A 141,750-nucleotide genomic window follows, 5' to 3' on the forward strand; every position below is an offset into this window, starting at 1 on the left:
CCTCCCTGAATCAACTTTTCTTCACAGGGTGTTCAACATGCAGGGAACTCCCTCATCCCGGATCTCTCTAAGTAGGCTCTCGGTCCTTAGTCTCTTCTTAAATGCTGCAGTTTAAAGGAAGAGCTCTGCTTTAGTTACAGTAGGAATGCATGCCGGCTATGACCTCATCATATGGTGTCTTCGAGTACGAGTTCTTAGAAGGAATGCGAAGCAGATGGTTTTTCCAGGTGCAGCTCAGATGAGGGCAATGAGGAAGACTTCTATGGCATGTAGGACGTGAGAGAACAGAGTTCCTGGAATCTGTTGGCGTGCTGACGAAATCTAGCTGTCCCAAGGAAGAGTGCAGTGTGTTTCCCTATGCTCGGCACACACGGAGTGGGAATGGCTTCCGGGCCTGGATGTTTCTGAGCAGAATAGTGGAGCCTGCCGCTACTCAGTGTCCTTGCAGGGAATAAGGTGCCCACGCGAGTGTTCTAAGTGTCCGGCAACGTGTGCTCACGTTAAAGAAATGCAGAACTTCGGGCTTCCCTGGTGACGCTGTGTTTGAGCCTGCCTGCCGAAGCCGGGTACACAGGTTCGTGGCACGGTCCGGCAAGATCACACATGACGCAGAGCGGTGGGGCCCCTGAGCCATGGCCACTGGGCCTGCGCTTCTGGAGCCTGTGATCTGCAACGGGAGAGGCCCCAACTGTTAGAGGCCCGCATATTGCAAAAAAAGGGGGGAAAATAATTGGGCAGGGAAGATTTCTGCGATCTGGCCTCCGTCTCCAGGGAACATGCATATCCTTGTGTTTTCTCACAAGTCAAAGGTGGCTCTAGCTACACGCTTCTCCCCTCCCTGAATCAACTTTTCTTCACAGGGTGTGCAACACGGAGGGAACTCCTTCATCCTGGAACGCTCCAGGTAGCCTCTCAGTCCTCAGTCTCTTCTTAAATGCTGCAGTTTAACAAGAAGAGCTCTGCTTGAATTACAGTAGGAATGCATGCCGGCTATGTCCTCATGGTATGGTGTCTTCGAGTATGAGTTCTTAGAGGGAATGCGAAGCAGCTTGTTTTTCCAGGTGCAGCTCAGATGAGGGCAATGAGGAAGACTTCTATGGCATATAGGACGTGAGAGAACAGACTTCCTGGAGCTGTTGGCATGCTGAGGAAATCAAGCTGTCCCAAGGAAGAGTGCAGTGTGTTGCCCTACACTCGGCATACACACAGTGACTGGGAATGGCTTCCGGGCCTGGATGTTTCTGAGCAGAACAGTAGAGCCTGCCGCTACTCAGTGTCCTTGCGGTGTATAGGGTGCCCACGCGAGTGTTCTCTGTGTCCGGAAATGTGTGCTAACGTTAAAATAATGCAGAATTTCGGGCTTCCCTGTTGGCGCAGTGGTGGAGGGTCTGCCTGCCGATGCAGGAGACACGAGTTCGTGCCCCGGACCGGGAAGTTCCAACATGCCCCGGAGTGAATAGGCCCGAGAGCCCAGGCCGCTGAGCCTGCGCGTCTGTAGTCTCTGCTCCGGATCGGGAGAGGCCACGACAGTGAGAGCCCCGTGTACAAAGAAAACAATTTAAAAAAGCCTTCCTGCACTGCGACGAAGTCCATTTTGAAACTGCTGCATGCCTCCGCTTCAGCAGGGCATTTCAGGGACTTACCTCGAGGAAACGGCTGAGTTTTGGTCTTCACGTAGGTATAGAGAATGGCAGCATCAGCTCCCAACACGGCCTTGGAAGCACCATGTTTTAGTAGAGAAAACCCCATTTCTTCCCAGAGCCAAGCCTACAGTTTCCACAGAGCCGTGAACAGTATGCCTCTCCGGGAAATTCAAGGCCCCGTGAATAGAACTTTCAAAATGGGAAACACGCCTTGTGCCATCAGCCCCGTATTTGCAGGCAGACACGCAGTACGCTTACCTGTAAATTTAAGATGCCCAAAGACACAGAAGTTTCACAATGGGCCCTGACGTGAATCGACTTCTTTCGGAGAGACTTCTGCGTGTAGCAAACTGCCTCCAACAAGACAGGCTCTAGTTAGGCCTATAAGCATTTCCTCTGGCAAAACACTGCAGTGTTACACGGAGAAGTCTCCTATAGTTGCAGGTGGAAAACAAGCAGCCTTTCTCCCTCGAGGAACACAATGGGTCCTTCCCTGAATGAACTTCTATTCGCAGGGTGTCCTGCGTTTAGCGAACTGCGTCAACCAAGGCAGGCTCAAGTTAGGCCTATAATCATGTGCCGCTCCTAAACAGGCTACGGTAGCACCCTGTATATTTAGCGAAAATTCCTTTGTTCCCCGAGTGCTGCCTACACGTACTACAGGCCCGTTAGAAACCTGTACTTTAGGAAGGTTCCAGGCAGCATGAATGGACCTTTCAAAATGGGCAAGCGGGGTTTCCCTGGTGGCGCAGTGGTTGAGAGTCTGCCTGCCGAAGCGGGGTACACAGGTTCGTGGCCCGGTCCGGGAAGATCGCACAGGACGCAGAGCGGCTGGGCCCGTGAGCCATGGCCGCTGGGCCTGCACTTCTGGAGCCTGTGATCCGCAACGGGAGAGGCCACAACAGTTAGAGGCCCGCATACTCAAAAAAAAGCGGGAAAATAAAAGGGCAAGGAAGATTTCTGCGACCTGGCCTCCGTCTCCAGTGAACATGCAGCCTACATCCTTGTGTTTTCTCACAAGTCAAAGGAGGCTCTAGCTACACACTAGTACCCTCCCTGAATCAACTTTTCTTCACAGGGTGTTCAACATGCAGGGAACTCCCTCATCCCGGAACTCTCTAAGTAGGCTCTCGGTCCTTAGTCTCTTCTTAAATGCTGCAGTTTAAAGGAAGAGCTCTGCTTTAGTTACAGTAGGAATGCATGCCGGCTATGACCTCATCATATGGTGTCTTCGAGCACGAGTCCTTAGAAGGAATGCGAAGCAGATGGTTTTTCCAGGTGCAGCTCAGATGAGGGCAATGAGGAAGACTTCTATGGCATGTAGGACGTGAGAGAACAGAGTTCCTGGAGCTGTTGGCGTGCTGACGAAATCTAGCTGTCCCAAGGAAGAGTGCAGTGTGTTTCCCTACACTCGGCATACACGGAGTGGGAATGGCTTCCGGGCCTGGATGTTTCTGAGCAGAATAGTGGAGCCTGCCGCTACTCAGTGTCCTTGCAGGGGATAAGGTGCCCACGCGAGTGTTCTAAGTGTCCGGCAACGTGTGCTCACGTTAAAGAAATGCAGAACTTCGGGCTCCCCTGGTGACGCTGTGTTTGAGCCTGCCTGCCGAAGCCGGGTACACAGGTTCGTGGCCCGGTCCGGCAAGATCACACATGACGCAGAGCGGTGGGGCCCCTGAGCCATGGCCGCTGGGCCTGCGCTTCTGGAGCCTGTGATCTGCAACGGGAGAGGCCCCAACTGTTAGAGGCCCGCATATTGCAAAAAAAGGGGGGAAAATAATTGGGCAGGGAAGATTTCTGCGATCTGGCCTCCGTCTCCAGGGAACATGCATATCCTTGTGTTTTCTCACAAGTCAAAGGTGGCTCTAGCTACACGCTTCTCCCCTCCCTGAATCAACTTTTCTTCACAGGGTGTGCAACACGGAGGGAACTCCTTCATCCTGGAACGCTCCAGGTAGCCTCTCAGTCCTCAGTCTCTTCTTAAATGCTGCAGTTTAACAAGAAGAGCTCTGCTTGAATTACAGTAGGAATGCATGCCGGCTATGTCCTCATGGTATGGTGTCTTCGAGTATGAGTTCTTAGAGGGAATGCGAAGCAGCTTGTTTTTCCAGGTTCAGCTCAGATGAGGGCAATGAGGAAGACTTCTATGGCATATAGGACGTGAGAGAACAGACTTCCTGGAGCTGTTGGCATGCTGAGGAAATCAAGCTGTCCCAAGGAAGAGTGCAGTGTGTTGCCCTACACTCGGCATACACAGAGTGACTGGGAATGGCTTCCGGGCCTGGATGTTTCTGAGCAGAACAGTAGAGCCTGCCGCTACTCAGTGTCCTTGCGGTGTATAGGGTGCCCACGCGAGTGTTCTCTGTGTCCGGAAATGTGTGCTAACGTTAAAATAATGCAGAATTTCGGGCTTCCCTGTTGGCGCAGTGGTGGAGGGTCTGCCTGCCGATGCAGGAGACACGAGTTCGTGCCCCGGACCGGGAAGTTCCAACATGCCCCGGAGTGAATAGGCCCGAGAGCCCAGGCCGCTGAGCCTGCGCGTCTGTAGTCTCTGCTCCGGATCGGGAGAGGCCACGACAGTGAGAGCCCCGTGTACAAAGAAAACAATTTTAAAAAGCCTTCCTGCACTGCGACGAAGTCCATTTTGAAACTGCTGCATGCCTCCGCTTCAGCAGGGCATTTCAGGGACTTACCTCGAGGAAACGGCTGAGTTTTGGTCTTCACGTAGGTATAGAGAATGGCAGCATCAGCTCCCAACCCGGCCTTGGAAGCACCATGTTTTAGTAGAGAAAACCCCATTTCTTCCCAGAGCCAAGCCTACAGTTTCCACAGAGCCGTGAACAGTATGCCTCTCCGGGAAATTCAAGGCCCCGTGAATAGAACTTTCAAAATGGGAAACACGCCTTGTGCCATCAGCCCCGTATTTGCAGGCAGACACGCAGTACGCTTACCTGTAAATTTAAGATGCCCAAAGACACAGAAGGTTCACAATGGGCCCTGACGTGAATCGACTTCTTTCGGAGAGACTTCTGCGTGTAGCAAACTGCCTCCAACAAGACAGGCTCTAGTTAGGCCTATAAGCATTTCCTCTCGCAAAACACTGCAGTGTTACACGGAGAAGTCTCCTATAGTTGCAGGTGGAACACAAGCAGCCTTTCTCCCTCAAGGAACACAATGGGTCCTTCCCTGAATGAACTTCTATTCGCAGGGTGTCCTGCGTTTAGCGAACTGCGTCAACCAAGGCAGGCTCAAGTTAGGCCTATAATCATGTGCCGCTCCTAAACAGGCTACGGTAGCACCCTGTATATTTAGCGAAAATTCCTTTGTTCCCCGAGTGCTGCCTACACGTACTACAGGCCCGTTAGAAACCTGTACTTTAGGAAGGTTCCAGGCAGCATGAATGGACCTTTCAAAATGGGCAAGCGGGGTTTCCCTGGTGGCGCAGTGGTTGAGAGTCTGCCTGCCGAAGCGGGGTACACAGGTTCGTGGCCCGGTCCGGGAAGATCGCACAGGACGCAGAGCGGCTGGGCCCGTGAGCCATGGCCGCTGGGCCTGCACTTCTGGAGCCTGTGATCCGCAACGGGAGAGGCCACAACAGTTAGAGGCCCGCATACTCAAAAAAAAGCGGGAAAATAAAAGGGCAAGGAAGATTTCTGCGACCTGGCCTCCGTCTCCAGTGAACATGCAGCCTACATCCTTGTGTTTTCTCACAAGTCAAAGGAGGCTCTAGCTACACACTAGTACCCTCCCTGAATCAACTTTTCTTCACAGGGTGTTCAACATGCAGGGAACTCCCTCATCCCGGAACTCTCTAAGTAGGCTCTCGGTCCTTAGTCTCTTCTTAAATGCTGCAATTTAAAGGAAGAGCTCTGCTTTAGTTACAGTAGGAATGCATGCCGGCTATGACCTCATCATATGGTGTCTTCGAGCACGAGTTCTTAGAAGGAATGCGAAGCAGATGGTTTTTCCAGGTGCAGCTCAGATGAGGGCAATGAGGAAGACTTCTATGGCATGCAGGACGTGAGAGAACAGAGTTCCTGGAGCTGTTGGCGTGCTGACGAAATCTAGCTGTTCCAAGGAAGAGTGCAGTGTGTTTCCCTACGCTCGGCACACACTGAGTGGGAATGGCTTCCGGGCCTGGATGTTTCTGAGCAGAATAGTGGAGCCTGCCGCTACTCAGTGTCCTTGCAGGGGATAAGGTGCCCACGCGAGTGTTCTAAGTGTCCGGCAACGTGTGCTCACGTTAAAGAAATGCAGAACTTCGGGCTCCCCTGGTGACGCTGTGTTTGAGCCTGCCTGCCGAAGCCGGGCACACAGGTTCGTGGCCCGGTCCGGGAAGATCACACATGATGCAGAGCGGTGGGGCCCCTGAGCCATGGCCGCTGGGCCTGCGCTTCTGGAGCCTGTGATCTGCAACGGGAGAGGCCCCAACTGTTAGAGGCCCGCATATTGCAAAAAAAGGGGGGAAAATAATTGGGCAGGGAAGATTTCTGCGATCTGGCCTCCGTCTCCAGGGAACATGCATATCCTTGTGTTTTCTCACAAGTCAAAGGTGGCTCTAGCTACACGCTTCTCCCCTCCCTGAATCAACTTTTCTTCACAGGGTGTGCAACACGGAGGGAACTCCTTCATCCTGGAACGCTCCAGGTAGCCTCTCAGTCCTCAGTCTCTTCTTAAATGCTGCAGTTTAACAAGAAGAGCTCTGCTTGAATTACAGTAGGAATGCATGCCGGCTATGTCCTCATGGTATGGTGTCTTCGAGTATGAGTTCTTAGAGGGAATGCGAAGCAGCTTGTTTTTCCAGGTGCAGCTCAGATGAGGGCAATGAGGAAGACTTCTATGGCATATAGGACGTGAGAGAACAGACTTCCTGGAGCTGTTGGCATGCTGAGGAAATCAAGCTGTCCCAAGGAAGAGTGCAGTGTGTTGCCCTACACTCGGCATACACAGAGTGACTGGGAATGGCTTCCGGGCCTGGATGTTTCTGAGCAGAACAGTAGAGCCTGCCGCTACTCAGTGTCCTTGCGGTGTATAGGGTGCCCACGCGAGTGTTCTCTGTGTCCGGAAATGTGTGCTAACGTTAAAATAATGCAGACTTTCGGGCTTCCCTGTTGGCGCAGTGGTGGAGGGTCTGTCTGCCGATGCAGGAGACACGAGTTCGTGCCCCGGACCGGGAAGTTCCAACATGCCCCGGAGTGAATAGGCCCGAGAGCCCAGGCCGCTGAGCCTGCGCGTCTGTAGTCTCTGCTCCGGATCGGGAGAGGCCACGACAGTGAGAGCCCCTTGTACAAAGAAAACAATTTAAAAAAGCCTTCCTGCACTGCGACGAAGTCCATTTTGAAACTGCTGCATGCCTCCGCTTCAGCAGGGCATTTCAGGGACTTACCTCGAGGAAACGGCTGAGTTTTGGTCTTCACGTAGGTATAGAGAATGGCAGCATCAGCTCCCAACCCGGCCTTGGAAGCACCATGTTTTAGTAGAGAAAACCCCATTTCTTCCCAGAGCCAAGCCTACAGTTTCCACAGAGCCGTGAACAGTATGCCTCTCCGGGAAATTCAAGGCCCCGTGAATAGAACTTTCAAAATGGGAAACACGCCTTGTGCCATCAGCCCCGTATTTGCAGGCAGACACGCAGTACGCTTACCTGTAAATTTAAGATGTCCAAAGACACAGAAGGTTCACAATGGGCCCTGACGTGAATCGACTTCTTTCGGAGAGACTTCTGCGTGTAGCAAACTGCCTCCAACAAGACAGGCTCTAGTTAGGCCTATAAGCATTTCCTCTGGCAAAACACTGCAGTGTTACACGGAGAAGTCTCCTATAGTTGCAGGTGGAACACAAGCAGCCTTTCTCCCTCAAGGAACACAATGGGTCCTTCCCTGAATGAACTTCTATTCGCAGGGTGTCCTGCGTTTAGCGAACTGCGTCAACCAAGGCAGGCTCAAGTTAGGCCTATAATCATGTGCCGCTCCTAAACAGGCTACGGTAGCACCCTGTATATTTAGCGAAAATTCCTTTGTTCCCCGAGTGCTGCCTACACGTACTACAGGCCCGTTAGAAACCTGTACTTTAGGAAGGTTCCAGGCAGCATGAATGGACCTTTCAAAATGGGCAAGCGGGGTTTCCCTGGTGGCGCAGTGGTTGAGAGTCTGCCTGCCGAAGCGGGGTACACAGGTTCGTGGCCCGGTCCGGGAAGATCGCACAGGACGCAGAGCGGCTGGGCCCGTGAGCCATGGCCGCTGGGCCTGCACTTCTGGAGCCTGTGATCCGCAACGGGAGAGGCCACAACAGTTAGAGGCCCGCATACTCAAAAAAAAGCGGGAAAATAAAAGGGCAAGGAAGATTTCTGCGACCTGGCCTCCGTCTCCAGTGAACATGCAGCCTACATCCTTGTGTTTTCTCACAAGTCAAAGGAGGCTCTAGCTACACACTAGTACCCTCCCTGAATCAACTTTTCTTCACAGGGTGTTCAACATGCAGGGAACTCCCTCATCCCGGAACTCTCTAAGTAGGCTCTCAGTCCTTAGTCTCTTCTTAAATGCTGCAATTTAAAGGAAGAACTCTGCTTTAGTTACAGTAGGAATGCATGCCGGCTATGACCTCATCATATGGTGTCTTCGAGCACGAGTTCTTAGAAGGAATGCGAAGCAGATGGTTTTTCCAGGTGCAGCTCAGATGAGGGCAATGAGGAAGACTTCTATGGCATGCAGGACGTGAGAGAACAGAGTTCCTGGAGCTGTTGGCGTGCTGACGAAATCTAGCTGTTCCAAGGAAGAGTGCAGTGTGTTTCCCTACGCTCGGCACACACTGAGTGGGAATGGCTTCCGGGCCTGGATGTTTCTGAGCAGAATAGTGGAGCCTGCCGCTACTCAGTGTCCTTGCAGGGAATAAGGTGCCCACGCGAGTGTTCTAAGTGTCCGGCAACGTGTGCTCACGTTAAAGAAATGCAGAACTTCGGGCTTCCCTGGTGACGCTGTGTTTGAGCCTGCCTGCCGAAGCCGGGTACACAGGTTCGTGGCACGGTCCGGCAAGATCACACATGACGCAGAGCGGTGGGGCCCCTGAGCCATGGCCACTGGGCCTGCGCTTCTGGAGCCTGTGATCTGCAACGGGAGAGGCCCCAACTGTTAGAGGCCCGCATATTGCAAAAAAAGGGGGGAAAATAATTGGGCAGGGAAGATTTCTGCGATCTGGCCTCCGTCTCCAGGGAACATGCATATCCTTGTGTTTTCTCACAAGTCAAAGGTGGCTCTAGCTACACGCTTCTCCCCTCCCTGAATCAACTTTTCTTCACAGGGTGTGCAACACGGAGGGAACTCCTTCATCCTGGAACGCTCCAGGTAGCCTCTCAGTCCTCAGTCTCTTCTTAAATGCTGCAGTTTAACAAGAAGAGCTCTGCTTGAATTACAGTAGGAATGCATGCCGGCTATGTCCTCATGGTATGGTGTCTTCGAGTATGAGTTCTTAGAGGGAATGCGAAGCAGCTTGTTTTTCCAGGTGCAGCTCAGATGAGGGCAATGAGGAAGACTTCTATGGCATATAGGACGTGAGAGAACAGACTTCCTGGAGCTGTTGGCATGCTGAGGAAATCAAGCTGTCCCAAGGAAGAGTGCAGTGTGTTGCCCTACACTCGGCATACACAGAGTGACTGGGAATGGCTTCCGGGCCTGGATGTTTCTGAGCAGAACAGTAGAGCCTGACGCTACTCAGTGTCCTTGCGGTGTATAGGGTGCCCACGCGAGTGTTCTCTGTGTCCGGAAATGTGTGCTAACGTTAAAATAATGCAGAATTTCGGGCTTCCCTGTTGGCGCAGTGGTGGAGGGTCTGCCTGCCGATGCAGGAGACACGAGTTCGTGCCCCGGACCGGGAAGTTCCAACATGCCCCGGAGTGAATAGGCCCGAGAGCCCAGGCCGCTGAGCCTGCGCGTCTGTAGTCTCTGCTCCGGATCGGGAGAGGCCACGACAGTGAGAGCCCCGTGTACAAAGAAAAAAATTTAAAAAAGCCTTCCTGCACTGCGACGAAGTCCATTTTGAAACTGCTGCATGCCTCCGCTTCAGCAGGGCATTTCAGGGACTTACCTCGAGGAAACGGCTGAGTTTTGGTCTTCACGTAGGTATAGAGAATGGCAGCATCAGCTCCCAACACGGCCTTGGAAGCACCATGTTTTAGTAGAGAAAACCCCATTTCTTCCCAGAGCCAAGCCTACAGTTTCCACAGAGCCGTGAACAGTATGCCTCTCCGGGAAATTCAAGGCCCCGTGAATAGAACTTTCAAAATGGGAAACACGCCTTGTGCCATCAGCCCCGTATTTGCAGGCAGACACGCAGTACGCTTACCTGTAAATTTAAGATGCCCAAAGACACAGAAGGTTCACAATGGGCCCTGACGTGAATCGACTTCTTTCGGAGAGACTTCTGCGTGTAGCAAACTGCCTCCAACAAGACAGGCTCTAGTTAGGCCTATAAGCATTTCCTCTCGCAAAACACTGCAGTGTTACACGGAGAAGTCTCCTATAGTTGCAGGTGGAACACAAGCAGCCTTTCTCCCTCGAGGAACACAATGGGTCCTTCCCTGAATGAACTTCTATTCGCAGGGTGTCCTGCGTTTAGCGAACTGCATCAACCAAGGCAGGCTCAAGTTAGGCCTAAAATCATGTGCCGCTCCTAAACAGGCTACGGTAGCACCCTGTATATTTAGCGAAAATTCCTTTGTTCCCCGAGTGCTGCCTACACGTACTACAGGCCCGTTAGAAACCTGTACTTTAGGAAGGTTCCAGGCAGCATGAATGGACCTTTCAAAATGGGCAAGCGGGGTTTCCCTGGTGGCGCAGTGGTTGAGAGTCTGCCTGCCGAAGCGGGGTACACAGGTTCGTGGCCCGGTCCGGGAAGATCGCACAGAACGCAGAGCGGCTGGGCCCGTGAGCCATGGCCGCTGGGCCTGCACTTCTGGAGCCTGTGATCCGCAACGGGAGAGGCCACAACAGTTAGAGGCCCGCATACTCCAAAAAAAGCGGGAAAATAAAAGGGCAAGGAAGATTTCTGCGACCTGGCCTCCGTCTCCAGTGAACATGCAGCCTACATCCTTGTGTTTTCTCACAAGTCAAAGGAGGCTCTAGCTACACACTAGTACCCTCCCTGAATCAACTTTTCTTCACAGGGTGTTCAACATGCAGGGAACTCTCTAAGTAGGCTCTCGGTCCTTAGTCTCTTCTTAAATGCTGCAGTTTAAAGGAAGAGCTCTGCTTTAGTTACAGTAGGAATGCATGCCGGCTATGACCTCATCATATGGTGTCTTCGAGCACGAGTTCTTAGAAGGAATGCGAAGCAGATGGTTTTTCCAGGTGCAGCTCAGATGAGGGCAATGAGGAAGACTTCTATGGCATGTAGGACGTGAGAGAACAGAGTTCCTGGAGCTGTTGGCGTGCTGACGAAATCTAGCTGTCCCAAGGAAGAGTGCAGTGTGTTTCCCTACACTCGGCATACACGGAGTGGGAATGGCTTCCGGGCCTGGATGTTTCTGAGCAGAATAGTGGAGCCTGCCGCTACTCAGTGTCCTTGCAGGGGATAAGGTGCCCACGCGAGTGTTCTAAGTGTCCGGCAACGTGTGCTCACGTTAAAGAAATGCAGAACTCCGGGCTTCCCTGGTGACGCTGTGTTTGAGCCTGCCTGCCGAAGCCGGGTACACAGGTTCGTGGCCCGGTCCGGGAAGATCACACATGACGCAGAGCGGTGGGGCCCCTGAGCCATGGCCGCTGGGCCTGCGCTTCTGGAGCCTGTGATCTGCAACGGGAGAGGCCCCAACTGTTAGAGGTCCGCATATAGCAAAAAAAGGGGGGAAAATAATTGGGCAGGGAAGATTTCTGCGATCTGGCCTCCGTCTCCAGGGAACATGCATATCCTTGTGTTTTCTCACAAGTCAAAGGTGGCTCTAGCTACACGCTTCTCCCCTCCCTGAATCAACTTTTCTTCACAGGGTGTGCAACACGGAGGGAACTCCTTCATCCTGGAACGCTCCAGGTAGCCTCTCAGTCCTCAGTCTCTTCTTAAATGCTGCAGTTTAACAAGAAGAGCTCTGCTTGAATTACAGTAGGAATGCATGCCGGCTATGTCCTCATGGTATGGTGTCTTCGAGTATGAGTTCTTAGAGGGAATGCGAAGCAGCTTGTTTTTCCAGGTGCAGCTCAGATGAGGGCAATGAGGAAGACTTCTATGGCATATAGGACGTGAGAGAACAGACTTCCTGGAGCTGTTGGCATGCTGAGGAAATCAAGCTGTCCCAAGGAAGAGTGCAGTGTGTTGTCCTACACTCGGCATACACAGAGTGACTGGGAATGGCTTCCGGGCCTGGATGTTTCTGAGCAGAACAGTAGAGCCTGCCGCTACTCAGTGTCCTTGCGGTGTATAGGGTGCCCACGCGAGTGTTCTCTGTGTCCGGAAATGTGTGCTAACGTTAAAATAATGCAGAATTTCGGGCTTCCCTGTTGGCGCAGTGGTGGAGGGTCTGCCTGCCGATGCAGGAGACACGAGTTCGTGCCCCGGACCGGGAAGTTCCAACATGCCCCGGAGTGAATAGGCCCGAGAGCCCAGGCCGCTGAGCCTGCGCGTCTGTAGTCTCTGCTCCGGATCGGGAGAGGCCACGACAGTGAGAGCCCCGTGTACAAAGAAAAAAATTTAAAAAAGCCTTCCTGCACTGCGACGAAGTCCATTTTGAAACTGCTGCATGCCTCCGCTTCAGCAGGGCATTTCAGGGACTTACCTCGAGGAAACGGCTGAGTTTTGGTCTTCACGTAGGTATAGAGAATGGCAGCATCAGCTCCCAACCCGGCCTTGGAAGCACCATGTTTTAGTAGAGAAAACCCCATTTCTTCCCAGAGCCAAGCCTACAGTTTCCACAGAGCCGTGAACAGTATGCCTCTCCGGGAAATTCAAGGCCCCGTGAATAGAACTTTCAAAATGGGAAACACGCCTTGTGCCATCAGCCCCGTATTTGCAGGCAGACACGCAGTACGCTTACCTGTAAATTTAAGATGCCCAAAGACACAGAAGTTTCACAATGGGCCCTGACGTGAATCGACTTCTTTCGGAGAGACTTCTGCGTGTAGCAAACTGCCTCCAACAAGACAGGCTCTACTTAGGCTTATAAGAATTTCCTCTCGCAAAACACTGCAGTGTTACACGGAGAAGTCTCCTGTAGTTACAGGTGGAACACAAGCAGCCTTTCTCCCTCGAGGAACACAATGGGTCCTTCCCTGAATGAACTTCTATTCGCAGGGTGTCCTGCGTTTAGCGAACTGCGTCAACCAAGGCAGGCTCAAGTTAGGCCTATAATCATGTGCCGCTCCTAAACAGGCTACGGTAGCACCCTGTATATTTAGCGAAAATTCCTTTGTTCCCCGTGTGCTGCCTACACGTACTACAGGCCCGTTAGAAACCTGTACTTTAGGAAGGTTCCAGGCAGCATGAATGGACCTTTCAAAATGGGCAAGCGGGGTTTCCCTGGTGGCGCAGTGGTTGAGAGTCTGCCTGCCGAAGCGGGGTACACAGGTTCGTGGCCCGGTCCGGGAAGATCGCACAGGACGCAGAGCGGCTGGGCCCGTGAGCCATGGCCGCTGGGCCTGCACTTCTGGAGCCTGTGATCCGCAACGGGAGAGGCCACAACAGTTAGAGGCCCGCATACTCCAAAAAAAGCGGGAAAATAAAAGGGCAAGGAAGATTTCTGCGACCTGGCCTCCGTCTCCAGTGAACATGCAGCCTACATCCTTGTGTTTTCTCACAAGTCAAAGGAGGCTCTAGCTACACACTAGTACCCTCCCTGAATCAACTTTTCTTCACAGGGTGTTCAACATGCAGGGAACTCTCTAAGTAGGCTCTCGGTCCTTAGTCTCTTCTTAAATGCTGCAGTTTAAAGGAAGAGCTCTGCTTTAGTTACAGTAGGAATGCATGCCGGCTATGACCTCATCATATGGTGTCTTCGAGCACGAGTTCTTAGAAGGAATGCGAAGCAGATGGTTTTTCCAGGTGCAGCTCAGATGAGGGCAATGAGGAAGACTTCTATGGCATGTAGGACGTGAGAGAACAGAGTTCCTGGAGCTGTTGGCGTGCTGACGAAATCTAGCTGTCCCAAGGAAGAGTGCAGTGTGTTTCCCTACACTCGGCATACACGGAGTGGGAATGGCTTCCGGGCCTGGATGTTTCTGAGCAGAATAGTGGAGCCTGCCGCTACTCAGTGTCCTTGCAGGGGATAAGGTGCCCACGCGAGTGTTCTAAGTGTCCGGCAACGTGTGCTCACGTTAAAGAAATGCAGAACTCCGGGCTTCCCTGGTGACGCTGTGTTTGAGCCTGCCTGCCGAAGCCGGGTACACAGGTTCGTGGCCCGGTCCGGGAAGATCACACATGACGCAGAGCGGTGGGGCCCCTGAGCCATGGCCGCTGGGCCTGCGCTTCTGGAGCCTGTGATCTGCAACGGGAGAGGCCCCAACTGTTAGAGGTCCGCATATAGCAAAAAAAGGGGGGAAAATAATTGGGCAGGGAAGATTTCTGCGATCTGGCCTCCGTCTCCAGGGAACATGCATATCCTTGTGTTTTCTCACAAGTCAAAGGTGGCTCTAGCTACACGCTTCTCCCCTCCCTGAATCAACTTTTCTTCACAGGGTGTGCAACACGGAGGGAACTCCTTCATCCTGGAACGCTCCAGGTAGCCTCTCAGTCCTCAGTCTCTTCTTAAATGCTGCAGTTTAACAAGAAGAGCTCTGCTTGAATTACAGTAGGAATGCATGCCGGCTATGTCCTCATGGTATGGTGTCTTCGAGTATGAGTTCTTAGAGGGAATGCGAAGCAGCTTGTTTTTCCAGGTGCAGCTCAGATGAGGGCAATGAGGAAGACTTCTATGGCATACAGGACGTGAGAGAACAGACTTCCTGGAGCTGTTGGCATGCTGAGGAAATCAAGCTGTCCCAAGGAAGAGTGCAGTGTGTTGTCCTACACTCGGCATACACAGAGTGACTGGGAATGGCTTCCGGGCCTGGATGTTTCTGAGCAGAACAGTAGAGCCTGCCGCTACTCAGTGTCCTTGCGGTGTATAGGGTGCCCACGCGAGTGTTCTCTGTGTCCGGAAATGTGTGCTAACGTTAAAATAATGCAGAATTTCGGGCTTCCCTGTTGGCGCAGTGGTGGAGGGTCTGCCTGCCGATGCAGGAGACACGAGTTCGTGCCCCGGACCGGGAAGTTCCAACATGCCCCGGAGTGAATAGGCCCGAGAGCCCAGGCCGCTGAGCCTGCGCGTCTGTAGTCTCTGCTCCGGATCGGGAGAGGCCACGACAGTGAGAGCCCCGTGTACAAAGAAAAAAATTTAAAAAAGCCTTCCTGCACTGCGACGAAGTCCATTTTGAAACTGCTGCATGCCTCCGCTTCAGCAGGGCATTTCAGGGACTTACCTCGAGGAAACGGCTGAGTTTTGGTCTTCACGTAGGTATAGAGAATGGCAGCATCAGCTCCCAACCCGGCCTTGGAAGCACCATGTTTTAGTAGAGAAAACCCCATTTCTTCCCAGAGCCAAGCCTACAGTTTCCACAGAGCCGTGAACAGTATGCCTCTCCGGGAAATTCAAGGCCCCGTGAATAGAACTTTCAAAATGGGAAACACGCCTTGTGCCATCAGCCCCGTATTTGCAGGCAGACACGCAGTACGCTTACCTGTAAATTTAAGATGCCCAAAGACACAGAAGTTTCACAATGGGCCCTGACGTGAATCGACTTCTTTCGGAGAGACTTCTGCGTGTAGCAAACTGCCTCCAACAAGACAGGCTCTACTTAGGCTTATAAGCATTTCCTCTCGCAAAACACTGCAGTGTTACACGGAGAAGTCTCCTATAGTTGCAGGTGGAACACAAGCAGCCTTTCTCCCTCGAGGAACACAATGGGTCCTTCCCTGAATGAACTTCTATTCGCAGGGTGTCCTGCGTTTAGCGAACTGCGTCAACCAAGGCAGGCTCAAGTTAGGCCTATAATCATGTGCCGCTCCTAAACAGGCTACGGTAGCACCCTGTATATTTAGCGAAAATTCCTTTGTTCCCCGAGTGCTGCCTACACGTACTACAGGCCCGTTAGAAACCTGTACTTTAGGAAGGTTCCAGGCAGCATGAATGGACCTTTCAAAATGGGCAAGCGGGGTTTCCCTGGTGGCGCAGTGGTTGAGAGTCTGCCTGCCGAAGCGGGGTACACAGGTTCGTGGCCCGGTCCGGGAAGATCGCACAGGACGCAGAGCGGCTGGGCCCGTGAGCCATGGCCGCTGGGCCTGCACTTCTGGAGCCTGTGATCCGCAACGGGAGAGGCCACAACAGTTAGAGGCCCGCATACTCCAAAAAAAGCGGGAAAATAAAAGGGCAAGGAAGATTTCTGCGACCTGGCCTCCGTCTCCAGTGAACATGCAGCCTACATCCTTGTGTTTTCTCACAAGTCAAAGGAGGCTCTAGCTACACACTAGTACCCTCCCTGAATCAACTTTTCTTCACAGGGTGTTCAACATGCAGGGAACTCTCTAAGTAGGCTCTCGGTCCTTAGTCTCTTCTTAAATGCTGCAGTTTAAAGGAAGAGCTCTGCTTTAGTTACAGTAGGAATGCATGCCGGCTATGACCTCATCATATGGTGTCTTCGAGCACGAGTTCTTAGAAGGAATGCGAAGCAGATGGTTTTTCCAGGTGCAGCTCAGATGAGGGCAATGAGGAAGACTTCTATGGCATGTAGGACGTGAGAGAACAGAGTTCCTGGAGCTGTTGGCGTGCTGACGAAATCTAGCTGTCCCAAGGAAGAGTGCAGTGTGTTTCCCTACACTCGGCATACACGGAGTGGGAATGGCTTCCGGGCCTGGATGTTTCTGAGCAGAATAGTGGAGCCTGCCGCTACTCAGTGTCCTTGCAGAGGATAAGGTGCCCACGCGAGTGTTCTAAGTGTCCGGCAACGTGTGCTCACGTTAAAGAAATGCAGAACTTCGGGCTCCCCTGGTGACGCTGTGTTTGAGCCTGCCTGCCGAAGCCGGGTACACAGGTTCGTGGCCCGGTCCGGGAAGATCACACATGACGCAGAACGGTGGGGCCCCTGAGCCATGGCCGCTGGGCCTGCGCTTCTGGAGCCTGTGATCTGCAACGGGAGAGGCCCCAACTGTTAGAGGCCCGCATATTGCAAAAAAAGGGGGGAAAATAATTGGGCAGGGAAGATTTCTGCGATCTGGCCTCCGTCTCCAGGGAACATGCATATCCTTGTGTTTTCTCACAAGTCAAAGGTGGCTCTAGCTACACGCTTCTCCCCTCCCTGAATCAACTTTTCTTCACAGGGTGTGCAACACGGAGGGAACTCCTTCATCCTGGAGCGCTCCAGGTAGCCTCTCAGTCCTCAGTCTCTTCTTAAATGCTGCAGTTTAACAAGAAGAGCTCTGCTTGAATTACAGTAGGAATGCATGCCGGCTATGTCCTCATGGTATGGTGTCTTCGAGTATGAGTTCTTAGAGGGAATGCGAAGCAGCTTGTTTTTCCAGGTGCAGCTCAGATGAGGGCAATGAGGAAGACTTCTATGGCATATAGGACGTGAGAGAACAGACTTCCTGGAGCTGTTGGCATGCTGAGGAAATCAAGCTGTCCCAAGGAAGAGTGCAGTGTGTTGCCCTACACTCGGCATACACAGAGTGACTGGGAATGGCTTCCGGGCCTGGATGTTTCTGAGCAGAACAGTAGAGCCTGCCGCTACTCAGTGTCCTTGCGGTGTATAGGGTGCCCACGCGAGTGTTCTCTGTGTCCGGAAATGTGTGCTAACGTTAAAATAATGCAGAATTTCGGGCTTCCCTGTTGGCGCAGTGGTGGAGGGTCTGCCTGCCGATGCAGGAGACACGAGTTCGTGCCCCGGACCGGGAAGTTCCAACATGCCCCGGAGTGAATAGGCCCGAGAGCCCAGGCCGCTGAGCCTGCGCGTCTGTAGTCTCTGCTCCGGATCGGGAGAGGCCACGACAGTGAGAGCCCCGTGTACAAACAAAACAATTTAAAAAAGCCTTCCTGCACTGCGACGAAGTCCATTTTGAAACTGCTGCATGCCTCCGCTTCAGCAGGGCATTTCAGGGACTTACCTCGAGGAAACGGCTGAGTTTTGGTCTTCACGTAGGTATAGAGAATGGCAGCATCAGCTCCCAACCCGGCCTTGGAAGCACCATGTTTTAGTAGAGAAAACCCCATTTCTTCCCAGAGCCAAGCCTACAGTTTCCACAGAGCCGTGAACAGTATGCCTCTCCGGGAAATTCAAGGCCCCGTGAATAGAACTTTCAAAATGGGAAACACGCCTTGTGCCATCATCCCCGTATTTGCAGGCAGACACGCAGTACGCTTACCTGTAAATTTAAGATGCCCAAAGACACAGAAGGTTCACAATGGGCCCTGACGTGAATCGACTTCTTTCGGAGAGACTTCTGCGTGTAGCAAACTGCCTCCAACAAGACAGGCTCTAGTTAGGCCTATAAGCATTTCCTCTCGCAAAACACTGCAGTGTTACACGGAGAAGTCTCCTGTAGTTGCAGGTGGAACACAAGCAGCCTTTATCCCTCGAGGAACACAATGGGTCCTTCCCTGAATGAACTTCTATTCGCAGGGTGTCCTGCGTTTAGCGAACTGCGTCAACCAAGGCAGGCTCAAGTTAGGCCTCTAATCATGTGCCGCTCCTAAACAGGCTACGGTAGCACCCTGTATATTTAGCGAAAATTCCTTTGTTCCCCGAGTGCTGCCTACACGTACTACAGGCCCGTTAGAAACCTGTACTTTAGGAAGGTTCCAGGCAGCATGAATGGACCTTTCAAAATGGGCAAGCGGGGTTTCCCTGGTGGCGCAGTGGTTGAGAGTCTGCCTGCCGAAGCGGGGTACACAGGTTCGTGGCCCGGTCCGGGAAGATCGCACAGGACGCAGAGCGGCTGGGCCCGTGAGCCATGGCCGCTGGGCCTGCACTTCTGGAGCCTGTGATCCGCAACGGGAGAGGCCACAACAGTTAGAGGCCCGCATACTCAAAAAAAAGCGGGAAAATAAAAGGGCAAGGAAGATTTCTGCGACCTGGCCTCCGTCTCCAGTGAACATGCAGCCTACATCCTTGTGTTTTCTCACAAGTCAAAGGAGGCTCTAGCTACACACTAGTACCCTCCCTGAATCAACTTTTCTTCACAGGGTGTTCAACATGCAGGGAACTCCCTCATCCCGGAACTCTCTAAGTAGGCTCTCGGTCCTTAGTCTCTTCTTAAATGCTGCAGTTTAAAGGAAGAGCTCTGCTTTAGTTACAGTAGGAATGCATGCCGGCTATGACCTCATCATATGGTGTCTTCGAGCACGAGTTCTTAGAAGGAATGCGAAGCAGATGGTTTTTCCAGGTGCAGCTCAGATGAGGGCAATGAGGAAGACTTCTATGGCATGTAGGACGTGAGAGAACAGAGTTCCTGGAGCTGTTGGCGTGCTGACGAAATCTAGCTGTCCCAAGGAAGAGTGCAGTGTGTTTCCCAACACTCGGCATACACGGAGTGGGAATGGCTTCCGGGCCTGGATGTTTCTGAGCAGACTAGTGGAGCCTGCCGCTACTCAGTGTCCTTGCAGGGGATAAGGTGCCCACGCGAGTGTTCTAAGTGTCCGGCAACGTGTGCTCACGTTAAAGAAATGCAGAACTTCGGGCTCCCCTGGTGACGCTGTGTTTGAGCCTGCCTGCCGAAGCCGGGTACACAGGTTCGTTGCCCGGTCCGGGAAGATCACACATGACGCAGAGCGGTGGGGCCCCTGAGCCATGGCCGCTGGGCCTGCGCTTCTGGAGCCTGTGATCTGCAACGGGAGAGGCCGCAACTGTTAGAGGCCCGCATATTGCAAAAAAGGGGGGAAAATAATTGGGCAGGGAAGATTTCTGCGATCTGGCCTCCGTCTCCAGGGAACATGCATATCCTTGTGTTTTCTCACAAGTCAAAGGTGGCTCTAGCTACACGCTTCTCCCCTCCCTGAATCAACTTTTCTTCACAGGGTGTGCAACACGGAGGGAACTCCTTCATCCTGGAGCGCTCCAGGTAGCCTCTCAGTCCTCAGTCTCTTCTTAAATGCTGCAGTTTAACAAGAAGAGCTCTGCTTGAATTACAGTAGGAATGCATGCCGGCTATGTCCTCATGGTATGGTGTCTTCGAGTATGAGTTCTTAGAGGGAATGCGAAGCAGCTTGTTTTTCCAGGTGCAGCTCAGATGAGGGCAATGAGGAAGACTTCTATGGCATATAGGACGTGAGAGAACAGACTTCCTGGAGCTGTTGGCATGCTGAGGAAATCAAGCTGTCCCAAGGAAGAGTGCAGTGTGTTGCCCTACACTCGGCATACACAGAGTGACTGGGAATGGCTTCCGGGCCTGGATGTTTCTGAGCAGAACAGTAGAGCCTGCCGCTACTCAGTGTCCTTGCGGTGTATAGGGTGCCCACGCGAGTGTTCTCTGTGTCCGGAAATGTGTGCTAACGTTAAAATAATGCAGAATTTCGGGCTTCCCTGTTGGCGCAGTGGTGGAGGGTCTGCCTGCCGATGCAGGAGACACGAGTTCGTGCCCCGGACCGGGAAGTTCCAACATGCCCCGGAGTGAATAGGCCCGAGAGCCCAGGCCGCTGAGCCTGCGCGTCTGTAGTCTCTGCTCCGGATCGGGAGAGGCCACGACAGTGAGAGCCCCGTGTACAAAGAAAACAATTTAAAAAAGCCTTCCTGCACTGCGACGAAGTCCATTTTGAAACTGCTGCATGCCTCCGCTTCAGCAGGGCATTTCAGGGACTTACCTCGAGGAAACGGCTGAGTTTTGGTCTTCACGTAGGTATAGAGAATGGCAGCATCAGCTCCCAACCCGGCCTTGGAAGCACCAAGTTTTAGTAGAGAAAACCCCATTTCTTCCCAGAGCCAAGCCTACAGTTTCCACAGAGCCGTGAACAGTATGCCTCTCCGGGAAATTCAAGGCCCCGTGAATAGAACTTTCAAAATGGGAAACACGCCTTGTGCCATCAGCCCCGTATTTGCAGGCAGACACGCAGTACGCTTACCTGTAAATTTAAGATGCCCAAAGACACAGAAGGTTCACAATGGGCCCTGACGTGAATCGACTTCTTTCGGAGAGACTTCTGCGTGTAGCAAACTGCCTCCAACAAGACAGGCTCTAGTTAGGCCTATAAGCATTTCCTCTCGCAAAACACTGCAGTGTTACACGGAGAAGTCTCCTATAGTTGCAGGTGGAACACAAGCAGCCTTTCTCCCTCGAGGAACACAATGGGTCCTTCCCTGAATGAACTTCTATTCGCAGGGTGTCCTGCGTTTAGCGAACTGCGTCAACCAAGGCAGGCTCAAGTTAAGCCTATAATCATGTGCCGCTCCCAAACAGGCTACGGTAGCACCCTGTATATTTAGCGAAAATTCCTTTGTTCCCCGAGTGCTGCCTACACGTACTACAGGCCCGTTAGAAACCTGTACTTTAGGAAGGTTCCAGGCAGCATGAATGGACTTTTCAAAATGGGCAAGCGGGGTTTCCCTGGTGGCGCAGTGGTTGAGAGTCTGCCTGCCGAAGCGGGGTACACAGGTTCGTGGCCCGGTCCGGGAAGATCGCACAGGACGCAGAGCGGCTGGGCCCGTGAGCCATGGCCGCTGGGCCTGCACTTCTGGAGCCTGTGATCCGCAACGGGAGAGGCCACAACAGTTAGAGGCCCGCATACTCAAAAAAAAGCGGGAAAATAAAAGGGCAAGGAAGATTTCTGCGACCTGGCCTCCGTCTCCAGTGAACATGCAGCCTACATCCTTGTGTTTTCTCACAAGTCAAAGGAGGCTCTAGCTACACACTAGTACCCTCCCTGAATCAACTTTTCTTCACAGGGTGTTCAACATGCAGGGAACTCCCTCATCCCGGAACTCTCTAAGTAGGCTCTCTGTCCTTAGTCTCTTCTTAAATGCTGCAGTTTAAAGGAAGAACTCTGCTTTAGTTACAGTAGGAATGCATGCCGGCTATGACCTCATCATATGGTGTCTTCGAGCACGAGTTCTTAGAAGGAATGCGAAGCAGATGGTTTTTCCAGGTGCAGCTCAGATGAGGGCAATGAGGAAGACTTCTATGGCATGTAGGACTTGAGAGAACAGAGTTCCTGGAGCTGTTGGCGTGCTGACGAAATCTAGCTGTCCCAAGGAAGAGTGCAGTGTGTTTCCCTACACTCAGCATACACGGAGTGGGAATGGCTTCCGGGCCTGGATGTTTCTGAGCAGAATAGTGGAGCCTGCCGCTACTCAGTGTCCTTGCAGGGGATAAGGTGCCCACGCGAGTGTTCTAAGTGTCTGGCAACGTGTGCTCACGTTAAAGAAATGCAGAACTTCGGGCTCCCCTGGTGACGCTGTGTTTGAGCCTGCCTGCCGAAGCCGGGTACACAGGTTCGTGGCCCGGTCCGGCAAGATCACACATGACGCAGAGCGGTGGGGCCCCTGTGCCATGGCCGCTGGGACTGCGCTTCTGGAGCCTGTGATCTGCAACGGGAGAGGCCCCAACTGTTAGAGGCCCGCATATTGCAAAAAAAGGGGGGAAAATAATTGGACAGGGAAGATTTCTGCGATCTGGCCTCCGTCTCCAGGAAACATGCATATCCTTGTGTTTTCTCACAAGTCAAAGGTGGCTCTAGCTACACGATTCTCCCCTCCCTGAATCAACTTTTCTTCACAGGGTGTGCAACACGGAGGGAACTCCTTCATCCTGGAACGCTCCAGGTAGCCTCTCAGTCCTCAGTCTCTTCTTAAATGCTGCAGTTTAACAAGAAGAGCTCTGCTTGAATTACAGTAGGAATGCATGCCGGCTATGTCCTCATGGTATGGTGTCTTCGAGTATGAGTTATTAGAGGGAATGCGAAGCAGCTTGTTTTTCCAGGTGCAGCTCAGATGAGGGCAATGAGGAAGACTTCTATGGCATATAGGACGTGAGAGAACAGACTTCCTGGAGCTGTTGGCATGCTGAGGAAATCAAGCTGTCCCAAGGAAGAGTGCAGTGTGTTGCCCTACACTCGGCATACACAGAGTGACTGGGAATGGCTTCCGGGCCTGGATGTTTCTGAGCAGAACAGTAGAGCCTGCCGCTACTCAGTGTCCTTGCGGTGTATAGGGTGCCCACGCGAGTGTTCTCTGTGTCCGGAAATGTGTGCTAACGTTAAAATAATGCAGACTTTCGGGCTTCCCTGTTGGCGCAGTGGTGGAGGGTCTGCCTGCCGATGCAGGAGACACGAGTTCGTGCCCCGGACCGGGAAGTTCCAACATGCCCCGGAGTGAATAGGCCCGAGAGCCCAGGCCGCTGAGCCTGCGCGTCTGTAGTCTCTGCTCCGGATCGGGAGAGGCCACGACAGTGAGAGCCCCGTGTACAAAGAAAAAAATTTAGAAAAGCCTTCCTGCACTGCGACGAAGTCCATTTTGAAACTGCTGCATGCCTCCGCTTCAGCAGGGCATTTCAGGGACTTACCTCGAGGAAACGGCTGAGTTTTGGTCTTCACGTAAGTATAGAGAATGGCAGCATCAGCTCCCAACCCGGCCTTGGAAGCACCATGTTTTAGTAGAGAAAACCCCATTTCTTCCCAGAGCCAAGCCTACAGTTTCCACAGAGCCGTGAACAGTATGCCTCTCCGGGAAATTCAAGGCCCCGTGAATAGAACTTTCAAAATGGGAAACACGCCTTGTGCCATCAGCCCCGTATTTGCAGGCAGACACGCAGTACGCTTACCTGTAAATTTAAGATGCCCAAAGACACAGAAGGTTCACAATGGGCCCTGACGTGAATCGACTTCTTTCGGAGAGACTTCTGCGTGTAGCAAACTGCCTCCAACAAGACAGGCTCTAGTTAGGCCTATAAGCATTTCCTCTCGCAAAACACTGCAGTGTTACACGGAGAAGTCTCCTGTAGTTGCAGGTGGAACACAAGCAGCCTTTCTCCCTCGAGGAACACAATGGGTCCTTCCCTGAATGAACTTCTATTCGCAGGGTGTCCTGCGTTTAGCGAACTGCGTCAACCAAGGCAGGCTCAAGTTAGGCCTATAATCATGTGCCGCTCCTAAACAGGCTACGGTAGCACCCTGTATATTTAGCGAAAATTCCTTTGTTCCCCGAGTGCTGCCTACACGTACTACAGGCCCGTTAGAAACCTGTACTTTAGGAAGGTTCCAGGCAGCATGAATGGACCTTTCAAACTGGGCAAGCGGGGTTTCCCTGGTGGCGCAGTGGTTGAGAGTCTGCCTGCCGAAGCGGGGTACACAGGTTCGTGGCCCGGTCCGGGAAGATCGCACAGGACGCAGAGCGGCTGGGCCCGTGAGCCATGGCCGCTGGGCCTGCACTTCTGGAGCCTGTGATCCGCAACGGGAGAGGCCACAACAGTTAGAGGCCCGCATACTCAAAAAAAAGCGGGAAAATAAAAGGGCAAGGAAGATTTCTGCGACCTGGCCTCCGTCTCCAGTGAACATGCAGCCTACATCCTTGTGTTTTCTCACAAGTCAAAGGAGGCTCTAGCTACACACTAGTACCCTCCCTGAATCAACTTTTCTTCACAGGGTGTCCAACATGCAGGGAACTCCCTCATCCCGGAACTCTCTAAGTAGGCTCTCGGTCCTTAGTCTCTTCTTAAATGCTGCAGTTTAAAGGAAGAGCTCTGCTTTAGTTACAGTAGGAATGCATGCCGGCTCTGACCTCATCATATGGTGTCTTCGAGCACGAGTTCTTAGAAGGAATGCGAAGCAGATGGTTTTTCCAGGTGCAGCTCAGATGAGGGCAATGAGGAAGACTTCTATGGCATGTAGGACGTGAGAGAACAGAGTTCCTGGAGCTGTTGGCGTGCTGACGAAATCTAGCTGTCCCAAGGAAGAGTGCAGTGTGTTTCCCTACACTCGGCATACACGGAGTTGGAATGGCTTCCGGGCCTGGATGTTTCTGAGCAGAATAGTGGAGCCTGCCGCTACTCAGTGTCCTTGCAGTGGATAAGGTGCCCACGCGAGTGTTCTAAGTGTCCGGCAACGTGTGCTCACGTTAAAGAAATGTAGAACTTCGGGCTCCCCTGGTGACGCTGTGTTTGAGCCTGCCTGCCGAAGCCGGGTACACAGGTTCGTGGCCCGGTCCGGGAAGATCACACATGACGCAGAACGGTGGGGCCCCTGAGCCATGGCCGCTGGGCCTGCGCTTCTGGAGCCTGTGATCTGCAACGGGAGAGGCCCCAACTGTTAGAGGCCCGCATATTGCAAAAAAAGGGGGGAAAATAATTGGACAGGGAAGATTTCTGCGATCTGGCCTCCGTCTCCAGGGAACATGCATATCCTTGTGTTTTCTCACAAGTCAAAGGTGGCTCTAGCTACACGATTCTCCCCTCCCTGAATCAACTTTTCTTCACAGGGTGTGCAACACGGAGGGAACTCCTTCATCCTGGAATGCTCCAGGTAGCCTCTCAGTCCTCAGTCTCTTCTTAAATGCTGCAGTTTCACAAGAAGAGCTCTGCTTGAATTACAGTAGGAATGCATGCCGACTATGTCCTCATGGTATGGTGTCTTCGAGTATGAGTTCTTAGAGGGAATGCGAAGCAGCTTGTTTTTCCAGGTGCAGCTCAGATGAGGGCAATGAGGAAGTCTTCTATGGCATATAGGACGTGAGAGAACAGACTTCCTGGAGCTGTTGGCATGCTGAGGAAATCAAGCTGTCCCAAGGAAGAGTGCAGTGTGTTGCCCTACACTCGGCATACACAGAGTTAATGGGAATGGCTTCCGGGCCTGGATGTTTCTGAGCAGAACAGTAGAGCCTGCTGCTACTCAGTGTCCTTGCGGTGTATAGGGTGCCCACGCGAGTGTTCTCTGTGTCCGGAAATGTGTGCTAACGTTAAAATAATGCAGAATTTCGGGCTTCCCTGTTGGCGCAGTGGTGGAGGGTCTGCCTGCCGATGCAGGAGACACGAGTTCGTGCCCCGGACCGGGAAGTTCCAACATGCCCCGGAGTGAATAGGCCCGAAACCCCAGGCCGCTGAGCCTGCGCGTCTGTAGTCTCTGCTCCGGATCGGGAGAGGCCACGACAGTGAGAGCCCCGTGTACAAAGAAAAAAATTTAAAAAAGCCTTCCTGCACTGCGACGAAGTCCATTTTGAAACTGCTGCATGCCTCCGCTTCAGCAGGGCATTTCAGGGACTTACCTCGAGGAAACGGCTGAGTTTTGGTCTTCACGTAGGTATAGAGAATGGCAGCATCAGCTCCCAACCCGGCCTTGGAAGCACCATGTTTTAGTAGAGAAAACCCCATTTCTTCCCAGAGCCAAGCCTACAGTTTCCACAGAGCCGTGAACAGTATGCCTCTCCGGGAAATTCAAGGCCCCGTGAATAGAACTTTCAAAATGGGAAACACGCCTTGTGCCATCAGCCCCGTATTTGCAGGCAGACACGCAGTACGCTTACCTGTAAATTTAAGATGCCCAAAGACACAGAAGGTTCACAATGGGCCCTGACGTGAATCGACTTCTTTCGGAGAGACTTCTGCGTGTAGCAAACTGCCTCCAACAAGACAGGCTCTAGTTAGGCCTATAAGCATTTCCTCTCGCAAAACACTGCAGTGTTACACGGAGAAGTCTCCTATAGTTGCAGGTGGAACACAAGCAGCCTTTCTCCCTCGAGGAACACAATGGGTCCTTCCCTGAATGAACTTCTATTCGCAGGGTGTCCTGCGTTTAGCGAACTGCGTCAACCAAGGCAGGCTCAAGTTAGGCCTATAATCATGTGCCGCTCCTAAACAGGCTACGGTAGCACCCTGTATATTTAGCGAAAATTCCTTTGTTCCCCGAGTGCTGCCTACACGTACTACAGGCCCGTTAGAAACCTGTACTTTAGGAAGGTTCCAGGCAGCATGAATGGACCTTTCAAAATGGGCAAGTGGGGTTTCCCTGGTGGCGCAGTGGTTGAGAGTCTGCCTGCCGAAGCGGGGTACACAGGTTCGTGGCCCGGTCCGGGAAGATCGCACAGGACGCAGAGCGGCTGGGCCCGTGAGCCATGGCCGCTGGGCCTGCACTTCTGGAGCCTGTGATCCGCAACGGGAGAGGCCACAACAGTTAGAGGCCCGCATACTCAAAAAAAAGCGGGAAAATAAAAGGGCAAGGAAGATTTCTGCGACCTGGCCTCCGTCTCCAGTGAACATGCAGCCTACATCCTTGTGTTTTCTCACAAGTCAAAGGAGGCTCTAGCTACACACTAGTACCCTCCCTGAATCAACTTTTCTTCACAGGGTGTCCAACATGCAGGGAACTCCCTCATCCCGGAACTCTCTAAGTAGGCTCTCGGTCCTTAGTCTCTTCTTAAATGCTGCAGTTTAAAGGAAGAGCTCTGCTTTAGTTACAGTAGGAATGCATGCCGGCTATGACCTCATCATATGGTGTCTTCGAGCACGAGTTCTTAGAAGGAATGCGAAGCAGATGGTTTTTCCAGGTGCAGCTCAGATGAGGGCAATGAGGAAGACTTCTATGGCATGTAGGACGTGAGAGAACAGAGTTCCTGGAGCTGTTGGCGTGCTGACGAAATCTAGCTGTCCCAAGGAAGAGTGCAGTGTGTTTCCCTACACTCGGCATACACGGAGTGGGAATGGCTTCCGGGCCTGGATGTTTCTGAGCAGAATAGTGGAGCCTGCCGCTACTCAGTGTCCTTGCAGGGGATAAGGTGCCCACGCGAGTGTTCTAAGTGTCCGGCAACGTGTGCTCACGTTAAAGAAATGCAGAACTTCGGGCTCCCCTGATGACGCTGTGTTTGAGCCTGCCTGCCGAAGCCGGGTACACAGGTTCGTGGCCCGGTCCGGGAAGATCACACATGACGCAGAGCGGTGGGGCCCCTGAGCCATGGCCGCTGGGCCTGCGCTTCTGGAGCCTGTGATCTGCAACGGGAGAGGCCCCAACTGTTAGAGGCCCGCATATTGCAAAAATAGGGGGGAAAATAATTGGGCAGGGAAGATTTCTGCGATCTGGCCTCCGTCTCCAGGGAACATGCATATCCTTGTGTTTTCTCACAAGTCAAAGGTGGCTCTAGCTACACGCTCCTCCCCTCCCTGAATCAACTTTTCTTCACAGGGTGTGCAACACGGAGGGAACTCCTTCATCCTGGAACGCTCCAGGTAGCCTCTCAGTCCTCAGTCTCTTCTTAAATGCTGCAGTTTAACAAGAAGAGCTCTGCTTGAATTACAGTAGGAATGCATGCCGGCTATGTCCTCATGGTATGGTGTCTTCGAGTATGAGTTCTTAGAGGGAATGCGAAGCAGCTTGTTTTTCCAGGTGCAGCTCAGATGAGGGCAATGAGGAAGACTTCTATGGCATATAGGACGTGAGAGAACAGACTTCCTGGAGCTGTTGGCATGCTGAGGAAATCAAGCTGTCCCAAGGAAGAGTGCAGTGTGTTGCCCTACACTCGGCATACACAGAGTGACTGGGAATGGCTTCCGGGCCTGGATGTTTCTGAGCAGAACAGTAGAGCCTGCCGCTACTCAGTGTCCTTGCGGTGTATAGGGTGCCCACGCGAGTGTTCTCTGTGTCCGGAAATGTGTGCTAACGTTAAAATAATGCAGAATTTCGGGCTTCCCTGTTGGCGCAGTGGTGGAGGGTCTGCCTGCCGATGCAGGAGACACGAGTTCGTGCCCCGGACCGGGAAGTTCCAACATGCCCCGGAGTGAATAGGCCCGAGAGCCCAGGCCGCTGAGCCTGCGCGTCTGTAGTCTCTGCTCCGGATCGGGAGAGGCCACGACAGTGAGAGCCCCGTGTACAAAGAAAACAATTTAAAAAAGCCTTCCTGCACTGCGACGAAGTCCATTTTGAAACTGCTGCATGCCTCCGCTTCAGCAGGGCATTTCAGGGACTTACCTCGAGGAAACGGCTGAGTTTTGGTCTTCACGTAGGTATAGAGAATGGCAGCATCAGCTCCCAACCCGGCCTTGGAAGCACCATGTTTTAGTAGAGAAAACCCCATTTCTTCCCAGAGCCAAGCCTACAGTTTCCACAGAGCCGTGAACAGTATGCCTCTCCGGGAAATTCAAGGCCCCGTGAATAGAACTTTCAAAATGGGAAACACGCCTTGTGCCATCAGCCCCGTATTTGCAGGCAGACACGCAGTACGCTTACCTGTAAATTTAAGATGCCCAAAGACACAGAAGGTTCACAATGGGCCCTGACGTGAATCGACTTCTTTCGGAGAGACTTCTGCGTGTAGCAAACTGCCTCCAACAAGACAGGCTCTAGTTAGGCCTATAAGCATTTCCTCTCGCAAAACACTGCAGTGTTACACGGAGAAGTCTCCTATAGTTGCAGGTGGAACACAAGCAGCCTTTCTCCCTCAAGGAACACAATGGGTCCTTCCCTGAATGAACTTCTATTCGCAGGGTGTCCTGCGTTTAGCGAACTGCGTCAACCAAGGCAGGCTCAAGTTAGGCCTATAATCATGTGCCGCTCCTAAACAGGCTACGGTAGCACCCTGTATATTTAGCGAAAATTCCTTTGTTCCCCGAGTGCTGCCTACACGTACTACAGGCCCGTTAGAAACCTGTACTTTAGGAAGGTTCCAGGCAGCATGAATGGACCTTTCAAAATGGGCAAGCGGGGTTTCCCTGGTGGCGCAGTGGTTGAGAGTCTGCCTGCCGAAGCGGGGTACACAGGTTCGTGGCCCGGTCCGGGAAGATCGCACAGGACGCAGAGCGGCTGGGCCCGTGAGCCATGGCCGCTGGGCCTGCACTTCTGGAGCCTGTGATCCGCAACGGGAGAGGCCACAACAGTTAGAGGCCCGCATACTCAAAAAAAAGGGGGAAAATAAAAGGGCAAGGAAGATTTCTGCGACCTGGCCTCCGTCTCCAGTGAACATGCAGCCTACATCCTTGTGTTTTCTCACAAGTCAAAGGAGGCTCTAGCTTCACACTAGTACCCTCCCTGAATCAACTTTTCTTCACAGGGTGTCCAACATGCAGGGAACTCCCTCATCCCGGAACTCTCTAAGTAGGCTCTCGGTCCTTAGTCTCTTCTTAAATGCTGCAGTTTAAAGGAAGAGCTCTGCTTTAGTTACAGTAGGAATGCATGCCGGCTATGACCTCATCATATGGTGTCTTCGAGCACGAGTTCTTAGAAGGAATGCGAAGCAGATGGTTTTTCCAGGTGCAGCTCAGATGAGGGCAATGAGGAAGACTTCTATGGCATGTAGGACGTGAGAGAACAGAGTTCCTGGAGCTGTTGGCGTGCTGACGAAATCTAGCTGTCCCAAGGAAGAGTGCAGTGTGTTTCCCTACACTCGGCATACACGGAGTGGGAATGGCTTCCGGGCCTGGATGTTTCTGAGCAGAATAGTGGAGCCTGCCGCTACTCAGTGTCCTTGCAGGGGATAAGGTGCCCACGCGAGTGTTCTAAGTGTCCGGCAACGTGTGCTCACGTTAAAGAAATGCAGAACTTCGGGCTCCCCTGATGGCGCTGTGTTTGAGCCTGCCTGCCGAAGCCGGGTACACAGGTTCGTGGCCCGGTCCGGGAAGATCACACATGACGCAGAGCGGTGGGGCCCCTGAGCCATGGCCGCTGGGCCTGCGCTTCTGGAGCCTGTGATCTGCAACGGGAGAGGCCCCAACTGTTAGAGGCCCGCATATTGCAAAAATAGGGGGGAAAATAATTGGGCAGGGAAGATTTCTGCGATCTGGCCTCCGTCTCCAGGGAACATGCATATCCTTGTGTTTTCTCACAAGTCAAAGGTGGCTCTAGCTACACGCTTCTCCCCTCCCTGAATCAACTTTTCTTCACAGGGTGTGCAACACGGAGGGAACTCCTTCATCCTGGAACGCTCCAGGTAGCCTCTCAGTCCTCAGTCTCTTCTTAAATGCTGCAGTTTAACAAGAAGAGCTCTGCTTGAATTACAGTAGGAATGCATGCCGGCTATGTCCTCATGGTATGGTGTCTTCGAGTATGAGTTCTTAGAGGGAATGCGAAGCAGCTTGTTTTTCCAGGTGCAGCTCAGATGAGGGCAATGAGGAAGACTTCTATGGCATATAGGACGTGAGAGAACAGACTTCCTGGAGCTGTTGGCATGCTGAGGAAATCAAGCTGTCCCAAGGAAGAGTGCAGTGTGTTGCCCTACACTCGGCATACACAGAGTGACTGGGAATGGCTTCCGGGCCTGGATGTTTCTGAGCAGAACAGTAGAGCCTGCCGCTACTCAGTGTCCTTGCGGTGTATAGGGTGCCCACGCGAGTGTTCTCTGTGTCCGGAAATGTGTGCTAACGTTAAAATAATGCAGAATTTCGGGCTTCCCTGTTGGCGCAGTGGTGGAGGGTCTGCCTGCCGATGCAGGAGACACGAGTTCGTGCCCTGGACCGGGAAGTTCCAACATGCCCCGGAGTGAATAGGCCCGAGAGCCCAGGCCGCTGAGCCTGCGCGTCTGTAGTCTCTGCTCCGGATCGGGAGAGGCCACGACAGTGAGAGCCCCGTGTACAAAGAAAACAATTTAAAAAAGCCTTCCTGCACTGCGACGAAGTCCATTTTGAAACTGCTGCATGCCTCCGCTTCAGCAGGGCATTTCAGGGACTTACCTCGAGGAAACGGCTGAGTTTTGGTCTTCACGTAGGTATAGAGAATGGCAGCATCAGCTCCCAACCCGGCCTTGGAAGCACCATGTTTTAGTAGAGAAAACCCCATTTCTTCCCAGAGCCAAGCCTACAGTTTCCACAGAGCCGTGAACAGTATGCCTCTCCGGGAAATTCAAGGCCCCGTGAATAGAACTTTCAAAATGGGAAACACGCCTTGTGCCATCAGCCCCGTATTTGCAGGCAGACACGCAGTACGCTTACCTGTAAATTTAAGATGCCCAAAGACACAGAAGGTTCACAATGGGCCCTGACGTGAATCGACTTCTTTCGGAGAGACTTCTGCGTGTAGCAAACTGCCTCCAACAAGACAGGCTCTAGTTAGGCCTATAAGCATTTCCTCTCGCAAAACACTGCAGTGTTACACGGAGAAGTCTCCTATAGTTGCAGGTGGAACACAAGCAGCCTTTCTCCCTCAAGGAACACAATGGGTCCTTCCCTGAATGAACTTCTATTCGCAGGGTGTCCTGCGTTTAGCGAACTGCGTCAACCAAGGCAGGCTCAAGTTAGGCCTATAATCATGTGCCGCTCCTAAACAGGCTACGGTAGCACCCTGTATATTTAGCGAAAATTCCTTTGTTCCCCGAGTGCTGCCTACACGTACTACAGGCCCGTTAGAAACCTGTACTTTAGGAAGGTTCCAGGCAGCATGAATGGACCTTTGAAAATGGGCAAGCGGGGTTTCCCTGGTGGCGCAGTGGTTGAGAGTCTGCCTGCCGAAGCGGGGTACACAGGTTCGTGGCCCGGTCCGGGAAGATCGCACAGGACGCAGAGCGGCTGGGCCCGTGAGCCATGGCCGCTGGGCCTGCATTTCTGGAGCCTGTGATCCGCAACGGGAGAGGCCACAACAGTTAGAGGACCGCATACTCAAAAAAAAGGGGGAAAATAAAAGGGCAAGGAAGATTTCTGCGACCTGGCCTCCGTCTCCAGTGAACATGCAGCCTACATCCTTGTGTTTTCTCACAAGTCAAAGGAGGCTCTAGCTTCACACTAGTACCCTCCCTGAATCAACTTTTCTTCACAGGGTGTTCAACATGCAGGGAACTCCCTCATCCCGGAATTCACTAAGTAGGCTCTCGGTCCTTAGTCTCTTCTTAAATGCTGCAGTTTAAAGGAAGAACTCTGCTTTAGTTACAGTAGGAATGCATGCCGGCTATGACCTCATCATATAGTGTCTTCGAGCATGAGTTCTTAGAAGGAATGCGAAGCAGCTTGTTTTTCCAGGTGCAGCTCAGATGAGGGCAATGAGGAAGACTTCTATGGCATGTAGGACGTGAGAGAACAGACTTCCTGGAGCTGTTGGCATGCTGAGGAAATCAAGCTGTCCCAAGGAAGAGTGCAGTGTGTTGCCCTACACTCGGCATACACAGAGTGACTGGGAATGGCTTCCGGGCCTGGATGTTTCTGAGCAGAACAGTAGAGCCTGCCGCTACTCAGTGTCCTTGCGGTGTATAGGGTGCCCACGCGAGTGTTCTCTGTGTCCGGAAATGTGTGCTAACGTTAAAATAATGCAGAATTTCGGGCTTCCCTGTTGGCGCAGTGGTGGAGGGTCTGCCTGCCGATGCAGGAGACACGAGTTCGTGCCCTGGACCGGGAAGTTCCAACATGCCCCGGAGTGAATAGGCCCGAGAGCCCAGGCCGCTGAGCCTGCGCGTCTGTAGTCTCTGCTCCGGATCGGGAGAGGCCACGACAGTGAGAGCCCCGTGTACAAAGAAAACAATTTAAAAAAGCCTTCGTGCACTGCGACGAAGTCCATTTTGAAACTGCTGCATGCCTCCGCTTCAGCAGGGCATTTCAGGGACTTACCTCGAGGAAACGGCTGAGTTTTGGTCTTCACGTAGGTATAGAGAATGGCAGCATCAGCTCCCAACCCGGCCTTGGAAGCACCATGTTTTAGTAGAGAAAACCCCATTTCTTCCCAGAGCCAAGCCTACAGTTTCCACAGAGCCGTGAACAGTATGCCTCTCCGGGAAATTCAAGGCCCCGTGAATAGAACTTTCAAAATGGGAAACACGCCTTGTGCCATCAGCCCCGTATTTGCAGGCAGACACGCAGTACGCTTACCTGTAAATTTAAGATGCCCAAAGACACAGAAGGTTCACAATGGGCCCTGACGTGAATCGACTTCTTTCGGAGAGACTTCTGCGTGTAGCAAACTGCCTCCAACAAGACAGGCTCTAGTTAGGCCTATAAGCATTTCCTCTCGCAAAACACTGCAGTGTTACACGGAGAAGTCTCCTATAGTTGCAGGTGGAACACAAGCAGCCTTTCTCCCTCGAGGAACACAATGGGTCCTTCCCTGAATGAACTTCTATTCGCAGGGTGTCCTGCGTTTAGCGAACTGCGTCAACCAAGGCAGGCTCAAGTTAGGCCTATAATCATGTGCCGCTCCTAAACAGGCTACGGTAGCACCCTGTATATTTAGCGAAAATTCCTTTGTTCCCCGAGTGCTGCCTACACGTACTACAGGCCCGTTAGAAACCTGTACTTTAGGAAGGTTCCAGGCAGCATGAATGGACCTTTCAAAATGGGCAAGTGGGGTTTCCCTGGTGGCGCAGTGGTTGAGAGTCTGCCTGCCGAAGCGGGGTACACAGGTTCGTGGCCCGGTCCGGGAAGATCGCACAGGACGCAGAGCGGCTGGGCCCGTGAGCCATGGCCGCTGGGCCTGCACTTCTGGAGCCTGTGATCCGCAACGGGAGAGGCCACAACAGTTAGAGGCCCGCATACTCAAAAAAAAGCGGGAAAATAAAAGGGCAAGGAAGATTTCTGCGACCTGGCCTCCGTCTCCAGTGAACATGCAGCCTACATCCTTGTGTTTTCTCACAAGTCAAAGGAGGCTCTAGCTACACACTAGTACCCTCCCTGAATCAACTTTTCTTCACAGGGTGTTCAACATGCAGGGAACTCCCTCATCCCAGAACTCTCTAAGTAGGCTCTCGGTCCTTAGTCTCTTCTTAAATGCTGCAGTTTAAAGGAAGAACTCTGCTTTAGTTACAGTAGGAATGCATGCCGGCTATGACCTCATCATATGGTGTCTTCGAGCACGAGTTCTTAGAAGGAATGCAAAGCAGATGGTTTTTACAGGTGCAGCTCAGATGAGGGCAATGAGGAAGACTTCTATGACATGTAGGACATGAGAGAACAGAGTTCCTGGAGCTGTTGGCGTGCTGACGAAATCTAGCTGTCCCAAGGAAGAGTGCAGTGTGTTTCCCTACACTCGGCATACACGGAGTGGGAATGGCTTCCGGGCCTGGATGTTTCTGAGCAGAATATTGGAGCCTGCCGCTACTCAGTGTCCTTGAAGGGGATAAGGTGCCCACGCGAGTGTTCTAAGTGTCCGGCAACGTGTGCTCACGTTAAAGAAATGCAGAACTTCGGGCTTCCCTGGTGACGCTGTGTTTGAGCCTGCCTGCCGAAGCCGGGTACACAGGTTCGTGGCCCGGTCCGGCAAGATCACACATGACGCAGAGCGGTGGGGCCCCTGAGCCATGGCCGCTGGGCCTGCGCTTCTGGAGCCTGTGATCTGCAACGGGAGAGGCCCCAACTGTTAGAGGCCCGCATATTGCAAAAAAAGGGGGGAAAATAATTAGGCAGGGAAGATTTCTGCGATCTGGCCTCCGTCTCCAGGGAACATGCATATCCTTGTGTTTTCTCACAAGTCAAAGGTGGCTCTAGCTACACGCTCCTCCCCTCCCTGAATCAACTTTTCTTCACAGGGTGTGCAACACGGAGGGAACTCCTTCATCCTGGAACGCTCCAGGTAGCCTCTCAGTCCTCAGTCTCTTCTTAAATGCTGCAGTTTAACAAGAAGAGCTCTGCTTGAATTACAGTAGGAATGCATGCCGGCTATGTCCTCATGGTATGGTGTCTTCGAGTATGAGTTCTTAGAGGGAATGCGAAGCAGCTTGTTTTTCCAGGTGCAGCTCAGATGAGGGCAATGAGGAAGACTTCTATGGCATATAGGACGTGAGAGAACAGACTTCCTGGAGCTGTTGGCATGCTGAGGAAATCAAGCTGTCCCAAGGAAGAGTGCAGTGTGTTGCCCTACACTCGGCATACACAGAGTGACTGGGAATGGCTTCCGGGCCTGGATGTTTCTGAGCAGAACAGTAGAGCCTGCCGCTACTCAGTGTCCTTGCGGTGTATAGGGTGCCCACGCGAGTGTTCTCTGTGTCCGGAAATGTGTGCTAACGTTAAAATAATGCAGAATTTCGGGCTTCCCTGTTGGCGCAGTGGTGGAGGGTCTGCCTGCCGATGCAGGAGACACGAGTTCGTGCCCCGGACCGGGAAGTTCCAACATGCCCCGGAGTGAATAGGCCCGAGAGCCCAGGCCGCTGAGCCTGCGCGTCTGTAGTCTCTGCTCCGGATCGGGAGAGGCCACGACAGTGAGAGCCCCGTGTACAAAGAAAACAATTTAAAAAAGCCTTCCTGCACTGCGACGAAGTCCATTTTGAAACTGCTGCATGCCTCCGCTTCAGCAGGGCATTTCAGGGACTTACCTCGAGGAAACGGCTGAGTTTTGGTCTTCACGTAGGTATAGAGAATGGCAGCATCAGCTCCCAACCCGGCCTTGGAAGCACCATGTTTTAGTAGAGAAAACCCCATTTCTTCCCAGAGCCAAGCCTACAGTTTCCACAGAGCCGTGAACAGTATGCCTCTCCGGGAAATTCAAGGCCCCGTGAATAGAACTTTCAAAATGGGAAACACGCCTTGTGCCATCAGCCCCGTATTTGCAGGCAGACACCCAGTACGCTTACCTGTAAATTTAAGATCCCCAAAGACACAGAAGGTTCACAATGGGCCCTGACGTGAATCGACTTCTCGCGGAGAGACTTCTGCGTGTAGCAAACTGCCTCCAACAAGACAGGCTCTAGTTAGGCCTATAAGCATTTCCTCTCGCAAAACACTGCAGTGTTACACGGAGAAGTCTCCTATAGTTGCAGGTGGAACACAAGCAGCCGTTCTCCCTCAAGGAACACAATGGGTCCTTCCCTGAATGAACTTCTATTCGCAGGGTGTCCTGCGTTTAGCGAACTGCGTCAACCAAGGCAGGCTCAAGTTAGGCCTATAATCATGTGCCGCTCCTAAACAGGCTACGGTAGCACCCTGTATATTTAGCGAAAATTCCTTTGTTCCCCGAGTGCTGCCTACACGTACTACAGGCCCGTTAGAAACCTGTACTTTAGGAAGGTTCCAGGCAGCATGAATGGACCTTTCAAAATGGGCAAGCGGGGTTTCCCTGGTGGCGCAGTGGTTGAGAGTCTGCCTGCCGAAGCGGGGTACACAGGTTCGTGGCCCGGTCCGGGAAGATCGCACAGGACGCAGAGCGGCTGGGCCCGTGAGCCATGGCCGCTGGGCCTGCACTTCTGGAGCCTGTGATCCGCAACGGGAGAGGCCACAACAGTTAGAGGCCCGCATACTCAAAAAAAAGCGGGAAAATAAAAGGGCAAGGAAGATTTCTGCGACCTGGCCTCCGTCTCCAGTGAACATGCAGCCTACATCCTTGTGTTTTCTCACAAGTCAAAGGAGGCTCTAGCTACACACTAGTACCCTCCCTGAATCAACTTTTCTTCACAGGGTGTCCAACATGCAGGGAACTCCCTCATCCCGGAACTCTCTAAGTAGGCTCTCGGTCCTTAGTCTCTTCTTAAATGCTGCAGTTTAAAGGAAGAGCTCTGCTTTAGTTACAGTAGGAATGCATGCCGGCTATGACCTCATCATATGGTGTCTTCGAGCACGAGTTCTTAGAAGGAATGCGAAGCAGATGGTTTTTCCAGGTGCAGCTCAGATGAGGGCAATGAGGAAGACTTCTATGGCATGTAGGACGTGAGAGAACAGAGTTCCTGGAGCTGTTGGCGTGCTGACGAAATCTAGCTGTCCCAAGGAAGAGTGCAGTGTGTTTCCCTACACTCGGCATACACGGAGTGGGAATGGCTTCCGGGCCTGGATGTTTCTGAGCAGAATAGTGGAGCCTGCCGCTACTCAGTGTCCTTGCAGGGGATAAGGTGCCCACGCGAGTGTTCTAAGTGTCCGGCAACGTGTGCTCACGTTAAAGAAATGCAGAACTTCGGGCTCCCCTGATGACGCTGTGTTTGAGCCTGCCTGCCGAAGCCGGGTACACAGGTTCGTGGCCCGGTCCGGGAAGATCACACATGACGCAGAGCGGTGGGGCCCCTGAGCCATGGCCGCTGGGCCTGCGCTTCTGGAGCCTGTGATCTGCAACGGGAGAGGCCCCAACTGTTAGAGGCCCGCATATTGCAAAAATAGGGGGGAAAATAATTGGGCAGGGAAGATTTCTGCGATCTGGCCTCCGTCTCCAGGGAACATGCATATCCTTGTGTTTTCTCACAAGTCAAAGGTGGCTCTAGCTACACGCTTCTCCCCTCCCTGAATCAACTTTTCTTCACAGGGTGTGCAACACGGAGGGAACTCCTTCATCCTGGAACGCTCCAGGTAGCCTCTCAGTCCTCAGTCTCTTCTTAAATGCTGCAGTTTAACAAGAAGAGCTCTGCTTGAATTACAGTAGGAATGCATGCCGGCTATGTCCTCATGGTATGGTGTCTTCGAGTATGAGTTCTTAGAGGGAATGCGAAGCAGCTTGTTTTTCCAGGTGCAGCTCAGATGAGGGCAATGAGGAAGACTTCTATGGCATATAGGACGTGAGAGAACAGACTTCCTGGAGCTGTTGGCATGCTGAGGAAATCAAGCTGTCCCAAGGAAGAGTGCAGTGTGTTGCCCTACACTCGGCATACACAGAGTGACTGGGAATGGCTTCCGGGCCTGGATGTTTCTGAGCAGAACAGTAGAGCCTGCCGCTACTCAGTGTCCTTGCGGTGTATAGGGTGCCCACGCGAGTGTTCTCTGTGTCCGGAAATGTGTGCTAACGTTAAAATAATGCAGAATTTCGGGCTTCCCTGTTGGCGCAGTGGTGGAGGGTCTGCCTGCCGATGCAGGAGACACGAGTTCGTGCCCCGGACCGGGAAGTTCCAACATGCCCCGGAGTGAATAGGCCCGAGAGCCCAGGCCGCTGAGCCTGCGCGTCTGTAGTCTCTGCTCCGGATCGGGAGAGGCCACGACAGTGAGAGCCCCGTGTACAAAGAAAACAATTTAAAAAAGCCTTCCTGCACTGCGACGAAGTCCATTTTGAAACTGCTGCATGCCTCCGCTTCAGCAGGGCATTTCAGGGACTTACCTCGAGGAAACGGCTGAGTTTTGGTCTTCACGTAGGTATAGAGAATGGCAGCATCAGCTCCCAACCCGGCCTTGGAAGCACCATGTTTTAGTAGAGAAAACCCCATTTCTTCCCAGAGCCAAGCCTACAGTTTCCACAGAGCCGTGAACAGTATGCCTCTCCGGGAAATTCAAGGCCCCGTGAATAGAACTTTCAAAATGGGAAACACGCCTTGTGCCATCAGCCCCGTATTTGCAGGCAGACACGCAGTACGCTTACCTGTAAATTTAAGATGCCCAAAGACACAGAAGGTTCACAATGGGCCCTGACGTGAATCGACTTCTTTCGGAGAGACTTCTGCGTGTAGCAAACTGCCTCCAACAAGACAGGCTCTAGTTAGGCCTATAAGCATTTCCTCTCGCAAAACACTGCAGTGTTACACGGAGAAGTCTCCTATAGTTGCAGGTGGAACACAAGCAGCCTTTCTCCCTCGAGGAACACAATGGGTCCTTCCCTGAATGAACTTCTATTCGCAGGGTGTCCTGCGTTTAGCGAACTGCGTCAACCAAGGCAGGCTCAAGTTAGGCCTATAATCATGTGCCGCTCCTAAACAGGCTACGGTAGCACCCTGTATATTTAGCGAAAATTCCTTTGTTCCCCGAGTGCTGCCTACACGTACTACAGGCCCGTTAGAAACCTGTACTTTAGGAAGGTTCCAGGCAGCATGAATGGACCTTTCAAAATGGGCAAGCGGGGTTTCCCTGGTGGCGCAGTGGTTGAGAGTCTGCCTGCCGAAGCGGGGTACACAGGTTCGTGGCCCGGTCCGGGAAGATCGCACAGGACGCAGAGCGGCTGGGCCCGTGAGCCATGGCCGCTGGGCCTGCACTTCTGGAGCCTGTGATCCGCAACGGGAGAGGCCACAACAGTTAGAGGCCCGCATACTCAAAAAAAAGCGGGAAAATAAAAGGGCAAGGAAGATTTCTGCGACCTGGCCTCCGTCTCCAGTGAACATGCAGCCTACATCCTTGTGTTTTCTCACAAGTCAAAGGAGGCTCTAGCTACACACTAGTACCCTCCCTGAATCAACTTTTCTTCACAGGGTGTTCAACATGCAGGGAACTCCCTCATCCCGGAACTCTCTAAGTAGGCTCTCGGTCCTTAGTCTCTTCTTAAATGCTGCAGTTTAAAGGAAGAGCTCTGCTTTAGTTACAGTAGGAATGCATGCCGGCTATGACCTCATCATATGGTGTCTTCGAGCACGAGTTCTTAGAAGGAATGCGAAGCAGATGGTTTTTCCAGGTGCAGCTCAGATGAGGGCAATGAGGAAGACTTCTATGGCATGTAGGACGTGAGAGAACAGAGTTCCTGGAGCTGTTGGCGTGCTGACGAAATCTAGCTGTCCCAAGGAAGAGTGCAGTGTGTTTCCCTACACTCGGCATACACGGAGTGGGAATGGCTTCCGGGCCTGGATGTTTCTGAGCAGAATAGTGGAGCCTGCCGCTACTCAGTGTCCTTGCAGGGGATAAGGTGCCCACGCGAGTGTTCTAAGTGTCCGGCAACGTGTGCTCACGTTAAAGAAATGCAGAACTTCGGGCTCCCCTGGAGACGCTGTGTTTGAGTCTGCCTGCCGAAGCCGGGTACACAGGTTCGTGGCCCGATCCGGCAAGATCACACATGACGCAGAGTGGTGGGGCCCCTGAGCCATGGCCGCTGGGACTGCGCTTCTGGAGCCTGTGATCTGCAACGGGAGAGGCCCCAACTGTTAGAGGCCCGCATATTGCAAAAAAAGGGGGGAAAATAATTGGGCAGGGAAGATTTCTGCGATCTGGCCTCCGTCTCCAGGGAACATGCATATCCTTGTGTTTTCTCACAAGTCAAAGGTGGCTCTAGCTACACGCTTCTCCCCTCCCTGAATCAACTTTTCTTCACAGGGTGTGCAACACGGAGGGAACTCCTTCATCCTGGAACGCTCCAGGTAGCCTCTCAGTCCTCAGTCTCTTCTTAAATGCTGCAGTTTAACAAGAAGAGCTCTGCTTGAATTACAGTAGGAATGCATGCCGGCTATGTCCTCATGGTATGGTGTCTTCGAGTATGAGTTCTTAGAGGGAATGCAAAGCAGCTTGTTTTTCCAGGTGCAGCTCAGATGAGGGCAATGAGGAAGACTTCTATGGCATATAGGACGTGAGAGAACAGACTTCCTGGAGCTGTTGGCATGCTGAGGAAATCAAGCTGTCCCAAGGAAGAGTGCAGTGTGTTGCCCTACACTCGGCATACACAGAGTGACTGGGAATGGCTTCCGGGCCTGGATGTTTCTGAGCAGAACAGTAGAGCCTGCCGCTACTCAGTGTCCTTGCGGTGTATAGGGTGCCCACGCGAGTGTTCTCTGTGTCCGGAAATGTGTGCTAACGTTAAAATAATGCAGAATTTCGGGCTTCCTTGTTGGCGCAGTGGTGGAGGGTCTGCCTGCCGATGCAGGAGACACGAGTTCGTGCCCCGGACCGGGAAGTTCCAACATGCCCCGGAGTGAATAGGCCCGAGAGCCCAGGCCGCTGAGCCTGCGCGTCTGTAGTCTCTGCTCCGGATCGGGAGAGGCCACGACAGTGAGAGCCCCGTGTACAAAGAAAAAAATTTTAAAAAGCCTTCCTGCACTGCGACGAAGTCCATTTTGAAACTGCTGCATGCCTCCGCTTCAGCAGGGCATTTCAGGCACTTACCTCGAGGAAACGGCTGAGTTTTGGTCTTCACGTAGGTATAGAGAATGGCAGCATCAGCTCCCAACCCGGCCTTGGAAGCACCATGTTTTAGTAGAGAAAACCCCATTTCTTCCCAGAGCCAAGCCTACAGTTTCCACAGAGCCGTGAACAGTATGCCTCTCCGGGAAATTCAAGGCCCCGTGAATAGAACTTTCAAAATGGGAAACACGCCTTGTGCCATCAGCCCCGTATTTGCAGGCAGACACACAGTACGCTTACCTGTAAATTTAGGATGCCCAAAGACACAGAAGGTTCACAATGGGCCCTGACGTGAATCGACTTCTTTCGGAGAGACTTCTGCGTGTAGCAAACTGCCTCCAACAAGACAGGCTCTAGTTAGGCCTATAAGCATTTCCTCTCGCAAAACACTGCAGTGTTACACGGAGAAGTCTCCTATAGTTGCAGGTGGAACACAAGCAGCCTTTCTCCCTCGAGGAACACAATGGGTCCTTCCCTGAATGAACTTCTATTCGCAGGGTGTCCTGCGTTTAGCGAACTGCGTCAACCAAGGCAGGCTCAAGTTAGGCCTATAATCATGTGCCGCTCCTAAACAGGCTACGGTAGCACCCTGTATATTTAGCGAAAATTCCTTTGTTCCCCGAGTGCTGCCTACACGTACTACAGGCCCGTTAGAAACCTGTACTTTAGGAAGGTTCCAGGCAGCATGAATGGACCTTTCAAAATGGGCAAGCGGGGTTTCCCTGGTGGCGCAGTGGTTGAGAGTCTGCCTGCCGAAGCGGGGTACACAGGTTCGTGGCCCGGTCCGGGAAGATCGCACAGGACGCAGAGCGGCTGGGCCCGTGAGCCATGGCCGCTGGGCCTGCACTTCTGGAGCCTGTGATCCGCAACGGGAGAGGCCACAACAGTTAGAGGCCCGCATACTCAAAAAAAAGCGGGAAAATAAAAGGGCAAGGAAGATTTCTGCGACCTGGCCTCCGTCTCCAGTGAACATGCAGCCTACATCCTTGTGTTTTCTCACAAGTCAAAGGAGGCTCTAGCTACACACTAGTACCCTCCCTGAATCAACTTTTCTTCACAGGGTGTTCAACATGCAGGGAACTCCCTCATCCCGGAACTCTCTAAGTAGGCTCTCGGTCCTTAGTCTCTTCTTAAATGCTGCAGTTTAAAGGAAGAGCTCTGCTTTAGTTACAGTAGGAATGCATGCCGGCTATGACCTCATCATATGGTGTCTTTGAGCACGAGTTCTTAGAAGGAATGCGAAGCAGATGGTTTTTCCAGGTGCAGCTCAGATGAGGGCAATGAGGAAGACTTCTATGGCATGTAGGACGTGAGAGAACAGAGTTCCTGGAGCTGTTGGCGTGCTGACGAAATCTAGCTGTCCCAAGGAAGAGTGCAGTGTGTTTCCCTACGCTCGGCATACACGGAGTGGGAATGGCTTCCGGGCCTGGATGTTTCTGAGCAGAATAGTGGAGCCTGCCGCTACTCAGTGTCCTTGCAGGGGATAAGGTGCCCACGCGAGTGTTCTAAGTGTCCGGCAACGTGTGCTCACGTTAAAGAAATGCAGAACTTCGGGCTCCCCTGGTGACGCTGTGTTTGAGCCTGCCTGCCGAAGCCGGGTACACAGGTTCGTGGCCCGGTCCGGCAAGATCACACATGACGCAGAGCGGTGGGGCCCCTGAGCCATGGCCGCTGGGCCTGCGCTTCTGGAGCCTGTGATCTGCAACGGGAGAGGCCCCAACTGTTAGAGGCCCGCATATTGCAAAAAAAGGGGGGAAAATAATTGGGCAGGGAAGATTTCTGCGATCTGGCCTCCGTCTCCAGGGAACATGCATATCCTTGTGTTTTCTCACAAGTCAAAGGTGGCTCTAGCTACACGCTTCTCCCCTCCCTGAATCAACTTTTCTTCACAGGGTGTGCAACACGGAGGGAACTCCTTCATCCTGGAACGCTCCAGGTAGCCTCTCAGTCCTCAGTCTCTTCTTAAATGCTGCAGTTTAACAAGAAGAGCTCTGCTTGAATTACAGTAGGAATGCATGCCGGCTATGTCCTCATGGTATGGTGTCTTCGAGTATGAGTTCTTAGAGGGAATGCGAAGCAGCTTGTTTTTCCAGGTGCAGCTCAGATGAGGGCAATGAGGAAGACTTCTATGGCATATAGGACGTGAGAGAACAGACTTCCTGGAGCTGTTGGCATGCTGAGGAAATCAAGCTGTCCCAAGGAAGAGTGCAGTGTGTTGCCCTACACTCGGCATACACAGAGTGACTGGGAATGGCTTCCGGGCCTGGATGTTTCTGAGCAGAACAGTAGAGCCTGCCGCTACTCAGTGTCCTTGCGGTGTATAGGGTGCCCACGCGAGTGTTCTCTGTGTCCGGAAATGTGTGCTAACGTTAAAATAATGCAGAATTTCGGGCTTCCCTGTTGGCGCAGTGGTGGAGGGTCTGCCTGCCGATGCAGGAGACACGAGTTCGTGCCCCGGACCGGGAAGTTCCAACATGCCCCGGAGTGAATAGGCCCGAGAGCCCAGGCCGCTGAGCCTGCGCGTCTGTAGTCTCTGCTCCGGATCGGGAGAGGCCACGACAGTGAGAGCCCCGTGTACAAAGAAAACAATTTAAAAAAGCCTTCCTGCACTGCGACGAAGTCCATTTTGAAACTGCTGCATGCCTCCGCTTCAGCAGGGCATTTCAGGGACTTACCTCGAGGAAACGGCTGAGTTTTGGTCTTCACGTAGGTATAGAGAATGGCAGCATCAGCTCCCAACCCGGCCTTGGAAGCACCATGTTTTAGTAGAGAAAACCCCATTTCTTCCCAGAGCCAAGCCTACAGTTTCCACAGAGCCGTGAACAGTATGCCTCTCCGGGAAATTCAAGGCCCCGTGAATAGAACTTTCAAAATGGGAAACACGCCTTGTGCCATCAGCCCCGTATTTGCAGGCAGACACGCAGTACGCTTACCTGTAAATTTAAGATGCCCAAAGACACAGAAGGTTCACAATGGGCCCTGACGTGAATCGACTTCTTTCGGAGAGACTTCTGCGTGTAGCAAACTGCCTCCAACAAGACAGGCTCTAGTTAGGCCTATAAGCATTTCCTCTCGCAAAACACTGCAGTGTTACACGGAGAAGTCTCCTGTAGTTGCAGGTGGAACACAAGCAGCCTTTCTCCCTCGAGGAACACAATGGGTCCTTCCCTGAATGAACTTCTATTCGCAGGGTGTCCTGCATTTAGCGAACTGCGTCAACCAAGGCAGGCTCAAGTTAGGCCTATAATCATGTGCCGCTCCTAAACAGGCTACGGTAGCACCCTGTATATTTAGCGAAAATTCCTTTGTTCCCCGAGTGCTGCCTACACGTACTACAGGCCCGTTAGAAACCTGTACTTTAGGAAGGTTCCAGGCAGCATGAATGGACCTTTCAAAATGGGCAAGCGGGGTTTCCCTGGTGGCGCAGTGGTTGAGAGTCTGCCTGCCGAAGCGGGGTACACAGGTTCGTGGCCCGGTCCGGGAAGATCGCACAGGACGCAGAGCGGCTGGGCCCGTGAGCCATGGCCGCTGGGCCTGCACTTCTGGAGCCTGTGATCCGCAACGGGAGAGGCCACAACAGTTAGAGGCCCGCATACTCAAAAAAAAGCGGGAAAATAAAAGGGCAAGGAAGATTTCTGCGACCTGGCCTCCGTCTCCAGTGAACATGCAGCCTACATCCTTGTGTTTTCTCACAAGTCGAAGGAGGCTCTAGCTACACACTAGTACCCTCCCTGAATCAACTTTTCTTCACAGGGTGTTCAACATGCAGGGAACTCCCTCATCCCGGAACTCTCTAAGTAGGCTCTCGGTCCTTAGTCTCTTCTTAAATGCTGCAGTTTAAAGGAAGAGCTCTGCTTTAGTTACAGTAGGAATGCATGCCGGCTATGACCTCATCATATGGTGTCTTCGAGCACGAGTTCTTAGAAGGAATGCGAAGCAGATGGTTTTTCCAGGTGCAGCTCAGATGAGGGCAATGAGGAAGACTTCTATGGCATGCAGGACGTGAGAGAACAGAGTTCCTGGAGCTGTTGGCGTGCTGACGAAATCTAGCTGTCCCAAGGAAGAGTGCAGTGTGTTTCCCTACACTCGGCATACACGGAGTGGGAATGGCTTCCGGGCCTGGATGTTTCTGAGCAGAATAGTGGAGCCTGCCGCTACTCAGTGTCCTTGCAGGGGATAAGGTGCCCACGCGAGTGTTCTAAGTGTCCGGCAACGTGTGCTCACGTTAAAGAAATGCAGAACTTCGGGCTCCCCTGGTGACGCTGTGTTTGAGCCTGCCTGCCGAAGCCGGGTACACAGGTTCGTGGCCCGGTCCGGCAAGATCACACATGACGCAGAGCGGTGGGGCCCCTGAGCCACGGCCGCTGGGCCTGCGCTTCTGGAGCCTGTGATCTGCAACGGGAGAGGCCCCAACTGTTAGAGGCCCGCATATTGCAAAAAAAGGGGGGAAAATAATTGGGCAGGGAAGATTTCTGCGATCTGGCCTCCGTCTCCAGGGAACATGCATATCCTTGTGTTTTCTCACAAGTCAAAGGTGGCTCTAGCTACACGCTTCTCCCCTCCCTGAATCAACTTTTCTTCACAGGGTGTGCAACACGGAGGGAACTCCTTCATCCTGGAACGCTCCAGGTAGCCTCTCAGTCCTCAGTCTCTTCTTAAATGCTGCAGTTTAACAAGAAGAGCTCTGCTTGAATTACAGTAGGAATGCATGCCGGCTATGTCCTCATGGTATGGTGTCTTCGAGTATGAGTTCTTAGAGGGAATGCGAAGCAGCTTGTTTTTCCAGGTGCAGCTCAGATGAGGGCAATGAGGAAGACTTCTATGGCATATAGGACGTGAGAGAACAGACTTCCTGGAGCTGTTGGCATGCTGAGGAAATCAAGCTGTCCCAAGGAAGAGTGCAGTGTGTTGCCCTACACTCGGCATACACAGAGTGACTGGGAATGGCTTCCGGGCCTGGATGTTTCTGAGCAGAACAGTAGAGCCTGCCGCTACTCAGTGTCCTTGCGGTGTATAGGGTGCCCACGCGAGTGTTCTCTGTGTCCGGAAATGTGTGCTAACGTTAAAATAATGCAGAATTTCGGGCTTCCCTGTTGGCGCAGTGGTGGAGGGTCTGCCTGCCGATGCAGGAGACACGAGTTCGTGCCCCGGACCGGGAAGTTCCAACATGCCCCGGAGTGAATAGGCCCGAGAGCCCAGGCCGCTGAGCCTGCGCGTCTGTAGTCTCTGCTCCGGATCGGGAGAGGCCACGACAGTGAGAGCCCCGTGTACAAAGAAAACAATTTAAAAAAGCCTTCCTGCACTGCGACGAAGTCCATTTTGAAACTGCTGCATGCCTCCGCTTCAGCAGGGCATTTCAGGGACTTACCTCGAGGAAACGGCTGAGTTTTGGTCTTCACGTAGGTATAGAGAATGGCAGCATCAGCTCCCAACCCGGCCTTGGAAGCGCCATGTTTTAGTAGAGAAAACCCCATTTCTTCCCAGAGCCAAGCCTACAGTTTCCACAGAGCCGTGAACAGTATGCCTCTCCGGGAAATTCAAGGCCCCGTGAATAGAACTTTCAAAATGGGAAACACGCCTTGTGCCATCAGCCCCGTATTTGCAGGCAGACACGCAGTACGCTTACCTGTAAATTTAAGATGCCCAAAGACACAGAAGGTTCACAATGGGCCCTGACGTGAATCGACTTCTTTCGGAGAAACTTCTGCGTGTAGCCAACTGCCTCCAACAAGACAGGCTCTAGGTAGGCCTATAAGCATTTCCTCTCGCAAAACACTGCAGTGTTACACGGAGAAGTCTCCTATAGTTGCAGGTGGAACACAAGCAGCCTTTCTCCCTCAAGGAACACAATGGGTCCTTCCCTGAATGAACTTCTATTCGCAGGGTGTCCTGCGTTTAGCGAACTGCGTCAACCAAGGCAGGCTCAAGTTAGGCCTATAATCATGTGCCGCTCCTAAACGGGCTACGGTAGCACCCTGTATATTTAGCGAAAATTCCTTTGTTCCCCGAGTGCTGCCTACACGTACTACAGGCCCGTTAGAAACCTGTACTTTAGGAAGGTTCCAGGCAGCATGAATGGACCTTTCAAAATGGGCAAGCGGGGTTTCCCTGGTGGCGCAGTGGTTGAGAGTCTGCCTGCCGAAGCGGGGTACACAGGTTCGTGGCCCGGTCCGGGAAGATCGCACAGGACGCAGAGCGGCTGGGCCCGTGAGCCATGGCCGCTGGGCCTGCACTTCTGGAGCCTGTGATCCGCAACAGGAGAGGCCACAACAGTTAGAGGCCCGCATACTCAAAAAAAAGCGGGGAAATAAAAGGGCAAGGAAGATTTCTGCGACCTGGCCTCCGTCTCCAGTGAACATGCAGCCTACATCCTTCTGTTTTCTCACAGGTCAAAGGAGGCTCTAGCTACACACTAGTACCCTCCCTGAATCAACTTTTCTTCACAGGGTGTTCAACATGCAGGGAACTCCCTCATCCCGGAACTCTCTAAGTAGGCTCTCGGTCCTTAGTCTCTTCTTAAATGCTGCAGTTTAAAGGAAGAACTCTGCTTTAGTTACAGTAGGAATGCATGCCGGCTATGACCTCATCATATGGTGTCTTCGAGCACGAGTTCTTAGAAGGAATGCGAAGCAGATGGTTTTTCCAGGTGCAGCTCAGATGAGGGCAATGAGGAAGACTTCTATGGCATGTAGGACGTGAGAGAACAGAGTTCCTGGAGCTGTTGGCGTGCTGACGAAATCTAGCTGTCCCAAGGAAGAGTGCAGTGTGTTTCCCTACGCTCGGCATACACGGAGTGGGAATGGCTTCCGAGCCTGGATGTTTCTGAGCAGAATAGTGGAGCCTGCCGCTACTCAGTGTCCTTGCAGGGGATAAGGTGCCCACGCGAGTGTTCTAAGTGTCCGGCAACGTGTGCTCACGTTAAAGAAATGCAGAACTTCGGGCTTCCCTGGTGACGCTGTGTTTGAGTCCGCCTGCCGAAGCCGGGCAAACAGGTTCGTGGCCCGGTCCGGGAAGATCACACATGACGCAGAGCGGTGGGGCCCCTGAGCCATGGCCGCTGGGCCTGCGCTCCTGGATCCTGTGATCTGCAACGGGAGAGGCCCCAACTGTTAGAGGCCCGCATATTGCAAAAAAAGGGGGGAAGATAATTGGGCAGGGAAGATTTCTGCGATCTGGCCTCCGTCTCCAGGGAACATGCATATCCTTGTGTTTTCTCACAAGTCAAAGGTGGCTCTAGCTACACGCTTCTCCCCTCCCTGAATCAACTTTTCTTCACAGGGTGTGCAACACGGAGGGAACTCCTTCATCCTGGAACGCTCCAGGTAGCCTCTCAGTCCTCAGTCTCTTCTTAAATGCTGCAGTTTAACAAGAAGAGCTCTGCTTGAATTACAGTAGGAATGCATGCCGGCTATGTCCTCATGGTATGGTGTCTTCGAGTATGAGTTCTTAGAGGGAATGCGAAGCAGCTTGTTTTTCCAGGTGCAGCTCAGATGAGGGCAATGAGGAAGACTTCTATGGCATATAGGACGTGAGAGAACAGACTTCCTGGAGCTGTTGGCATGCTGAGGAAATCAAGCTGTCCCAAGGAAGAGTGCAGTGTGTTGCCCTACACTCGGCATACACAGAGTGACTGGGAATGGCTTCCGGGCCTGGATGTTTCTGAGCAGAACAGTAGAGCCTGCCGCTACTCAGTGTCCTTGCGGTGTATAGGGTGCCCACGCGAGTGTTCTCTGTGTCCGGAAATGTGTGCTAACGTTAAAATAATGCAGACTTTCGGGCTTCCCTGTTGGCGCAGTGGTGGAGGGTCTGCCTGCCGATGCAGGAGACACGAGTTCGTGCCCCGGACCGGGAAGTTCCAACATGCCCCGGAGTGAATAGGCCCGAGAGCCCAGGCCGCTGAGCCTGCGCGTCTGTAGTCTCTGCTCCGGATCGGGAGAGGCCACGACAGTGAGAGCCCCGTGTACAAAGAAAAAAATTTTAAAAAGCCTTCCTGCACTGCGACGAAGTCCATTTTGAAACTGCTGCATGCCTCCGCTTCAGCAGGGCATTTCAGGGACTTACCTCGAGGAAACGGCTGAGTTTTGGTCTTCACGTAGGTATAGAGAATGGCAGCATCAGCTCCCAACCCGGCCTTGGAAGCACCATGTTTTAGTAGAGAAAACCCCATTTCTTCCCAGAGCCAAGCCTACAGTTTCCACAGAGCCGTGAACAGTATGCCTCTCCGGGAAATTCAAGGCCCCGTGAATAGAACTTTCAAAATGGGAAACACGCCTTGTGCCATCAGCCCCGTATTTGCAGGCAGACACGCAGTACGCTTACCTGTAAATTTAAGATGCCCAAAGACACAGAAGGTTCACAATGGGCCCTGACGTGAATCGACTTCTTTCGGAGAGACTTCTGCGTGTAGCAAACTGCCTCCAACAAGACAGGCTCTAGTTAGGCCTATAAGCATTTCCTCTCGCAAAACACTGCAGTGTTACACGGAGAAGTCTCCTGTAGTTGCAGGTGGAACACAAGCAGCCTTTCTCCCTCGAGGAACACAATGGGTCCTTCCCTGAATGAACTTCTATTCGCAGGGTGTCCTGCGTTTAGCGAACTGCGTCAACCAAGGCAGGCTCAAGTTAGGCCTATAATCATGTGCCGCTCCTAAACAGGCTACGGTAGCACCCTGTATATTTAGCGAAAATTCCTTTGTTCCCCGAGTGCTGCCTACACGTACTACAGGCCCGTTAGAAACCTGTACTTTAGGAAGGTTCCAGGCAGCATGAATGGACCTTTCAAAATGGGCAAGCGGGGTTTCCCTGGTGGCGCAGTGGTTGAGAGTCTGCCTGCCGAAGCGGGGTACACAGGTTCGTGGCCCGGTCCGGGAAGATCGCACAGGACGCAGAGCGGCTGGGCCCGTGAGCCATGGCCGCTGGGCCTGCACTTCTGGAGCCTGTGATCCGCAACGGGAGAGGCCACAAGAGTTAGAGGCCCGCATACTCAAAAAAAAGCGGGAAAATAAAAGGGCAAGGAAGATTTCTGCGACCTGGCCTCCGTCTCCAGTGAACATGCAGCCTACATCCTTGTGTTTTCTCACAAGTCAAAGGAGGCTCTAGCTACACACTAGTACCCTCCCTGAATCAACTTTTCTTCACAGGGTGTTCAACATGCAGGGAACTCCCTCATCCCGGAACTCTCTAAGTAGGCTCTCGGTCCTTAGTCTCTTCTTAAATGCTGCAGTTTAAAGGAAGAACTCTGCTTTAGTTATAGTAGGAATGCATGCCGGCTATGACCTCATCATATGGTGTCTTCGAGCACGAGTTCTTAGAAGGAATGCGAAGCAGATGGTTTTTCCAGGTGCAGCTCAGATGAGGGCAATGAGGAAGACTTCTATGGCATGTAGGACGTGAGAGAACAGAGTTCCTGGAGCTGTTGGCGTGCTGACGAAATCTAGCTGTCCCAAGGAAGAGTGCAGTGTGTTTCCCTACGCTCGGCATACACGGAGTGGGAATGGCTTCCGGGCCTGGATGTTTCTGAGCAGAATAGTGGAGCCTGCCGCTACTCAGTGTCCTTGCAGGGGATAAGGTGCCCACGCGAGTGTTCTAAGTGTCCGGCAACGTGTGCTCACGTTAAAGAAATGCAGAACTTCGGGCTTCCCTGGTGACGCTGTGTTTGAGTCTGCCTGCCGAAGCCGGGCAAACAGGTTCGTGGCCCGGTCCGGGAAGATCACACATGACGCAGAGCGGTGGGGCCCCTGAGCCATGGCCGCTGGGCCTGCGCTCCTGGATCCTGTGATCTGCAACGGGAGAGGCCCCAACTGTTAGAGGCCCGCATATTGCAAAAAAAGGGGGGAAGATAATTGGGCAGGGAAGATTTCTGCGATCTGGCCTCCGTCTCCAGGGAACATGCATATCCTTGTGTTTTCTCACAAGTCAAAGGTGGCTCTAGCTACACGCTTCTCCCCTCCCTGAATCAACTTTTCTTCACAGGGTGTGCAACACGGAGGGAACTCCTTCATCCTGGAACGCTCCAGGTAGCCTCTCAGTCCTCAGTCTCTTCTTAAATGCTGCAGTTTAACAAGAAGAGCTCTGCTTGAATTACAGTAGGAATGCATGCCGGCTATGTCCTCATGGTATGGTGTCTTCGAGTATGAGTTCTTAGAGGGAATGCGAAGCAGCTTGTTTTTCCAGGTGCAGCTCAGATGAGGGCAATGAGGAAGACTTCTATGGCATATAGGACGTGAGAGAACAGACTTCCTGGAGCTGTTGGCATGCTGAGGAAATCAAGCTGTCCCAAGGAAGAGTGCAGTGTGTTGCCCTACACTCGGCATACACAGAGTGACTGGGAATGGCTTCCGGGCCTGGATGTTTCTGAGCAGAACAGTAGAGCCTGCCGCTACTCAGTGTCCTTGCGGTGTATAGGGTGCCCACGCGAGTGTTCTCTGTGTCCGGAAATGTGTGCTAACGTTAAAATAATGCAGACTTTCGGGCTTCCCTGTTGGCGCAGTGGTGGAGGGTCTGCCTGCCGATGCAGGAGACACGAGTTCGTGCCCCGGACCGGGAAGTTCCAACATGCCCCGGAGTGAATAGGCCCGAGAGCCCAGGCCGCTGAGCCTGCGCGTCTGTAGTCTCTGCTCCGGATCGGGAGAGGCCACGACAGTGAGAGCCCCGTGTACAAAGAAAAAAATTTTAAAAAGCCTTCCTGCACTGCGACGAAGTCCATTTTGAAACTGCTGCATGCCTCCGCTTCAGCAGGGCATTTCAGGGACTTACCTCGAGGAAACGGCTGAGTTTTGGTCTTCACGTAGGTATAGAGAATGGCAGCATCAGCTCCCAACCCGGCCTTGGAAGCACCATGTTTTAGTAGAGAAAACCCCATTTCTTCCCAGAGCCAAGCCTACAGTTTCCACAGAGCCGTGAACAGTATGCCTCTCCGGGAAATTCAAGGCCCCGTGAATAGAACTTTCAAAATGGGAAACACGCCTTGTGCCATCAGCCCCGTATTTGCAGGCAGACACGCAGTACGCTTACCTGTAAATTTAAGATGCCCAAAGACACAGAAGGTTCACAATGGGCCCTGACGTGAATCGACTTCTTTCGGAGAGACTTCTGCGTGTAGCAAACTGCCTCCAACAAGACAGGCTCTAGTTAGGCCTATAAGCATTTCCTCTCGCAAAACACTGCAGTGTTACACGGAGAAGTCTCCTGTAGTTGCAGGTGGAACACAAGCAGCCTTTCTCCCTCGAGGAACACAATGGGTCCTTCCCTGAATGAACTTCTATTCGCAGGGTGTCCTGCGTTTAGCGAACTGCGTCAACCAAGGCAGGCTCAAGTTAGGCCTATAATCATGTGCCGCTCCTAAACAGGCTACGGTAGCACCCTGTATATTTAGCGAAAATTCCTTTGTTCCCCGAGTGCTGCCTACACGTACTACAGGCCCGTTAGAAACCTGTACTTTAGGAAGGTTCCAGGCAGCATGAATGGACCTTTCAAAATGGGCAAGCGGGGTTTCCCTGGTGGCGCAGTGGTTGAGAGTCTGCCTGCCGAAGCGGGGTACACAGGTTCGTGGCCCGGTCCGGGAAGATCGCACAGGACGCAGAGCGGCTGGGCCCGTGAGCCATGGCCGCTGGGCCTGCACTTCTGGAGCCTGTGATCCGCAACGGGAGAGGCCACAACAGTTAGAGGCCCGCATACTCAAAAAAAAGCGGGAAAATAAAAGGGCAAGGAAGATTTCTGCGACCTGGCCTCCGTCTCCAGTGAACATGCAGCCTACATCCTTGTGTTTTCTCACAAGTCAAAGGAGGCTCTAGCTACACACTAGTACCCTCCCTGAATCAACTTTTCTTCACAGGGTGTTCAACATGCAGGGAACTCCCTCATCCCGGAACTCTAAGTAGGCTCTCGGTCCTTAGTCTCTTCTTAAATGCTGCAGTTTAAAGGAAGAGCTCTGCTTTAGTTACAGTAGGAATGCATGCCGGCTATGACCTCATCATATGGTGTCTTCGAGCACGAGTTCTTAGAAGGAATGCGAAGCAGATGGTTTTTCCAGGTGCAGCTCAGATGAGGGCAATGAGGAAGACTTCTATGGCATGTAGGACGTGAGAGAACAGAGTTCCTGGAGCTGTTGGCGTGCTGACGAAATCTAGCTGTCCCAAGGAAGAGTGCAGTGTGTTTCCCTACACTCGGCATACACGGAGTGGGAATGGCTTCCGGGCCTGGATGTTTCTGAGCAGAATAGTGGAGCCTGCCGCTACTCAGTGTCCTTGCAGGGGATAAGGTGCCCACGCGAGTGTTCTAAGTGTCCGGCAACGTGTGCTCACGTTAAAGAAATGCAGAACTTCGGGCTCCCCTGGTGACGCTGTGTTTGAGTCTGCCTGCCGAAGCCGGGTACACAGGTTCGTGGCCCGGTCCGGCAAGATCACACATGACGCAGAGCGGTGGGGCCCCTGAGCCATGGCCGCTGGGCCTGCGCTTCTGGAGCCTGTGATCTGCAACGGGAGAGGCCCCAACTGTTAGAGGCCCGCATATTGCAAAAAAAGGGGGGAAAATAATTGGGCAGGGAAGATTTCTGCGATCTGGCCTCCATCTCCAGGGAACATGCATATCCTTGTGTTTTCTCACAAGTCAAAGGTGGCTCTAGCTACACGCTTCTCCCCTCCCTGAATCAACTTTTCTTCACAGGGTGTGCAACACGGAGGGAACTCCTTCATCCTGGAACGCTCCAGGTAGCCTCTCAGTCCTCAGTCTCTTCTTAAATGCTGCAGTTTAACAAGAAGAGCTCTGCTTGAATTACAGTAGGAATGCATGCCGGCTATGTCCTCATGGTATGGTGTCTTCGAGTATGAGTTCTTAGAGGGAATGCGAAGCAGCTTGTTTTTCCAGGTGCAGCTCAGATGAGGGCAATGAGGAAGACTTCTATGGCATATAGGACGTGAGAGAACAGACTTCCTGGAGCTGTTGGCATGCTGAGGAAATCAAGCTCTCCCAAGGAAGAGTGCAGTGTGTTGCCCTACACTCGGCATACACAGAGTGACTGGGAATGGCTTCCGGGCCTGGATGTTTCTGAGCAGAACAGTAGAGCCTGCCGCTACTCAGTGTCCTTGCGGTGTATAGGGTGCCCACGCGAGTGTTCTCTGTGTCCGGAAATGTGTGCTAACGTTAAAATAATGCAGAATTTCGGGCTTCCCTGTTGGCGCAGTGGTGGAGGGTCTGCCTGCCGATGCAGGAGACACGAGTTCGTGCCCCGGACCGGGAAGTTCCAACATGCCCCGGAGTGAATAGGCCCGAGAGCCCAGGCCGCTGAGCCTGCGCGTCTGTAGTCTCTGCTCCGGATCGGGAGAGGCCACGACAGTGAGAGCCCCGTGTACAAAGAAAACAATTTAAAAAAGCCTTCCTGCACTGCGACGAAGTCCATTTTGAAACTGCTGCATGCCTCCGCTTCAGCAGGGCATTTCAGGGACTTACCTCGAGGAAACGGCTGAGTTTTGGTCTTCACGTAGGTATAGAGAATGGCAGCATCAGCTCCCAACCCGGCCTTGGAAGCACCATGTTTTAGTAGAGAAAACCCCATTTCTTCCCAGAGCCAAGCCTACAGTTTCCACAGAGCCGTGAACAGTATGCCTCTCCGGGAAATTCAAGGCCCCGTGAATAGAACTTTCAAAATGGGAAACACGCCTTGTGCCATCAGCCCCGTATTTGCAGGCAGACACGCAGTACGCTTACCTGTAAATTTAAGATGCCCAAAGACACAGAAGGTTCACAATGGGCCCTGACGTGAATCGACTTCTTTCGGAGAGACTTCTGCGTGTAGCAAACTGCCTCCAACAAGACAGGCTCTAGTTAGGCCTATAAGCATTTCCTCTCGCAAAACACTGCAGTGTTACACGGAGAAGTCTCCTATAGTTGCAGGTGGAACACAAGCAGCCTTTCTCCCTCGAGGAACACAATGGGTCCTTCCCTGAATGAACTTCTATTCGCAGGGTGTCCTGCGTTTAGCGAACTGCGTCAACCAAGGCAGGCTCAAGTTAGGCCTATAATCATGTGCCGCTCCTAAACAGGCTACGGTAGCACCCTGTATATTTAGCGAAAATTCCTTTGTTCCCCGAGTGCTGCCTACACGTACTACAGGCCCGTTAGAAACCTGTACTTTAGGAAGGTTCCAGGCAGCATGAATGGACCTTTCAAAATGGGCAAGCGGGGTTTCCCTGGTGGCGCAGTGGTTGAGAGTCTGCCTGCCGAAGCGGGGTACACAGGTTCGTGGCCCGGTCCGGGAAGATCGCACAGGACGCAGAGCGGCTGGGCCCGTGAGCCATGGCCGCTGGGCCTGCACTTCTGGAGCCTGTGATCCGCAACGGGAGAGGCCACAACAGTTAGAGGCCCGCATACTCAAAAAAAAGCGGGAAAATAAAAGGGCAAGGAAGATTTCTGCGACCTGGCCTCCGTCTCCAGTGAACATGCAGCCTACATCCTTGTGTTTTCTCACAAGTCAAAGGAGGCTCTAGCTACACACTAGTACCCTCCCTGAATCAACTTTTCTTCACAGGGTGTTCAACATGCAGGGAACTCCCTCATCCCGGAACTCTAAGTAGGCTCTCGGTCCTTAGTCTCTTCTTAAATGCTGCAGTTTAAAGGAAGAGCTCTGCTTTAGTTACAGTAGGAATGCATGCCGGCTATGACCTCATCATATGGTGTCTTCGAGCACGAGTTCTTAGAAGGAATGCGAAGCAGATGGTTTTTCCAGGTGCAGCTCAGATGAGGGCAATGAGGAAGACTTCTATGGCATGTAGGACGTGAGAGAACAGAGTTCCTGGAGCTGTTGGCGTGCTGACGAAATCTAGCTGTCCCAAGGAAGAGTGCAGTGTGTTTCCCTACACTCGGCATACACGGAGTGGGAATGGCTTCCGGGCCTGGATGTTTCTGAGCAGAATAGTGGAGCCTGCCGCTACTCAGTGTCCTTGCAGGGGATAAGGTGCCCACGCGAGTGTTCTAAGTGTCCGGCAACGTGTGCTCACGTTAAAGAAATGCAGAACTTCGGGCTCCCCTGGTGACGCTGTGTTTGAGCCTGCCTGCCGAAGCCGGGTACACAGGTTCGTGGCCCGGTCCGGCAAGATCACACATGACGCAGAGCGGTGGGGCCCCTGAGCCATGGCCGCTGGGCCTGCGCTTCTGGAGCCTGTGATCTGCAACGGGAGAGGCCCCAACTGTTAGAGGCCCGCATATTGCAAAAAAAGGGGGGAAAATAATTGGGCAGGGAAGATTTCTGCGATCTGGCCTCCGTCTCCAGGGAACATGCATATCCTTGTGTTTTCTCACAAGTCAAAGGTGGCTCTAGCTACACGCTTCTCCCCTCCCTGAATCAACTTTTCTTCACAGGGTGTGCAACACGGAGGGAACTCCTTCATCCTGGAACGCTCCAGGTAGCCTCTCAGTCCTCAGTCTCTTCTTAAATGCTGCAGTTTAACAAGAAGAGCTCTGCTTGAATTACAGTAGGAATGCATGCCGGCTATGTCCTCATGGTATGGTGTCTTCGAGTATGAGTTCTTAGAGGGAATGCGAAGCAGCTTGTTTTTCCAGGTGCAGCTCAGATGAGGGCAATGAGGAAGACTTCTATGGCATATAGGACGTGAGAGAACAGACTTCCTGGAGCTGTTGGCATGCTGAGGAAATCAAGCTGTCCCAAGGAAGAGTGCAGTGTGTTGCCCTACACTCGGCATACACAGAGTGACTGGGAATGGCTTCCGGGCCTGGATGTTTCTGAGCAGAACAGTAGAGCCTGCCGCTACTCAGTGTCCTTGCGGTGTATAGGGTGCCCACGCGAGTGTTCTCTGTGTCCGGAAATGTGTGCTAACGTTAAAATAATGCAGAATTTCGGGCTTCCCTGTTGGCGCAGTGGTGGAGGGTCTGCCTGCCGATGCAGGAGTCACGAGTTCGTGCCCCGGACCGGGAAGTTCCAACATGCCCCGGAGTGAATAGGCCCGAGAGCCCAGGCCGCTGAGCCTGCGCGTCTGTAGTCTCTGCTCCGGATCGGGAGAGGCCATGACAGTGAGAGCCCCGTGTACAAAGAAAACAATTTAAAAAAGCCTTCCTGCACTGCGACGAAGTCCATTTTGAAACTGCTGCATGCCTCTGCTTCAGCAGGGCATTTCAGGGACTTACCTCGAGGAAACGGCTGAGTTTTGGTCTTCACGTAGGTATAGAGAATGGCAGCATCAGCTCCCAACCCGGCCTTGGAAGCACCATGTTTTAGTAGAGAAAACCCCATTTCTTCCCAGAGCCAAGCCTACAGTTTCCACAGAGCCGTGAACAGTATGCCTCTCCGGGAAATTCAAGGCCCCGTGAATAGAACTTTCAAAATGGGAAACACGCCTTGTGCCATCAGCCCCGTATTTGCAGGCAGACACGCAGTACGCTTACCTGTAAATTTAAGATGCCCAAAGACACAGAAGGTTCACAATGGGCCCTGACGTGAATCGACTTCTTTCGGAGAGACTTCTGCGTGTAGCAAACTGCCTCCAACAAGACAGGCTCTAGTTAGGCCTATAAGCATTTCCTCTCGCAAAACACTGCAGTGTTACACGGAGAAGTCTCCTGTAGTTGCAGGTGGAACACAAGCAGCCTTTCTCCCTCGAGGAACACAATGGGTCCTTCCCTGAATGAACTTCTATTCGCAGGGTGTCCTGCATTTAGCGAACTGCGTCAACCAAGGCAGGCTCAAGTTAGGCCTATAATCATGTGCCGCTCCTAAACAGGCTACGGTAGCACCCTGTATATTTAGCGAAAATTCCTTTGTTCCCCGAGTGCTGCCTACACGTACTACAGGCCCGTTAGAAACCTGTACTTTAGCAAGGTTCCAGGCAGCATGAATGGACCTTTCAAAATGGGCAAGCGGGGTTTCCCTGGTGGCGCAGTGGTTGAGAGTCTGCCTGCCGAATCGGGGTACACAGGTTCGTGGCCCGGTCCGGGAAGATCGCACAGGACGCAGAGCGGCTGGGCCCGTGAGCCATGGCCGCTGGGCCTGCACTTCTGGAGCCTGTGATCCGCAACGGGAGAGGCCACAACAGTTAGAGGCCCGCATACTCAAAAAAAAGCGGGAAAATAAAAGGGCAAGGAAGATTTCTGCGACCTGGCCTCCATCTCCAGTGAACATGCAGCCTACATCCTTGTGTTTTCTCACAAGTCAAAGGAGGCTCTAGCTACACACTAGTACCCTCCCTGAATCAACTTTTCTTCACAGGGTGTTCAACATGCAGGGAACTCCCTCATCCCGGAACTCTCTAAGTAGGCTCTCGGTCCTTAGTCTCTTCTTAAATGCTGCAGTTTAAAGGAAGAGCTCTGCTTTAGTTACAGTAGGAATGCATGCCGGCTATGACCTCATCATATGGTGTCTTCGAGCACGAGTTCTTAGAAGGAATGCGAAGCAGATGGTTTTTCCAGGTGCAGCTCAGAAGAGGGCAATGAGGAAGACTTCTATGGCATGTAGGACGTGAGAGAACAGAGTTCCTGGAGCTGTTGGCGTGCTGACGAAATCTAGCTGTCCCAAGGAAGAGTGCAGTGTGTTTCCCTACACTCGGCATACACGGAGTGGGAATGGCTTCCGGGCCTGGATGTTTCTGAGCAGAATAGTGGAGCCTGCCGCTACTCAGTGTCCTTGCAGGGGATAAGGTGCCCACGCGAGTGTTCTAAGTGTCCGGCAACGTGTGCTCACGTTAAAGAAATGCAGAACTTTGGGCTCCCCTGGTGACGCTGTGTTTGAGCCTGCCTGCCGAAGCCGGGTACACAGGTTCGTGGCCCGGTCCGGCAAGATCACACATGACGCAGAGCGGTGGGGCCCCTGAGCCATGGCCGCTGGGCCTGCGCTTCTGGAGCCTGTGATCTGCAACGGGAGAGGCCCCAACTGTTAGAGGCCCGCATATTGCAAAAAAAGGGGGGAAAATAATTGGGCAGGGAAGATTTCTGCGATCTGGCCTCCGTCTCCAGGGAACATGCATATCCTTGTGTTTTCTCACAAGTCAAAGGTGGCTCTAGCTACACGATTCTCCCCTCCCTGAATCAACTTTTCTTCACAGGGTGTGCAACACGGAGGGAACTCCTTCATCCTGGAACGCTCCAGGTAGCCTCTCAGTCCTCAGTCTCTTCTTAAATGCTGCAGTTTAACAAGAAGAGCTCTGCTTGAATTACAGTAGGAATGCATGCCGGCTATGTCCTCATGGTATGGTGTCTTCGAGTATGAGTTCTTAGAGGGAATGCGAAGCAGCTTGTTTTTCCAGGTGCAGCTCAGATGAGGGCAATGAGGAAGACTTCTATGGCATATAGGACGTGAGAGAACAGACTTCCTGGAGCTGTTGGCATGCTGAGGAAATCAAGCTGTCCCAAGGAAGAGTGCAGTGTGTTGCCCTACACTCGGCATACACAGAGTGACTGGGAATGGCTTCCGGGCCTGGATGTTTCTGAGCAGAACAGTAGAGCCTGCCGCTACTCAGTGTCCTTGCGGTGTATAGGGTGCCCACGCGAGTGTTCTCTGTGTCCGGAAATGTGTGCTAACGTTAAAATAATGCAGAATTTCGGGCTTCCCTGTTGGCGCAGTGGTGGAGGGTCTGCCTGCCGATGCAGGAGACACGAGTTCGTGCCCCGGACCGGGAAGTTCCAACATGCCCCGGAGTGAATAGGCCCGAGAGCCCAGGCCGCTGAGCCTGCGCGTCTGTAGTCTCTGCTCCGGATCGGGAGAGGCCACGACAGTGAGAGCCCCGTGTACAAAGAAAACAATTTAAAAAAGCCTTCCTGCACTGCGACGAAGTCCATTTTGAAACTGCTGCATGCCTCCGCTTCAGCAGGGCATTTCAGGGACTTACCTCGAGGAAACGGCTGAGTTTTGGTCTTCACGTAGGTATAGAGAATGGCAGCATCAGCTCCCAACCCGGCCTTGGAAGCACCATGTTTTAGTAGAGAAAACCCCATTTCTTCCCAGAGCCAAGCCTACAGTTTCCACAGAGCCGTGAACAGTATGCCTCTCCGGGAAATTCAAGGCCCCGTGAATAGAACTTTCAAAATGGGAAACACGCCTTGTGCCATCAGCCCCGTATTTGCAGGCAGACACGCAGTACGCTTACCTGTAAATTTAAGATGCCCAAAGACACAGAAGGTTCACAATGGGCCCTGACGTGAATCGACTTCTTTCGGAGAGACTTCTGCGTGTAGCAAACTGCCTCCAACAAGACAGGCTCTAGTTAGGCCTATAAGCATTTCCTCTCGCAAAACACTGCAGTGTTACACGGAGAAGTCTCCTGTAGTTGCAGGTGGAACACAAGCAGCCTTTCTCCCTCGAGGAACACAATGGGTCCTTCCCTGAATGAACTTCTATTCGCAGGGTGTCCTGCGTTTAGCGAACTGCGTCAACCAAGGCAGGCTCAAGTTAGGCCTATAATCATGTGCCGCTCCTAAACAGGCTACGGTAGCACCCTGTATATTTAGCGAAAATTCCTTTGTTCCCCGAGTGCTGCCTACACGTACTACAGGCCCGTTAGAAACCTGTACTTTAGGAAGGTTCCAGGCAGCATGAATGGACCTTTCAAAATGGGCAAGCGGGGTTTCCCTGGTGGCGCAGTGGTTGAGAGTCTGCCTGCCGAAGCGGGGTACACAGGTTCGTGGCCCGGTCCGGGAAGATCGCACAGGACGCAGAGCGGCTGGGCCCGTGAGCCATGGCCGCTGGGCCTGCACTTCTGGAGCCTGTGATCCGCAACGGGAGAGGCCACAACAGTTAGAGGCCCGCATACTCAAAAAAAAGCGGGAAAATAAAAGGGCAAGGAAGATTTCTGCGACCTGGCCTCCGTCTCCAGTGAACATGCAGCCTACATCCTTGTGTTTTCTCACAAGTCAAAGGAGGCTCTAGCTACACACTAGTACCCTCCCTGAATCAACTTTTCTTCACAGGGTGTTCAACATGCAGGGAACTCCCTCATCCCGGAACTCTCTAAGTAGGCTCTCGGTCCTTAGTCTCTTCTTAAATGCTGCAGTTTAAAGGAAGAGCTCTGCTTTAGTTACAGTAGGAATGCATGCCGGCTATGACCTCATCATATGGTGTCTTCGAGCACGAGTTCTTAGAAGGAATGCGAAGCAGATGGTTTTTCCAGGTGCAGCTCAGATGAGGGCAATGAGGAAGACTTCTATGGCATGTAGGACGTGAGAGAACAGAGTTCCTGGAGCTGTTGGCGTGCTGACGAAATCTAGCTGTCCCAAGGAAGAGTGCAGTGTGTTTCCCTACACTCGGCATACACGGAGTGGGAATGGCTTCCGGGCCTGGATGTTTCTGAGCAGAATAGTGGAGCCTGCCGCTACTCAGTGTCCTTGCAGGGGATAAGGTGCCCACGCGAGTGTTCTAAGTGTCCGGCAACGTGTGCTCACGTTAAAGAAATGCAGAACTTCGGGCTCCCCTGGTGACGCTGTGTTTGAGCCTGCCTGCCGAAGCCGGGTACACAGGTTCGTGGCCCGGTCCGGCAAGATCACACATGACGCAGAGCGCTGGGGCCCCTGAGCCATGGCCGCTGGGCCTGCGCTTCTGGAGCCTGTGATCTGCAACGGGAGAGGCCCCAACTGTTAGAGGCCCGCATATTGCAAAAAAAGGGGGGAAAATAATTGGGCAGGGAAGATTTCTGCGATCTGGCCTCCGTCTCCAGGGAACATGCATATCCTTGTGTTTTCTCACAAGTCAAAGGTGGCTCTAGCTACACGCTTCTCCCCTCCCTGAATCAACTTTTCTTCACAGGGTGTGCAACACGGAGGGAACTCCTTCATCCTGGAACACTCCAGGTAGCCTCTCAGTCCTCAGTCTCTTCTTAAATGCTGCAGTTTAACAAGAAGAGCTCTGCTTGAATTACAGTAGGAATGCATGCCGGCTATGTCCTCATGGTATGGTGTCTTCGAGTATGAGTTCTTAGAGGGAATGCGAAGCAGCTTGTTTTTCCAGGTGCAGCTCAGATGAGGGCAATGAGGAAGACTTCTATGGCATATAGGACGTGAGAGAACAGACTTCCTGGAGCTGTTGGCATGCTGAGGAAATCAAGCTGTCCCAAGGAAGAGTGCAGTGTGTTGCCCTACACTCGGCATACACAGAGTGACTGGGAATGGCTTCCGGGCCTGGATGTTTCTGAGCAGAACAGTAGAGCCTGCCGCTACTCAGTGTCCTTGCGGTGTATAGGGTGCCCACGCGAGTGTTCTCTGTGTCCGGAAATGTGTGCTAACGTTAAAATAATGCAGAATTTCGGGCTTCCCTGTTGGCGCAGTGGTGGAGGGTCTGCCTGCCGATGCAGGAGTCACGAGTTCGTGCCCCGGACCGGGAAGTTCCAACATGCCCCGGAGTGAATAGGCCCGAGAGCCCAGGCCGCTGAGCCTGCGCGTCTGTAGTCTCTGCTCCGGATCGGGAGAGGCCACGACAGTGAGAGCCCCGTGTACAAAGAAAACAATTTAAAAAAGCCTTCCTGCACTGCGACGAAGTCCATTTTGAAACTGCTGCATGCCTCTGCTTCAGCAGGGCATTTCAGGGACTTACCTCGAGGAAACGGCTGAGTTTTGGTCTTCACGTAGGTATAGAGAATGGCAGCATCAGCTCCCAACCCGGCCTTGGAAGCACCATGTTTTAGTAGAGAAAACCCCATTTCTTCCCAGAGCCAAGCCTACAGTTTCCACAGAGCCGTGAACAGTATGCCTCTCCGGGAAATTCAAGGCCCCGTGAATAGAACCTTCAAAATGGGAAACACGCCTTGTGCCATCAGCCCCGTATTTGCAGGCAGACACGCAGTACGCTTACCTGTAAATTTAAGATGCCCAAAGACACAGAAGGTTCACAATGGGCCCTGACGTGAATCGACTTCTTTCGGAGAGACTTCTGCGTGTAGCAAACTGCCTCCAACAAGACAGGCTCTAGTTAGGCCTATAAGCATTTCCTCTCGCAAAACACTGCAGTGTTACACGGAGAAGTCTCCTGTAGTTGCAGGTGGAACACAAGCAGCCTTTCTCCCTCGAGGAACACAATGGGTCCTTCCCTGAATGAACTTCTATTCGCAGGGTGTCCTGCATTTAGCGAACTGCGTCAACCAAGGCAGGCTCAAGTTAGGCCTATAATCATGTGCCGCTCCTAAACAGGCTACGGTAGCACCCTGTATATTTAGCGAAAATTCCTTTGTTCCCCGAGTGCTGCCTACACGTACTACAGGCCCGTTAGAAACCTGTACTTTAGGAAGGTTCCAGGCAGCATGAATGGACCTTTCAAACTGGGCAAGCGGGGTTTCCCTGGTGGCGCAGTGGTTGAGAGTCTGCCTGCCGAAGCGGGGTACACAGGTTCGTGGCCCGGTCCGGGAAGATCGCACAGGACGCAGAGCGGCTGGGCCCGTGAGCCATGGCCGCTGGGCCTGCACTTCTGGAGCCTGTGATCCGCAACGGGAGAGGCCACAACAGTTAGAGGCCCGCATACTCAAAAAAAAGCGGGAAAATAAAAGGGCAAGGAAGATTTCTGCGACCTGGCCTCCGTCTCCAGTGAACATGCAGCCTACATCCTTGTGTTTTCTCACAAGTCAAAGGAGGCTCTAGCTACACACTAGTACCCTCCCTGAATCAACTTTTCTTCACAGGGTGTTCAACATGCAGGGAACTCCCTCATCCCGGAACTCTCTAAGTAGGCTCTCGGTCCTTAGTCTCTTCTTAAATGCTGCAGTTTAAAGGAAGAGCTCTGCTTTAGTTACAGTAGGAATGCATGCCGGCTATGACCTCATCATATGGTGTCTTCGAGCACGAGTTCTTAGAAGGAATGCGAAGCAGATGGTTTTTCCAGGTGCAGCTCAGAAGAGGGCAATGAGGAAGACTTCTATGGCATGTAGGACGTGAGAGAACAGAGTTCCTGGAGCTGTTGGCGTGCTGACGAAATCTAGCTGTCCCAAGGAAGAGTGCAGTGTGTTTCCCTACACTCGGCATACACGGAGTGGGAATGGCTTCCGGGCCTGGATGTTTCTGAGCAGAATAGTGGAGCCTGCCGCTACTCAGTGTCCTTGCAGGGGATAAGGTGCCCACGCGAGTGTTCTAAGTGTCCGGCAACGTGTGCTCACGTTAAAGAAATGCAGAACTTCGGGCTCCCCTGGTGACGCTGTGTTTGAGCCTGCCTGCCGAAGCCGGGTACACAGGTTCGTGGCCCGGTCCGGCAAGATCACACATGACGCAGAGCGGTGGGGCCCCTGAGCCATGGCCGCTGGGCCTGCGCTTCTGGAGCCTGTGATCTGCAACGGGAGAGGCCCCAACTGTTAGAGGCCCGCATATTGCAAAAAAAGGGGGGAAAATAATTGGGCAGAGAAGATTTCTGCGATCTGGCCTCCGTCTCCAGGGAACATGCATATCCTTGTGTTTTCTCACAAGTCAAAGGTGGCTCTAGCTACACGCTTCTCCCCTCCCTGAATCAACTTTTCTTCACAGGGTGTGCAACACGGAGGGAACTCCTTCATCCTGGAACGCTCCAGGTAGCCTCTCAGTCCTCAGTCTCTTCTTAAATGCTGCAGTTTAACAAGAAGAGCTCTGCTTGAATTACAGTAGGAATGCATGCCGGCTATGTCCTCATGGTATGGTGTCTTCGAGTATGAGTTCTTAGAGGGAATGCGAAGCAGCTTGTTTTTCCAGGTGCAGCTCAGATGAGGGCAATGAGGAAGACTTCTATGGCATATAGGACGTGAGAGAACAGACTTCCTGGAGCTGTTGGCATGCTGAGGAAATCAAGCTGTCCCAAGGAAGAGTGCAGTGTGTTGCCCTACACTCGGCATACACAGAGTGACTGGGAATGGCTTCCGGGCCTGGATGTTTCTGAGCAGAACAGTAGAGCCTGCCGCTACTCAGTGTCCTTGCGGTGTATAGGGTGCCCACGCGAGTGTTCTCTGTGTCCGGAAATGTGTGCTAACGTTAAAATAATGCAGAATTTCGGGCTTCCCTGTTGGCGCAGTGGTGGAGGGTCTGCCTGCCGATGCAGGAGACACGAGTTCGTGCCCCGGACCGGGAAGTTCCAACATGCCCCGGAGTGAATAGGCCCGAGAGCCCAGGCCGCTGAGCCTGCGCGTCTGTAGCCTCTGCTCCGGATCGGGAGAGGCCACGACAGTGAGAGCCCCGTGTACAAAGAAAAAAATTTTAAAAAGCCTTCCTGCACTGCGACGAAGTCCATTTTGAAACTGCTGCATGCCTCCGCTTCAGCAGGGCATTTCAGGGACTTACCTCGAGGAAACGGCTGAGTTTTGGTCTTCACGTAGGTATAGAGAATGGCAGCATCAGCTCCCAACCCGGCCTTGGAAGCACCATGTTTTAGTAGAGAAAACCCCATTTCTTCCCAGAGCCAAGCCTACAGTTTCCACAGAGCCGTGAACAGTATGCCTCTCCGGGAAATTCAAGGCCCCGTGAATAGAACTTTCAAAATGGGAAACACGCCTTGTGCCATCAGCCCCGTATTTGCAGGCAGACACGCAGTACGCTTACCTGTAAATTTAAGATGCCCAAAGACACAGAAGGTTCACAATGGGCCCTGACGTGAATCGACTTCTTTCGGAGAGACTTCTGCGTGTAGCAAACTGCCTCCAACAAGACAGGCTCTAGTTAGGCCTATAAGCATTTCCTCTCGCAAAACACTGCAGTGTTACACGGAGAAGTCTCCTGTAGTTGCAGGTGGAACACAAGCAGCCTTTCTCCCTCGAGGAACACAATGGGTCCTTCCCTGAATGAACTTCTATTCGCAGGGTGTCCTGCGTTTAGCGAACTGCGTCAACCAAGGCAGGCTCAAGTTAGGCCTATAATCATGTGCCGCTCCTAAACAGGCTACGGTAGCACCCTGTATATTTAGCGAAAATTCCTTTGTTCCCCGAGTGCTGCCTACACGTACTACAGGCCCGTTAGAAACCTGTACTTTAGGAAGGTTCCAGGCAGCATGAATGGACCTTTCAAAATGGGCAAGCGGGGTTTCCCTGGTGGCGCAGTGGTTGAGAGTCTGCCTGCCGAAGCGGGGTACACAGGTTCGTGGCCCGGTCCGGGAAGATCGCACAGGACGCAGAGCGGCTGGGCCCGTGAGCCATGGCCGCTGGGCCTGCACTTCTGGAGCCTGTGATCCGCAACGGGAGAGGCCACAACAGTTAGAGGCCCGCATACTCAAAAAAAAGCGGGAAAATAAAAGGGCAAGGAAGATTTCTGCGACCTGGCCTCCGTCTCCAGTGAACATGCAGCCTACATCCTTGTGTTTTCTCACAAGTCAAAGGACGCTCTAGCTACACACTAGTACCCTCCCTGAATCAACTTTTCTTCACAGGGTGTTCAACATGCAGGGAACTCCCTCATCCCGGAACTCTCTAAGTAGGCTCTCGGTCCTTAGTCTCTTCTTAAATGCTGCAGTTTAAAGGAAGAGCTCTGCTTTAGTTACAGTAGGAATGCATGCCGGCTATGACCTCATCATATGGTGTCTTCGAGCACGAGTTCTTAGAAGGAATGCGAAGCAGATGGTTTTTCCAGGTGCAGCTCAGATGAGGGCAATGAGGAAGACTTCTATGGCATGTGGGACGTGAGAGAACAGAGTTCCTGGAGCTGTTGGCGTGCTGACGAAATCTAGCTGTCCCAAGGAAGCGTGCAGTGTGTTTCCCTACACTCGGCATACACGGAGTGGGAATGGCTTCCGGGCCTGGATGTTTCTGAGCAGAATAGTGGAGCCTGCCGCTACTCAGTGTCCTTGCAGGGGATAAGGTGCCCACGCGAGTGTTCTAAGTGTCCGGCAACGTGTGCTCACGTTAAAGAAATGCAGAACTTCGGGCTCCCCTGGTGACGCTGTGTTTGAGCCTGCCTGCCGAAGCCGGGTACACAGGTTCGTGGCCCGGTCCGGCAAGATCACACATGACGCAGAGCGGTGGGGCCCCTGAGCCATGGCCGCTGGGCCTGCGCTTCTGGAGCCTGTGATCTGCAACGGGAGAGGCCCCAACTGTTAGAGGCCCGCATATTGCAAAAAAGGGGGGGAAAATAATTGGGCAGGGAAGATTTCTGCGATCTGGCCTCCGTCTCCAGGGAACATGCATATCCTTGTGTTTTCTCACAAGTCAAAGGTGGCTCTAGCTACACGCTTCTCCCCTCCCTGAATCAACTTTTCTTCACAGGGTGTGCAACACGGAGGGAACTCCTTCATCCTGGAACGCTCCAGGTAGCCTCTCAGTCCTCAGTCTCTTCTTAAATGCTGCAGTTTAACAAGAAGAGCTCTGCTTGAATTACAGTAGGAATGCATGCCGGCTATGTCCTCATGGTATGGTGTCTTCGAGTATGAGTTCTTAGAGGGAATGCGAAGCAGCTTGTTTTTCCAGGTGCAGCTCAGATGAGGGCAATGAGGAAGACTTCTATGGCATATAGGACGTGAGAGAACAGACTTCCTGGAGCTGTTGGCATGCTGAGGAAATCAAGCTGTCCCAAGGAAGAGTGCAGTGTGTTGCCCTACACTCGGCATACACAGAGTGACTGGGAATGGCTTCCGGGCCTGGATGTTTCTGAGCAGAACAGTAGAGCCTGCCGCTACTCAGTGTCCTTGCGGTGTATAGGGTGCCCACGCGAGTGTTCTCTGTGTCCGGAAATGTGTGCTAACGTTAAAATAATGCAGACTTTCGGGCTTCCCTGTTGGCGCAGTGGTGGAGGGTCTGCCTGCCGATGCAGGAGACACGAGTTCGTGCCCCGGACCGGGAAGTTCCAACATGCCCCGGAGTGAATAGGCCCGAGAGCCCAGGCCACTGAGCCTGCGCGTCTGTAGTCTCTGCTCCGGATCGGGAGAGGCCACGACAGTGAGAGCCCCGTGTACAAAGAAAACAATTTAAAAAAGCCTTCCTGCACTGCGACGAAGTCCATTTTGAAACTGCTGCATGCCTCCGCTTCAGCAGGGCATTTCAGGGACTTACCTCGAGGAAACGGCTGAGTTTTGGTCTTCACGTAGGTATAGAGAATGGCAGCATCAGCTCCCAACCCGGCCTTGGAAGCACCATGTTTTAGTAGAGAAAACCCCATTTCTTCCCAGAGCCAAGCCTACAGTTTCCACAGAGCCGTGAACAGTATGCCTCTCCGGGAAATTCAAGGCCCCGTGAATAGAACTTTCAAAATGGGAAACACGCCTTGTGCCATCAGCCCCGTATTTGCAGGCAGACACGCAGTACGCTTACCTGTAAATTTAAGATGCCCAAAGACACAGAAGGTTCACAATGGGCCCTGACGTGAATCGACTTCTTTCGGAGAGACTTCTGCGTGTAGCAAACTGCCTCCAACAAGACAGGCTCTAGTTAGGCCTATAAGCATTTCCTCTCGCAAAACACTGCAGTGTTACACGGAGAAGTCTCCTGTAGTTGCAGGTGGAACACAAGCAGCCTTTCTCCCTCGAGGAACACAATGGGTCCTTCCCTGAATGAACTTCTATTCGCAGGGTGTCCTGCGTTTAGCGAACTGCGTCAACCAAGGCAGGCTCAAGTTAGGCCTATAATCATGTGCCGCTCCTAAACAGGCTACGGTAGCACCCTGTATATTTAGCGAAAATTCCTTTGTTCCCCGAGTGCTGCCTACACGTACTACAGGCCCGTTAGAAACCTGTACTTTAGGAAGGTTCCAGGCAGCATGAATGGACCTTTCAAAATGGGCAAGCGGGGTTTCCCTGGTGGCGCAGTGGTTGAGAGTCTGCCTGCCGAAGCGGGGTACACAGGTTCGTGGCCCGGTCCGGGAAGATCGCACAGGACGCAGAGCGGCTGGGCCCGTGAGCCATGGCCGCTGGGCCTGCACTTCTGGAGCCTGTGATCCGCAACGGGAGAGGCCACAACAGTTAGAGGCCCGCATACTCAAAAAAAAGCGGGAAAATAAAAGGGCAAGGAAGATTTCTGTGACCTGGCCTCCGTCTCCAGTGAACATGCAGCCTACATCCTTGTGTTTTCTCACAAGTCAAAGGAGGCTCTAGCTACACACTAGTACCCTCCCTGAATCAACTTTTCTTCACAGGGTGTTCAACATGCAGGGAACTCCCTCATCCCGGAACTCTCTAAGTAGGCTCTCGGTCCTTAGTCTCTTCTTAAATGCTGCAGTTTAAAGGAAGAGCTCTGCTTTAGTTACAGTAGGAATGCATGCCGGCTATGACCTCATCATATGGTGTCTTCGAGCACGAGTTCTTAGAAGGAATGCGAAGCAGATGGTTTTTCCAGGTGCAGCTCAGATGAGGGCAATGAGGAAGACTTCTATGGCATGTGGGACGTGAGAGAACAGAGTTCCTGGAGCTGTTGGCGTGCTGACGAAATCTAGCTGTCCCAAGGAAGAGTGCAGTGTGTTTCTCTACACTCGGCATACACGGAGTGGGAATGGCTTCCGGGCCTGGATGTTTCTGAGCAGAATAGTGGAGCCTGCCGCTACTCAGTGTCCTTGCAGGGGATAAGGTGCCCACGCGAGTGTTCTAAGTGTCCGGCAACGTGTGCTCACGTTAAAGAAATGCAGAACTTCGGGCTCCCCTGGTGACGCTGTGTTTGAGTCTGCCTGCCGAAGCCGGGTACACAGGTTCGTGGCCCGGTCCGGCAAGATCACACATGACGCAGAGCGGTGGGGCCCCTGAGCCATGGCCGCTGGGCCTGCGCTTCTGGAGCCTGTGATCTGCAACGGGAGAGGCCCCAACTGTTAGAGGCCCGCATATTGCAAAAAAAGGGGGGAAAATAATTGGGCAGGGAAGATTTCTGCGATCTGGCCTCCGTCTCCAGGGAACATGCATATCCTTGTGTTTTCTCACAAGTCAAAGGTGGCTCTAGCTACACGCTTCTCCCCTCCCTGAATCAACTTTTCTTCACAGGGTGTGCAACACGGAGGGAACTCCTTCATCCTGGAACGCTCCAGGTAGCCTCTCAGTCCTCAGTCTCTTCTTAAATGCTGCAGTTTAACAAGAAGAGCTCTGCTTGAATTACAGTAGGAATGCATGCCGGCTATGTCCTCATGGTATGGTGTCTTCGAGTATGAGTTCTTAGAGGGAATGCGAAGCAGCTTGTTTTTCCAGGTGCAGCTCAGATGAGGGCAATGAGGAAGACTTCTATGGCATATAGGACGTGAGAGAACAGACTTCCTGGAGCTGTTGGCATGCTGAGGAAATCAAGCTGTCCCAAGGAAGAGTGCAGTGTGTTGCCCTACACTCGGCATACACAGAGTGACTGGGAATGGCTTCCGGGCCTGGATGTTTCTGAGCAGAACAGTAGAGCCTGCCGCTACTCAGTGTCCTTGCGGTGTATAGGGTGCCCACGCGAGTGTTCTCTGTGTCCGGAAATGTGTGCTAACGTTAAAATAATGCAGAATTTCGGGCTTCCCTGTTGGCGCAGTGGTGGAGGGTCTGCCTGCCGATGCAGGAGACACGAGTTCGTGCCCCGGACCGGGAAGTTCCAACATGCCCCGGAGTGAATAGGCCCGAGAGCCCAGGCCGCTGAGCCTGCGCGTCTGTAGTCTCTGCTCCGGATCGGGAGAGGCCACGACAGTGAGAGCCCCGTGTACAAAGAAAACAATTTTAAAAAGCCTTCCTGCACTGCGACGAAGTCCATTTTGAAACTGCTGCATGCCTCCGCTTCAGCAGGGCATTTCAGGGACTTACCTCGAGGAAACGGCTGAGTTTTGGTCTTCACGTAGGTATAGAGAATGGCAGCATCAGCTCCCAACCCGGCCTTGGAAGCACCATGTTTTAGTAGAGAAAACCCCATTTCTTCCCAGAGCCAAGCCTACAGTTTCCACAGAGCCGTGAACAGTATGCCTCTCCGGGAAATTCAAGGCCCCGTGAATAGAACTTTCAAAATGGGAAACACGCCTTGTGCCATCAGCCCCGTATTTGCAGGCAGACACGCAGTACGCTTACCTGTAAATTTAAGATGCCCAAAGACACAGAAGGTTCACAATGGGCCCTGACGTGAATCGACTTCTTTCGGAGAGACTTCTGCGTGTAGCAAACTGCCTCCAACAAGACAGGCTCTAGTTAGGCCTATAAGCATTTCCTCTCGCAAAACACTGCAGTGTTACACGGAGAAGTCTCCTATAGTTGCAGGTGGAACACAAGCAGCCTTTCTCCCTCGAGGAACACAATGGGTCCTTCCCTGAATGAACTTCTATTCGCAGGGTGTCCTGCGTTTAGCGAACTGCGTCAACCAAGGCAGGCTCAAGTTAGGCCTATAATCATGTGCCGCTCCTAAACAGGCTACGGTAGCACCCTGTATATTTAGCGAAAATTCCTTTGTTCCCCGAGTGCTGCCTACACGTACTACAGGCCCGTTAGAAACCTGTACTTCAGGAAGGTTCCAGGCAGCATGAATGGACCTTTCAAAATGGGCAAGCGGGGTTTCCCTGGTGGCGCAGTGGTTGAGAGTCTGCCTGCCGAAGCGGGGTACACAGGTTCGTGGCCCGGTCCGGGAAGATCGCACAGGACGCAGAGCGGCTGGGCCCGTGAGCCATGGCCGCTGGGCCTGCACTTCTGGAGCCTGTGATCCGCAACGGGAGAGGCCACAACAGTTAGAGGCCCGCATACTCAAAAAAAAGCGGGAAAATAAAAGGGCAAGGAAGATTTCTGCGACCTGGCCTCCGTCTCCAGTGAACATGCAGCCTACATCCTTGTGTTTTCTCACAAGTCAAAGGACGCTCTAGCTACACACTAGTACCCTCCCTGAATCAACTTTTCTTCACAGGGTGTTCAACATGCAGGGAACTCCCTCATCCCGGAACTCTCTAAGTAGGCTCTCGGTCCTTAGTCTCTTCTTAAATGCTGCAGTTTAAAGGAAGAGCTCTGCTTTAGTTACAGTAGGAATGCATGCCGGCTATGACCTCATCATATGGTGTCTTCGAGCACGAGTTCTTAGAAGGAATGCGAAGCAGATGGTTTTTCCAGGTGCAGCTCAGATGAGGGCAATGAGGAAGACTTCTATGGCATGTGGGACGTGAGAGAACAGGGTTCCTGGAGCTGTTGTCGTGCTGACGAAATCTAGCTGTCCCAAGGAAGAGTGCAGTGTGTTTCCCTACACTCGGCATACACGGAGTGGGAATGGCTTCCGGGCCTGGATGTTTCTGAGCAGAATAGTGGAGCCTGCCGCTACTCAGTGTCCTTGCAGGGGATAAGGTGCCCACGCGAGTGTTCTAAGTGTCCGGCAACGTGTGCTCACGTTAAAGAAATGCAGAACTTCGGGCTCCCCTGGTGACGCTGTGTTTGAGTCTGCCTGCCGAAGCCAGGTACACAGGTTCGTGGCCCGGTCCGGCAAGATCACACATGACGCAGAGCGGTGGGGCCCCTGAGCCATGGCCGCTGGGCCTGCGCTTCTGGAGCCTGTGATCTGCAACGGGAGAGGCCCCAACTGTTAGAGGCCCGCATATTGCAAAAAAAGGGGGGAAAATAATTGGGCAGGGAAGATTTCTGCGATCTGGCCTCCGTCTCCAGGGAACATGCATATCCTTGTGTTTTCTCACAAGTCAAAGGTGGCTCTAGCTACACGCTTCTCCCCTCCCTGAATCAACTTTTCTTCACAGGGTGTGCAACACGGAGGGAACTCCTTCATCCTGGAATGCTCCAGGTAGCCTCTCAGTCCTCAGTCTCTTCTTAAATGCTGCAGTTTAACAAGAAGAGCTCTGCTTGAATTACAGTAGGAATGCATGCCGGCTATGTCCTCATGGTATGGTGTCTTCGAGTATGAGTTCTTAGAGGGAATGCGAAGCAGCTTGTTTTTCCAGGTGCAGCTCAGATGAGGGCAATGAGGAAGACTTCTATGGCATATAGGACGTGAGAGAACAGACTTCCTGGAGCTGTTGGCATGCTGAGGAAATCAAGCTGTCCCAAGGAAGAGTGCAGTGTGTTGCCCTACACTCGGCATACACAGAGTGACTGGGAATGGCTTCCGGGCCTGGATGTTTCTGAGCAGAACAGTAGAGCCTGCCGCTACTCAGTGTCCTTGCGGTGTATAGGGTGCCCACGCGAGTGTTCTCTGTGTCCGGAAATGTGTGCTAACGTTAAAATAATGCAGAATTTCGGGCTTCCCTGTTGGCGCAGTGGTGGAGGGTCTGCCTTCCGATGCAGGAGACACGAGTTCGTGCCCCGGACCGGGAAGTTCCAACATGCCCCGGAGTGAATAGGCCCGAGAGCCCAGGCCGCTGAGCCTGCGCGTCTGTAGCCTCTGCTCCGGATCGGGAGAGGCCACGACAGTGAGAGCCCCGTGTACAAAGAAAACAATTTTAAAAAGCCTTCCTGCACTGCGACGAAATCCATTTTGAAACTGCTGCATGCCTCCGCTTCAGCAGGGCATTTCAGGGACTTACCTCGAGGAAACGGCTGAGTTTTGGTCTTCACGTAGGTATAGAGAATGGCAGCATCAGCTCCCAACCCGGCCTTGGAAGCACCATGTTTTAGTAGAGAAAACCCCATTTCTTCCCAGAGCCAAGCCTACAGTTTCCACAGAGCCGTGAACAGTATGCCTCTCCGGGAAATTCAAGGCCCCGTGAATAGAACTTTCAAAATGGGAAACACGCCTTGTGCCATCAGCCCCGTATTTGCAGGCAGACACGCAGTACGCTTACCTGTAAATTTAAGATGCCCAAAGACACAGAAGGTTCACAATGGGCCCTGACGTGAATCGACTTCTTTCGGAGAGACTTCTGCGTGTAGCAAACTGCCTCCAACAAGACAGGCTCTAGTTAGGCCTATAAGCATTTCCTCTCGCAAAACACTGCAGTGTTACACGGAGAAGTCTCCTGTAGTTGCAGGTGGAACACAAGCAGCCTTTCTCCCTCGAGGAACACAATGGGTCCTTCCCTGAATGAACTTCTATTCGCAGGGTGTCCTGCGTTTAGCGAACTGCGAAAACCAAGGCAGGCTCAAGTTAGGCCTATAATCATGTGCCGCTCCTAAACAGGCTACGGTAGCACCCTGTATATTTAGCGAAAATTCCTTTGTTCCCTGAGTGCTGCCTACACGTACTACAGGCCCGTTAGAAACCTGTACTTTAGGAAGGTTCCAGGCAGCATGAATGGACCTTTCAAAATGGGCAAGCGGGGTTTCCCTGGTGGCGCAGTGGTTGAGAGTCTGCCTGCCGAAGCGGGGAACACAGGTTCGTGGCCCGGTCCGGGAAGATCGCACAGGACGCAGAGCGGCTGGGCCCGTGAGCCATGGCCGCTGGGCCTGCACTTCTGGAGCCTGTGATCCGCAACGGGAGAGGCCACAACAGTTAGAGGCCTGCATACTCAAAAAAAAGCGGGAAAATAAAAGGGCAAGGAAGATTTCTGCGACCTGGCCTCCGTCTCCAGTGAACATGCAGCCTACATCCTTGTGTTTTCTCACAAGTCAAAGGAGGCTCTAGCTACACACTAGTACCCTCCCTGAATCAACTTTTCTTCACAGGGTGTTCAACATGCAGGGAACTCCCTCATCCCGGAACTCTCTAAGTAGGCTCTCGGTCCTTAGTCTCTTCTTAAATGCTGCAGTTTAAAGGAAGAGCTCTGCTTTAGTTACAGTAGGAATGCATGCCGGCTATGACCTCATCATATGGTGTCTTCGAGCACGAGTTCTTAGAAGGAATGCGAAGCAGATGGTTTTTCCAGGTGCAGCTCAGATGAGGGCAATGAGGAAGACTTCTATGGCATGTGGGACGTGAGAGAACAGAGTTCCTGGAGCTGTTGGCGTGCTGACGAAATCTAGCTGTCCCAAGGAAGAGTGCAGTGTGTTTCCCTACACTCGGCATACACGGAGTGGGAATGGCTTACGGGCCTGGATGTTTCTGAGCAGAATAGTGGAGCCTGCTGCTACTCAGTGTCCTTGCAGGGGATAAGGTGCCCACGCGAGTGTTCTAAGTGTCCGGCAACGTGTGCTCACGTTAAAGAAATGCAGAACTTCGGGCTCCCCTGGTGACGCTGTGTTTGAGTCTGCCTGCCGAAGCCGGGTACACAGATTCGTGGCCCGGTCCGGCAAGATCACACATGACGCAGAGCGCTGGGGCCCCTGAGCCATGGCCGCTGGGCCTGCGCTTCTGGAGCCTGTGATCTGCAACGGGAGAGGCCCCAACTGTTAGAGGCCCGCATATTGTAAAAAAAGGGGGGAAAATAATTGGGCAGGGAAGATTTCTGCGATCTGGCCTCCGTCTCCAGGGAACATGCATATCCTTGTGTTTTCTCACAAGTCAAAGGTGGCTCTAGCTACACGCTTCTCCCCTCCCTGAATCAACTTTTCTTCACAGGGTGTGCAACACGGAGGGAACTCCTTCATCCTGGAACGCTCCAGGTAGCCTCTCAGTCCTCAGTCTCTTCTTAAATGCTGCAGTTTAACAAGAAGAGCTCTGCTTGAATTACAGTAGGAATGCATGCCGGCTATGTCCTCATGGTATGGTGTCTTCGAGTATGAGTTCTTAGAGGGAATGCGAAGCAGCTTGTTTTTCCAGGTGCAGCTCAGATGAGGGCAATGAGGAAGACTTCTATGGCATATAGGACGTGAGAGAACAGACTTCCTGGAGCTGTTGGCATGCTGAGGAAATCAAGCTCTCCCAAGGAAGAGTGCAGTGTGTTGCCCTACACTCGGCATACACAGAGTGACTGGGAATGGCTTCCGGGCCTGGATGTTTCTGAGCAGAACAGTAGAGCCTGCCGCTACTCAGTGTCCTTGCGGTGTATAGGGTGCCCACGCGAGTGTTCTCTGTGTCCGGAAATGTGTGCTAACGTTAAAATAATGCAGAATTTCGGGCTTCCCTGTTGGCGCAGTGGTGGAGGGTCTGCCTGCCGATGCAGGAGACACGAGTTCGTGCCCCGGACCGGGAAGTTCCAACATGCCCCGGAGTGAATAGGCCCGAGAGCCCAGGCCGCTGAGCCTGCGCGTCTGTAGCCTCTGCTCCGGATCGGGAGAGGCCACGACAGTGAGAGCCCCGTGTACAAAGAAAAAAATTTTAAAAAGCCTTCCTGCACTGCGACGAAGTCCATTTTGAAACTGCTGCATGCCTCCGCTTCAGCAGGGCATGTCAGGGACTTACCTCGAGGAAACGGCTGAGTTTTGGTCTTCACGTAGGTATAGAGAATGGCAGCATCAGCTCCCAACCCGGCCTTGGAAGCACCATGTTTTAGTAGAGAAAACCCCATTTCTTCCCAGAGCCAAGCCTACAGTTTCCACAGAGCCGTGAACAGTATGCCTCTCCGGGAAATTCAAGGCCCCGTGAATAGAACTTTCAAAATGGGAAACACGCCTTGTGCCATCAGCCCCGTATTTGCAGGCAGACACGCAGTACGCTTACCTGTAAATTTAAGATGCCCAAAGACACAGAAGGTTCACAATGGGCCCTGACGTGAATCGACTTCTTTCGGAGAGACTTCTGCGTGTAGCAAACTGCCTCCAACAAGACAGGCTCTAGTTAGGCCTATAAGCATTTCCTCTCGCAAAACACTGCAGTGTTACACGGAGAAGTCTCCTGTAGTTGCAGGTGGAACACAAGCAGCCTTTCTCCCTCGAGGAACACAATGGGTCCTTCCCTGAATGAACTTCTATTCGCAGGGTGTCCTGCGTTTAGCAAACTGCGTCAACCAAGGCAGGCTCAAGTTAGGCCTATAATCATGTGCCGCTCCTAAACAGGCTACGGTAGCACCCTGTATATTTAGCGAAAATTCCTTTGTTCCCCGAGTGCTGCCTACACGTACTACAGGCCCGTTAGAAACCTGTACTTTAGGAAGGTTCCAGGCAGCATGAATGGACCTTTCAAAATGGGCAAGCGGGGTTTCCCTGGTGGCGCAGTGGTTGAGAGTCTGCCTGCCGAAGTGGGGAACACAGGTTCGTGGCCCGGTCCGGGAAGATCGCACAGGACGCAGAGCGGCTGGGCCCGTGAGCCATGGCCGCTGGGCCTGCACTTCTGGAGCCTGTGATCCGCAACGGGAGAGGCCACAACAGTTAGAGGCCCGCATACTCAAAAAAAAGCGGGAAAATAAAAGGGCAAGGAAGATTTCTGCGACCTGGCCTCCGTCTCCAGTGAACATGCAGCCTACATCCTTGTGTTTTCTCACAAGTCAAAGGAGGCTCTAGCTACACACTAGTACCCTCCCTGAATCAACTTTTCTTCACAGGGTGTTCAACATGCAGGGAACTCCCTCATCCCGGAACTCTCTAAGTAGGCTCTCGGTCCTTAGTCTCTTCTTAAATGCTGCAGTTTAAAGGAAGAGCTCTGCTTTAGTTACAGTAGGAATGCATGCCGGCTATGACCTCATCATATGGTGTCTTCGAGCACGAGTTCTTAGAAGGAATGCGAAGCAGATGGTTTTTCCAGGTGCAGCTCAGATGAGGGCAATGAGGAAGACTTCTATGGCATGTGGGACGTGAGAGAACAGAGTTCCTGGAGCTGTTGGCGTGCTGACGAAATCTAGCTGTCCCAAGGAAGAGTGCAGTGTGTTTCCCTACACTCGGCATACACGGAGTGGGAATGGCTTCCGGGCCTGGATGTTTCTGAGCAGAATAGTGGAGCCTGCCGCTACTCAGTGTCCTTGCAGGGGATAAGGTGCCCACGCGAGTGTTCTAAGTGTCCGGCAACGTGTGCTCACGTTAAAGAAATGCAGAACTTCGGGCTCCCCTGGTGACGCTGTGTTTGAGTCTGCCTGCCGAAGCCGGGTACACAGGTTCGTGGCCCGGTCCGGCAAGATCACACATGACGCAGAGCGCTGGGGCCCCTGAGCCATGGCCGCTGGGCCTGCGCTTCTGGAGCCTGTGATCTGCAACGGGAGAGGCCCCAACTGTTAGAGGCCCGCATATTGCAAAAAAAGGGGGGAAAATAATTGGGCAGGGAAGATTTCTGCGATCTGGCCTCCGTCTCCAGGGAACATGCATATCCTTGTGTTTTCTCACAAGTCAAAGGTGGCTCTAGCTACACGCTTCTCCCCTCCCTGAATCAACTTTTCTTCACAGGGTGTGCAACACGGAGGGAACTCCTTCATCCTGGAACGCTCCAGGTAGCCTCTCAGTCCTCAGTCTCTTCTTAAATGCTGCAGTTTAACAAGAAGAGCTCTGCTTGAATTACAGTAGGAATGCATGCCGGCTATGTCCTCATGGTATGGTGTCTTCGAGTATGAGTTCTTAGAGGGAATGCGAAGCAGCTTGTTTTTCCAGGTGCAGCTCAGATGAGGGCAATGAGGAAGACTTCTATGGCATATAGGACGTGAGAGAACAGACTTCCTGGAGCTGTTGGCATGCTGAGGAAATCAAGCTGTCCCAAGGAAGAGTGCAGTGTGTTGCCCTACACTCGGCATACACAGAGTGACTGGGAATGGCTTCCGGGCCTGGATGTTTCTGAGCAGAACAGTAGAGCCTGCTGCTACTCAGTGTCCTTGCGGTGTATAGGGTGCCCACGCGAGTGTTCTCTGTGTCCGGAAATGTGTGCTAACGTTAAAATAATGCAGAATTTCGGGCTTCCCTGTTGGCGCAGTGGTGGAGGGTCTGCCTGCCGATGCAGGAGACACGAGTTCGTGCCCCGGACCGGGAAGTTCCAACATGCCCCGGAGTGAATAGGCCCGAGAGCCCAGGCCGCTGAGCCTGCGCGTCTGTAGTCTCTGCTCCGGATCGGGAGAGGCCACGACAGTGAGAGCCCCGTGTACAAAGAAAACAATTTAAAAAAGCCTTCCTGCACTGCGACGAAGTCCATTTTGAAACTGCTGCATGCCTCCGCTTCAGCAGGGCATTTCAGGGACTTACCTCGAGGAAACGGCTGAGTTTTGGTCTTCACGTAGGTATAGAGAATGGCAGCATCAGCTCCCAACCCGGCCTTGGAAGCACCATGTTTTAGTAGAGAAAACCCCATTTCTTCCCAGAGCCAAGCCTACAGTTTCCACAGAGCCGTGAACAGTATGCCTCTCCGGGAAATTCAAGGCCCCGTGAATAGAACTTTCAAAATGGGAAACACGCCTTGTGCCATCAGCCCCGTATTTGCAGGCAGACACGCAGTACGCTTACCTGTAAATTTAAGATGCCCAAAGACACAGAAGGTTCACAATGGGCCCTGACGTGAATCGACTTCTTTCGGAGAGACTTCTGCGTGTAGCAAACTGCCTCCAACAAGACAGGCTCTAGTTAGGCCTATAAGCATTTCCTCTCGCAAAACACTGCAGTGTTACACGGAGAAGTCTCCTGTAGTTGCAGGTGGAACACAAGCAGCCTTTCTCCCTCGAGGAACACAATGGGTCCTTCCCTGAATGAACTTCTATTCGCAGGGTGTCCTGCGTTTAGCGAACTGCGTCAACCAAGGCAGGCTCAAGTTAGGCCTATAATCATGTGCCGCTCCTAAACAGGCTACGGTAGCACCCTGTATATTTAGCGAAAATTCCTTTGTTCCCTGAGTGCTGCCTACACGTACTACAGGCCCGTTAGAAACCTGTACTTTAGGAAGGTTCCAGGCAGCATGAATGGACCTTTCAAAATGGGCAAGCGGGGTTTCCCTGGTGGCGCAGTGGTTGAGAGTCTGCCTGCCGAAGCGGGGTACACAGGTTCGTGGCCCGGTCAGGGAAGATCGCACAGGACGCAGAGCGGCTGGGCCCGTGAGCCATGGCCGCTGGGCCTGCACTTCTAGAGCCTGTGATCCGCAACGGGAGAGGCCACAACAGTTAGAGGCCCGCATACTCAAAAAAAAGCGGGAAAATAAAAGGGCAAGGAAGATTTCTGCGACCTGGCCTCCGTCTCCAGTGAACATGCAGCCTACATCCTTGTGTTTTCTCACAAGTCAAAGGAGGCTCTAGCTACACACTAGTACCCTCCCTGAATCAACTTTTCTTCACAGGGTGTTCAACATGCAGGGAACTCCCTCATCCGGGAACTCTCTAAGTAGGCTCTCGGTCCTTAGTCTCTTCTTAAATGCTGCAGTTTAAAGGAAGAGCTCTGCTTTAGTTACAGTAGGAATGCATGCCGGCTATGACCTCATCATATGGTGTCTTCGAGCACGAGTTCTTAGAAGGAATGCGAAGCAGATGGTTTTTCCAGGTGCAGCTCAGATGAGGGCAATGAGGAAGACTTCTATGGCATGTGGGACGTGAGAGAACAGAGTTCCTGGAGCTGTTGGCGTGCTGACGAAATCTAGCTGTCCCAAGGAAGAGTGCAGTGTGTTTCCCTACACTCGGCATACACGGAGTGGGAATGGCTTCCGGGCCTGGATGTTTCTGAGCAGAATAGTGGAGCCTGCCGCTACTCAGTGTCCTTGCAGGGGATAAGGTGCCCACGCGAGTGTTCTAAGTGTCCGGCAACGTGTGCTCATGTTAAAGTAATGCAGAACTTCGGGCTCCCCTGGTGACGCTGTGTTTGAGCCTGCCTGCCGAAGCCGGGTACACAGGTTCGTGGCCCGGTCCGGCAAGATCACACATGACGCAGAGCGGTGGGGCCCCTGAGCCACGGCCGCTGGGCCTGCGCTTCTGGAGCCTGTGATCTGCAACGGGAGAGGCCCCAACTGTTAGAGGCCCGCATATTGCAAAAAAAGGGGGGAAAATAATTGGGCAGGGAAGATTTCTGCGATCTGGCCTCTGTCTCCAGGGAACATGCATATCCTTGTGTTTTCTCACAAGTCAAAGGTGGCTCTAGCTACACGCTTCTCCCCTCCCTGAATCAACTTTTCTTCACAGGGTGTGCAACACGGAGGGAACTCCTTCATCCTGGAACGCTCCAGGTAGCCTCTCAGTCCTCAGTCTCTTCTTAAATGCTGCAGTTTAACAAGAAGAGCTCTGCTTGAATTACAGTAGGAATGCATGCCGGCTATGTCCTCATGGTATGGTGTCTTCGAGTATGAGTTCTTAGAGGGAATGCGAAGCAGCTTGTTTTTCCAGGTGCAGCTCAGATGAGGGCAATGAGGAAGACTTCTATGGCATATAGGACGTGAGAGAACAGACTTCCTGGAGCTGTTGGCATGCTGAGGAAATCAAGCTGTCCCAAGGAAGAGTGCAGTGTGTTGCCCTACACTCGGCATACACAGAGTGACTGGGAATGGCTTCCGGGCCTGGATGTTTCTGAGCAGAACAGTAGAGCCTGCCGCTACTCAGTGTCCTTGCGGTGTATAGGGTGCCCACGCGAGTGTTCTCTGTGTCCGGAAATGTGTGCTAACGTTAAAATAATGCAGAATTTCGGGCTTCCCTGTTGGCGCAGTGGTGGAGGGTCTGCCTGCCGATGCAGGAGACACGAGTTCGTGCCCCGGACCGGGAAGTTCCAACATGCCCCGGAGTGAATAGGCCCGAGAGCCCAGGCCGCTGAGCCTGCGCGTCTGTAGCCTCTGCTCCGGATCGGGAGAGGCCACGACAGTGAGAGCCCCGTGTACAAAGAAAAAAATTTTAAAAAGCCTTCCTGCACTGCGACGAAGTCCATTTTGAAACTGCTGCATGCCTCCGCTTCAGCAGGGCATTTCAGGGACTTACCTCGAGGAAACGGCTGAGTTTTGGTCTTCACGTAGGTATAGAGAATGGCAGCATCAGCTCCCAACCCGGCCTTGGAAGCACCATGTTTTAGTAGAGAAAACCCCATTTCTTCCCAGAGCCAAGCCTACAGTTTCCACAGAGCCGTGAACAGTATGCCTCTCCGGGAAATTCAAGGCCCCGTGAATAGAACTTTCAAAATGGGAAACACGCCTTGTGCCATCAGCCCCGTATTTGCAGGCAGACACGCAGTACGCTTACCTGTAAATTTAAGATGCCCAAAGACACAGAAGGTTCACAATGGGCCCTGACGTGAATCGACTTCTTTCGGAGAGACTTCTGCGTGTAGCAAACTGCCTCCAACAAGACAGGCTCTAGTTAGGCCTATAAGCATTTCCTCTCGCAAAACACTGCAGTGTTACACGGAGAAGTCTCCTGTAGTTGCAGGTGGAACACAAGCAGCCTTTCTCCCTCGAGGAACACAATGGGTCCTTCCCTGAATGAACTTCTATTCGCAGGGTGTCCTGCGTTTAGCGAACTGCGTCAACCAAGGCAGGCTCAAGTTAGGCCTATAATCATGTGCCGCTCCTAAACAGGCTACGGTAGCACCCTGTATATTTAGCGAAAATTCCTTTGTTCCCCGAGTGCTGCCTACACGTACTACAGGCCCGTTAGAAACCTGTACTTTAGGAAGGTTCCAGGCAGCATGAATGGACCTTTCAAAATGGGCAAGCGGGGTTTCCCTGGTGGCGCAGTGGTTGAGAGTCTGCCTGCCGAAGCGGGGTACACAGGTTCGTGGCCCGGTCCGGGAAGATCGCACAGGATGCAGAGCGGCTGGGCCCGTGAGCCATGGCCGCTGGGCCTGCACTTCTGGAGCCTGTGATCCGCAACGGGAGAGGCCACAACAGTTAGAGGCCCGCATACTCAAAAAAAAGCGGGAAAATAAAAGGGCAAGGAAGATTTCTGCGACCTGGCCTCCGTCTCCAGTGAACATGCAGCCTACATCCTTGTGTTTTCTCACAAGTCAAAGGAGGCTCTAGCTACACACTAGTACCCTCCCTGAATCAACTTTTCTTCACAGGGTGTTCAACATGCAGGGAACTCCCTCATCCCGGAACTCTCTAAGTAGGCTCTCGGTCCTTAGTCTCTTCTTAAATGCTGCAGGTTAAAGGAAGAGCTCTGTTTTAGTTACAGTAGGAATGCATGCCGGCTATGACCTCATCATATGGTGTCTTCGAGCACGAGTTCTTAGAAGGAATGCGAAGCAGATGGTTTTTCCAGGTGCAGCTCAGATGAGGGCAATGAGGAAGACTTCTATGGCATGTGGGACGTGAGAGAACAGAGTTCCTGGAGCTGTTGGCGTGCTGACGAAATCTAGCTGTCCCAAGGAAGAGTGCAGTGTGTTTCCCTACACTCGGCATACACGGAGTGGGAATGGCTTCCGGGCCTGGATGTTTCTGAGCAGAATAGTGGAGCCTGCCGCTACTCAGTGTCCTTGCAGGGGATAAGGTGCCCACGCGAGTGTTCTAAGTGTCCGGCAACGTGTGCTCACGTTAAAGAAATGCAGAACTTCGGGCTCCCCTGGTGACGCTGTGTTTGAGCCTGCCTGCCGAAGCCGGGTACACAGGTTCGTGGCCCGGTCCGGCAAGATCACGCATGACGCAGAGCGGTGGGGCCCCTGAGCCATGGCCGCTGGGCCTGCGCTTCTGGAGCCTGTGATCTGCAACGGGAGAGGCCCCAACTGTTAGAGGCCCGCATATTGCAAAAAAAGGGGGGAAAATAATTGGGCAGGGAAGATTTCTGCGATCTGGCCTCCGTCTCCAGGGAACATGCATATCCTTGTGTTTTCTCACAAGTCAAAGGTGGCTCTAGCTACACGCTTCTCCCCTCCCTGAATCAACTTTTCTTCACAGGGTGTGCAACACGGAGGGAACTCCTTCATCCTGGAACGCTCCAGGTAGCCTCTCAGTCCTCAGTCTCTTCTTAAATGCTGCAGTTTAACAAGAAGAGCTCTGCTTGAATTACAGTAGGAATGCATGCCGGCTATGTCCTCATGGTATGGTGTCTTCGAGTATGAGTTCTTAGAGGGAATGCGAAGCAGCTTGTTTTTCCAGGTGCAGCTCAGATGAGGGCAATGAGGAAGACTTCTATGGCATATAGGACATGAGAGAACAGACTTCCTGGAGCTGTTGGCATGCTGAGGAAATCAAGCTGTCCCAAGGAAGAGTGCAGTGTGTTGCCCTACACTCGGCATACACAGAGTGACTGGGAATGGCTTCCGGGCCTGGATGTTTCTGAGCAGAACAGTAGAGCCTGCCGCTACTCAGTGTCCTTGCGGTGTATAGGGTGCCCACGCGAGTGTTCTCTGTGTCCGGAAATGTGTGCTAACGTTAAAATAATGCAGAATTTCGGGCTTCCCTGTTGGCGCAGTGGTGGAGGGTCTGCCTGCCGATGCAGGAGACACGAGTTCGTGCCCCGGACCGGGAAGTTCCAACATGCCCCGGAGTGAATAGGCCCGAGAGCCCAGGCCGCTGAGCCTGCGCGTCTGTAGTCTCTGCTCCGGATCGGGAGAGGCCACGACAGTGAGAGCCCCGTGTACAAAGAAAAAAATTTAAAAAAGCCTTCCTGCACTGCGACGAAGTCCATTTTGAAACTGCTGCATGCCTCCGCTTCAGCAGGGCATTTCAGGGACTTACCTCGAGGAAACGGCTGAGTTTTGGTCTTCACGTAGGTATAGAGAATGGCAGCATCAGCTCCCAACCCGGCCTTGGAAGCACCATGTTTTAGTAGAGAAAACCCCATTTCTTCCCAGAGCCAAGCCTACAGTTTCCACAGAGCCGTGAACAGTATGCCTCTCCGGGAAATTCAAGGCCCCGTGAATAGAACTTTCAAAATGGGAAACACGCCTTGTGCCATCAGCCCCGTATTTGCAGGCAGACACGCAGTACGCTTACCTGTAAATTTAAGATGCCCAAAGACACAGAAGGTTCACAATGGGCCCTGACGTGAATCGACTTCTTTCGGAGAGACTTCTGCGTGTAGCAAACTGCCTCCAACAAGACAGGCTCTAGTTAGGCCTATAAGCATTTCCTCTCGCAAAACACTGCAGTGTTACACGGAGAAGTCTCCTGTAGTTGCAGGTGGAACACAAGCAGCCTTTCTCCCTCGAGGAACACAATGGGTCCTTCCCTGAATGAACTTCTATTCGCAGGGTGTCCTGCGTTTAGCGAACTGCGTCAACCAAGGCAGGCTCAAGTTAGGCCTATAATCATGTGCCGCTCCTAAACAGGCTACGGTAGCACCCTGTATATTTAGCGAAAATTCCTTTGTTCCCCGAGTGCTGCCTACACGTACTACAGGCCCGTTAGAAACCTGTACTTTAGGAAGGTTCCAGGCAGCATGAATGGACCTTTCAAAATGGGCAAGCGGGGTTTCCCTGGTGGCGCAGTGGTTGAGAGTCTGCCTGCCGAAGCGGGGTACACAGGTTCGTGGCCCGGTCCGGGAAGATCGCACAGGACGCAGAGCGGCTGGGCCCGTGAGCCATGGCCGCTGGGCCTGCACTTCTGGAGCCTGTGATCCGCAACGGGAGAGGCCACAACAGTTAGAGGCCCGCATACTCAAAAAAAAGCGGGAAAATAAAAGGGCAAGGAAGATTTCTGCGACCTGGCCTCCGTCTCCAGTGAACATGCAGCCTACATCCTTGTGTTTTCTCACAAGTCAAAGGAGGCTCTAGCTACACACTAGTACCCTCCCTGAATCAACTTTTCTTCACAGGGTGTTCAACATGCAGGGAACTCCCTCATCCCGGAACTCTCTAAGTAGGCTCTCGGTCCTTAGTCTCTTCTTAAATGCTGCAGTTTAAAGGAAGAGCTCTGCTTTAGTTACAGTAGGAATGCATGCCGGCTATGACCTCATCATATGGTGTCTTCGAGCACGAGTTCCTAGAAGGAATGCGAAGCAGATGGTTTTTCCAGGTGCAGCTCAGATGAGGGCAATGAGGAAGACTTCTATGGCATGTGGGACGTGAGAGAACAGAGTTCCTGGAGCTGTTGGCGTGCTGATGAAATCTAGCTGTCCCAAGGAAGAGTGCAGTGTGTTTCCCTACACTCGGCATACACGGAGTGGGAATGGCTTCCGGGCCTGGATGTTTCTGAGCAGAATAGTGGAGCCTGCCGCTACTCAGTGTCCTTGCAGGGGATAACGTGCCCACGCGAGTGTTCTAAGTGTCCGGCAACGTGTGCTCACGTTAAAGAAATGCAGAACTTCGGGCTCCCCTGGTGACGCTGTGTTTGAGCCTGCCTGCCGAAGCCGGGTACACAGGTTCGTGGCCCGGTCCGGCAAGATCACACATGACGCAGAGCGGTGGGGCCCCTGAGCCATGGCCGCTGGGCCTGCACTTCTGGAGCCTGTGATCTGCAACGGGAGAGGCCCCAACTGTTAGAGGCCCGCATATTGCAAAAAAAGGGGGGAAAATAATTGGGCAGGGAAGATTTCTGCGATCTGGCCTCCGTCTCCAGGGAACATGCATATCCTTGTGTTTTCTCACAAGTCAAAGGTGGCTCTAGCTACACGCTTCTCCCCTCCCTGAATCAACTTTTCTTCACAGGGTGTGCAACACGGAGGGAACTCCTTCATCCTGGAACGCTCCAGGTAGCCTCTCAGTCCTCAGTCTCTTCTTAAATGCTGCAGTTTAACAAGAAGAGCTCTGCTTGAATTACAGTAGGAATGCATGCCGGCTATGTCCTCATGGTATGGTGTCTTCGAGTATGAGTTCTTAGAGGGAATGCGAAGCAGCTTGTTTTTCCAGGTGCAGCTCAGATGAGGGCAATGAGGAAGACTTCTATGGCATATAGGACGTGAGAGAACAGACTTCCTGGAGCTGTTGGCATGCTGAGGAAATCAAGCTGTCCCAAGGAAGAGTGCAGTGTGTTGCCCTACACTCGGCATACACAGAGTGACTGGGAATGGCTTCCGGGCCTGGATGTTTCTGAGCAGAACAGTAGAGCCTGCCGCTACTCAGTGTCCTTGCGGTGTATAGGGTGCCCACGCGAGTGTTCTCTGTGTCCGGAAATGTGTGCTAACGTTAAAATAATGCAGAATTTCGGGCTTCCCTGTTGGCGCAGTGGTGGAGGGTCTGCCTGCCGATGCAGGAGACACGAGTTCGTGCCCCGGACCGGGAAGTTCCAACATGCCCCGGAGTGAATAGGCCCGAGAGCCCAGGCCGCTGAGCCTGCGCGTCTGTAGTCTCTGCTCCGGATCGGGAGAGGCCACGACAGTGAGAGCCCCGTGTACAAAGAAAACAATTTAAAAAAGCCTTCCTGCACTGCGACGAAGTCCATTTTGAAACTGCTGCATGCCTCCGCTTCAGCAGGGCATTTCAGGGACTTACCTCGAGGAAACGGCTGAGTTTTGGTCTTCACGTAGGTATAGAGAATGGCAGCATCAGCTCCCAACCCGGCCTTGGAAGCACCATGTTTTAGTAGAGAAAACCCCATTTCTTCCCAGAGCCAAGCCTACAGTTTCCACAGAGCCGTGAACAGTATGCCTCTCCGGGAAATTCAAGGCCCCGTGAATAGAACTTTCAAAATGGGAAACACGCCTTGTGCCATCAGCCCCGTATTTGCAGGCAGACACGCAGTACGCTTACCTGTAAATTTAAGATGCCCAAAGACACAGAAGGTTCACAATGGGCCCTGACGTGAATCGACTTCTTTCGGAGAGACTTCTGCGTGTAGCAAACTGCCTCCAACAAGACAGGCTCTAGTTAGGCCTATAAGCATTTCCTCTCGCAAAACACTGCAGTGTTACACGGAGAAGTCTCCTGTAGTTGCAGGTGGAACACAAGCAGCCTTTCTCCCTCGAGGAACACAATGGGTCCTTCCCTGAATGAACTTCTATTCGCAGGGTGTCCTGCGTTTAGCGAACTGCGTCAACCAAGGCAGGCTCAAGTTAGGCCTATAATCATGTGCCGCTCCTAAACAGGCTACGGTAGCACCCTGTATATTTAGCGAAAATTCCTTTGTTCCCCGAGTGCTGCCTACACGTACTACAGGCCCGTTAGAAACCTGTACTTTAGGAAGGTTCCAGGCAGCATGAATGGACCTTTCAAAATGGGCAAGCGGGGTTTCCCTGGTGGCGCAGTGGTTGAGAGTCTGCCTGCCGAAGCGGGGTACACAGGTTCGTGGCCCGGTCCGGGAAGATCGCACAGGACGCAGAGCGGCTGGGCCCGTGAGCCATGGCCGCTGGGCCTGCACTTCTGGAGCCTGTGATCCGCAACGGGAGAGGCCACAACAGTTAGAGGCCCGCATACTCAAAAAAAAGCGGGAAAATAAAAGGGCAAGGAAGATTTCTGCGACCTGGCCTCCGTCTCCAGTGAACATGCAGCCTACATCCTTGTGTTTTCTCACAAGTCAAAGGAGGCTCTAGCTACACACTAGTACCCTCCCTGAATCAACTTTTCTTCACAGGGTGTTCAACATGCAGGGAACTCCCTCATCCCGGAACTCTCTAAGTAGGCTCTCGGTCCTTAGTCTCTTCTTAAATGCTGCAGTTTAAAGGAAGAGCTCTGCTTTAGTTACAGTAGGAATGCATGCCGGCTATGACCTCATCATATGGTGTCTTCGAGCACGAGTTCTTAGAAGGAATGCGAAGCAGATGGTTTTTCCAGGTGCAGCTCAGATGAGGGCAATGAGGAAGACTTCTATGGCATGTAGGACGTGAGAGAACAGAGTTCCTGGAGCTGTTGGCGTGCTGACGAAATCTAGCTGTCCCAAGGAAGAGTGCAGTGTGTTTCCCTACGCTCGGCATACACGGAGTGGGAATGGCTTCCGGGCCTGGATGTTTCTGAGCAGAATAGTGGAGCCTGCCGCTACTCAGTGTCCTTGCAGGGGATAAGGTGCCCACGCGAGTGTTCTAAGTGTCCGGCAACGTGTGCTCACGTTAAAGAAATGCAGAACTTCGGGCTCCCCTGGTGACGCTGTGTTTGAGTCTGCCTGCCGAAGCCGGGCACACAGGTTCGTGGCCCGGTCCGGCAAGATCACACATGATGCAGAGCGGTGGGGCCCCTGAGCCATGGCCGCTGGGCCTGCGCTTCTGGAGCCTGTGATCTGCAACGGGAGAGGCCCCAACTGTTAGAGGCCCGCATATTGCAAAAAAAGGGGGGAAAATAATTGGGCAGGGAAGATTTCTGCGATCTGGCCTCCGTCTCCAGGGAACATGCATATCCTTGTGTTTTCTCACAAGTCAAAGGTGGCTCTAGCTACACGCTTCTCCCCTCCCTGAATCAACTTTTCTTCACAGGGTGTGCAACACGGAGGGAACTCCTTCATCCTGGAACGCTCCAGGTAGCCTCTCAGTCCTCAGTCTCTTCTTAAATGCTGCAGTTTAACAAGAAGAGCTCTGCTTGAATTACAGTAGGAATGCATGCCGGCTATGTCCTCATGGTATGGTGTCTTCGAGTATGAGTTCTTAGAGGGAATGCGAAGCAGCTTGTTTTTCCAGGTGCAGCTCAGATGAGGGCAATGAGGAAGACTTCTATGGCATATAGGACGTGAGAGAACAGACTTCCTGGAGCTGTTGGCATGCTGAGGAAATCAAGCTGTCCCAAGGAAGAGTGCAGTGTGTTGCCCTACACTCGGCATACACAGAGTGACTGGGAATGGCTTCCGGGCCTGGATGTTTCTGAGCAGAACAGTAGAGCCTGCCGCTACTCAGTGTCCTTGCGGTGTATAGGGTGCCCACGCGAGTGTTCTCTGTGTCCGGAAATGTGTGCTAACGTTAAAATAATGCAGAATTTCGGGCTTCCCTGTTGGCGCAGTGGTGGAGGGTCTGCCTGCCGATGCAGGAGACACGAGTTCGTGCCCCGGACCGGGAAGTTCCAACATGCCCCGGAGTGAATAGGCCCGAGAGCCCAGGCCGCTGAGCCTGCGCGTCTGTAGTCTCTGCTCCGGATCGGGAGAGGCCACCACAGTGAGAGCCCCGTGTACAAAGAAAACAATTTAAAAAAGCCTTCGTGCACTGCGACGAAGTCCATTTTGAAACTGCTGCATGCCTCCGCTTCAGCAGGGCATTTCAGGGACTTACCTCGAGGAAACGGCTGAGTTTTGGTCTTCACGTAGGTATAGAGAATGGCAGCATCAGCTCCCAACCCGGCCTTGGAAGCACCATGTTTTAGTAGAGAAAACCCCATTTCTTCCCAGAGCCAAGCCTACAGTTTCCACAGAGCCGTGAACAGTATGCCTCTCCGGGAAATTCAAGGCCCCGTGAATAGAACTTTCAAAATGGGAAACACGCCTTGTGCCATCAGCCCCGTATTTGCAGGCAGACACGCAGTACGCTTACCTGTAAATTTAAGATGCCCAAAGACACAGAAGGTTCACAATGGGCCCTGACGTGAATCGACTTCTTTCGGAGAGACTTCTGCGTGTAGCAAACTGCCTCCAACAAGACAGGCTCTAGTTAGGCCTATAAGCATTTCCTCTCGCAAAACACTGCAGTGTTACACGGAGAAGTCTCCTGTAGTTGCAGGTGGAACACAAGCAGCCTTTCTCCCTCGAGGAACACAATGGGTCCTTCCCTGAATGAACTTCTATTCGCAGGGTGTCCTGCGTTTAGCGAACTGCGTCAACCAAGGCAGGCTCAAGTTAGGCCTATAATCATGTGCCGCTCCTAAACAGGCTACGGTAGCACCCTGTATATTTAGCGAAAATTCCTTTGTTCCCCGAGTGCTGCCTACACGTACTACAGGCCCGTTAGAAACCTGTACTTTAGGAAGGTTCCAGGCAGCATGAATGGACCTTTCAAAATGGGCAAGCGGGGTTTCCCTGGTGGCGCAGTGGTTGAGAGTCTGCCTGCCGAAGCGGGGTACACAGGTTCGTGGCCCGGTCCGGGAAGATCGCACAGGACGCAGAGCGGCTGGGCCCGTGAGCCATGGCCGCTGGGCCTGCACTTCTGGAGCCTGTGATCCGCAACGGGAGAGGCCACAACAGTTAGAGGCCCGCATACTCAAAAAAAAGCGGGAAAATAAAAGGGCAAGGAAGATTTCTGCGACCTGGCCTCCGTCTCCAGTGAACATGCAGCCTACATCCTTGTGTTTTCTCACAAGTCAAAGGAGGCTCTAGCTACACACTAGTACCCTCCCTGAATCAACTTTTCTTCACAGGGTGTTCAACATGCAGGGAACTCCCTCATCCCGGAACTCTCTAAGTAGGCTCTCAGTCCTTAGTCTCTTCTTAAATGCTGCAGTTTAAAGGAAGAGCTCTGCTTTAGTTACAGTAGGAATGCATGCCGGCTATGACCTCATCATATGGTGTCTTCGAGCACGAGTTCTTAGAAGGAATGCGAAGCAGATGGTTTTTCCAGGTGCAGCTCAGATGAGGGCAATGAGGAAGACTTCTATGGCATGTAGGACGTGAGAGAACAGAGTTCCTGGAGCTGTTGGCGTGCTGACGAAATCTAGCTGTCCCAAGGAAGAGTGCAGTGTGTTTCCCTACACTCGGCATACACGGAGTGGGAATGGCTTCCGGGCCTGGATGTTTCTGAGCAGAATAGTGGAGCCTGCCGCTACTCAGTGTCCTTGCAGGGGATAAGGTGCCCACGCGAGTGTTCTAAGTGTCCGGCAACGTGTGCTCACGTTAAAGAAATGCAGAACTTCGGGCTCCCCTGGTGACGCTGTGTTTGAGCCTGCCTGCCGAAGCCGGGTACACAGGTTCGTGGCCCGGTCCGGCAAGATCACACATGACGCAGAGCGCTGGGGCCCATGAGCCATGGCCGCTGGGCCTGCGCTTCTGGAGCCTGTGATCTGCAACGGGAGAGGCCCCAACTGTTAGAGGCCCGCATATTGCAAAAAAAGGGGGGAAAATAATTGGGCAGGGAAGATTTCTGCGATCTGGCCTCCGTCTCCAGGGAACATGCATATCCTTGTGTTTTCTCACAAGTCAAAGGTGGCTCTAGCTACACGCTTCTCCCCTCCCTGAATCAATTTTTCTTCACAGGGTGTGCAACACGGAGGGAACTCCTTCATCCTGGAACGCTCCAGGTAGCCTCTCAGTCCTCAGTCTCTTCTTAAATGCTGCAGTTTAACAAGAAGAGCTCTGCTTGAATTACAGTAGGAATGCATGCCGGCTATGTCCTCATGGTATGGTGTCTTCGAGTATGAGTTCTTAGAGGGAATGCGAAGCAGCTTGTTTTTCCAGGTGCAGCTCAGATGAGGGCAATGAGGAAGACTTCTATGGCATATAGGACGTGAGAGAACAGACTTCCTGGAGCTGTTGGCATGCTGAGGAAATCAAGCTGTCCCAAGGAAGAGTGCAGTGTGTTGCCCTACACTCGGCATACACAGAGTGACTGGGAATGACTTCCGGGCCTGGATGTTTCTGAGCAGAACAGTAGAGCCTGCCGCTACTCAGTGTCCTTGCGGTGTATAGGGTGCCCACGCGAGTGTTCTCTGTGTCCGGAAATGTGTGCTAATGTTAAAATAATGCAGACTTTCGGGCTTCCCTGTTGGCGCAGTGGTGGAGGGTCTGCCTGCCGATGCAGGAGACACGAGTTCGTGCCCCGGACCGGGAAGTTCCAACATGCCCCGGAGTGAATAGGCCCGAGAGCCCAGGCCGCTGAGCCTGCGCGTCTGTAGTCTCTGCCCCGGATCGGGAGAGGCCACGACAGTGAGAGCCCCGTGTACAAAGAAAAAAATTTTAAAAAGCCTTCCTGCACTGTGACGAAGTCCATTTTGAAACTGCTGCATGCCTCCGCTTCAGCAGGGCATTTCAGGGACTTACCTCGAGGAAACGGCTGAGTTTTGGTCTTCACGTAGGTATAGAGAATGGCAGCATCAGCTCCCAACCCGGCCTTGGAAGCACCATGTTTTAGTAGAGAAAACCCCATTTCTTCCCAGAGCCAAGCCTACAGTTTCCACAGAGCCGTGAACAGTATGCCTCTCCGGGAAATTCAAGGCCCCGTGAATAGAACTTTCAAAATGGGAAACACGCCTTGTGCCATCAGCCCCGTATTTGCAGGCAGACACGCAGTACGCTTACCTGTAAATTTAAGATGCCCAAAGACACAGAAGGTTCACAATGGGCCCTGACGTGAATCGACTTCTTTCGGAGAGACTTCTGCGTGTAGCAAACTGCCTCCAACAAGACAGGCTCTAGTTAGGCCTATAAGCATTTCCTCTCGCAAAACACTGCAGTGTTACACGGAGAAGTCTCCTATAGTTGCAGGTGGAACACAAGCAGCCTTTCTCCCTCGAGGAACATAATGGGTCCTTCCCTGAATGAACTTCTATTCGCAAGGTGTCCTGCGTTTAGCGAACTGCGTCAACCAAGGCAGGCTCAAGTTAGGCCTATAATCATGTGCCGCACCTAAACAGGCTACGGTAGCACCCTGTATATTTAGCGAAAATTCCTTTGTTCCCCGAGTGCTGCCTACACGTACTACAGGCCCGTTAGAAACCTGTACTTTAGGAAGGTTCCAGGCAGCATGAATGGACCTTTCAAAATGGGCAAGCGGGGTTTCCCTGGTGGCGCAGTGGTTGAGAGTCTGCCTGCCGAAGCGGGGTACACAGGTTCGTGGCCCGGTCCGGGAAGATCGCACAGGACGCAGAGCGGCTGGGCCCGTGAGCCATGGCCGCTGGGCCTGCACTTCTGGAGCCTGTGATCCGCAACGGGAGAGGCCACAACAGTTAGAGGCCCGCATACTCAAAAAAAAGCGGGAAAATAAAAGGGCAAGGAAGATTTCTGTGACCTGGCCTCCGTCTCCAGTGAACATGCAGCCTACATCCTTGTGTTTTCTCACAAGTCAAAGGACGCTCTAGCTACACACTAGTACCCTCCCTGAATCAACTTTTCTTCACAGGGTGTTCAACATGCAGGGAACTCCCTCATCCCGGAACTCTCTAAGTAGGCTCTCGGTCCTTAGTCTCTTCTTAAATGCTGCAGTTTAAAGGAAGAGCTCTGCTTTAGTTACAGTAGGAATGCATGCCGGCTATGACCTCATCATATGGTGTCTTCGAGCACGAGTTCTTAGAAGGAATGCGAAGCAGATGGTTTTTCCAGGTGCAGCTCAGATGAGGGCAATGAGGAAGACTTCTATGGCATGTAGGACGTGAGACAACAGAGTTCCTGGAGCTGTAGGCGTGCTGACGAAATCTAGCTGTCCCAAGGAAGAGTGCAGTGTGTTTCCCTACACTCGGCATACACGGAGTGGGAATGGCTTCCGGGCCTGGATGTTTCTGAGCAGAATAGTGGAGCCTGCCGCTACTCAGTGTCCTTGCAGGGGATAAGGTGCCCACGCGAGTGTTCTAAGTGTCCGGCAACGTGTGCTCACGTTAAAGAAATGCAGAACTTTGGGCTCCCCTGGTGACGCTGTGTTTGAGCCTGCCTGCCGAAGCCGGGTACACAGGTTCGTGGCCCGGTCCGGCAAGATCACACATGACGCAGAGCGGTGGGGCCCCTGAGCCATGGCCGCTGGGCCTGCGCTTCTGGAGCCTGTGATCTGCAACGGGAGAGGCCCCAACTGTTAGAGGCCCGCATATTGCAAAAAAAGGGGGGAAAATAATTGGGCAGGGAAGATTTCTGCGATCTGGCCTCCGTCTCCAGGGAACATGCATATCCTTGTGTTTTCTCACAAGTCAAAGGTGGCTCTAGCTACACGCTTCTCCCCTCCCTGAATCAACTTTTCTTCACAGGGTGTGCAACACGGAGGGAACTCCTTCATCCTGGAACGCTCCAGGTAGCCTCTCAGTCCTCAGTCTCTTCTTAAATGCTGCAGTTTAACAAGAAGAGCTCTGCTTGAATTACAGTAGGAATGCATGCCGGCTATGTCCTCATGGTATGGTGTCTTCGAGTATGAGTTCTTAGAGGGAATGCGAAGCAGCTTGTTTTTCCAGGTGCAGCTCAGATGAGGGCAATGAGGAAGACTTCTATGGCATATAGGACGTGAGAGAACAGACTTCCTGGAGCTGTTGGCATGCTGAGGAAATCAAGCTGTCCCAAGGAAGAGTGCAGTGTGTTGCCCTACACTCGGCATACACAGAGTGACTGGGAATGGCTTCCGGGCCTGGATGTTTCTGAGCAGAACAGTAGAGCCTGCCGCTACTCAGTGTCCTTGCGGTGTATAGGGTGCCCACGCGAGTGTTCTCTGTGTCCGGAAATGTGTGCTAACGTTAAAATAATGCAGACTTTCGGGCTTCCCTGTTGGCGCAGTGGTGGAGGGTCTGCCTGCCGATGCAGGAGACACGAGTTCGTGCCCCGGACCGGGAAGTTCCAACATGCCCCGGAGTGAATAGGCCCGAGAGCCCAGGCCGCTGAGCCTGCGCGTCTGTAGTCTCTGCTCCGGATCGGGAGAGGCCACGACAGTGAGAGCCCCGTGTACAAAGAAAAAAATTTAAAAAAGCCTTCCTGCACTGCGACGAAGTCCATTTTGAAACTGCTGCATGCCTCCGCTTCAGCAGGGCATTTCAGGGACTTACCTCGAGGAAACGGCTGAGTTTTGGTCTTCACGTAGGTATAGAGAATGGCAGCATCAGCTCCCAACCCGGCCTTGGAAGCACCATGTTTTAGTAGAGAAAACCCCATTTCTTCCCAGAGCCAAGCCTACAGTTTCCACAGAGCCGTGAACAGTATGCCTCTCCGGGAAATTCAAGGCCCCGTGAATAGAACTTTCAAAATGGGAAACACGCCTTGTGCCATCAGCCCCGTATTTGCAGGCAGACACGCAGTACGCTTACCTGTAAATTTAAGATGCCCAAAGACACAGAAGGTTCACAATGGGCCCTGACGTGAATCGACTTCTTTCGGAGAGACTTCTGCGTGTAGCAAACTGCCTCCAACAAGACAGGCTCTAGTTAGGCCTATAAGCATTTCCTCTCGCAAAACACTGCAGTGTTACACGGAGAAGTCTCCTGTAGTTGCAGGTGGAACACAAGCAGCCTTTCTCCCTCGAGGAACACAATGGGTCCTTCCCTGAATGAACTTCTATTCGCAGGGTGTCCTGCGTTTAGCGAACTGCGTCAACCAAGGCAGGCTCAAGTTAGGCCTATAATCATGTGCCGCTCCTAAACAGGCTACGGTAGCACCCTGTATATTTAGCGAAAATTCCTTTGTTCCCCGAGTGCTGCCTACACGTACTACAGGCCCGTTAGAAACCTGTACTTTAGCAAGGTTCCAGGCAGCATGAATGGACCTTTCAAAATGGGCAAGCGGGGTTTCCCTGGTGGCGCAGTGGTTGAGAGTCTGCCTGCCGAAGCGGGGTACACAGGTTCGTGGCCCGGTCCGGGAAGATCGCACAGGACGCAGAGCGGCTGGGCCCGTGAGCCATGGCCGCTGGGCCTGCACTTCTGGAGCCTGTGATCCGCAACGGGAGAGGCCACAACAGTTAGAGGCCCGCATACTCAAAAAAAAGCGGGAAAATAAAAGGGCAAGGAAGATTTCTGCGACCTGGCCTCCGTCTCCAGTGAACATGCAGCCTACATCCTTGTGTTTTCTCACAAGTCAAAGGAGGCTCTAGCTACACACTAGTACCCTCCCTGAATCAACTTTTCTTCACAGGGTGTTCAACATGCAGGGAACTCCCTCATCCCGGAACTCTCTAAGTAGGCTCTCGGTCCTTAGTCTCTTCTTAAATGCTGCAGTTTAAAGGAAGAGCTCTGCTTTAGTTACAGTAGGAATGCATGCCGGCTATGACCTCATCATATGGTGTCTTCGAGCACGAGTTCTTAGAAGGAATGCGAAGCAGATGGTTTTTCCAGGTGCAGCTCAGATGAGGGCAATGAGGAACACTTTTATGGCATGTAGGACGTGAGAGAACAGAGTTCCTGGAGCTGTTGGCGTGCTGACGAAATCTAGCTGTCCCAAGGAAGAGTGCAGTGTGTTTCCCTACACTCGGCATACACGGCGTGGGAATGGCTTCCGGGCCTGGATGTTTCTGAGCAGAATAGTGGAGCCTGCCGCTACTCAGTGTCCTTGCAGGGGATAAGGTGCCCACGCGAGTGTTCTAAGTGTCCGGCAACGTGTGCTCACGTTAAAGAAATGCAGAACTTCGGGCTCCCCTGGTGACGCTGTGTTTGAGTCTGCCTGCCGAAGCCGAGTACACAGGTTCGTGGCCCGGTCCGGCAAGATCACACATGACGCAGAGCGGTTGGGCCCCTGAGCCATGGCCGCTGGGCCTGCGCTTCTGGAGCCTGTGATCTGCAACGGGAGAGGCCCCAACTGTTAGAGGCCCGCATATTGCAAAAAAAGGGGGGAAAATAATTGGGCAGGGAAGATTTCTGCGATCTGGCCTCCGTCTCCAGGGAACATGCATATCCTTGTGTTTTCTCACAAGTCAAAGGTGGCTCTAGCTACACGCTTCTCCCCTCCCTGAATCAACTTTTCTTCACAGGGTGTGCAACACGGAGGGAACTGCTTCATCCTGGAACGCTCCAGGTAGCCTCTCAGTCCTCAGTCTCTTCTTAAATGCTGCAGTTTAACAAGAAGAGCTCTGCTTGAATTACAGTAGGAATGCATGCCGGCTATGTCCTCATGGTATGGTGTCTTCGAGTATGAGTTCTTAGAGGGAATGCGAAGCAGCTTGTTTTTCCAGGTGCAGCTCAGATGAGGGCAATGAGGAAGACTTCTATGGCATATAGGACGTGAGAGAACAGACTTCCTGGAGCTGTTGGCATGCTGAGGAAATCAAGCTGTACCAAGGAAGAGTGCAGTGTGTTGCCCTACACTCGGCATACACAGAGTGACTGGGAATGGCCTCCGGGCCTGGATGTTTCTGAGCAGAACAGTAGAGCCTGCCGCTACTCAGTGTCCTTGCGGTGTATAGGGTGCCCACGCGAGTGTTCTCTGTGTCCGGAAATGTGTGCTAACGTTAAAATAATGCAGAATTTCGGGCTTCCCTGTTGGCGCAGTGGTGGAGGGTCTGCCTGCCGATGCAGGAGACACGAGTTCGTGCCCTGGACCGGGAAGTTCCAACATGCCCCGGAGTGAATAGGCCCGAGAGCCCAGGCCGCTGAGCCTGCGCGTCTGTAGTCTCTGCTCCGGATCGGGAGAGGCCACGACAGTGAGAGCCCCGTGTACAAAGAAAACAATTTAAAAAAGCCTTCCTGCACTGCGACGAAGTCCATTTTGAAACTGCTGCATGCCTCCGCTTCAGCAGGGCATTTCAGGGACTTACCTCGAGGAAACGGCTGAGTTTTGGTCTTCACGTAGGTATAGAGAATGGCAGCATCAGCTCCCAACCCGGCCTTGGAAGCACCATGTTTTAGTAGAGAAAACCCCATTTCTTCCCAGAGCCAAGCCTACAGTTTCCACAGAGCCGTGAACAGTATGCCTCTCCGGGAAATTCAAGGCCCCGTGAATAGAACTTTCAAAATGGGAAACACGCCTTGTGCCATCAGCCCCGTATTTGCAGGCAGACACGCAGTACGCTTACCTGTAAATTTAAGATGCCCAAAGACACAGAAGGTTCACAATGGGCCCTGACGTGAATCGACTTCTTTCGGAGAGACTTCTGCGTGTAGCAAACTGCCTCCAACAAGACAGGCTCTAGTTAGGCCTATAAGCATTTCCTCTCGCAAAACACTGCAGTGTTACACGGAGAAGTCTCCTGTAGTTGCAGGTGGAACACAAGCAGCCTTTCTCCCTCGAGGAACACAATGGGTCCTTCCCTGAATGAACTTCTATTCGCAGGGTGTCCTGCGTTTAGCGAACTGCGTCAACCAAGGCAGGCTCAAGTTAGGCCTATAATCATGTGCCGCTCCTAAACAGGCTACGGTAGCACCCTGTATATTTAGCGAAAATTCCTTTGTTCCCCGAGTCCTGCCTACACGTACTACAGGCCCGTTAGAAACCTGTACTTTAGGAAGGTTCCAGGCAGCATGAATGGACCTTTCAAAATGGGCAAGCGGGGTTTCCCTGGTGGCGCAGTGGTTGAGAGTCTGCCTGCCGAAGCGGGGTACACAGGTTCGTGGCCCGGTCCGGGAAGATCGCACAGGACGCAGAGCGGCTGGGCCCGTGAGCCATGGCCGCTGGGCCTGCACTTCTGGAGCCTGTGATCCGCAACGGGAGAGGCCACAACAGTTAGAGGCCCGCATACTCAAAAAAAAGCGGGAAAATAAAAGGGCAAGGAAGATTTCTGCGACCTGGCCTCCGTCTCCAGTGAACATGCAGCCTACATCCTTGTGTTTTCTCACAAGTCAAAGGAGGCTCTAGCTACACACTAGTACCCTCCCTGAATCAACTTTTCTTCACAGGGTGTTCAACATGCAGGGAACTCCCTCATCCCGGAACTCTCTAAGTAGGCTCTCGGTCCTTAGTCTCTTCTTAAATGCTGCAGTTTAAAGGAAGAGCTCTGCTTTAGTTACAGTAGGAATGCATGCCGGCTATGACCTCATCATATGGTGTCTTCGAGCACGAGTTCTTAGAAGGAATGCGAAGCAGATGGTTTTTCCAGGTGCAGCTCAGATGAGGGCAATGAGGAAGACTTCTATGGCATGTAGGACGTGAGAGAACAGAGTTCCTGGAGCTGTTGGCGTGCTGACGAAATCTAGCTGTACCAAGGAAGAGTGCAGTGTGTTTCCCTACACTCGGCATACACGGAGTGGGAATGGCTTCCGGGCCTGGATGTTTCTGAGCAGAATAGTGGAGCCTGCCGCTACTCAGTGTCCTTGCAGGGGATAAGGTGCCCACGCGAGTGTTCTAAGTGTCCGGCAACGTGTGCTCACGTTAAAGAAATGCAGAACTTCGGGCTCCCCTGGTGACGCTGTGTTTGAGCCTGCCTGCCGAAGCCGGGTACACAGGTTCGTGGCCCGGTCCGGCAAGATCACACATGACGCAGAGCGGTGGGGCCCCTGAGCCATGGCCGCTGGGCCTGCGCTTCTGGAGCCTGTGATCTGCAACGGGAGAGGCCCCAACTGTTAGAGGCCCGCATATTGCAAAAAAAGGGGGGAAAATAATTGGGCAGGGAAGATTTCTGCGATCTGGCCTCCGTCTCCAGGGAACATGCATATCCTTGTGTTTTCTCACAAGTCAAAGGTGGCTCTAGCTACACGCTTCTCCCCTCCCTGAATCAACTTTTCTTCACAGGGTGTGCAACACGGAGGGAACTCCTTCATCCTGGAACGCTCCAGGTAGCCTCTCAGTCCTCAGTCTCTTCTTAAATGCTGCAGTTTAACAAGAAGAGCTCTGCTTGAATTACAGTAGGAATGCATGCCGGCTATGTCCTCATGGTATGGTGTCTTCGAGTATGAGTTCTTAGAGGGAATGCGAAGCAGCTTGTTTTTCCAGGTGCAGCTCAGATGAGGGCAATGAGGAAGACTTCTATGGCATATAGGACGTGAGAGAACAGACTTCCTGGAGCTGTTGGCATGCTGAGGAAATCAAGCTGTCCCAAGGAAGAGTGCAGTGTGTTGCCCTACACTCGGCATACACAGAGTGACTGGGAATGGCCTCCGGGCCTGGATGTTTCTGAGCAGAACAGTAGAGCCTGCCGCTACTCAGTGTCCTTGCGGTGTATAGGGTGCCCACGCGAGTGTTCTCTGTGTCCGGAAATGTGTGCTAACGTTAAAATAATGCAGAATTTCGGGCTTCCCTGTTGGCGCAGTGGTGGAGGGTCTGCCTGCCGATGCAGGAGACACGAGTTCGTGCCCCGGACCGGGAAGTTCCAACATGCCCCGGAGTGAATAGGCCCGAGAGCCCAGGCCGCTGAGCCTGCGCGTCTGTAGTCTCTGCTCCGGATCGGGAGAGGCCACGACAGTGAGAGCCCCGTGTACAAAGAAAACAATTTAAAAAAGCCTTCCTGCACTGCGACGAAGTCCATTTTGAAACTGCTGCATGCCTCCGCTTCAGCAGGGCATTTCAGGGACTTACCTCGAGGAAACGGCTGAGTTTTGGTCTTCACGTAGGTATAGAGAATGGCAGCATCAGCTCCCAACCCGGCCTTGGAAGCACCATGTTTTAGTAGAGAAAACCCCATTTCTTCCCAGAGCCAAGCCTACAGTTTCCACAGAGCCGTGAACAGTATGCCTCTCCGGGAAATTCAAGGCCCCGTGAATAGAACTTTCAAAATGGGAAACACGCCTTGTGCCATCAGCCCCGTATTTGCAGGCAGACACGCAGTACGCTTACCTGTAAATTTAAGATGCCCAAAGACACAGAAGGTTCACAATGGGCCCTGACGTGAATCGACTTCTTTCGGAGAGACTTCTGCGTGTAGCAAACTGCCTCCAACAAGACAGGCTCTAGTTAGGCCTATAAGCATTTCCTCTCGCAAAACACTGCAGTGTTACACGGAGAAGTCTCCTATAGTTGCAGGTGGAACACAAGCAGCCTTTCTCCCTCGAGGAACACAATGGGTCCTTCCCTGAATGAACTTCTATTCGCAGGGTGTCCTGCGTTTAGCGAACTGCGTCAACCAAGGCAGGCTCAAGTTAGGCCTATAATCATGTGCCGCTCCTAAACAGGCTACGGTAGCACCCTGTATATTTAGCGAAAATTCCTTTGTTCCCCGAGTGCTGCCTACACGTACTACAGGCCCGTTAGAAACCTGTACTTTAGGAAGGTTCCAGGCAGCATGAATGGACCTTTCAAAATGGGCAAGCGGGGTTTCCCTGGTGGCGCAGTGGTTGAGAGTCTGCCTGCCGAAGCGGGGTACACAGGTTCGTGGCCCGGTCCGGGAAGATCGCACAGGACGCAGAGCGGCTGGGCCCGTGAGCCATGGCCGCTGGGCCTGCACTTCTGGAGCCTGTGATCCGCAACGGGAGAGGCCACAACAGTTAGAGGCCCGCATACTCAAAAAAAAGCGGGAAAATAAAAGGGCAAGGAAGATTTCTGCGACCTGGCCTCCGTCTCCAGTGAACATGCAGCCTACATCCTTGTGTTTTCTCACAAGTCAAAGGAGGCTCTAGCTACACACTAGTACCCTCCCTGAATCAACTTTTCTTCACAGGGTGTTCAACATGCAGGGAACTCCCTCATCCCGGAACTCTCTAAGTAGGCTCTCGGTCCTTAGTCTCTTCTTAAATGCTGCAGTTTAAAGGAAGAGCTCTGCTTTAGTTACAGTAGGAATGCATGCCGGCTATGACCTCATCATATGGTGTCTTCGAGCACGAGTTCTTAGAAGGAATGCGAAGCAGATGGTTTTTCCAGGTGCAGCTCAGATGAGGGCAATGAGGAAGACTTCTATGGCATGTAGGACGTGAGAGAACAGAGTTCCTGGAGCTGTTGGCGTGCTGACGAAATCTAGCTGTCCCAAGGAAGAGTGCAGTGTGTTTCCCTACACTCGGCATACACGGAGTGGGAATGGCTTCCGGGCCTGGATGTTTCTGAGCAGAATAGTGGAGCCTGCCGCTACTCAGTGTCCTTGCAGGGGATAAGGTGCCCACGCGAGTGTTCTAAGTGTCCGGCAACGTGTGCTCACGTTAAAGAAATGCAGAACTTCGGGCTCCCCTGGTGACGCTGTGTTTGAGCCTGCCTGCCGAAGCCGGGCACACAGGTTCGTGGCCCGGTCCGGCAAGATCACACATGACGCAGAGCGCTGGGGCCCCTGAGCCATGGCCGCTGGGCCTGCGCTTCTGGAGCCTGTGATCTGCAACGGGAGAGGCCCCAACTGTTAGAGGCCCGCATATTGCAAAAAAAGGGGGGAAAATAATTGGGCAGGGAAGATTTCTGCGATCTGGCCTCCGTCTCCAGGGAACATGCATATCCTTGTGTTTTCTCACAAGTCAAAGGTGGCTCTAGCTACACGCTTCTCCCCTCCCTGAATCAACTTTTCTTCACAGGGTGTGCAACACGGAGGGAACTCCTTCATCCTGGAACGCTCCAGGTAGCCTCTCAGTCCTCAGTCTCTTCTTAAATGCTGCAGTTTAACAAGAAGAGCTCTGCTTGAATTACAGTAGGAATGCATGCCGGCTATGTCCTCATGGTATGGTGTCTTCGAGTATGAGTTCTTAGAGGGAATGCGAAGCAGCTTGTTTTTCCAGGTGCAGCTCAGATGAGGGCAATGAGGAAGACTTCTATGGCATATAGGACGTGAGAGAACAGACTTCCTGGAGCTGTTGGCATGCTGAGGAAATCAAGCTGTCCCAAGGAAGAGTGCAGTGTGTTGCCCTACACTCGGCATACACAGAGTGACTGGGAATGGCTTCCGGGCCTGGATGTTTCTGAGCAGAACAGTAGAGCCTGCCGCTACTCAGTGTCCTTGCGGTGTATAGGGTGCCCACGCGAGTGTTCTCTGTGTCCGGAAATGTGTGCTAACGTTAAAATAATGCAGAATTTCGGGCTTCCCTGTTGGCGCAGTGGTGGAGGGTCTGCCTGCCGATGCAGGAGACACGAGTTCGTGCCCCGGACCGGGAAGTTCCAACATGCCCCGGAGTGAATAGGCCCGAGAGCCCAGGCCGCTGAGCCTGCGCGTCTGTAGTCTCTGCTCCGGATCGGGAGAGGCCACGACAGTGAGAGCCCCGTGTACAAAGAAAAAAATTTAAAAAAGCCTTCCTGCACTGCGACGAAGTCCATTTTGAAACTGCTGCATGCCTCCGCTTCAGCAGGGCATTTCAGGGACTTACCTCGAGGAAACGGCTGAGTTTTGGTCTTCACGTAGGTATAGAGAATGGCAGCATCAGCTCCCAACCCGGCCTTGGAAGCACCATGTTTTAGTAGAGAAAACCCCATTTCTTCCCAGAGCCAAGCCTACAGTTTCCACAGAGCCGTGAACAGTATGCCTCTCCGGGAAATTCAAGGCCCCGTGAATAGAACTTTCAAAATGGGAAACACGCCTTGTGCCATCAGCCCCGTATTTGCAGGCAGACACGCAGTACGCTTACCTGTAAATTTAAGATGCCCAAAGACACAGAAGGTTCACAATGGGCCCTGACGTGAATCGACTTCTTTCAGAGAGACTTCTGCGTGTAGCAAACTGCCTCCAACAAGACAGGCTCTAGTTAGGCCTATAAGCATTTCCTCTCGCAAAACACTGCAGTGTTACACGGAGAAGTCTCCTGTAGTTGCAGGTGGAACACAAGCAGCCTTTCTCCCTCGAGGAACACAATGGGTCCTTCCCTGAATGAACTTCTATTCGCAGGGTGTCCTGCGTTTAGCGAACTGCGTCAACCAAGGCAGGCTCAAGTTAGGCCTATAATCATGTGCCGCTCCTAAACAGGCTACGGTAGCACCCTGTATATTTAGCGAAAATTCCTTTGTTCCCCGAGTGCTGCCTACACGTACTACAGGCCCGTTAGAAACCTGTACTTTAGGAAGGTTCCAGGCAGCATGAATGGACCTTTCAAAATGGGCAAGCGGGGTTTCCCTGGTGGCGCAGTGGTTGAGAGTCTGCCTGCCGAAGCGGGGTACACAGGTTCGTGGCCCGGTCCGGGAAGATCGCACAGGACGCAGAGCGGCTGGGCCCGTGAGCCATGGCCGCTGGGCCTGCACTTCTGGAGCCTGTGATCCGCAACGGGAGAGGCCACAACAGTTAGAGGCCCGCATACTCAAAAAAAAGCGGGAAAATAAAAGGGCAAGGAAGATTTCTGCGACCTGGCCTCCGTCTCCAGTGAACATGCAGCCTACATCCTTGTGTTTTCTCACAAGTCAAAGGAGGCTCTAGCTACACACTAGTACCCTCCCTGAATCAACTTTTCTTCACAGGGTGTTCAACATGCAGGGAACTCCCTCATCCCGGAACTCTCTAAGTAGGCTCTCGGTCCTTAGTCTCTTCTTAAATGCTGCAGTTTAAAGGAAGAGCTCTGCTTTAGTTACAGTAGGAATGCATGCCGGCTATGACCTCATCATATGGTGTCTTCGAGCACGAGTTCTTAGAAGGAATGCGAAGCAGATGGTTTTTCCAGGTGCAGCTCAGATGAGGGCAATGAGGAAGACTTCTATGGCATGTAGGACATGAGAGAACAGAGTTCCTGGAGCTGTTGGCATGCTGACGAAATCTAGCTGTCCCAAGGAAGAGTGCAGTGTGTTTCCCTACACTCGGCATACACGGAGTGGGAATGGCTTCCGGGCCTGGATGTTTCTGAGCAGAATAGTGGAGCCTGCCGCTACTCAGTGTCCTTGCAGGGGATAAGGTGCCCACGCGAGTGTTCTAAGTGTCCGGCAACGTGTGCTCACGTTAAAGAAATGCAGAACTTCGGGCTCCCCTGGTGACGCTGTGTTTGAGTCTGCCTGCCGAAGCCGGGTACACAGGTTCGTGGCCCGGTCCGGGAAGATCACACATGACGCAGAGCGCTGGGGCCACTGAGCCATGGCCGCTGGGACTGCGCTTCTGGAGCCTGTGATCTGCAACAGGAGAGGCCCCAACTGTTAGAGGCCCGCATATTGCAAAAAAAGGGGGGAAAATAATTGGGCAGGGAAGATTTCTGCGATCTGGCCTCCGTCTCCAGGGAACATGCATATCCTCGTGTTTTCTCACAAGTCAAAGGTGGCTCTAGCTACACGCTTCTCCCCTCCCTGAATCAAATTTTCTTCACAGGGTGTGCAACACGGAGGGAACTCCTTCATCCTGGAACGCTCCAGGTAGCCTCTCAGTCCTCAGTCTCTTCTTAAATGCTGCAGTTTAACAAGAAGAGCTCTGCTTGAATTACAGTAGGAATGCATGCCGGCTATGTCCTCATGGTATGGTGTCTTCGAGTATGAGTTCTTAGAGGGAATGCGAAGCAGCTTGTTTTTCCAGGTGCAGCTCAGATGAGGGCAATGAGGAAGACTTCTATGGCATATAGGACGTGAGAGAACAGACTTCCTGGAGCTGTTGGCATGCTGAGGAAATCAAGCTGTCCCAAGGAAGAGTGCAGTGTGTTGCCCTACACTCGGCATACACAGAGTGACTGGGAATGGCTTCCGGGCCTGGATGTTTCTGAGCAGAACAGTAGAGCCTGCCGCTACTCAGTGTCCTTGCGGTGTATAGGGTGCCCACGCGAGTGTTCTCTGTGTCCGGAAATGTGTGCTAACGTTAAAATAATGCAGACTTTCGGGCTTCCCTGTTGGCGCAGTGGTGGAGGGTCTGCCTGCCGATGCAGGAGACACGAGTTCGTGCCCCGGACCGGGAAGTTCCAACATGCCCCGGAGTGAATAGGCCCGAGAGCCCAGGCCGCTGAGCCTGCGCGTCTGTAGTCTCTGCTCCGGATCGGGAGAGGCCACGACAGTGAGAGCCCCGTGTACAAAGAAAAAAATTTAAAAAAGCCTTCCTGCACTGCGACGAAGTCCATTTTGAAACTGCTGCATGCCTCCGCTTCAGCAGGGCATTTCAGGGACTTACCTCGAGGAAACGGCTGAGTTTGGGTCTTCACGTAGGTATAGAGAATGGCAGCATCAGCTCCCAACCCGGCCTTGGAAGCACCATGTTTTAGTAGAGAAAACCCCATTTCTTCCCAGAGCCAAGCCTACAGTTTCCACAGAGCCGTGAACAGTATGCCTCTCCGGGAAATTCAAGGCCCCGTGAATAGAACTTTCAAAATGGGAAACACGCCTTGTGCCATCAGCCCCGTATTTGCAGGCAGACACGCAGTACGCTTACCTGTAAATTTAAGATGCCCAAAGACACAGAAGGTTCACAATGGGCCCTGACGTGAATCGACTTCTTTCGGAGAGACTTCTGCGTGTAGCAAACTGCCTCCAACAAGACAGGCTCTAGTTAGGCCTATAAGCATTTCCTCTCGCAAAACACTGCAGTGTTACACGGAGAAGTCTCCTGTAGTTGCAGGTGGAACACAAGCAGCCTTTCTCCCTCGAGGAACACAATGGGTCCTTCCCTGAATGAACTTCTATTCGCAGGGTGTCCTGCGTTTAGCGAACTGCGTCAACCAAGGCAGGCTCAAGTTAGGCCTATAATCATGTGCCGCTCCTAAACAGGCTACGGTAGCACCCTGTATATTTAGCGAAAATTCCTTTGTTCCCCGAGTGCTGCCTACACGTACTACAGGCCCGTTAGAAACCTGTACTTTAGGAAGGTTCCAGGCAGCATGAATGGACCTTTCAAAATGGGCAAGCGGGGTTTCCCTGGTGGCGCAGTGGTTGAGAGTCTGCCTGCCGAAGCGGGGTACACAGGTTCGTGGCCCGGTCCGGGAAGATCGCACAGGACGCAGAGCGGCTGGGCCCGTGAGCCATGGCCGCTGGGCCTGCACTTCTGGAGCCTGTGATCTGCAACGGGAGAGGCCACAACAGTTAGAGGCCCGCATACTCAAAAAAAAGCGGGAAAATAAAAGGGCAAGGAAGATTTCTGCGACCTGGCCTCCGTCTCCAGTGAACATGCAGCCTACATCCTTGTGTTTTCTCACAAGTCAAAGGACGCTCTAGCTACACACTAGTACCCTCCCTGAATCAACTTTTCTTCACAGGGTGTTCAACATGCAGGGAACTCCCTCATCCCGGAACTCTCTAAGTAGGCTCTCGGTCCTTAGTCTCTTCTTAAATGCTGCAGTTTAAAGGAAGAGCTCTGCTTTAGTTACAGTAGGAATGCATGCCGGCTATGACCTCATCATATGGTGTCTTCGAGCACGAGTTCTTAGAAGGAATGCGAAGCAGATGGTTTTTCCAGGTGCAGCTCAGATGAGGGCAATGAGGAAGACTTCTATGGCATGTAGGACGTGAGAGAACAGAGTTCCTGGAGCTGTTGGCGTGCTGACGAAATCTAGCTCTCCCAAGGAAGAGTGCAGTGTGTTTCCCTACACTCGGCATACACGGAGTGGGAATGGCTTCCGGGCCTGGATGTTTCTGAGCAGAATAGTGGAGCCTGCCGCTACTCAGTGTCCTTGCAGGGGATAAGGTGCCCACGCGAGTGTTCTAAGTGTCCGGCAACGTGTGCTCACGTTAAAGAAATGCAGAACTTCGGGCTCCCCTGGTGACGCTGTGTTTGAGCCTGCCTGCCGAAGCCGGGCACACAGGTTCGTGGCCCGGTCCGGCAAGATCACACATGACGCAGAGCGGTGGGGCCCCTGAGCCATGGCCGCTGGGCCTGCGCTTCTGGAGCCTGTGATCTGCAACGGGAGAGGCCCCAACTGTTAGAGGCCCGCATATTGCAAAAAAAGGGGGGAAAATAATTGGGCAGGGAAGATTTCTGCGATCTGGCCTCCGTCTCCAGGGAACATGCATATCCTTGTGTTTTCTCACAAGTCAAAGGTGGCTCTAGCTACACGCTTCTCCCCTCCCTGAATCAAATTTTCTTCACAGGGTGTGCAACACGGAGGGAACTCCTTCATCCTGGAACGCTCCAGGTAGCCTCTCAGTCCTCAGTCTCTTCTTAAATGCTGCAGTTTAACAAGAAGAGCTCTGCTTGAATTACAGTAGGAATGCATGCCGGCTATGTCCTCATGGTATGGTGTCTTCGAGAATGAGTTCTTAGAGGGAATGCGAAGCAGCTTGTTTTTCCAGGTGCAGCTCAGATGAGGGCAATGAGGAAGACTTCTATGGCATATAGGACGTGAGAGAACAGACTTCCTGGAGCTGTTGGCATGCTGAGGAAATCAAGCTGTCCCAAGGAAGAGTGCAGTGTGTTGCCCTACACTCGGCATACACAGAGTGACTGGGAATGGCTTCCGGGCCTGGATGTTTCTGAGCAGAACAGTAGAGCCTGCCGCTACTCAGTGTCCTTGCGGTGTATAGGGTGCCCACGCGAGTGTTCTCTGTGTCCGGAAATGTGTGCTAACGTTAAAATAATGCAGACTTTCGGGCTTCCCTGTTGGCGCAGTGGTGGAGGGTCTGCCTGCCGATGCAGGAGACACGAGTTCGTGCCCCGGACCGGGAAGTTCCAACATGCCCCGGAGTGAATAGGCCCGAGAGCCCAGGCCGCTGAGCCTGCGCGTCTGTAGTCTCTGCTCCGGATCGGGAGAGGCCACGACAGTGAGAGCCCCGTGTACAAAGAAAAAAATTTAAAAAAGCCTTCCTGCACTGCGACGAAGTCCATTTTGAAACTGCTGCATGCCTCCGCTTCAGCAGGGCATTTCAGGGACTTACCTCGAGGAAACGGCTGAGTTTTGGTCTTCACGTAGGTATAGAGAATGGCAGCATCAGCTCCCAACCCGGCCTTGGAAGCACCATGTTTTAGTAGAGAAAACCCCATTTCTTCCCAGAGCCAAGCCTACAGTTTCCACAGAGCCGTGAACAGTATGCCTCTCCGGGAAATTCAAGGCCCCGTGAATAGAACTTTCAAAATGGGAAACACGCCTTGTGCCATCAGCCCCGTATTTGCAGGCAGACACGCAGTACGCTTACCTGTAAATTTAAGATGCCCAAAGACACAGAAGGTTCACAATGGGCCCTGACGTGAATCGACTTCTTTCGGAGAGACTTCTGCGTGTAGCAAACTGCCTCCAACAAGACAGGCTCTAGTTAGGCCTATAAGCATTTCCTCTCGCAAAACACTGCAGTGTTACACGGAGAAGTCTCCTGTAGTTGCAGGTGGAACACAAGCAGCCTTTCTCCCTCGAGGAACACAATGGGTCCTTCCCTGAATGAACTTCTATTCGCAGGGTGTCCTGCGTTTAGCGAACTGCGTCAACCAAGGCAGGCTCAAGTTAGGCCTATAATCATGTGCCGCTCCTAAACAGGCTACGGTAGCACCCTGTATATTTAGCGAAAATTCCTTTGTTCCCCGAGTGCTGCCTACACGTACTACAGGCCCGTTAGAAACCTGTACTTTAGGAAGGTTCCAGGCAGCATGAATGGACCTTTCAAAATGGGCAAGCGGGGTTTCCCTGGTGGCGCAGTGGTTGAGAGTCTGCCTGCCGAAGCGGGGTACACAGGTTCGTGGCCCGGTCCGGGAAGATCGCACAGGACGCAGAGCGGCTGGGCCCGTGAGCCATGGCCGCTGGGCCTGCACTTCTGGAGCCTGTGATCCGCAACGGGAGAGGCCACAACAGTTAGAGGCCCGCATACTCAAAAAAAAGCGGGAAAATAAAAGGGCAAGGAAGATTTCTGCGACCTGGCCTCCGTCTCCAGTGAACATGCAGCCTACATCCTTGTGTTTTCTCACAAGTCAAAGGACGCTCTAGCTACACACTAGTACCCTCCCTGAATCAACTTTTCTTCACAGGGTGTTCAACATGCAGGGAACTCCCTCATCCCGGAACTCTCTAAGTAGGCTCTCGGTCCTTAGTCTCTTCTTAAATGCTGCAGTTTAAAGGAAGAGCTCTGCTTTAGTTACAGTAGGAATGCATGCCGGCTATGACCTCATCATATGGTGTCTTCGAGCACGAGTTCTTAGAAGGAATGCGAAGCAGATGGTTTTTCCAGGTGCAGCTCAGATGAGGGCAATGAGGAAGACTTCTATGGCATGTAGGACGTGAGAGAACAGAGTTCCTGGAGCTGTTGGCGTGCTGACGAAATCTAGCTGTCCCAAGGAAGAGTGCAGTGTGTTTCCCTACACTCGGCATACACGGAGTGGGAATGGCTTCCGGGCCTGGATGTTTCTGAGCAGAATAGTGGAGCCTGCCGCTACTCAGTGTCCTTGCAGGGGATAAGGTGCCCACGCGAGTGTTCTAAGTGTCCGGCAACGTGTGCTCACGTTAAAGAAATGCAGAACTTCAGGCTCCCCTGGTGACGCTGTGTTTGAGCCTGCCTGCCGAAGCCGGGCACACAGGTTCGTGGCCCGGTCCGGCAAGATCACACATGACGCAGAGCGCTGGGGCCCCTGAGCCATGGCCGCTGGGCCTGCGCTTCTGGAGCCTGTGATCTGCAACGGGAGAGGCCCCAACTGTTAGAGGCCCGCATATTGCAAAAAAAGGGGGGAAAATAATTGGGCAGGGAAGATTTCTGCGATCTGGCCTCCGTCTCCAGGGAACATGCATATCCTTGTGTTTTCTCACAAGTCAAAGGTGGCTCTAGCTACACGCTTCTCCCCTCCCTGAATCAACTTTTCTTCACAGGGTGTGCAACACGGAGGGAACTCCTTCATCCTGGAACGCTCCAGGTAGCCTCTCAGTCCTCAGTCTCTTCTTAAATGCTGCAGTTTAACAAGAAGAGCTCTGCTTGAATTACAGTAGGAATGCATGCCGGCTATGTCCTCATGGTATGGTGTCTTCGAGTATGAGTTCTTAGAGGGAATGCGAAGCAGCTTGTTTTTCCAGGTGCAGCTCAGATGAGGGCAATGAGGAAGACTTCTATGGCATATAGGACGTGAGAGAACAGACTTCCTGGAGCTGTTGGCATGCTGAGGAAATCAAGCTGTCCCAAGGAAGAGTGCAGTGTGTTGCCCTACACTCGGCATACACAGAGTGACTGGGAATGGCTTCCGGGCCTGGATGTTTCTGAGCAGAACAGTAGAGCCTGCCGCTACTCAGTGTCCTTGCGGTGTATAGGGTGCCCACGCGAGTGTTCTCTGTGTCCGGAAATGTGTGCTAACGTTAAAATAATGCAGACTTTCGGGCTTCCCTGTTGGCGCAGTGGTGGAGGGTCTGCCTGCCGATGCAGGAGACACGAGTTCGTGCCCCGGACCGGGAAGTTCCAACATGCCCCGGAGTGAATAGGCCCGAGAGCCCAGGCCGCTGAGCCTGTGCGTCTGTAGTCTCTGCTCCGGATCGGGAGAGGCCACGACAGTGAGAGCCCCGTGTACAAAGAAAAAAATTTAAAAAAGCCTTCCTGCACTGCGACGAAGTCCATTTTGAAACTGCTGCATGCCTCCGCTTCAGCAGGGCATTTCAGGGACTTACCTCGAGGAAACGGCTGAGTTTTGGTCTTCACGTAGGTATAGAGAATGGCAGCATCAGCTCCCAACCCGGCCTTGGAAGCACCATGTTTTAGTAGAGAAAACCCCATTTCTTCCCAGAGCCAAGCCTACAGTTTCCACAGAGCCGTGAACAGTATGCCTCTCCGGGAAATTCAAGGCCCCGTGAATAGAACTTTCAAAATGGGAAACACGCCTTGTGCCATCAGCCCCGTATTTGCAGGCAGACACGCAGTACGCTTACCTGTAAATTTAAGATGCCCAAAGACACAGAAGGTTCACAATGGGCCCTGACGTGAATCGACTTCTTTCGGAGAGACTTCTGCGTGTAGCAAACTGCCTCCAACAAGACAGGCTCTAGTTAGGCCTATAAGCATTTCCTCTCGCAAAACACTGCAGTGTTACACGGAGAAGTCTCCTGTAGTTGCAGGTGGAACACAAGCAGCCTTTCTCCCTCGAGGAACACAATGGGTCCTTCCCTGAATGAACTTCTATTCGCAGGGTGTCCTGCGTTTAGCGAACTGCGTCAACCAAGGCAGGCTCAAGTTAGGCCTATAATCATGTGCCGCTCCTAAACAGGCTACGGTAGCACCCTGTATATTTAGCGAAAATTCCTTTGTTCCCCGAGTGCTGCCTACACGTACTACAGGCCCGTTAGAAACCTGTACTTTAGGAAGGTTCCAGGCAGCATGAATGGACCTTTCAAAATGGGCAAGCGGGGTTTCCCTGGTGGCGCAGTGGTTGAGAGTCTGCCTGCCGAAGCGGGGTACACAGGTTCGTGGCCCGGTCCGGGAAGATCGCACAGGACGCAGAGCGGCTGGGCCCGTGAGCCATGGCCGCTGGGCCTGCACTTCTGGAGCCTGTGATCTGCAACGGGAGAGGCCACAACAGTTAGAGGCCCGCATACTCAAAAAAAAGCGGGAAAATAAAAGGGCAAGGAAGATTTCTGCGACCTGGCCTCCGTCTCCAGTGAACATGCAGCCTACATCCTTGTGTTTTCTCACAAGTCAAAGGACGCTCTAGCTACACACTAGTACCCTCCCTGAATCAACTTTTCTTCACAGGGTGTTCAACATGCAGGGAACTCCCTCATCCCGGAACTCTCTAAGTAGGCTCTCGGTCCTTAGTCTCTTCTTAAATGCTGCAGTTTAAAGGAAGAGCTCTGCTTTAGTTACAGTAGGAATGCATGCCGGCTATGACCTCATCATATGGTGTCTTCGAGCACGAGTTCTTAGAAGGAATGCGAAGCAGATGGTTTTTCCAGGTGCAGCTCAGATGAGGGCAATGAGGAAGACTTCTATGGCATGTAGGACGTGAGAGAACAGAGTTCCTGGAGCTGTTGGCGTGCTGACGAAATCTAGCTGTCCCAAGGAAGAGTGCAGTGTGTTTCCCTACACTCGGCATACACGGAGTGGGAATGGCTTCCGGGCCTGGATGTTTCTGAGCAGAATAGTGGAGCCTGCCGCTACTCAGTGTCCTTGCAGGGGATAAGGTGCCCACGCGAGTGTTCTAAGTGTCCGGCAACGTGTGCTCACGTTAAAGAAATGCAGAACTTCGGGCTCCCCTGGTGACGCTGTGTTTGAGCCTGCCTGCCGAAGCCGGGCACACAGGTTCGTGGCCCGGTCCGGCAAGATCACACATGACGCAGAGCGGTGGGGCCCCTGAGCCATGGCCGCTGGGCCTGCGCTTCTGGAGCCTGTGATCTGCAACGGGAGAGGCCCCAACTGTTAGAGGCCCGCATATTGCAAAAAAAGGGGGGAAAATAATTGGGCAGGGAAGATTTCTGCGATCTGGCCTCCGTCTCCAGGGAACATGCATATCCTTGTGTTTTCTCACAAGTCAAAGGTGGCTCTAGCTACACGCTTCTCCCCTCCCTGAATCAACTTTTCTTCACAGGGTGTGCAACACGGAGGGAACTCCTTCATCCTGGAACGCTCCAGGTAGCCTCTCAGTCCTCAGTCTCTTCTTAAATGCTGCAGTTTAACAAGAAGAGCTCTGCTTGAATTACAGTAGGAATGCATGCCGGCTATGTCCTCATGGTATGGTGTCTTCGAGTATGAGTTCTTAGAGGGAATGCGAAGCAGCTTGTTTTTCCAGGTGCAGCTCAGATGAGGGCAATGAGGAAGACTTCTATGGCATATAGGACGTGAGAGAACAGACTTCCTGGAGCTGTTGGCATGCTGAGGAAATCAAGCTGTCCCAAGGAAGAGTGCAGTGTGTTGCCCTACACTCGGCATACACAGAGTGACTGGGAATGGCTTCCGGGCCTGGATGTTTCTGAGCAGAACAGTAGAGCCTGCCGCTACTCAGTGTCCTTGCGGTGTATAGGGTGCCCACGCGAGTGTTCTCTGTGTCCGGAAATGTGTGCTAACGTTAAAATAATGCAGACTTTCGGGCTTCCCTGTTGGCGCAGTGGTGGAGGGTCTGCCTGCCGATGCAGGAGACACGAGTTCGTGCCCCGGACCGGGAAGTTCCAACATGCCCCGGAGTGAATAGGCCCGAGAGCCCAGGCCGCTGAGCCTGCGCGTCTGTAGTCTCTGCTCCGGATCGGGAGAGGCCACGACAGTGAGAGCCCCGTGTACAAAGAAAAAAATTTAAAAAAGCCTTCCTGCACTGCGACGAAGTCCATTTTGAAACTGCTGCATGCCTCCGCTTCAGCAGGGCATTTCAGGGACTTACCTCGAGGAAACGGCTGAGTTTTGGTCTTCACGTAGGTATAGAGAATGGCAGCATCAGCTCCCAACCCGGCCTTGGAAGCACCATGTTTTAGTAGAGAAAACCCCATTTCTTCCCAGAGCCAAGCCTACAGTTTCCACAGAGCCGTGAACAGTATGCCTCTCCGGGAAATTCAAGGCCCCGTGAATAGAACTTTCAAAATGGGAAACACGCCTTGTGCCATCAGCCCCGTATTTGCAGGCAGACACGCAGTACGCTTACCTGTAAATTTAAGATGCCCAAAGACACAGAAGGTTCACAATGGGCCCTGACGTGAATCGACTTCTTTCGGAGAGACTTCTGCGTGTAGCAAACTGCCTCCAACAAGACAGGCTCTAGTTAGGCCTATAAGCATTTCCTCTCGCAAAACACTGCAGTGTTACACGGAGAAGTCTCCTGTAGTTGCAGGTGGAACACAAGCAGCCTTTCTCCCTCGAGGAACACAATGGGTCCTTCCCTGAATGAACTTCTATTCGCAGGGTGTCCTGCGTTTAGCGAACTGCGTCAACCAAGGCAGGCTCAAGTTAGGCCTATAATCATGTGCCGCTCCTAAACAGGCTACGGTAGCACCCTGTATATTTAGCGAAAATTCCTTTGTTCCCCGAGTGCTGCCTACACGTACTACAGGCCCGTTAGAAACCTGTACTTTAGGAAGGTTCCAGGCAGCATGAATGGACCTTTCAAAATGGGCAAGCGGGGTTTCCCTGGTGGCGCAGTGGTTGAGAGTCTGCCTGCCGAAGCGGGGTACACAGGTTCGTGGCCCGGTCCGGGAAGATCGCACAGGACGCAGAGCGGCTGGGCCCGTGAGCCATGGCCGCTGGGCCTGCACTTCTGGAGCCTGTGATCCGCAACGGGAGAGGCCACAACAGTTAGAGGCCCGCATACTCAAAAAAAAGCGGGAAAATAAAAGGGCAAGGAAGATTTCTGCGACCTGGCCTCCGTCTCCAGTGAACATGCAGCCTACATCCTTGTGTTTTCTCACAAGTCAAAGGACGCTCTAGCTACACACTAGTACCCTCCCTGAATCAACTTTTCTTCACAGGGTGTTCAACATGCAGGGAACTCCCTCATCCCGGAACTCTCTAAGTAGGCTCTCGGTCCTTAGTCTCTTCTTAAATGCTGCAGTTTAAAGGAAGAGCTCTGCTTTAGTTACAGTAGGAATGCATGCCGGCTATGACCTCATCATATGGTGTCTTCGAGCACGAGTTCTTAGAAGGAATGCGAAGCAGATGGTTTTTCCAGGTGCAGCTCAGATGAGGGCAATGAGGAAGACTTCTATGGCATGTAGGACGTGAGAGAACAGAGTTCCTGGAGCTGTTGGCGTGCTGACGAAATCTAGCTGTCCCAAGGAAGAGTGCAGTGTGTTTCCCTACACTCGGCATACACGGAGTGGGAATGGCTTCCGGGCCTGGATGTTTCTGAGCAGAATAGTGGAGCCTGCCGCTACTCAGTGTCCTTGCAGGGGATAAGGTGCCCACGCGAGTGTTCTAAGTGTCCGGCAACGTGTGCTCACGTTAAAGAAATGCAGAACTTCAGGCTCCCCTGGTGACGCTGTGTTTGAGCCTGCCTGCCGAAGCCGGGCACACAGGTTCGTGGCCCGGTCCGGCAAGATCACACATGACGCAGAGCGCTGGGGCCCCTGAGCCATGGCCGCTGGGCCTGCGCTTCTGGAGCCTGTGATCTGCAACGGGAGAGGCCCCAACTGTTAGAGGCCCGCATATTGCAAAAAAAGGGGGGAAAATAATTGGGCAGGGAAGATTTCTGCGATCTGGCCTCCGTCTCCAGGGAACATGCATATCCTTGTGTTTTCTCACAAGTCAAAGGTGGCTCTAGCTACACGCTTCTCCCCTCCCTGAATCAACTTTTCTTCACAGGGTGTGCAACACGGAGGGAACTCCTTCATCCTGGAACGCTCCAGGTAGCCTCTCAGTCCTCAGTCTCTTCTTAAATGCTGCAGTTTAACAAGAAGAGCTCTGCTTGAATTACAGTAGGAATGCATGCCGGCTATGTCCTCATGGTATGGTGTCTTCGAGTATGAGTTCTTAGAGGGAATGCGAAGCAGCTTGTTTTTCCAGGTGCAGCTCAGATGAGGGCAATGAGGAAGACTTCTATGGCATATAGGACGTGAGAGAACAGACTTCCTGGAGCTGTTGGCATGCTGAGGAAATCAAGCTGTCCCAAGGAAGAGTGCAGTGTGTTGCCCTACACTCGGCATACACAGAGTGACTGGGAATGGCTTCCGGGCCTGGATGTTTCTGAGCAGAACAGTAGAGCCTGCCGCTACTCAGTGTCCTTGCGGTGTATAGGGTGCCCACGCGAGTGTTCTCTGTGTCCGGAAATGTGTGCTAACGTTAAAATAATGCAGACTTTCGGGCTTCCCTGTTGGCGCAGTGGTGGAGGGTCTGCCTGCCGATGCAGGAGACACGAGTTCGTGCCCCGGACCGGGAAGTTCCAACATGCCCCGGAGTGAATAGGCCCGAGAGCCCAGGCCGCTGAGCCTGTGCGTCTGTAGTCTCTGCTCCGGATCGGGAGAGGCCACGACAGTGAGAGCCCCGTGTACAAAGAAAAAAATTTAAAAAAGCCTTCCTGCACTGCGACGAAGTCCATTTTGAAACTGCTGCATGCCTCCGCTTCAGCAGGGCATTTCAGGGACTTACCTCGAGGAAACGGCTGAGTTTTGGTCTTCACGTAGGTATAGAGAATGGCAGCATCAGCTCCCAACCCGGCCTTGGAAGCACCATGTTTTAGTAGAGAAAACCCCATTTCTTCCCAGAGCCAAGCCTACAGTTTCCACAGAGCCGTGAACAGTATGCCTCTCCGGGAAATTCAAGGCCCCGTGAATAGAACTTTCAAAATGGGAAACACGCCTTGTGCCATCAGCCCCGTATTTGCAGGCAGACACGCAGTACGCTTACCTGTAAATTTAAGATGCCCAAAGACACAGAAGGTTCACAATGGGCCCTGACGTGAATCGACTTCTTTCGGAGAGACTTCTGCGTGTAGCAAACTGCCTCCAACAAGACAGGCTCTAGTTAGGCCTATAAGCATTTCCTCTCGCAAAACACTGCAGTGTTACACGGAGAAGTCTCCTGTAGTTGCAGGTGGAACACAAGCAGCCTTTCTCCCTCGAGGAACACAATGGGTCCTTCCCTGAATGAACTTCTATTCGCAGGGTGTCCTGCGTTTAGCGAACTGCGTCAACCAAGGCAGGCTCAAGTTAGGCCTATAATCATGTGCCGCTCCTAAACAGGCTACGGTAGCACCCTGTATATTTAGCGAAAATTCCTTTGTTCCCCGAGTGCTGCCTACACGTACTACAGGCCCGTTAGAAACCTGTACTTTAGGAAGGTTCCAGGCAGCATGAATGGACCTTTCAAAATGGGCAAGCGGGGTTTCCCTGGTGGCGCAGTGGTTGAGAGTCTGCCTGCCGAAGCGGGGTACACAGGTTCGTGGCCCGGTCCGGGAAGATCGCACAGGACGCAGAGCGGCTGGGCCCGTGAGCCATGGCCGCTGGGCCTGCACTTCTGGAGCCTGTGATCTGCAACGGGAGAGGCCACAACAGTTAGAGGCCCGCATACTCAAAAAAAAGCGGGAAAATAAAAGGGCAAGGAAGATTTCTGCGACCTGGCCTCCGTCTCCAGTGAACATGCAGCCTACATCCTTGTGTTTTCTCACAAGTCAAAGGACGCTCTAGCTACACACTAGTACCCTCCCTGAATCAACTTTTCTTCACAGGGTGTTCAACATGCAGGGAACTCCCTCATCCCGGAACTCTCTAAGTAGGCTCTCGGTCCTTAGTCTCTTCTTAAATGCTGCAGTTTAAAGGAAGAGCTCTGCTTTAGTTACAGTAGGAATGCATGCCGGCTATGACCTCATCATATGGTGTCTTCGAGCACGAGTTCTTAGAAGGAATGCGAAGCAGATGGTTTTTCCAGGTGCAGCTCAGATGAGGGCAATGAGGAAGACTTCTATGGCATGTAGGACGTGAGAGAACAGAGTTCCTGGAGCTGTTGGCGTGCTGACGAAATCTAGCTGTCCCAAGGAAGAGTGCAGTGTGTTTCCCTACACTCGGCATACACGGAGTGGGAATGGCTTCCGGGCCTGGATGTTTCTGAGCAGAATAGTGGAGCCTGCCGCTACTCAGTGTCCTTGCAGGGGATAAGGTGCCCACGCGAGTGTTCTAAGTGTCCGGCAACGTGTGCTCACGTTAAAGAAATGCAGAACTTCGGGCTCCCCTGGTGACGCTGTGTTTGAGCCTGCCTGCCGAAGCCGGGCACACAGGTTCGTGGCCCGGTCCGGCAAGATCACACATGACGCAGAGCGGTGGGGCCCCTGAGCCATGGCCGCTGGGCCTGCGCTTCTGGAGCCTGTGATCTGCAACGGGAGAGGCCCCAACTGTTAGAGGCCCGCATATTGCAAAAAAAGGGGGGAAAATAATTGGGCAGGGAAGATTTCTGCGATCTGGCCTCCGTCTCCAGGGAACATGCATATCCTTGTGTTTTCTCACAAGTCAAAGGTGGCTCTAGCTACACGCTTCTCCCCTCCCTGAATCAACTTTTCTTCACAGGGTGTGCAACACGGAGGGAACTCCTTCATCCTGGAACGCTCCAGGTAGCCTCTCAGTCCTCAGTCTCTTCTTAAATGCTGCAGTTTAACAAGAAGAGCTCTGCTTGAATTACAGTAGGAATGCATGCCGGCTATGTCCTCATGGTATGGTGTCTTCGAGTATGAGTTCTTAGAGGGAATGCGAAGCAGCTTGTTTTTCCAGGTGCAGCTCAGATGAGGGCAATGAGGAAGACTTCTATGGCATATAGGACGTGAGAGAACAGACTTCCTGGAGCTGTTGGCATGCTGAGGAAATCAAGCTGTCCCAAGGAAGAGTGCAGTGTGTTGCCCTACACTCGGCATACACAGAGTGACTGGGAATGGCTTCCGGGCCTGGATGTTTCTGAGCAGAACAGTAGAGCCTGCCGCTACTCAGTGTCCTTGCGGTGTATAGGGTGCCCACGCGAGTGTTCTCTGTGTCCGGAAATGTGTGCTAACGTTAAAATAATGCAGACTTTCGGGCTTCCCTGTTGGCGCAGTGGTGGAGGGTCTGCCTGCCGATGCAGGAGACACGAGTTCGTGCCCCGGACCGGGAAGTTCCAACATGCCCCGGAGTGAATAGGCCCGAGAGCCCAGGCCGCTGAGCCTGCGCGTCTGTAGTCTCTGCTCCGGATCGGGAGAGGCCACGACAGTGAGAGCCCCGTGTACAAAGAAAAAAATTTAAAAAAGCCTTCCTGCACTGCGACGAAGTCCATTTTGAAACTGCTGCATGCCTCCGCTTCAGCAGGGCATTTCAGGGACTTACCTCGAGGAAACGGCTGAGTTTTGGTCTTCACGTAGGTATAGAGAATGGCAGCATCAGCTCCCAACCCGGCCTTGGAAGCACCATGTTTTAGTAGAGAAAACCCCATTTCTTCCCAGAGCCAAGCCTACAGTTTCCACAGAGCCGTGAACAGTATGCCTCTCCGGGAAATTCAAGGCCCCGTGAATAGAACTTTCAAAATGGGAAACACGCCTTGTGCCATCAGCCCCGTATTTGCAGGCAGACACGCAGTACGCTTACCTGTAAATTTAAGATGCCCAAAGACACAGAAGGTTCACAATGGGCCCTGACGTGAATCGACTTCTTTCGGAGAGACTTCTGCGTGTAGCAAACTGCCTCCAACAAGACAGGCTCTAGTTAGGCCTATAAGCATTTCCTCTCGCAAAACACTGCAGTGTTACACGGAGAAGTCTCCTGTAGTTGCAGGTGGAACACAAGCAGCCTTTCTCCCTCGAGGAACACAATGGGTCCTTCCCTGAATGAACTTCTATTCGCAGGGTGTCCTGCGTTTAGCGAACTGCGTCAACCAAGGCAGGCTCAAGTTAGGCCTATAATCATGTGCCGCTCCTAAACAGGCTACGGTAGCACCCTGTATATTTAGCGAAAATTCCTTTGTTCCCCGAGTGCTGCCTACACGTACTACAGGCCCGTTAGAAACCTGTACTTTAGGAAGGTTCCAGGCAGCATGAATGGACCTTTCAAAATGGGCAAGCGGGGTTTCCCTGGTGGCGCAGTGGTTGAGAGTCTGCCTGCCGAAGCGGGGTACACAGGTTCGTGGCCCGGTCCGGGAAGATCGCACAGGACGCAGAGCGGCTGGGCCCGTGAGCCATGGCCGCTGGGCCTGCACTTCTGGAGCCTGTGATCCGCAACGGGAGAGGCCACAACAGTTAGAGGCCCGCATACTCAAAAAAAAGCGGGAAAATAAAAGGGCAAGGAAGATTTCTGCGACCTGGCCTCCGTCTCCAGTGAACATGCAGCCTACATCCTTGTGTTTTCTCACAAGTCAAAGGAGGCTCTAGCTACACACTAGTACCCTCCCTGAATCAACTTTTCTTCACAGGGTGTTCAACATGCAGGGAACTCCCTCATCCCGGAACTCTCTAAGTAGGCTCTCGGTCCTTAGTCTCTTCTTAAATGCTGCAGTTTAAAGGAAGAGCTCTGCTTTAGTTACAGTAGGAATGCATGCCGGCTATGACCTCATCATATGGTGTCTTCGAGCACGAGTTCTTAGAAGGAATGCGAAGCAGATGGTTTTTCCAGGTGCAGCTCAGATGAGGGCAATGAGGAAGACTTCTATGGCATGTAGGACGTGAGAGAACAGAGTTCCTGGAGCTGTTGGCGTGCTGACGAAATCTAGCTGTCCCAAGGAAGAGTGCAGTGTGTTTCCCTACACTCGGCATACACGGAGTGGGAATGGCTTCCGGGCCTGGATGTTTCTGAGCAGAATAGTGGAGCCTGCCGCTACTCAGTGTCCTTGCAGGGGATAAGGTGCCCACGCGAGTGTTCTAAGTGTCCGGCAACGTGTGCTCACGTTAAAGAAATGCAGAACTTCAGGCTCCCCTGGTGACGCTGTGTTTGAGCCTGCCTGCCGAAGCCGGGCACACAGGTTCGTGGCCCGGTCCGGCAAGATCACACATGACGCAGAGCGCTGGGGCCCCTGAGCCATGGCCGCTGGGCCTGCGCTTCTGGAGCCTGTGATCTGCAACGGGAGAGGCCCCAACTGTTAGAGGCCCGCATATTGCAAAAAAAGGGGGGAAAATAATTGGGCAGGAAGATTTCTGCGATCTGGCCTCCGTCTCCAGGGAACATGCATATCCTTGTGTTTTCTCACAAGTCAAAGGTGGCTCTAGCTACACGCTTCTCCCCTCCCTGAATCAACTTTTCTTCACAGGGTGTGCAACACGGAGGGAACTCCTTCATCCTGGAACGCTCCAGGTAGCCTCTCAGTCCTCAGTCTCTTCTTAAATGCTGCAGTTTAACAAGAAGAGCTCTGCTTGAATTACAGTAGGAATGCATGCCGGCTATGTCCTCATGGTATGGTGTCTTCGAGTATGAGTTCTTAGAGGGAATGCGAAGCAGCTTGTTTTTCCAGGTGCAGCTCAGATGAGGGCAATGAGGAAGACTTCTATGGCATATAGGACGTGAGAGAACAGACTTCCTGGAGCTGTTGGCATGCTGAGGAAATCAAGCTGTCCCAAGGAAGAGTGCAGTGTGTTGCCCTACACTCGGCATACACAGAGTGACTGGGAATGGCTTCCGGGCCTGGATGTTTCTGAGCAGAACAGTAGAGCCTGCCGCTACTCAGTGTCCTTGCTGTGTATAGGGTGCCCACGCGAGTGTACTCTGTGTCCGGAAATGTGTGCTAACGTTAAAATAATGCAGAATTTCGGGCTTCCCTGTTGGCGCAGTGGTGGAGGGTCTGCCTGCCGATGCAGGAGACACGAGTTCGTGCCCCGGACCGGGCAGTTCCAACATGCCCCGGAGTGAATAGGCCCGAGAGACCAGGCCGCTGAGCCTGCGCGTCTGTAGTCTCTGCTCCGGATCGGGAGAGGCCACGACAGTGAGAGCCCCGTGTACAAAGAAAAAAATTTAAAAAAGCCTTCCTGCACTGCGACGAAGTCCATTTTGAAACTGCTGCATGCCTCCGCTTCAGCAGGGCATTTCAGGGACTTACCTCGAGGAAACGGCTGAGTTTTGGTCTTCACGTAGGTATAGAGAACGGCAGCATCAGCTCCCAACCCGGCCTTGGAAGCACCATGTTTTAGTAGAGAAAACCCCATTTCTTCCCAGAGCCAAGCCTACAGTTTCCACAGAGCCGTGAACAGTATGCCTCTCCGGGAAATTCAAGGCCCCGTGAATAGAACTTTCAAAATGGGAAACACGCCTTGTGCCATCAGCCCCGTATTTGCAGGCAGACACGCAGTACGCTTACCTGTAAATTTAAGATGCCCAAAGACACAGAAGGTTCACAATGGGCCCTGACGTGAATCGACTTCTTTCGGAGAGACTTCTGCGTGTAGCAAACTGCCTCCAACAAGACAGGCTCTAGTTAGGCCTATAAGCATTTCCTCTCGCAAAACACTGCAGTGTTACACGGAGAAGTCTCCTGTAGTTGCAGGTGGAACACAAGCAGCCTTTCTCCCTCGAGGAACACAATGGGTCCTTCCCTGAATGAACTTCTATTCGCAGGGTGTCCTGCGTTTAGCGAACTGCGTCAACCAAGGCAGGCTCAAGTTAGGCCTATAATCATGTGCCGCTCCTAAACAGGCTACGGTAGCACCCTGTATATTTAGCGAAAATTCCTTTGTTCCCCGAGTGCTGCCTACACGTACTACAGGCCCGTTAGAAACCTGTACTTTAGGAAGGTTCCAGGCAGCATGAATGGACCTTTCAAAATGGGCAAGCGGGGTTTCCCTGGTGGCGCAGTGGTTGAGAGTCTGCCTGCCGAAGCGGGGTACACAGGTTCGTGGCCCGGTCCGGGAAGATCGCACAGGACGCAGAGCGGCTGGGCCCGTGAGCCATGGCCGCTGGGCCTGCACTTCTGGAGCCTGTGATCCGCAACGGGAGAGGCCACAACAGTTAGAGGCCCGCATACTCAAAAAAAAGCGGGAAAATAAAAGGGCAAGGAAGATTTCTGCGACCTGGCCTCCGTCTCCAGTGAACATGCAGCCTACATCCTTGTGTTTTCTCACAAGTCAAAGGAGGCTCTAGCTACACACTAGTACCCTCCCTGAATCAACTTTTCTTCACAGGGTGTTCAACATGCAGGGAACTCCCTCATCCCGGAACTCTCTAAGTAGGCTCTCGGTCCTTAGTCTCTTCTTAAATGCTGCAGTTTAAAGGAAGAGCTCTGCTTTAGTTACAGTAGGAATGCATGCCGGCTATGACCTCATCATATGGTGTCTTCGAGCACGAGTTCTTAGAAGGAATGCGAAGCAGATGGTTTTTCCAGGTGCAGCTCAGATGAGGGCAATGAGGAAGACTTCTATGGCATGTAGGACGTGAGAGAACAGAGTTCCTGGAGCTGTTGGCGTGCTGACGAAATCTAGCTGTCCCAAGGAAGAGTGCAGTGTGTTTCCCTACACTCGGCATACACGGAGTGGGAATGGCTTCCGGGCCTGGATGTTTCTGAGCAGAATAGTGGAGCCTGCCGCTACTCAGTGTCCTTGCAGGGGATAAGGTGCCCACGCGAGTGTTCTAAGTGTCCGGCAACGTGTGCTCACGTTAAAGAAATGAAGAACTTCGGGCTCCCCTGGTGACGCTGTGTTTGAGTCTGCCTGCCGAAGCCGGGCACACAGGTTCGTGGCCCGGTCCGGCAAGATCACACATGACGCAGAGCGCTGGGGTCCCTGAGCCATGGCCGCTGGGCCTGCGCTTCTGGAGCCTGTGATCTGCAACGGGAGAGGCCCCAACTGTTAGAGGCCCGCATATTGCAAAAAAAGGGGGGAAAATAATTGGGCAGGGAAGATTTCTGCGATCTGGCCTCCGTCTCCAGGGAACATGCATATCCTTGTGTTTTCTCACAAGTCAAAGGTGGCTCTAGCTACACGCTTCTCCCCTCCCTGAATCAACTTTTCTTCACAGGGTGTGCAACACGGAGGGAACTCCTTCATCCTGGAACGCTCCAGGTAGCCTCTCAGTCCTCAGTCTCTTCTTAAATGCTGCAGTTTAACAAGAAGAGCTCTGCTTGAATTACAGTAGGAATGCATGCCGGCTATGTCCTCATGGTATGGTGTCTTCGAGTATGAGTTCTTAGAGGGAATGCGAAGCAGCTTGTTTTTCCAGGTGCAGCTCAGATGAGGGCAATGAGGAAGACTTCTATGGCATATAGGACGTGAGAGAACAGACTTCCTGGAGCTGTTGGCATGCTGAGGAAATCAAGCTGTCCCAAGGAAGAGTGCAGTGTGTTGCCCTACACTCGGCATACACAGAGTGACTGGGAATGGCTTCCGGGCCTGGATGTTTCTGAGCAGAACAGTAGAGCCTGCCGCTACTCAGTGTCCTTGCGGTGTATAGGGTGCCCACGCGAGTGTTCTCTGTGTCCGGAAATGTGTGCTAACGTTAAAATAATGCAGACTTTCGGGCTTCCCTGTTGGCGCAGTGGTGGACGGTCTGCCTGCCGATGCAGGAGACACGAGTTCGTGCCCCGGACCGGGAAGTTCCAACATGCCCCGGAGTGAATAGGCCCGAGAGCCCAGGCCGCTGAGCCTGCGCGTCTGTAGTCTCTGCTCCGGATCGGGAGAGGCCACGACAGTGAGAGCCCCGTGTACAAAGAAAAAAATTTAAAAAAGCCTTCCTGCACTGCGACGAAGTCCATTTTGAAACTGCTGCATGCCTCCGCTTCAGCAGGGCATTTCAGGGACTTACCTCGAGGAAACGGCTGAGTTTGGGTCTTCACGTAGGTATAGAGAATGGCAGCATCAGCTCCCAACCCGGCCTTGGAAGCACCATGTTTTAGTAGAGAAAACCCCATTTCTTCCCAGAGCCAAGCCTACAGTTTCCACAGAGCCGTGAACAGTATGCCTCTCCGGGAAATTCAAGGCCCCGTGAATAGAACTTTCAAAATGGGAAACACGCCTTGTGCCATCAGCCCCGTATTTGCAGGCAGACACGCAGTACGCTTACCTGTAAATTTAAGATGCCCAAAGACACAGAAGGTTCACAATGGGCCCTGACGTGAATCGACTTCTTTCGGAGAGACTTCTGCGTGTAGCAAACTGCCTCCAACAAGACAGGCTCTAGTTAGGCCTATAAGCATTTCCTCTCGCAAAACACTGCAGTGTTACACGGAGAAGTCTCCTGTAGTTGCAGGTGGAACACAAGCAGCCTTTCTCCCTCGAGGAACACAATGGGTCCTTCCCTGAATGAACTTCTATTCGCAGGGTGTCCTGCGTTTAGCGAACTGCGTCAACCAAGGCAGGCTCAAGTTAGGCCTATAATCATGTGCCGCTCCTAAACAGGCTACGGTAGCACCCTGTATATTTAGCGAAAATTCCTTTGTTCCCCGAGTGCTGCCTACACGTACTACAGGCCCGTTAGAAACCTGTACTTTAGGAAGGTTCCAGGCAGCATGAATGGACCTTTCAAAATGGGCAAGCGGGGTTTCCCTGGTGGCGCAGTGGTTGAGAGTCTGCCTGCCGAAGCGGGGTACACAGGTTCGTGGCCCGGTCCGGGAAGATCGCACAGGACGCAGAGCGGCTGGGCCCGTGAGCCATGGCCGCTGGGCCTGCACTTCTGGAGCCTGTGATCTGCAACGGGAGAGGCCACAACAGTTAGAGGCCCGCATACTCAAAAAAAAGCGGGAAAATAAAAGGGCAAGGAAGATTTCTGCGACCTGGCCTCCGTCTCCAGTGAACATGCAGCCTACATCCTTGTGTTTTCTCACAAGTCAAAGGAGGCTCTAGCTACACACTAGTACCCTCCCTGAATCAACTTTTCTTCACAGGGTGTTCAACATGCAGGGAACTCCCTCATCCCGGAACTCTCTAAGTAGGCTCTCGGTCCTTAGTCTCTTCTTAAATGCTGCAGTTTAAAGGAAGAGCTCTGCTTTAGTTACAGTAGGAATGCATGCCGGCTATGACCTCATCATATGGTGTCTTCGAGCACGAGTTCTTAGAAGGAATGCGAAGCAGATGGTTTTTCCAGGTGCAGCTCAGATGAGGGCAATGAGGAAGACTTCTATGGCATGTAGGACGTGAGAGAACAGAGTTCCTGGAGCTGTTGGCGTGCTGACGAAATCTAGCTGTCCCAAGGAAGAGTGCAGTGTGTTTCCCTACACTCGGCATACACGGAGTGGGAATGGCTTCCGGGCCTGGATGTTTCTGAGCAGAATAGTGGAGCCTGCCGCTACTCAGTGTCCTTGCAGGGGATAAGGTGCCCACGCGAGTGTTCTAAGTGTCCGGCAACGTGTGCTCACGTTAAAGAAATGCAGAACTTCAGGCTCCCCTGGTGACGCTGTGTTTGAGCCTGCCTGCCGAAGCCGGGCACACAGGTTCGTGGCCCGGTCCGGCAAGATCACACATGACGCAGAGCGCTGGGGCCCCTGAGCCATGGCCGCTGGGCCTGCGCTTCTGGAGCCTGTGATCTGCAACGGGAGAGGCCCCAACTGTTAGAGGCCCGCATATTGCAAAAAAAGGGGGGAAAATAATTGGGCAGGAAGATTTCTGCGATCTGGCCTCCGTCTCCAGGGAACATGCATATCCTTGTGTTTTCTCACAAGTCAAAGGTGGCTCTAGCTACACGCTTCTCCCCTCCCTGAATCAACTTTTCTTCACAGGGTGTGCAACACGGAGGGAACTCCTTCATCCTGGAACGCTCCAGGTAGCCTCTCAGTCCTCAGTCTCTTCTTAAATGCTGCAGTTTAACAAGAAGAGCTCTGCTTGAATTACAGTAGGAATGCATGCCGGCTATGTCCTCATGGTATGGTGTCTTCGAGTATGAGTTCTTAGAGGGAATGCGAAGCAGCTTGTTTTTCCAGGTGCAGCTCAGATGAGGGCAATGAGGAAGACTTCTATGGCATATAGGACGTGAGAGAACAGACTTCCTGGAGCTGTTGGCATGCTGAGGAAATCAAGCTGTCCCAAGGAAGAGTGCAGTGTGTTGCCCTACACTCGGCATACACAGAGTGACTGGGAATGGCTTCCGGGCCTGGATGTTTCTGAGCAGAACAGTAGAGCCTGCCGCTACTCAGTGTCCTTGCTGTGTATAGGGTGCCCACGCGAGTGTACTCTGTGTCCGGAAATGTGTGCTAACGTTAAAATAATGCAGAATTTCGGGCTTCCCTGTTGGCGCAGTGGTGGAGGGTCTGCCTGCCGATGCAGGAGACACGAGTTCGTGCCCCGGACCGGGCAGTTCCAACATGCCCCGGAGTGAATAGGCCCGAGAGACCAGGCCGCTGAGCCTGCGCGTCTGTAGTCTCTGCTCCGGATCGGGAGAGGCCACGACAGTGAGAGCCCCGTGTACAAAGAAAAAAATTTAAAAAAGCCTTCCTGCACTGCGACGAAGTCCATTTTGAAACTGCTGCATGCCTCCGCTTCAGCAGGGCATTTCAGGGACTTACCTCGAGGAAACGGCTGAGTTTTGGTCTTCACGTAGGTATAGAGAACGGCAGCATCAGCTCCCAACCCGGCCTTGGAAGCACCATGTTTTAGTAGAGAAAACCCCATTTCTTCCCAGAGCCAAGCCTACAGTTTCCACAGAGCCGTGAACAGTATGCCTCTCCGGGAAATTCAAGGCCCCGTGAATAGAACTTTCAAAATGGGAAACACGCCTTGTGCCATCAGCCCCGTATTTGCAGGCAGACACGCAGTACGCTTACCTGTAAATTTAAGATGCCCAAAGACACAGAAGGTTCACAATGGGCCCTGACGTGAATCGACTTCTTTCGGAGAGACTTCTGCGTGTAGCAAACTGCCTCCAACAAGACAGGCTCTAGTTAGGCCTATAAGCATTTCCTCTCGCAAAACACTGCAGTGTTACACGGAGAAGTCTCCTGTAGTTGCAGGTGGAACACAAGCAGCCTTTCTCCCTCGAGGAACACAATGGGTCCTTCCCTGAATGAACTTCTATTCGCAGGGTGTCCTGCGTTTAGCGAACTGCGTCAACCAAGGCAGGCTCAAGTTAGGCCTATAATCATGTGCCGCTCCTAAACAGGCTACGGTAGCACCCTGTATATTTAGCGAAAATTCCTTTGTTCCCCGAGTGCTGCCTACACGTACTACAGGCCCGTTAGAAACCTGTACTTTAGGAAGGTTCCAGGCAGCATGAATGGACCTTTCAAAATGGGCAAGCGGGGTTTCCCTGGTGGCGCAGTGGTTGAGAGTCTGCCTGCCGAAGCGGGGTACACAGGTTCGTGGCCCGGTCCGGGAAGATCGCACAGGACGCAGAGCGGCTGGGCCCGTGAGCCATGGCCGCTGGGCCTGCACTTCTGGAGCCTGTGATCCGCAACGGGAGAGGCCACAACAGTTAGAGGCCCGCATACTCAAAAAAAAGCGGGAAAATAAAAGGGCAAGGAAGATTTCTGCGACCTGGCCTCCGTCTCCAGTGAACATGCAGCCTACATCCTTGTGTTTTCTCACAAGTCAAAGGAGGCTCTAGCTACACACTAGTACCCTCCCTGAATCAACTTTTCTTCACAGGGTGTTCAACATGCAGGGAACTCCCTCATCCCGGAACTCTCTAAGTAGGCTCTCGGTCCTTAGTCTCTTCTTAAATGCTGCAGTTTAAAGGAAGAGCTCTGCTTTAGTTACAGTAGGAATGCATGCCGGCTATGACCTCATCATATGGTGTCTTCGAGCACGAGTTCTTAGAAGGAATGCGAAGCAGATGGTTTTTCCAGGTGCAGCTCAGATGAGGGCAATGAGGAAGACTTCTATGGCATGTAGGACGTGAGAGAACAGAGTTCCTGGAGCTGTTGGCGTGCTGACGAAATCTAGCTGTCCCAAGGAAGAGTGCAGTGTGTTTCCCTACACTCGGCATACACGGAGTGGGAATGGCTTCCGGGCCTGGATGTTTCTGAGCAGAATAGTGGAGCCTGCCGCTACTCAGTGTCCTTGCAGGGGATAAGGTGCCCACGCGAGTGTTCTAAGTGTCCGGCAACGTGTGCTCACGTTAAAGAAATGAAGAACTTCGGGCTCCCCTGGTGACGCTGTGTTTGAGTCTGCCTGCCGAAGCCGGGCACACAGGTTCGTGGCCCGGTCCGGCAAGATCACACATGACGCAGAGCGCTGGGGTCCCTGAGCCATGGCCGCTGGGCCTGCGCTTCTGGAGCCTGTGATCTGCAACGGGAGAGGCCCCAACTGTTAGAGGCCCGCATATTGCAAAAAAAGGGGGGAAAATAATTGGGCAGGGAAGATTTCTGCGATCTGGCCTCCGTCTCCAGGGAACATGCATATCCTTGTGTTTTCTCACAAGTCAAAGGTGGCTCTAGCTACACGCTTCTCCCCTCCCTGAATCAACTTTTCTTCACAGGGTGTGCAACACGGAGGGAACTCCTTCATCCTGGAACGCTCCAGGTAGCCTCTCAGTCCTCAGTCTCTTCTTAAATGCTGCAGTTTAACAAGAAGAGCTCTGCTTGAATTACAGTAGGAATGCATGCCGGCTATGTCCTCATGGTATGGTGTCTTCGAGTATGAGTTCTTAGAGGGAATGCGAAGCAGCTTGTTTTTCCAGGTGCAGCTCAGATGAGGGCAATGAGGAAGACTTCTATGGCATATAGGACGTGAGAGAACAGACTTCCTGGAGCTGTTGGCATGCTGAGGAAATCAAGCTGTCCCAAGGAAGAGTGCAGTGTGTTGCCCTACACTCGGCATACACAGAGTGACTGGGAATGGCTTCCGGGCCTGGATGTTTCTGAGCAGAACAGTAGAGCCTGCCGCTACTCAGTGTCCTTGCGGTGTATAGGGTGCCCACGCGAGTGTTCTCTGTGTCCGGAAATGTGTGCTAACGTTAAAATAATGCAGACTTTCGGGCTTCCCTGTTGGCGCAGTGGTGGACGGTCTGCCTGCCGATGCAGGAGACACGAGTTCGTGCCCCGGACCGGGAAGTTCCAACATGCCCCGGAGTGAATAGGCCCGAGAGCCCAGGCCGCTGAGCCTGCGCGTCTGTAGTCTCTGCTCCGGATCGGGAGAGGCCACGACAGTGAGAGCCCCGTGTACAAAGAAAAAAATTTAAAAAAGCCTTCCTGCACTGCGACGAAGTCCATTTTGAAACTGCTGCATGCCTCCGCTTCAGCAGGGCATTTCAGGGACTTACCTCGAGGAAACGGCTGAGTTTGGGTCTTCACGTAGGTATAGAGAATGGCAGCATCAGCTCCCAACCCGGCCTTGGAAGCACCATGTTTTAGTAGAGAAAACCCCATTTCTTCCCAGAGCCAAGCCTACAGTTTCCACAGAGCCGTGAACAGTATGCCTCTCCGGGAAATTCAAGGCCCCGTGAATAGAACTTTCAAAATGGGAAACACGCCTTGTGCCATCAGCCCCGTATTTGCAGGCAGACACGCAGTACGCTTACCTGTAAATTTAAGATGCCCAAAGACACAGAAGGTTCACAATGGGCCCTGACGTGAATCGACTTCTTTCGGAGAGACTTCTGCGTGTAGCAAACTGCCTCCAACAAGACAGGCTCTAGTTAGGCCTATAAGCATTTCCTCTCGCAAAACACTGCAGTGTTACACGGAGAAGTCTCCTGTAGTTGCAGGTGGAACACAAGCAGCCTTTCTCCCTCGAGGAACACAATGGGTCCTTCCCTGAATGAACTTCTATTCGCAGGGTGTCCTGCGTTTAGCGAACTGCGTCAACCAAGGCAGGCTCAAGTTAGGCCTATAATCATGTGCCGCTCCTAAACAGGCTACGGTAGCACCCTGTATATTTAGCGAAAATTCCTTTGTTCCCCGAGTGCTGCCTACACGTACTACAGGCCCGTTAGAAACCTGTACTTTAGGAAGGTTCCAGGCAGCATGAATGGACCTTTCAAAATGGGCAAGCGGGGTTTCCCTGGTGGCGCAGTGGTTGAGAGTCTGCCTGCCGAAGCGGGGTACACAGGTTCGTGGCCCGGTCCGGGAAGATCGCACAGGACGCAGAGCGGCTGGGCCCGTGAGCCATGGCCGCTGGGCCTGCACTTCTGGAGCCTGTGATCTGCAACGGGAGAGGCCACAACAGTTAGAGGCCCGCATACTCAAAAAAAAGCGGGAAAATAAAAGGGCAAGGAAGATTTCTGCGACCTGGCCTCCGTCTCCAGTGAACATGCAGCCTACATCCTTGTGTTTTCTCACAAGTCAAAGGACGCTCTAGCTACACACTAGTACCCTCCCTGAATCAACTTTTCTTCACAGGGTGTTCAACATGCAGGGAACTCCCTCATCCCGGAACTCTCTAAGTAGGCTCTCGGTCCTTAGTCTCTTCTTAAATGCTGCAGTTTAAAGGAAGAGCTCTGCTTTAGTTACAGTAGGAATGCATGCCGGCTATGACCTCATCATATGGTGTCTTCGAGCACGAGTTCTTAGAAGGAATGCGAAGCAGATGGTTTTTCCAGGTGCAGCTCAGATGAGGGCAATGAGGAAGACTTCTATGGCATGTAGGACGTGAGAGAACAGAGTTCCTGGAGCTGTTGGCGTGCTGACGAAATCTAGCTGTCCCAAGGAAGAGTGCAGTGTGTTTCCCTACACTCGGCATACACGGAGTGGGAATGGCTTCCGGGCCTGGATGTTTCTGAGCAGAATAGTGGAGCCTGCCGCTACTCAGTGTCCTTGCAGGGGATAAGGTGCCCACGCGAGTGTTCTAAGTGTCCGGCAACGTGTGCTCACGTTAAAGAAATGCAGAACTTCGGGCTCCCCTGGTGACGCTGTGTTTGAGCCTGCCTGCCGAAGCCGGGCACACAGGTTCGTGGCCCGGTCCGGCAAGATCACACATGACGCAGAGCGGTGGGGCCCCTGAGCCATGGCCGCTGGGCCTGCGCTTCTGGAGCCTGTGATCTGCAACGGGAGAGGCCCCAACTGTTAGAGGCCCGCATATTGCAAAAAAAGGGGGGAAAATAATTGGGCAGGGAAGATTTCTGCGATCTGGCCTCCGTCTCCAGGGAACATGCATATCCTTGTGTTTTCTCACAAGTCAAAGGTGGCTCTAGCTACACGCTTCTCCCCTCCCTGAATCAACTTTTCTTCACAGGGTGTGCAACACGGAGGGAACTCCTTCATCCTGGAACGCTCCAGGTAGCCTCTCAGTCCTCAGTCTCTTCTTAAATGCTGCAGTTTAACAAGAAGAGCTCTGCTTGAATTACAGTAGGAATGCATGCCGGCTATGTCCTCATGGTATGGTGTCTTCGAGTATGAGTTCTTAGAGGGAATGCGAAGCAGCTTGTTTTTCCAGGTGCAGCTCAGATGAGGGCAATGAGGAAGACTTCTATGGCATATAGGACGTGAGAGAACAGACTTCCTGGAGCTGTTGGCATGCTGAGGAAATCAAGCTGTCCCAAGGAAGAGTGCAGTGTGTTGCCCTACACTCGGCATACACAGAGTGACTGGGAATGGCTTCCGGGCCTGGATGTTTCTGAGCAGAACAGTAGAGCCTGCCGCTACTCAGTGTCCTTGCGGTGTATAGGGTGCCCACGCGAGTGTTCTCTGTGTCCGGAAATGTGTGCTAACGTTAAAATAATGCAGACTTTCGGGCTTCCCTGTTGGCGCAGTGGTGGAGGGTCTGCCTGCCGATGCAGGAGACACGAGTTCGTGCCCCGGACCGGGAAGTTCCAACATGCCCCGGAGTGAATAGGCCCGAGAGCCCAGGCCGCTGAGCCTGCGCGTCTGTAGTCTCTGCTCCGGATCGGGAGAGGCCACGACAGTGAGAGCCCCGTGTACAAAGAAAAAAATTTAAAAAAGCCTTCCTGCACTGCGACGAAGTCCATTTTGAAACTGCTGCATGCCTCCGCTTCAGCAGGGCATTTCAGGGACTTACCTCGAGGAAACGGCTGAGTTTTGGTCTTCACGTAGGTATAGAGAATGGCAGCATCAGCTCCCAACCCGGCCTTGGAAGCACCATGTTTTAGTAGAGAAAACCCCATTTCTTCCCAGAGCCAAGCCTACAGTTTCCACAGAGCCGTGAACAGTATGCCTCTCCGGGAAATTCAAGGCCCCGTGAATAGAACTTTCAAAATGGGAAACACGCCTTGTGCCATCAGCCCCGTATTTGCAGGCAGACACGCAGTACGCTTACCTGTAAATTTAAGATGCCCAAAGACACAGAAGGTTCACAATGGGCCCTGACGTGAATCGACTTCTTTCGGAGAGACTTCTGCGTGTAGCAAACTGCCTCCAACAAGACAGGCTCTAGTTAGGCCTATAAGCATTTCCTCTCGCAAAACACTGCAGTGTTACACGGAGAAGTCTCCTGTAGTTGCAGGTGGAACACAAGCAGCCTTTCTCCCTCGAGGAACACAATGGGTCCTTCCCTGAATGAACTTCTATTCGCAGGGTGTCCTGCGTTTAGCGAACTGCGTCAACCAAGGCAGGCTCAAGTTAGGCCTATAATCATGTGCCGCTCCTAAACAGGCTACGGTAGCACCCTGTATATTTAGCGAAAATTCCTTTGTTCCCCGAGTGCTGCCTACACGTACTACAGGCCCGTTAGAAACCTGTACTTTAGGAAGGTTCCAGGCAGCATGAATGGACCTTTCAAAATGGGCAAGCGGGGTTTCCCTGGTGGCGCAGTGGTTGAGAGTCTGCCTGCCGAAGCGGGGTACACAGGTTCGTGGCCCGGTCCGGGAAGATCGCACAGGACGCAGAGCGGCTGGGCCCGTGAGCCATGGCCGCTGGGCCTGCACTTCTGGAGCCTGTGATCCGCAACGGGAGAGGCCACAACAGTTAGAGGCCCGCATACTCAAAAAAAAGCGGGAAAATAAAAGGGCAAGGAAGATTTCTGCGACCTGGCCTCCGTCTCCAGTGAACATGCAGCCTACATCCTTGTGTTTTCTCACAAGTCAAAGGAGGCTCTAGCTACACACTAGTACCCTCCCTGAATCAACTTTTCTTCACAGGGTGTTCAACATGCAGGGAACTCCCTCATCCCGGAACTCTCTAAGTAGGCTCTCGGTCCTTAGTCTCTTCTTAAATGCTGCAGTTTAAAGGAAGAGCTCTGCTTTAGTTACAGTAGGAATGCATGCCGGCTATGACCTCATCATATGGTGTCTTCGAGCACGAGTTCTTAGAAGGAATGCGAAGCAGATGGTTTTTCCAGGTGCAGCTCAGATGAGGGCAATGAGGAAGACTTCTATGGCATGTAGGACGTGAGAGAACAGAGTTCCTGGAGCTGTTGGCGTGCTGACGAAATCTAGCTGTCCCAAGGAAGAGTGCAGTGTGTTTCCCTACACTCGGCATACACGGAGTGGGAATGGCTTCCGGGCCTGGATGTTTCTGAGCAGAATAGTGGAGCCTGCCGCTACTCAGTGTCCTTGCAGGGGATAAGGTGCCCACGCGAGTGTTCTAAGTGTCCGGCAACGTGTGCTCACGTTAAAGAAATGCAGAACTTCAGGCTCCCCTGGTGACGCTGTGTTTGAGCCTGCCTGCCGAAGCCGGGCACACAGGTTCGTGGCCCGGTCCGGCAAGATCACACATGACGCAGAGCGCTGGGGCCCCTGAGCCATGGCCGCTGGGCCTGCGCTTCTGGAGCCTGTGATCTGCAACGGGAGAGGCCCCAACTGTTAGAGGCCCGCATATTGCAAAAAAAGGGGGGAAAATAATTGGGCAGGGAAGATTTCTGCGATCTGGCCTCCGTCTCCAGGGAACATGCATATCCTTGTGTTTTCTCACAAGTCAAAGGTGGCTCTAGCTACACGCTTCTCCCCTCCCTGAATCAACTTTTCTTCACAGGGTGTGCAACACGGAGGGAACTCCTTCATCCTGGAACGCTCCAGGTAGCCTCTCAGTCCTCAGTCTCTTCTTAAATGCTGCAGTTTAACAAGAAGAGCTCTGCTTGAATTACAGTAGGAATGCATGCCGGCTATGTCCTCATGGTATGGTGTCTTCGAGTATGAGTTCTTAGAGGGAATGCGAAGCAGCTTGTTTTTCCAGGTGCAGCTCAGATGAGGGCAATGAGGAAGACTTCTATGGCATATAGGACGTGAGAGAACAGACTTCCTGGAGCTGTTGGCATGCTGAGGAAATCAAGCTGTCCCAAGGAAGAGTGCAGTGTGTTGCCCTACACTCGGCATACACAGAGTGACTGGGAATGGCTTCCGGGCCTGGATGTTTCTGAGCAGAACAGTAGAGCCTGCCGCTACTCAGTGTCCTTGCTGTGTATAGGGTGCCCACGCGAGTGTACTCTGTGTCCGGAAATGTGTGCTAACGTTAAAATAATGCAGAATTTCGGGCTTCCCTGTTGGCGCAGTGGTGGAGGGTCTGCCTGCCGATGCAGGAGACACGAGTTCGTGCCCCGGACCGGGCAGTTCCAACATGCCCCGGAGTGAATAGGCCCGAGAGCCCAGGCCACTGAGCCTGCGCGTCTGTAGTCTCTGCTCCGGATCGGGAGAGGCCACGACAGTGAGAGCCCCGTGTACAAAGAAAAAAATTTAAAAAAGCCTTCCTGCACTGCGACGAAGTCCATTTTGAAACTGCTGCATGCCTCCGCTTCAGCAGGGCATTTCAGGGACTTACCTCGAGGAAACGGCTGAGTTTTGGTCTTCACGTAGGTATAGAGAATGGCAGCATCAGCTCCCAACCCGGCCTTGGAAGCACCATGTTTTAGTAGAGAAAACCCCATTTCTTCCCAGAGCCAAGCCTACAGTTTCCACAGAGCCGTGAACAGTATGCCTCTCCGGGAAATTCAAGGCCCCGTGAATAGAACTTTCAAAATGGGAAACACGCCTTGTGCCATCAGCCCCGTATTTGCAGGCAGACACGCAGTACGCTTACCTGTAAATTTAAGATGCCCAAAGACACAGAAGGTTCACAATGGGCCCTGACGTGAATCGACTTCTTTCGGAGAGACTTCTGCGTGTAGCAAACTGCCTCCAACAAGACAGGCTCTAGTTAGGCCTATAAGCATTTCCTCTCGCAAAACACTGCAGTGTTACACGGAGAAGTCTCCTGTAGTTGCAGGTGGAACACAAGCAGCCTTTCTCCCTCGAGGAACACAATGGGTCCTTCCCTGAATGAACTTCTATTCGCAGGGTGTCCTGCGTTTAGCGAACTGCGTCAACCAAGGCAGGCTCAAGTTAGGCCTATAATCATGTGCCGCTCCTAAACAGGCTACGGTAGCACCCTGTATATTTAGCGAAAATTCCTTTGTTCCCCGAGTGCTGCCTACACGTACTACAGGCCCGTTAGAAACCTGTACTTTAGGAAGGTTCCAGGCAGCATGAATGGACCTTTCAAAATGGGCAAGCGGGGTTTCCCTGGTGGCGCAGTGGTTGAGAGTCTGCCTGCCGAAGCGGGGTACACAGGTTCGTGGCCCGGTCCGGGAAGATCGCACAGGACGCAGAGCGGCTGGGCCCGTGAGCCATGGCCGCTGGGCCTGCACTTCTGGAGCCTGTGATCCGCAACGGGAGAGGCCACAACAGTTAGAGGCCCGCATACTCAAAAAAAAGCGGGAAAATAAAAGGGCAAGGAAGATTTCTGCGACCTGGCCTCCGTCTCCAGTGAACATGCAGCCTACATCCTTGTGTTTTCTCACAAGTCAAAGGAGGCTCTAGCTACACACTAGTACCCTCCCTGAATCAACTTTTCTTCACAGGGTGTTCAACATGCAGGGAACTCCCTCATCCCGGAACTCTCTAAGTAGGCTCTCGGTCCTTAGTCTCTTCTTAAATGCTGCAGTTTAAAGGAAGAGCTCTGCTTTAGTTACAGTAGGAATGCATGCCGGCTATGACCTCATCATATGGTGTCTTCGAGCACGAGTTCTTAGAAGGAATGCGAAGCAGATGGTTTTTCCAGGTGCAGCTCAGATGAGGGCAATGAGGAAGACTTCTATGGCATGTAGGACGTGAGAGAACAGAGTTCCTGGAGCTGTTGGCGTGCTGACGAAATCTAGCTGTACCAAGGAAGAGTGCAGTGTGTTTCCCTACACTCGGCATACACGGAGTGGGAATGGCTTCCGGGCCTGGATGTTTCTGAGCAGAATAGTGGAGCCTGCCGCTACTCAGTGTCCTTGCAGGGGATAAGGTGCCCACGCGAGTGTTCTAAGTGTCCGGCAACGTGTGCTCACGTTAAAGAAATGCAGAACTTCGGGCTCCCCTGGTGACGCTGTGTTTGAGTCTGCCTGCCGAAGCCGGGTACACAGGTTCGTGGCCCGGTCCGGCAAGATCACACATGACGCAGAGCGCTGGGGCCCCTGAGCCATGGCCGCTGGGCCTGCGCTTCTGGAGCCTGTGATCTGCAACGGGAGAGGCCCCAACTGTTAGAGGCCCGCATATTGCAAAAAAAGGGGGGAAAATAATTGGGCAGGGAAGATTTCTGCGATCTGGCCTCCGTCTCCAGGGAACATGCATATCCTTGTGTTTTCTCACAAGTCAAAGGTGGCTCTAGCTACACGCTTCTCCCCTCCCTGAATCAACTTTTCTTCACAGGGTGTGCAACACGGAGGGAACTCCTTCATCCTGGAACGCTCCAGGTAGCCTCTCAGTCCTCAGTCTCTTCTTAAATGCTGCAGTTTAACAAGAAGAGCTCTGCTTGAATTACAGTAGGAATGCATGCCGGCTATGTCCTCATGGTATGGTGTCTTCGAGTATGAGTTCTTAGAGGGAATGCGAAGCAGCTTGTTTTTCCAGGTGCAGCTCAGATGAGGGCAATGAGGAAGACTTCTATGGCATATAGGACGTGAGAGAACAGACTTCCTGGAGCTGTTGGCATGCTGAGGAAATCAAGCTGTCCCAAGGAAGAGTGCAGTGTGTTGCCCTACACTCGGCATACACAGAGTGACTGGGAATGGCTTCCGGGCCTGGATGTTTCTGAGCAGAACAGTAGAGCCTGCCGCTACTCAGTGTCCTTGCGGTGTATAGGGTGCCCACGCGAGTGTTCTCTGTGTCCGGAAATGTGTGCTAACGTTAAAATAATGCAGAATTTCGGGCTTCCCTGTTGGCGCAGTGGTGGAGGGTCTGCCTGCCGATGCAGGAGACACGAGTTCGTGCCCCGGACCGGGAAGTTCCAACATGCCCCGGAGTGAATAGGCCCGAGAGCCCAGGCCGCTGAGCCTGCGCGTCTGTAGTCTCTGCTCCGGATCGGGAGAGGCCACGACAGTGAGAGCCCCGTGTACAAAGAAAACAATTTAAAAAAGCCTTCCTGCACTGCGACGAAGTCCATTTTGAAACTGCTGCATGCCTCCGCTTCAGCAGGGCATTTCAGGGACTTACCTCGAGGAAACGGCTGAGTTTTGGTCTTCACGTAGGTATAGAGAATGGCAGCATCAGCTCCCAACCCGGCCTTGGAAGCACCATGTTTTAGTAGAGAAAACCCCATTTCTTCCCAGAGCCAAGCCTACAGTTTCCACAGAGCCGTGAACAGTATGCCTCTCCGGGAAATTCAAGGCCCCGTGAATAGAACTTTCAAAATGGGAAACACGCCTTGTGCCATCAGCCCCGTATTTGCAGGCAGACACGCAGTACGCTTACCTGTAAATTTAAGATGCCCAAAGACACAGAAGGTTCACAATGGGCCCTGACGTGAATCGACTTCTTTCGGAGAGACTTCTGCGTGTAGCAAACTGCCTCCAACAAGACAGGCTCTAGTTAGGCCTATAAGCATTTCCTCTCGCAAAACACTGCAGTGTTACACGGAGAAGTCTCCTGTAGTTGCAGGTGGAACACAAGCAGCCTTTCTCCCTCGAGGAACACAATGGGTCCTTCCCTGAATGAACTTCTATTCGCAGGGTGTCCTGCGTTTAGCGAACTGCGTCAACCAAGGCAGGCTCAAGTTAGGCCTATAATCATGTGCCGCTCCTAAACAGGCTACGGTAGCACCCTGTATATTTAGCGAAAATTCCTTTGTTCCCCGAGTGCTGCCTACACGTACTACAGGCCCGTTAGAAACCTGTACTTTAGGAAGGTTCCAGGCAGCATGAATGGACCTTTCAAAATGGGCAAGCGGGGTTTCCCTGGTGGCGCAGTGGTTGAGAGTCTGCCTGCCGAAGCGGGGTACACAGGTTCGTGGCCCGGTCCGGGAAGATCGCACAGGACGCAGAGCGGCTGGGCCCGTGAGCCATGGCCGCTGGGCCTGCACTTCTGGAGCCTGTGATCCGCAACGGGAGAGGCCACAACAGTTAGAGGCCCGCATACTCAAAAAAAAGCGGGAAAATAAAAGGGCAAGGAAGATTTCTGCGACCTGGCCTCCGTCTCCAGTGAACATGCAGCCTACATCCTTGTGTTTTCTCACAAGTCAAAGGAGGCTCTAGCTACACACTAGTACCCTCCCTGAATCAACTTTTCTTCACAGGGTGTTCAACATGCAGGGAACTCCCTCATCCCGGAACTCTCTAAGTAGGCTCTCGGTCCTTAGTCTCTTCTTAAATGCTGCAGTTTAAAGGAAGAGCTCTGCTTTAGTTACAGTAGGAATGCATGCCGGCTATGACCTCATCATATGGTGTCTTCGAGCACGAGTTCTTAGAAGGAATGCGAAGCAGATGGTTTTTCCAGGTGCAGCTCAGATGAGGGCAATGAGGAAGACTTCTATGGCATGCAGGACGTGAGAGAACAGAGTTACTGGAGCTGTTGGCGTGCTGACGAAATCTAGCTGTCCCAAGGAAGAGTGCAGTGTGTTTCCCTACACTCGGCACACACGGAGTGGGAATGGCTTCCGGGCCTGGATGTTTCTGAGCAGAATAGTGGAGCCTGCCGCTACTCAGTGTCCTTGCAGGGGATAAGGTGCCCACGCGAGTGTTCTAAGTGTCCGGCAACGTGTGCTCACGTTAAAGAAATGTAGAACTTCGGGCTCCCCTGGTGACGCTGTGTTTGAGTCTGCCTGCCGAAGCCGGGTACACAGGTTCGTGGCCCGGTCCGGCAAGATCACACATGACGCAGAGCGCTGGAGCCCCTGAGCCATGGCCGCTGGGCCTGCGCTTCTGGAGCCTGTGATCTGCAACGGGAGAGGCCCCAACTGTTAGAGGCCCGCATATTGCAAAAAAAGGGGGGAAAATAATTGGGCAGGGAAGATTTCTGCGATCTGGCCTCCATCTCCAGGGAACATGCATATCCTTGTGTTTTCTCACAAGTCAAAGGTGGCTCTAGCTACACGCTTCTCCCCTCCCTGAATCAACTTTTCTTCACAGGGTGTGCAACACGGAGGGAACTCCTTCATCCTGGAACGCTCCAGGTAGCCTCTCAGTCCTCAGTCTCTTCTTAAATGCTGCAGTTTAACAAGAAGAGCTCTGCTTGAATTACAGTAGGAATGCATGCCGGCTATGTCCTCATGGTATGGTGTCTTCGAGTATGAGTTCTTAGAGGGAATGCGAAGCAGCTTGTTTTTCCAGGTGCAGCTCAGATGAGGGCAATGAGGAAGACTTCTATGGCATATAGGACGTGAGAGAACAGACTTCCTGGAGCTGTTGGCATGCTGAGGAAATCAAGCTGTCCCAAGGAAGAGTGCAGTGTGTTGCCCTACACTCGGCATACACAGAGTGACTGGGAATGGCTTCCGGGCCTGGATGTTTCTGAGCAGAACAGTAGAGCCTGCCGCTACTCAGTGTCCTTGCGGTGTATAGGGTGCCCACGCGAGTGTTCTCTGTGTCCGGAAATGTGTGCTAACGTTAAAATAATGCAGAATTTCGGGCTTCCCTGTTGGCGCAGTGGTGGAGGGTCTGCCTGCCGATGCAGGAGACACGAGTTCGTGCCCCGGACCGGGAAGTTCCAACATGCCCCGGAGTGAATAGGCCCGAGAGCCCAGGCCGCTGAGCCTGCGCGTCTGTAGTCTCTGCTCCGGATCGGGAGAGGCCACGACAGTGAGAGCCCCGTGTACAAAGAAAACAATTTAAAAAAGCCTTCCTGCACTGCGACGAAGTCCATTTTGAAACTGCTGCATGCCTCCGCTTCAGCAGGGCATTTCAGGGACTTACCTCGAGGAAACGGCTGAGTTTTGGTCTTCACGTAGGTATAGAGAATGGCAGCATCAGCTCCCAACCCGGCCTTGGAAGCACCATGTTTTAGTAGAGAAAACCCCATTTCTTCCCAGAGCCAAGCCTACAGTTTCCACAGAGCCGTGAACAGTATGCCTCTCCGGGAAATTCAAGGCCCCGTGAATAGAACTTTCAAAATGGGAAACACGCCTTGTGCCATCAGCCCCGTATTTGCAGGCAGACACGCAGTACGCTTACCTGTAAATTTAAGATGCCCAAAGACACAGAAGGTTCACAATGGGCCCTGACGTGAATCGACTTCTTTCGGAGAGACTTCTGCGTGTAGCAAACTGCCTCCAACAAGACAGGCTCTAGTTAGGCCTATAAGCATTTCCTCTCGCAAAACACTGCAGTGTTACACGGAGAAGTCTCCTGTAGTTGCAGGTGGAACACAAGCAACCTTTCTCCCTCGAGGAACACAATGGGTCCTTCCCTGAATGAACTTCTATTCGCAGGGTGTCCTGCGTTTAGCGAACTGCGTCAACCAAGGCAGGCTCAAGTTAGGCCTATAATCATGTGCCGCTCCTAAACAGGCTACGGTAGCACCCTGTATATTTAGCGAAAATTCCTTTGTTCCCCGAGTGCTGCCTACACGTACTACAGGCCCGTTAGAAACCTGTACTTTAGGAAGGTTCCAGGCAGCATGAATGGACCTTTCAAAATGGGCAAGCGGGGTTTCCCTGGTGGCACAGTGGTTGAGAGTCTGCCTGCCGAAGCGGGGTACACAGGTTCGTGGCCCGGTCCGGGAAGATCGCACAGGACGCAGAGCGGCTGGGCCCGTGAGCCATGGCCGCTGGGCCTGCACTTCTGGAGCCTGTGATCCGCAACGGGAGAGGCCACAACAGTTAGAGGCCCGCATACTCAAAAAAAAGCGGGAAAATAAAAGGGCAAGGAAGATT

This window comes from Delphinapterus leucas, chromosome 21, assembly GCF_059928025.1.
Source record: "Delphinapterus leucas isolate spDelLeu-1000000601 "Yukka" chromosome 21, BTC_Dleu_Yukka2, whole genome shotgun sequence".
Taxonomy (NCBI): Eukaryota; Metazoa; Chordata; class Mammalia; order Artiodactyla; family Monodontidae; genus Delphinapterus; species Delphinapterus leucas.